Below are 144179 nucleotides of genomic sequence, written 5' to 3'. Positions count from 1 at the left end.
GCCTTCCCTGACTAAGCCCTCCTTTCCTCTTCTCCCTCTCCCTTCTGTGTCACTCTGACTTGCTCCCTTTATTCATCCCCCCCAACCCAGGCCCATAGCACTTATGTACATACTGTGATCTAATTTATTTATAATAATAATAATGGTATTCGTTAAGCACTTACTATGTGCCAAGCACTGTTCTAAGCGCTGGGGTAGATATAAGGTAAGGAGGTTGTCCCATGTGGGCTCACAGTCTTAATCTCCATTTTACAGATGAGGTAACTGAGGCACAGAGTAGTGAAGTGACTTGCCCAAAGTCACACAGCTGATAAGTGGTGGAGCCACGATTAGAACCTGTGACCTCTGACTCCCAAGCCCGGGCTCTTTCCACTAAGCCATGCAGCTTCTGCCTCCCTCTTTAGACTGTAAACTCATGTGGGCAGGGAATGTATCTATTATACTGTTATATCGTACTCTCTGAAGAGCTTAGTGCAGTGCTCTGCACACAGTAAGTGCTCAGTAAATATGACTGACTGACTGATTACTTCTCTGCTTTACTGACTGCAAGAGCAGGGAGGGAATGCCTAGGGGATAGCGGGATAGGTGTGAGGATACTAAATGGGGAAAATGGTTGAGCTGGGATCAGTCGCATTGAGCTCCCCAAAGGTACCTGCCACTCTGAGTAGCTCCCCAAGACCGCCCCAACCCTCTTACCTCTTTCCTGCTGTCTCACATTTCACCACTGTTTTTTGGTTTTTTTTTAGTGGGATTTGTTAAGTACTTACTATGTGCCAAGCACTGTTCTAAGAGCTGGGGAGGAGGATACAAGGTAATCAGGTTGTCCCACATGGGGTTCACAGACTGAACACATCTAGATAATAATAATACACAGACTGAACACATCTAGATAATAATGATAACTGTGATATCTGTTAAGTGCTTACTCTGTGCCACGCACTGTACTAAATGCTGGGGTGGATACAAGCAAATCGGATTGGACACAGTCCCTGTCCCACGTGGGGTTCACAGTCTCAATCCCCATTTTACAGAGGAGGTAACTGAGGCACAGAGAGGTAAAGTGACTTGCCCAAGTTCACACACAGCAGACAGAACAGTACTTTGCAGATAGTAAGTGCTTAATAAATGTCATTATTATTATTATTATTATTATGTGGCAAAGCTGGGGTTAGAACCCACGATCTACTGATTCCCAGGCCTGTGCTCTATCCACTGTGCTGCTTCTCTGACAGTATTGGATTCACCAGATCCTGCATAAATGGAGATTCTGGGCCTTTGAAGAGAGTAGTGGCGGGATATATGTCACGCTCCATATGATAATAATAATAATACTGGCATTTATTAAGCACTTACTATGTGCAAAACACTGTTCCAAGTGCTGGGGAGGTTACAAGGTGATCAGGTTGTCCCACGTGGGGCTCACAGTCTTCATCCCCATTTTACAGATGAGGTAACTGAGGCACAGAGAAGTTAAATGGCTTGCCCAAAGTCACACAGCTGACAATTGGCAGAGCAGAGATTTGAACCCATGACCTCCAACTCCAAAGCCCGGGATCTTTCTACTGAGCCACGCTGCTTCTCTTGCATACATATGGGGCATACATACAGGGACATTCATTCAATCGTATTTATTGAGCGCTTCCTGTGTGCAGAGCACTGTACTGAGCACATGGGAAGAACAAGTTGGCAACATATAGAGACGGTCCTTACCCAGCAGCGGGCTCACAGTCTAGAAGGGCCATCACTTCCAACTGGTTGCGCACTATTATTACCATTGTTATTCTTCTTCTTATTATGTATGTTGAGTGCTTACTACGTGCCAAGCACTATTCTAAGCACTGGGGATAGATACAAGGTTATCACATTGGACACATTCCCTGTCCTGAATGGGGTTCACAGTTTAGGGAGTAGGGTTTAGTCTCTATTTTACAGATGAGGAAACTGAGGCACAGAGCAGTTAAGCAACTCGTTCAAGGTCACACAGCAGACGAGTGGCCGAGCCGGCATTAGAACCCAGGTCCTTTGACTCCCAGGGCCGTGTTTTTTTCCACTAGGCCACATTGCTTATGACTACGGAGGAGTGTAGGGTATGTTGTGGCCAGGGAGAGTGAGGGAATTTATTTATAAGTAGGTGTGATCCTCCCCGCTCTGGGAAAACACACTTAAGATCTCACACAACAGTTTCGGCAAGTTTAAATTAGCCTGTTCTCCCTTTTATGCAGAGCGGAGAAGTGGGCTCAGTGTCGCTATGCTGAGAATTGAAATATGAAGCAAAATATACTCTTTTTCCTTTCCCCCAAAGGAAATTGCCCAAAAAAGGGAGCCTCACAAAGTGAAACTATTTTTAGTTATTTTGCATAGTTAACCTTGGCTGATGTTTTCAGAAAGTGGCCTCTGCAATACTAGCTGAAGTCGCAATTAATCGGAAGCATATGTTACCTATTTTCTTCAGAGATGCTGTGAGGATCAGTGAAATAGTGTTTACAAATTGCTTTCAGGTTCTTCAGAGAAAGACACCATTCAAAGCACACTCCGGCTATTATCTACCTCAGAAACCTTTTGAAATCCCCAAACTCTTGAGACAAAGTCCAGTTGCCAAGCCTGTAACAGAGGGGTTTTTACTCTTCGAGATTCTTTTCATATTCCTTGAAGTGAAATTCCTGTATCGGGTTTTTAAATTCAGGGAGCTTATGGCATTAGGCTTTTCTTGTTTAGATTTGACAGCTGGGAATTCCTATTTCTTCATGTTTACTAGAGACAAAAAGAACGTGACCAATAAGGGAAAGCAGAAGCAACTTTAGAAGTCTGAGTTAAACCAATATCTAACTCTACCAAAACATTATCATCTGAGATTCACCGTGTCCTTATGCACATGGTGCTTTACGGAGGTTGTCCCGAAGACAGTGTTGTCCAGGAACTTCATTCATTCAATAGTACTTATTGAGTGCTTACTGAGTGCAGAGCACTGTACTAAGCACTTGGGAGAGTACAATATAACAATAAACAGTCGCATTCCCTGCCCACAATGAGCTTTCAGTCTTGAAGGGGAGACTTGCATTCCATAACCAAAAACTTTAATGCTGTCATACATTTAATGACCCATCTCATCTGTAAATTGAGGCTGTGAGCCCTATGTGGGACAGGGATTGTGTCTAACCCAATTTGCTTGTATTCACCCCGGCGCTTAGTACAGTGCTTGGCAAATAGTGAGCGCTTTACAAAAACCACAGTTATTATTATTATTATTTAATCAGTAATAATTCCACAGGAGCTCCAAAGCAAGTGCCATACTCAACATCACATTTTGCAGCATGTGTTTCATAAGCATGCTTGTCAGTCAGTTAATTATATTTATGGAGAACTTACTCTGTGCAGAGCACTGTACTAAGTGCTTTGGAGAGAAGCAGCATGGCAGAGAGAAACAGCGAGGCTTAGTGGAAAGAGCACGGACTTGGAAGTCAGAGGTCATGGGTTCTACTCCCAGCTCTGCCACTTGTCGGCTGTGTGACTTTGGGCAAGTCACAACTTCTCTGTGCCTCAGTTATCTCTTCTGGAAAATGGGGATTAAGGCTGTGAGCCCCACGTGGGACAACCTGATAACCTTGTATCTACCCCAGCACTTAAAATAGTGGTTCGCACATAGTAAGCACTTAACAAATACCATCATTATTATTATTATTATTTGGAGTACAAAATAACAATAAACAGACACATTCCCTGTTCATAGCAAGCTTAGAGACTAGAGGGGGAGAAAGACATTAATATAAATAATATGAATAAATGCTTGGGTTTAGAAGCAGCGTGGATTAGTGGAAAGAGCTCAGGCCTGGGAATCAGAGGACCTGGGTTCTAAACCCCACTTCACAACTTACCTGCTGTGTGACCTTGGGCAAGTCACGTAACTTTTCTGTGCCTCAGTTCCCTCATCTGCAAAATGGGGATTCAATACCTGTTCTCCCTCCTACTTAGACTGTCAGCCCAATGTGGGACCTTATTATCTTGTATAATAATAATAATAATAATAATGATGGTATTTAAGCGCTTACTATGTGCCAAGCTTACTATGTGCCAAGCACTGTTCTAAGCACTGATCTAACCCTAGTGCTCTGTACAGTGTTTGGCAAATAGTAAGAGAAGCTGAGTGGCTCAGTGGAAAGAGCATGGGCTTGGAAGCCAGAGGTCATGGGTTCTAATCCCGGCTCTTCCACTTGTCAGCTGTGTGACTTTGGGCAAGTCACTTCACTTCTCTGGGCCTCAGTTGCCTCATCTGTAGAATGGGGATTAAGACTGTAAGCCCCATGTGAGACAACCTGATCACCTTGTATCTCCCCCAGTGCTTAGAACAGTGCTTCATACATAGTAAGCGCTTAACAAATGCCATAAAAAAGTGCTTGAAAACATCATAATTATCATTCTAATTATTAGAGTTGCAAAGAGAGGGTGGTAAGGTGTTTTCATAGCTTTTTTTTGCATCTGCTTAATCAGGGAAGACTTCCTAAAAGAGAAGGACTTTCTTAAGGTCTTTGAGAAGGAAATGTAAGGTATTTGATGAACTTCAGTTCAGAGGATGTCATGCAGTAGGACAGACGATATGGATCTAGAAATAATAATAGTAATAATAATAATAATAATGATGATGATGATGATGATGGCATTCAGGGCAGTCAGACTGCCCTGAAATCTAGGACTTGTACATATCATTATAGATGTTTTATGGCTGTTTTATGACTGTCAGCTCATTGTGGACAGGGAATGTGTCTGTTTATTGTTATATTGTACTCTCCCAAGCACCTAGTAATAACAATGATAATACTTGTGGTATTTGTTACGCACTTACTCTGTGCCAGGCATTGTTCTAAGAGCAGGGGCGGATGCAAGCAAATCAGGTTGGACACAGTTCCTGTCCCACAAGGGGCTCGCAGTCTTAATCCTCATTTTACAGATGAGGGAACTGAAGCACAGAGAAGTAAAATGACTTGCTCAAGGCCACACAGCAGACAAGTAAGCCTGCTGTGGGCAGGGATTTTCTCTATTGCTGAATTGTACTTTCCAAGTATTTAGTACAGTGCCCTGCACACAATAAGAGCTCAATAAATACGACTGAATGAAAGTGGCAGAGCCGCAATTAGAACCCATGACCTTCTGATTCCCAGGCCCGTGGTCTGTCCACTACGCCAGGCTGCTTCTGTGCTGTGCACACAGTGAGCGCTCAAGAAATGTGATGAACTGACTGACAGGCCTTGTACGTTCTAACAAAGCACCTCTTAAGAGTGAAGATAGGACCAGTCTCAACGAACACAGAAACAAATGCCAATCTCAATCAGTCTCAATGTGCATCTACTGTTGAAGATGAAGTCCTCCAAAACACAGAAAACCTCGAAACCAACCCTTACCCTAACTACTTGGGTGGCAGACCAAATGACAAATCACCAGATCTGGTGGCATATCGGCTGATATCAAGTATGGAGGGGACTCACTGCTTAAACACTTGCACTTGGGTTTGCTCGCCTTTCCCTGCCCCCCCTCAGCCCCACAACATTTATGTACGTATCTGTAATTTATTTATATTAATGTCCGTTGCTCCCTCGGGACTGTAACCTCATTGTGGGCAGGGGACGTGTTTACCGACTCTGTTACGCTGTACTCACCCAAGCCCATAGTACAGTGCTCTGCACAAGGTAAGTACTCACTAAATACAGTTGATTGATAAATACGATCACCTGAGCGTCTAGGTTGTGCACAGCACTGTACTTAGTGCGTGAAAGATTACAAGAGAGTTAGGAGCACACCATTTAGTAAGAGAGGCACAGAAAATAATTACTGATAGGAGGAAGAAGAGAATGGAAAGATGGATATGTGAATGAGTAAAACGCCTGAATAGTAATGTATGTAAAGTGATATGCTCTAGCATAAGGAAAGGGCAATTAAGGAAATTTATCTTAGGGATGACATAACGTATTTAGGGATAGAAGGTGAACTATGCATCTTCCTTTATGTGCCCTACAATAAAAACCCTCAGACAAGACATCACTCAACTCCTGTTTCTCAACAGGAGGATAAATCGATAAAAAAAAAATGGTTTTTGGGTGAAGGATTACAAAGGAGGGCTTTTATAGAGGGATGAGTCAGCAGCCGGCATCACACTTAGGAAACTGGCACCGGAGCTCGATTCTCAAATGATTATTTTGGGAAAGTATGATCCGCAAATCCAAAATAGAGTCTCCGGATTTTCTGGAGCTAATCGTGGGGTGGGGGTGGGGTCGACGGGATGAGCGGAGGAGAGAAGAGGAAAGAAAGAGTTGGGGTCAGGGGAAGGAGTGACCTACCTTTGTGACACAGCAGGAGAGTGTCTGAGCTGGGACAATAACCCATCTTGCCTTACTCCCAGGTCGACGTTTTTTCCACCCACAAATTCTTATATAGGACAAAGTAATTGATTGAAGAAACAGAGGAGACATGGGTATTCTCTAAATCTGGGATGGGATCTGTTCCATTGTAAGAGGTCTATTTGAATTGTGGATTTTTCTTCCCACGCTAAAACTTTATTATTTGATTGTTATTGTTAATCATATTGAGCATTTACTGTGTGCAAAGCACTGTATTTAGTGCTTGGGAGAGTATCCTCGTCCCCCTCTCCATCCCCCCATCTTACCTCCTTCCCTTCCCCACGGCACCTGTATATATGTATATATGTTTGTACATATTTATTACTCTATTTATTCATTTATTTTACTTGTACATATCTATTCTATTTATTTTCTTTTGTTAGTATGTTTGGTTTTGTTCTCTGTCTCCCCCTTTTAGACTGTGAGCCCAATGTTGGGTAGGGACTGTCTCTATATGTTGCCAATTTGTACTTCCCAAGCGCTTAGTACAGTGCTCTGCACATAGTAAGCGCTCAATAAATACGATTGATGATGATATAGCATCAAACACACTCCCTGTCCACAACGAGCTCACATTTATATATTGATATTAATATCTTCCCCACTAGACTATAACCTCATTGTGGGCAGGGAATATGTCTGTTTATTGTTATAGTGTACTCTCCCAAGCACTTAAGTACAGTGCTGTGCACACACTAAACACTCCATAAATACAATTGAATGAATAAATGAGAAAAAAAGCTGAAAAGTCACTCTCCAATGCAAAAGCACCATCCCTCAACTCCCAAAGCAATGGACTCAAACATAGACAGACTTCACAGATATTATCCTGCCCCGCTGGAAAGGGATATAAAAGTATTCACTGTATATACAAAAGCATCCAGGCCAGAATCTGAAGTTTCTCTTAGAGGGAATGAACAGACAAATCACCAAAAGTAAGCAGGCAGTCGAGATCTTCAAACAAAATTCCTGATTCAACTGCAGGCTAGCCTTAGCCTGATATTCAATCGTATTTATTGAGTGCTTACTGTGTGCAGAGCACTGTACTAAGAGCTTCATCGTCTTTAGCTTCATCAGCGTTCCCCCCGAAGCTAGCAGCATCCGCTTACGTTTTCCTCCTTGAGGAAATCAATCAATGTCGTATTTATTGAGTGCTTACTGTGTGCAGAGCACTGTACTAAGCGCTTGGGAAGTACAAGTTGAAGCACCCCACCTAGCATCTTTGGCCCGAGATCCAAGGGGCACGTTTTCTCAGCCGGAAAAGGGAGGCCAGAGAGGTCTGTCCTTTGTGTCCAGGCCCTGCTTCAGATGGTAATCGAGGTCAATGGGCACCTGACCCTCCCAAGGGAGCGATGAAAGAGCCCAGTGGGGGAAGGGCTGCGGGGTTGTGTGCCCCAAGATGGCTGCACGGCCAGATCTTAGAAGGTGGCACTGGGTTCTAATTCTGGCTCCTCCGCTTGTCTGCTGTGGGACCTTGGGTTAAAAGAGGGCCGTGGGCATGTCACCCCCCTCCTCAAAAATCTCCAGTGGTTACCTATCAACCTCCGTATCAAGCACAAACTCCTCACTATTGGCTTCAAAGCTCTCCATCACCTCGCCCCCACCTACCTCACCTCCCTTCTCTCCTTCTCCAGCCCAGCCCGCACTCTCTGCTCCTCTGGTGTTAATCTCCCTCTGGGCCTCGTTCTTGGCTGTCCCACTGTTGACATCTGGCCCATGTCCTTCCTCTGGCCTGGAATGCCCTCCCTCCACACATCCGCCAAACTTGCGCACTTCCCCCTTTCAAAGCCCTACTGAAAGCTCACCTCTCCAGGAGACCTTCCCAGACTAACCCCCCCATCTTTTCCTTTGCTCCCCCTTCCCTCCCCATTGCCTCCACTCCCTCCCTCTGCTCTACACCCCCGCCCCATAGCACTTATGTGTATATCTGTACATATTTATAATTCTATTTATTTTATTGATGTCTAAATATATATAATTCTACTCATTTTGATGCTTTTGATGCCTGTTTACTTGTTTTGATGTCTGTCTTCCCCCTTCTACGCTGTGAGCCCGTTGTGGGCAGGGATTGTCTCTATTTGTTGCTGAACTGTGCTTTCCAAGCACTTAGTACAGTGATTCATTCATTCATTCATTCATTCAATCATATTTATTGAGCACTTACTGAGTGCAGAGCACTGTACTAAGTGCTTGGGAAGTCCAAGTTGGCAACATATAGAGATGGTCCCTTCCCAACAGCGGGCTCGCAGTCTAGAAAGGGGAGACAGACAACAAAACAAAACATATTAACAAAATAAATAGAATAAATATGTACAAATAAAATAAATAGAGTAATAAATAAGTACAAACATCTGTACATATGTACCGGTGCTGTGGGGAGGGGAAGGAGACTGTGAGCCCGCTGTTGGGCTCACAGTCGAGAAGGGGGAGACAGGGGAGTCGGGGGAGACAGTGATCTGCACACAGTAAGTGCTCAGTAAATACAGTTAAATGAATGAATGGTTGTGAGAAGCAGCATGGCCTAATGGGTAGAACACGGGTATGGGAGTCAGAAGGACCTGGGTTCAAATCCTGGCTCCGCCACTTGTCTTCTGCAGAACCTCGGGCAAGTCACTTCACTTCTCTGTGCCTCAGTTACCTCATGTGTAAATACTCTCCCACAAAATGTTGCATACGACATCATTAGGCCTAGTGGAGAGAGCACGGGCCTGAGAATCAGAAGGTCATGAGTTCTAATCCTAGCTCCACCACTTGCCTTCTGTGGGACTTTGGATAAGTCATTTCACCTCTCCGCCCCTCAGTTACCTCATCTATAGAATGGAGATTAGGAATGTGAGCTCCATGTGGGACAGGGACTGTGTCCAAGCTTATACCTACCCCAACACTTAGTGCAAAGCCTGGCGCATAGTAAACGCTTAAACAAATACCATTAAAAAAATTTACCTCAACTGTAAAATGAGGATTCAATACCTGTTTTCCCTCCTACTTAGGCTGTGAGCAGGACAGGAACTGTATCCAACCTGATTAGCTTGTCTCTACACCAGCGCTTAGTACAGTGCCTGGCATATAGTATGTGCTTAATAAATATCACATAGAAAGGTAGGAGAGGGGTTTGTGCTGAGCTGCTCCCCTTAGATCTGCTGTGCAGAGGGGCCCATGACAGGTGCTGGGAGGGCCTACAGTGTTGGAGCCTGATTATTAATAATGATAATAATTATTATTATTATGGTATTTGTTAAGCACTTATTATTTGCCAGGCACTGTTCTAAGCACTGGGGCGTTATTAAGTGCCACTGAGTCATTTGCGATTCACAGCGACTCCATGGACATACTTTCTCCAGAACATCCTGTCCTCTGCCATAATCTGCAACCTTTCTAACGGTTCTTCCGTTATCGTTGCCGTGGTCTCTATCCATCTAGCTGCCAGTCTGCCTCTTCCACGTTTTCCCTGGACTTTTCCTAGCATTAGTGTCTTCTCCAGAGAATTAGTCCTCCTGATTGTGTGTCCAAAATGTGCTCATCAAAGTCGAGTCATTTGGCCTTCCAAAGACCACTTTGGTTTAATTTGTTCCAAAATCCATTAGTGTTTTTTTTTTCAGGCAGTCCATGGTATTCGCAAAAGTCTTCTCTAACACCACATTTCAAAATAAAAAATGCACTGGGGTAGATACAAGATAATCAGGTAGGACGCAGTCCTCGTCCCACATAGAGTTCACAGTCTTAATCCCCATTTTACAGATGAGGTAACTGAGGCACAGAGAAGTAAAGTGACTTGCCCAAGGTCACACAGCAGACAAATGGTGGAGCTGGGATTAGAACTCACGACTTCTGACTCCCAGAGCTGTGCTCTATCCACTAAGCGACATCACTGCAGACAAGGGCTGCAGTGGCGTCCCTGTATTCCCGTTTTGTTCATCATCACCGTCATCATCAATGGCATTTATTATTTTTTTTGATGGCATTTATTAAGCGCTTACTATGTGCAAAGCACTGTTCTAAGTGCTGGGGAGGCTACAAGGTGATCAAGTTGTCCCACGGGGGGTTCCCAGTTTTAATCCCCATTTTTACAGATGAGGTAACTGGGGCACAGAGAAGTTGTGACTTACCCAAAGTCACACAGCTGACAAGTGGGGGAGCCGAGATTTGAACCCATGACATGTGACTCCAAAGCCTGGGCTCTTTCCACTGAGTGCTTGCTCTGTCCAGAGCACTGTATTAAGCGCTTGGGAGAGTACAATACCATAAGAGTTGGCAGACACATTTCCTGCCCCCTTTTAGACTGTGAGCCCACTGTTGGGTAGGGACTGTCTCTATATGTTGCCAACATGTACTTCCCAAGCGCTTAGTACAGTGCTCTGCACACAGTAAGCGCTCAATAAATACGATTGATTGATTGATTGATTGACGAGCTTAGAGTCCAGAGGATGGAGGGGGGCCGGGGACTGGCGGTAACTTTGGAACACCAACCCCCTGCCCCCCAATGGCTTGGGTCAATTTGGGGAGCCCCGTTGAACTCCAGATGTTTGAGAACCAGAAGAACCCTGCTCAGTAGGCCACACTCCTCTGATTCTTGCCCTTGAGGAGCTAAATCTAATGGGGAAGGCAGGCAGACATAAATGAACAATAGTTAAGAGGGCAAAAGTAGTACAGACAATAGAGACAAGTGGATAAATAATTTAATAGCACAAATAATTTAATAAGTGCATAAGAAGACCGAGGGAAGGATATGGTACACGCCCCCTCAACGCTGACTTGGAAATGAACCTGCTTCCCACGAGGACAAATACAGACACACTCTACTCACCCAGGCAGATCTACTGGAGCTGAGAAGGCCGCCTCTCCATCCCCCCATCTTACCTCCTTCCGTTCCCCACAGCACCTGTATAATAATAATAATAATAATAATGGCATTTATTAAGCGCTTACTATGTGCAAAGCACTGTTCTAAGCGCTGATATATGTATATATGTTTGTACATATTTATTACTCATTTATTTATTTATTTATTTATTTTATTTGTACATATCTATTCTATTTATTTTATTTTGTTAGTATGTTTGGTTTTGTTCTCTGTCTCCCCCTTTTAGACTGTGAGCCCACTGTCGGGTAGGGACTGTCTCTATATGTTGCCAACTTGTACTTCCCAAGCGCTTAGTACAGTGCTCTGCACACAGTAAGCGCTCAATAAATATGATTGATTGATTGATTGATTGATTGAATTATGAAGCCCATTACAGTTTTTATCCCTGGACCATCGTGGGCAGAGAAATCAGGACACCTATTCTCTAACCTGGGAGCCCTTGAATTCTCGCCATCTCAGCCAAAAACAAGGATTTTGGTGGAATCCACTGGCCTTTCAGAGGATGACAAATTGAGTGACAGATTGTCAACCAATCAATGGTATTTACTGAGTGATCACTGTGTGCCGAGCACTGTGCTATGTGTTTGGGAGACAACATAGACAATCGATAGTATTTATTCATTCATTCCATTGTATTTATTGAGCACTTATTGAATGCAGAGTACTGTACTAAGGGCTTGGGAGAGTACAATATAACAATAATGAGACACATTCCCTGCCCACACCGGGCTTACAGTCTAGAGGGGGAAGGCAGACATTAATATAAAAAATTAAATACATAAATTATAAATGTGGTGCTGGGGGGCTGGGAGGGGGCAAGAACAAAGGAAGCAAGTCAGGGCAACGCAGGACAGAGTGGAAGAAGATGAAAGCCGAGGGTTGCATGGTGGGGCTTAGTCAGGGAAGGCCTCCTGGAGGAGATCTGCCTTCAATAAGGCTTTGAAGTGGGGGAGAGTAATTATCTGTCTGATATGAGGAGGGAGGGCATTCCAGGCCAGAGGTAGGATGTGGGTGAGAGGTCGGCAGAGAAATAGATGAGATTAAGGTTCAGTGAGAAGGTTAGCACTAGAGGAACAAAGTGTGCGGGCTGGGTTGGAGTAGGAGAGTAGCAAGGTGAGGTAGGAGGGGGTAAGGCGATGGAGGGCTTTAAAGCCAATGGTGAGGAGTTTCTGTTTGATGTGGATGTGGATGGGCAACCACTGGAGTTTTTTGAGGAGTGGGGTGATATGTCCTGTCAGTCAATCATATTATCATGAATAGATAACATCCCAGGCCATGTACCCCCAACAACCAGCTTAATACTTCTGTATCAGCTTTGCATTTCTGCACAAACTCCACATTTCTGCACTCACACCCACCTATAGCACTTCTGAACACACCCTGCTGAAGCACTTCTTATTCATGTATCCAGAGTCAGAGGTCAGGGGTTCAAATCCCGGCTCTGCCAATTGTCAGCTGTGTGACTGAGAAGCAGCGTGGCTCAGTGGAAAGAGCACGGGCTTGGGAGTCAGAGATTATGGGTTCTAATCCTGGCTCCACTGCTTGTCAGCTGTGTGACTTTGGGCAAGTCACTTAACTTCTCTGTGCCTCAGTGACCTCAACTGTAAAAATGGGGATTAAGACTGTGAGCCCCATGTGGGACAACCTGATCACCTTGTATCCCTCCAGAGCTTAGAACAGTGCTCTACTCATAGTAAGCACTTAAAAAATATTATCATTATTATTATAATTAAGTCACTTAACTTCTCTGTGCCTCAGTTACCTCATCTGCAAAATGGGGATGAAGATTGTGAGCCCCTGTGGGACAACCTGATCACCCTGCAACCTCCCCAGTGCTTAGAACAGTGCTTTGCACATAGTAAGCGCTTAATAAATGCCATCATTATGAATCCCGGCTCCACCACTTCCTCATCAATCATATTTACTGACCACCTGTCAGCTGTGTGACTTTTTGGGCAAGTCACTGAACTTCTCTGGGCCTCAGTTCCCTCATCTGGAAAATGGCGGTTAAGACTGTGAGCCCCACGTGGGACAGCCTTGATTACCTTGTATCCCCCCAGCACTTAGAACAGTGTTTGGCACATAGTAAGTACTTAACAAATACCAACATTATTATTATTATTATCTTTCCATCATCCGCATCGAGGTGGTAGTTGAAGCCATGGGAGTGAATGAGTTCTCCAAGGGAGTGGGTGTAGATGGAGACTAGAAGGGGGCCCAGAACTGAACCCTGAGGGACGCCCACAGTTAGGAGGTGGGAGGCAGAGGAGGAGCTCGTGGAGGAGACTGAGAATGAACAGGCAGAGAGATAAGGGGAGAACTAGGAGAGAACAGAGTCACTTATGCCTAGGTTGGTTAATGCTTCCAGAAGAAGGGGGTGATCTATAGTTTTGAAGGCAGCTGAGAAGTTGAGGAGGATTAGGATGTAGGGATTGTCTCTATTTCTTGCCAAATTGTACTTTCCAAGCACTTAGTACAGTGCTCTGAACACAGTAAGCGCTCAATAAATACGATTGAATGAATGAATGAATGGAGTAGAGGCCATTGGATTTGGTGAGAAGGAAATCATTCATGACCACCTAGACTGTGAGCCCACTGTTGGGTAGGGACCGTCTCTATATGTTGCCAACTTGTACTTCTCAAGCGCTTAGTACAGTGCTCGGCACAAAGTAAGTGCTCAGTAAATACGATTGATTGATTGATTGATTTGAGAGGGTGGTGTCTGTGGAGTGAAGGGGATTGAAGCCAGATTGGAGGGGATCAAGGAGAGAAATGGACTAGAGGAATTTGAAACAGCGGGGGAAGATGACTCGCTCAAGGAGTTTGGAGAGGAATGGTAGGAGGGAGATGGGGCGATAGCTGGAGGGGGACATGGGGGTCAAGGGAGGGTTTATTTAGGGGAGGGGAGACATGGCCATGTTTGAAAGCAGTAGAGAAGAAGCCACTGGAGAGCGAACAGTTGAAGATGGCTGTTAGGGAGAGAAGAAGGGAGAGGGCAAAGGTTTTGATAAGGTGCGAAGGAATGGGGTCGGATGTGCGGGAGGAGGGGGTGGCAATTGAGAGGAGGCAGGAGACCTCCTCTAGAGATACCACCAGGAAGGATGGGAGAGTTGAAGGGGGAGCTGGAAGGGGGAGGAACAGAGGAGCAGCAGGGGAGATTTTAGGGAATTCCGGCCTGAGATCCCTAACATATGCTTCATTCTCGCCATCGACTCCTGGCCCACGTCCTACCTCTGGCCTGGAATGCCCTCCCTCCACACATCCACCAAACTAGCTCTCTTCCTCCCTTCAAAATCCTACTGAGAGTTCACTTCCTCCAGGAGACCTTCCCAGACTGAGCCCCCCCTTTATCCTCTCCTCTTCCTCCTCCTCCCCTCTCCATCGCTGCCCTACCTCCTTCCCCTCCCCACAGCACTTGTATATATTTGTACATATTTATTACTCTATTTTACTTGTACATATTTACTACTCTGTTTTATTAATGATGTGTTTATAGCTATAATTCTATTAATTCTGTTGGTATTGACACCTGTCTACTTGTTTTGTTTTGTTGTCTGTCTCCGCCTTCTAGACGGTGAGCCCGCTGTTGGGTAGGGACCATCTCTCTATGTTGCCGATTTATACTTCCCAAATGCTTAGTACAGTGCTCTGCACAAATTAAGTGCTCAATAAATATGATTGAATGAATGAATGAATGAAATGATGATGATGGTATTTGTGAAGTGTTTACTGTATGCCAAGCACTGTTCTAAGCCCTGGGGTAGATACAAGGTAATCAAGTTGTCCCACGTGGGGCTCACAGTCTTAATCCCCATTTTACAGATGAGGGAACTGAGGCACAGAGAAGTGAAGTGACTTGCCCAAAGTCACACAGCTGACAAGTGGCAGAGCTGGGATTTGAACCCACGATCTCTGACTCCCAAGCAAAGGCTCTTTCCACCAAGCCATGCTGCTGCTTATATGAAATGATATAACAAAGCTGGTAGACATGTTCCCTTCCCACAGTGAGGCTACAGTCCAGAGGGAGAGACGGCCATTAAGATAAATAAATAAAATAAATTGTGGATACATATGTGCTGTGGGGCTGAAGAAGGGGTGAGCGTAGACATGATTTCTGCCTTCAAGGAGGCTACAGTCCAGCAAAGGTGACAGACATTTGAAGTAAATTGCAGACAGAAGGAAGTAATAGAGAAGATAAAATATGGATTTTAGTGCTATGGGGAGAAAGGGGGTTGTGAATATTTAATGTTTAAGTGACAGGAAGGTGTTAAAATGGGAGATGGAGAATATAAAATGGGAAGAATAGGAATTAATCAGGGAAGCCCTCCTGGAGAAGAAGCAGCAGGCCTAGTGGATAGAGCATGAGCCGGGGAGTGAGAAGAAGGACCTGGGTTCTAATTCCAGCTTCACCACTTATCTGTTGTGTGAACTTGACCAAGTCACTTTACTTTTCTGGGCCTCAGTTCCCTCAATCTGTAAGACTATGAGCCCCATGTGGGGCAGGGATTGTGTCCAACATGATTAGCTGGACTCTACCCCAGCATTTAGTACCTGGTACCTGATAAGCATGTAATAAATACCACTAACAAAATAACAACAACAAACAGAAGGAATTTAAAGACAGGGAGGGTTGTAGTCTGTCAGATAGGAAGTTAGCCATGAAGAGAAGACAATGTCACCAGGGTGAAATAAACTAGAATGGAATGAAGGGTGCGAACTGGGGTGTGGCGAGACAAGTGAGTGGATAAGAAGGAGAGAGAGAGGTGGTTGAGTGTCTTATGTTTTAAAGCCAGCGGTCACAAGTTCCGGCTTGAAGCACTGAGGATTACGATCGAAGGTTTTTAAGAGCCAGCCGAATGGAAATTCCGTTCAAACAAGGTGTGAGAACCAAAGTGGAAATCAAAGAAAGATTAAGAGATTTTGCTCAGAAATTGGAGGCTGAATGAAACAATCCCTTTCCAAGGAAATGAGTCAGAAAAGAAGATTGAGACAGAAGAGGAAGGAGGCTAGAGCCACACCAGAGAGCCACAGTGCCACCTATTTAAAACAAAATAACTATTTAGTGTATAGTTATGTTCCTTAAAATACTAGAAAGAATTCCATAAAAGAATTCAAAAGCTGGCAGTGGACTAGAATTGTTTAGGTATTTGTTTTAATTACAGAAAAATAATGATAATTGTGTTATTAATTGGGCACTTAACCACGAGCCAGACACTGTATTAAGCACTGGGGCAGATACAAGCAAATCAGGTTGGACACAGTCCCTGTCCCAAACGGGGTTCACAGTCTCAATCCCTATTCTGCAGATGAGGCAACTGAGGCACAGAGAAGTGACTTGCTCAAGGTCACGCAGCAGATGAGTGATGGTGCTTAATTAGAACCCAGGTCCTTCTCACTCCCAGGCCCGTGCTCTATTCACTACACCAAAAATATTGTGGTCAAATTTAATTGTTGATGTTCACTCTTCTGAACAGGACAGAAACAGACAGGTTGAAGGAAAGAACATGATTTTAAGAGAAAGTGGAAGGGAAAGATCAATAGTAGCACTTTCTGAGAGCCTACTTTGTGCAAAGTTCTGTGCTAGCCTCTTGGGAGACTACAACTGAGCTAGAAAACCCCAGCCCAGCCCTTAAGCAGCTGCTTAGAGCTAGTGGCAGAGACAGACACAGAGTCATTTAAATAATGATGGCATTTATTAAGCGCTTACTATGTGCAAAGCACTGTTCTAAGTGCTGGGGAGATTACAAGGTGATCAGGTTGTCCCACGGGGGCTCACAGTCTTAATCCCCATTTTATAGATGAGGCAACTGATGCACAGAGAAGTGATGTGACTTGCCCAAAGTCACACAGTTGACAACTGGGGGAGTCGGGATTTGAACCCATGACCTCTGACTCCAAAGCCTGGGCTCTTTCCACTGAGCCACACTGCTTCTCTAAAGATAAAGGTAGAAGGGAAAAGAAAAACGGGTATGTAAATGCTTGAATAGTAGGGTCTCTAAGTAAATAGTCACAGAACTGCTACGAGAAGCTGCAAGTGCATAATTTTCAACTGGGTATTTGTCCCAGAGCTTACTGCACACAGTAAACCCTTACCTCATATTATTGCTATTGCTATTATTAATCAATCATACTTATAGAGTGCTTGCTATGTGCAGGGCACTGCGCTAAGCGCTTGAGAAAGCACATTATAACAGAGCTGGTAGAGCCTATTGTTGTAGGTGTGCCGAGGTGATAGTTGAGCGGAATATGGCCTGAGGTGATGAAAAAATAACTGAGAAAGTCCTCTCGGGGGAGATGGAATTTCAGAAGGGCTTTGAAGATGGAATCAGCTGTGGACTGGTGAATTGAAAGGTGGAGTGAGTTCCAGGAAGGAGAAAGAGTGTGAAGCATGGAGTCTCCCAGATAGCACGCCGGCCTGGGAGTCAGAAGGACCCGGTTTCTAATTCCTGCTCCACCATTTATCTGCTGTGTGACCTTGGACAACTCACTTAACTTCTCTGTGTCTCAGTTACCTCACCTGTAAAATGGGGCTCAAGACTGTGACCCCCATGTGGGACGGAGACCGTGTCCAACTTGATTAGCTTTTTATCTACCCCAGCACTTAGTACAGTGCCTGGCACATAGTAAGGGCTTAACAGATACCATAAAAGAAGAGAAAAAAGAGGGAAGATGAGGAGTTTAACTCTGGAAAAATTGAGTGTGAGGGACCAAGGGGACAGCCAGGTAGAGATGTCCTGAAAGGTGGAAATGTTGGAGCCCGTTGTTGGGTAGGGATTGTTTCTATCTGTTGCCGAATTGTACTTTCCAAGCGCTTAGTACAGTGCTCTGCACCCAGTAAGCGCTCAAAAAATACGATAATGAATGAAGTGAGAGGTTGGGGTTAGTGAGGAAGGTTTGGGGAATCCCTATTGAAGTTGAGGCAAGCTCCCAGAGTGGGGTGAGTGTAATACAATAGAAGAAGGGAGCCCCCAACCAGGCCTTGGGGAAGTCTGGCATCTAGGGAGTGAGAGAAGGTGGAAAAGCCAATGCAGTCTAAGAGGAGAAAGTCGAAATACAGAGAGACAGTGCGGTCAGGGGAAATGAAAGCAGCCCCGCAAATCCACAGCCTCATACCTAATTGCCGCGTTAGATACATGGACTGTAGCATGACAGCTTGCTTCGGTACAAATTCAAATTTTACCCCAAGAAATAAGCCACTTCCGTGAGCTTCCTCAGCGATGCTCTTCTTCCTCTAGACTGTAATCTCGTTGTGAGCAGGGAATGTGTCTGTTTATTGTTCTATTGTACTCTCCAAGTGCTTAGTACAGTGCTCTGCACACAGTAAGCACTCAATAGATACTATTGATTGATTGACTGAGGGCCTGACAATCGGACGGACGGTCCATCCGTCCCAGCCCAGTTGAGTTTTTACGCCCTTCAGTTTTTCATCATGCCAAATTACAACGTACAAACTCATCCAGACCTGAAGATCCTTCTTCTGGCCAGCAGAGCATAAGATTGACAGTTGGGAAATCAGGATTTTTTTTTAAAGAACATACATTTTAATTCAATATTTGTACATTGTGAAATTCAATAGTTGCGGTTAGAGAATTTCCACTAAATAGGATTGTGAAAGATCTTTATCATAACTTTTGAGAAACAAACAACCTTTTTGGAGTGCCACAATTTTATTAATGCTTTTTATTTCTTCCTATGCTTTTTTGTTCCAAGAAGCCGTATGTCCACGACTTTTGCTTTATAGATCTTTTTCATTTAAGAAGCCTTTTCCCCTCATTACCCAAACCACTGCTTTGCTAGGAGCAGATGGCTCTTATTGAAGAAGTCCTGTTGAGTGAACAGACACTGCCCACTCTAACATGTGGTGGGTGTGCTTGGAATCGGATCTGTGTAGCGCTAGATGATTAGTATAAAACCCTTCAATTGAGAGCTCTGGTGCATATACTTACCAAGACCCAACCCATAATCTGGATCTTTGCCAAATCTTTCATCTTCAGACCCATTGAAACATGCTATGAGAAGAAACGGGATGGCACTAATGACTCCGAACCCGCATCTTGCCTTTGCTTTGTAGAACTGATCTGAGTGCAGAAACTATTCATGATTCCCTGTTTCATTTTTGTACTCATTTCAGCTCCAAAGGCACTTTTAGTAACTCATTGTATATCATCCCAGTATTTGGGTGCTCTGTATAAGCAAAAATACCAAGAGGTCTGTAGTGAATTCCCACATTCTGAGAGAACCTTAGGGACCTTAAATCTGTTTACTCCCTTAACTCTAGGTATTGGGAAGCAGGAAAAATATCGCAAGAATTCCCAAGATGCTCCCATTCTGTATAAAACTTCAGGTACATGGGTGGGAATGCCTGTCTTTTGGGAAGAAATGCATCGACTAACATGAACCAGAAGCAGCAGGGCTCAATGGAAAGAGCACGGACTTGGGAGTCAGAGGTTATGGGTTCTAATTCCGGCTCTGCCACTAGTCAGATCTATTCTATTTATTTTATTTTGTTAGTATGTTTGGTTTTGCTCTCTGTCTCCCCCTTTTAGACTGTGAGCCCACTGTTGGGTAGGGACCATCTCTATATGTTGCCAACTTGTACTTCCCAAGCGCTTAGTACAGTGCTGTGCACACAGTAAGCGCTCAATAAATATGATTGATTGATTGATTGATAGTCAGCTGTGTGACTTTGGGCAAGTCAACTTCTCTGTGCCTCTGTTCCCTCATCTGTAAAATGGGGATTAAGACTGTGAGCCCCACGTGGGACAACCTGATAACCTTATATCCCCCCAGCGCTTAGAACAGTGTTTTGCACATAGTAAGTGCTTAATAAATACCATTATTATTATTATTATTATCCTCAGTCACCTAGGCGCTTAGCCGTGTATTCCTTAAGCTCTTGGTTAATCACCCTAACCCCACAGCACTTATGTACATGTCATCATCATTGATGGTATTTATTGAGCACTTATTATGTGTGGAGCACTTAACGCTTGGGAGAGTACAGTGCAACAGATTGGCAGGCACATTCCCAGCCCACCATGACTTATATATCCTAAAACACTACTATTTCCTCTATCTGTAATTTATTTCATATCCATCTTCCCCGGTTAGGCTGTAAGCTTCTTGTGGGTACTGTACTTTCCTATGCGCTTAGTACAGTGTTCTGTACTGATTGATTGAGCAACGAGGAGAATGACATTCTACTGCTCTTGCATTTGCCGTCACCCTCTTCTTTGATATTATTTCAAATTTCCTTATGTGTCTGCCGCCGACCCCCTAATCCTTTAGACTATGTGTCTATGTCAGTTTATGCATCTCTTTCCCATTGCTTGGGGCTGGGTCTTACCCACAGTAGATGTTTAATAAATACTACCAGAGCACGGGCCGGGAGTCACAGGGCCTGGGTTCAAATTCCAGCTCGGCCCCTGGTCCGCTGTGTGACCTTGGGCAAGTTGTTTATGTTATTTGTTAAGCGCTTACTATGTGCCGGGCACTAAAAGGAGCGCTGGGGTAGTTACAGGTTAATCAGGTTGGACACAGTCCATGCCCCACTTGGGGTTCACATTTTACCAATGAGGGGACAGAGGCACAGAGAAATTAAGTAACTTGCCCAAGGTCACACAGCGGACAAGTGCTGAACGGGGATTTGAACCCAGGTCCTATGACTCCCAAGCCTGTGCGCTAGTGGTATTTATTAAGCATCTACTGGGGGCAAGACCCTGCACTCAGCATTGGTCAAGAGGTGCATAATTGAGATAGAGACAAAGTCTAAAGGATTAGAGGGATAGAGGATTTCGTCTATTCTTTCACTGACCGATTGCCAGTGTCCTCCCGCTTGTCTGGAACCCACACAGCAAGTGCTCAGTAAATACCATTAATTGACTGAGGGATCTATCAACACTGCGTGACCTTGGGCAAGTCACTTCACTTCTCTGGGCCTCAGTTATCTCATCTGTAAAACGGGGATTGAGATCGTGAGCCCCACATGGGACAAGGACTGTTTCCAAACTGATTTGCTTGTATCCACCCAGCACTTAGTACATAGTAAACACTTAACAAATACCAGAATTGTTATTATTATTACTCTCATAACTCCTAAATTTCCATCCAGTAGCCTATTTATACAATGCTAATCTGCGAATTTCTCTAAACTGCTCTTGAGACTATTGGTATCTTTTGTCTGTGCAATTTACTAATTTAACAAATTCCACAATTCTAGAACTTTAATTCTTAGTCCCCTCAGGGTCGCACCTGGGGAGTTTCCAGTCCTCTACCAGTCTCGACTATGGGAGGAAGAGTCAAGTAGAGGCCTATCCATTCCATTCTTAGTTTGGGCAGTGGCTAGCGAGTGGAAAACAATCTGCTACAAGTCAAAACTCCCCTGTGCTGGGCAGCAGCGGCATGGGAGAGAATGGAGGGCGGAGATTCAGGTTTACTGCACGGAAGGAGGCAGTTCATTCATTTATTCATTCGATGGAATTTATTGAGCGCTTACTGTGTGCAGAACACTGTACTAAGTGCTTGGAAAGTACAGTTCGGCAACAGATAGAGATAATCCCTACCCAACAACGGGCTCACAGCCTAGAAGGGGGGAGACAGACAACAAAACAAACAAGTAGACAGGCATCAGTAGCATCAAAATAATCCCTACTCTCACAACCCCAACCACCTGCAGCCTGTGGAACCCCCATTCCATTGTGGGCAAACTTTCCTTCATCCTTGACCTGCTCTTAATTCAATCACTCCTCTTCCCCACCATCACTAAAACCTGGCTCTGCCCAGATCAATCAATCAATCGTATTTATTGAGCACTTACTGTGTGCAGAGCACTGTACTAAGCCCTTGGGAAGTACAAGTTGGCAACATATAGAGACAGTCCCTACCCAACAGTGGGCTCACAGTCTAGAAGGGGGAGACAGAGAATGAAACCAAACATATTAACAAAATAAAATTAATAGAATAGATATGTAAAAGTAAAATAAATAAATAAATAGAGTAATAAATATGATGCCTCTGATTCCAATCCCATTTACCTGCTGAAAAAAATTGCTCCCACCCTTCTCCTCTCTCTAACCACCATCTTTAATCGCTCACTCTTTGATGGTTCCTTTCCCTCTGGCTTCAAACGTACTCATCTCCCCCAGTATTAAAAAAAGGCTTCTTTTAATCCCACTATGCCCTCCAACCATCACCCTATTTCTCCCCATCACCTTGATTCTCCTCTTACTTCTCTGTGTCCTCTTCCTCAATCTCCTTTGCTGGCTTCTCTTCCACCTACCACCCCATAACTGTGGGTGGCCCTCTCCATTTTGAGTCCCCCCCACCTTCTTCTCATTTTAGATGCCCTCTAATGCCAATCTCCTCACTGTACTTTGATCTCATTTATCTCGCTGCCTATCCGATGTCCACGTCCTCCTTCTGACCTGGAATTCCCTCCCTCTTCATATCCAACAGACCACCATTATCCCCAACTTAAAAAGTCTTTTTATACTCACATGCCATCTAGGAGGCCTTCCCCAATTGAGTCCTTCATTTCCCCTAGGCCCTCTCCCTTCCGCTTTGCTCTTGCACTTGGATTTGTGCCCTTAAAGCTCTTGATATTCACCCCACCTTCAGGCCCACTGCACTTACAGTACATATCAAATGGCTCCAATGGCTACCCATTAACCTCCCTGTTAAACAGAAATTCCTTACCACTGGCTGTAAGGCACTCACATCCCACCTCATTTCACTAATCCACTACAGCTCAGCCCACACACTCTGCTCCTCTAGCAGCGGCTTATTCAGCGGGGCCCCGATCCCATCTATCAAGCTTCCGACCCCTTTCTCCCAATCACTAAATCCTGTCCATTCCACCTACCCAACATCGCTAAACCCACCCTTTCCTCTCCATCCAAATTGCTACCACGATATCACTCATCCTATCCCGCCTGAATTACTGCATCAGCCTCCTTGCTGACCTCCCAGCCTCCTGCCTCTTCCCACTCCATACTTCATTCTGCCGCCTGGATCATTTTTCTACCAAACTGTTTAGGACGTGTCACCCCGCTCCTCAAAACACTGCAGTGGTTGCCCATCCACCTCCACATCAGACAAAAACCTCCTCGCCATTGGCTTTAAAACTTTCCACAACCTTGCTCCCTCTACCTCACTTAGCTTCTCTCCTAGAACCCAGCCTGCACACTTCACTGTTCTGGTGCTATCCTTCTCACTGGGCCTCCAACTCATCTATCTTGCCACCGACTCCTCTCCCATGTCTTACCTTGGGCCTGGAACGCCCTCCCTCCTCAAATCCAACAATTACTCTCTTCCCCTTCAAAGCCTTACTGAAGGTACATCTTCTCCAAGAGGACTTCCCAGACTAAGCCCCTTCTTTCCTCTTCTCCCACTTCCTTCTGCATTGTCCCCTGAACTGCTCCTTTTGTTCTTCCCCACTCCCAGTCTCACGGCACTTATTTAGATCTCTGTCATTTATTTATTTGTATCGATGTCTGTCTCTCCCCCCACACCCCTCCAGATTGTAAGCTCGTTGTGGGAAGGGAATATTTCTATGTATTGTTGTATTATACTCTCCCAAGAGCTTCATACAGTGCTCTGCACACAGTACGTGCTCAATAAATACAACTGAATGATTGAATGAATGAATCCCCTCCCTACCCTGGTACTCCCTCCCCCTCCATATGTGCCAGACCACCACTATCTCCACCTTCAAAGTACTTCCCAAGTACTTAGTACAGTGCTCTGTGCACAGTAAGCGCTCAATAAATACAATTGATTGATTGATTGATTATTAAGTTTGCATCTCCTCCAAGAGGCCTTCCCAGATTAAGCCTTCTCTTCCCCGGCTCAATCTCCCCCTTGCATCGTCTGTGCACTTTGGACATCTGCTATTTGCCCGACCCTCAACCCCTCAGCACTTGTGTACATATCTTTAAATTACATATTATTGATTCACGTTACTGTCTGTCTCCCACTCTAGACCGAAAGCTAGTTATGGGCAGGGAATTCTGTGGTATGTCTGCTAATTCTGTTGTATTGCACTTTTCCAAGTGCTCAGTCCAGTGCTCTGCGCAAAATAAGTGCTCAATAAATACCATTGATTGATTGATGGATATCCATAATTTATTTTAATGTCTGTCTCCCTCTTTAGACTGTAGCTCCTTGTGGCGGGGAACAAGTCTCCCCTAAATAAGGCTTTGAAGTGGGGAAGACTGATTGTCGGATGCCAGAGGCAGGTCATGGGCGAGAGGTCGGTGGCAAGACTGATGAGATTGAGATACCGGGAGAAGGTTAGCGTTAGAGGAGCCAAGGATGCAGGCTGGGTTGTAGTAGGAGAGTAGCGAAGTGAGGTAGGAGGGTGCGAGGTGATTGAGTTCTGTAAAGCTGATTGTAGGGAGTTTCTGTTTGGTGTGGAGGTGGATGGGCAACCACTGGAGGTTCTTGAAGAGTGGGGATACATGGTCTGAATGTTTCTGTGGAAAAATGATCCGGGCACCAGAGTGAAGACTGGACTGGAATGGGGAGAGACAGGAGGCTGGGAGGTCAGCAAGGATTATACAGGAATCAATCAATCAATCAATCGTATTTATTGAGCACTTACTGTGTGCAGGGCACTGTACCAAGCGCTTGGGAAGTACAAGTTGGCAACATATAGAGACGGTCCCTACCCAACAGTGGGCTCACAGTCTAGAAGGGGGAGAAAAAGAACAAAACGAAACATATTAACAAAGTAAAATAAATAGAATAGATGTGTACAAGTAAAATAAATAAAAAACTAGAGTAATAAATATGTACAAACATATATACAGGTGCTGTGGGAAAGGGAAGGAGGTAAGGCGGGGGGATGGAGAGGGGAAAGAGGGGGAGAGGAAAGAGGGGGCTTAGTCTGGGAAGGCCTCCTGGAGGAGGTGAGCTCTCAGTAGGGCCTTGAAGGGAGGAAGAGAGCTAGCTTGGAGGATGTGGGGAGGGAGGGCATTCCAGGCCAGGGGGATGATGTGGGCCGGGGGTTGATGGCGGGACAGGCGAGAACGAGGCATGGGGAGGAGATTAGAGGCAGAGGAGCAGAGGGTGTGGGCTGGGCTGTAGAAGGAGAGAAGGGAGGTGAGGTAGGAGGGGGCGAGGTGATGGAGAGCCTTGAAGCCGAGGATGAGGAGTTTCTGCCTGATGCGTAGGTTGATTGGTAGCCACTGGAGATTTTTGAGGAGCGGAGTAACATTCCCAGAGCGTTTCTGGACAAAGACAATCCGGGCAGTGGTGTGAAGAATGGATTGAAGTGGGGAGAGACAGCAGGATGGGAGATCAGAGAGGAGGCTGATACAATAGTCCAGGACAGGATAGGATGAGAGCTTGAACGAGCAGCGTAGTGGTTTGGATGGAGAGGAAAGGGCGGATCTTGGCAATGTTGCGGAGTTGAGACCGGCAGGTTTTGGTGACGGCTTGGATGTGAGGGGTGAATGAGAGAGAGGAGTTGAGGATGACACCAAGTTTGCGGGCCTGTGAGACGGGAAGGATGGTAGTGCCGTCAACAGTGATGGGAAAGTCAGGGAAAGGGCAGGGTTTGGGAGGGAAGACAAGGAGTTCAGTCTTGGACATGTTGAGTTTTAGATGGCGGGCAGACAGCCAGATGGAGATGTCCTGAAGGCAGGAGGACATGCGAGCCTGGAGGGAGGGAGAGAGAGCAGGGGAAGAAATGTAGATTTGGGTGTCATCAGTAGAGATGATAGTTGAAGCCGTGGGAACGAATGAGGTCACCAAGGGCGTGAGTGTAGATCGAGAACAGAAGGGGACCAAGAACTGAGCCTTGAGGAACCCCCACAGTAAGGGGTTGGGAGGGGGAGGAGGAGCCTGCAAAAGAGACTGAGAATGAACGACCGGAGAGATAAGAGGAGAACCAGGAGAGGACAGAGTCTGTGAAGCCAAGGTTGGATAGCGTGTTGAGGAGAAGGGGGTGGTCCACAGGCAGCTGAGAGGTCGAGGAGGCCTTCCCAGACTGATCCCCTTCCTTCCTCTCCCCCTCGTCCCCCTCTCCATCCCCCCCATCTTACCTCCTTCCCTTCCCCACAGCACCTGTATATATGTATATATGTTTGTACATATTTATTACTCTATTTATTTATTTATTTATTTTACTTGTACATATCTATTCTATTTATTTTATTTTGTTAGTATGCTTGGTTTTGTTCTCTGTCTCCCCCTTTTAGACTGTGAGCCCACTGTTGGGTAGGGACTGTCTCTATACGTTGCCAACTTGTACTTCCCAAGCGCTTAGTACAGTGCTCTGCACACAGTAAGCGCCCAATAAATACGATTGATGATGATGATGATTAGGATAGAGTATGAGCCATTGGATTTGGCAAGCAGGAGGTCATTGGTGACCTTTGAGTGGGCAGTTTCCATGGAATGTAGGGGACGGAAGCCAGACTGGAGGGGGTCGAGGAGACGGTTGGTGTTGATGAATTCGAGGCAGCGTGTGTAGACGACTCGTTCAAGCAGTTTGGAAAGGAATGGTAGGAGGGAGATGGGGCGATAACTAGATGGTGAGGTGGGGTCAAGAGAGGTTTTTTTTAGGATGGGAGAGACATGGGCATGTTTGAAGGCAGAGGAGAAGGAACCAGTGGAGAGTGAGCGGTTGAAGATGGAAGTTAAGGAGGGGAGAAGGGACGGAGCGAGAGATTTCATGAGATGAGAGGGAATGGGGTCAGAAGCACAGGTGGCCGGAGTAGCACTTGAGAGGAGGGAGGAGAGCTCCTCTGAGGATACCGCTGGGAAGGATGGGAGAGTAGCAGAGAGTGTTGAGAGCCGAGGGGTTGGAGAAGGGGGGGAAGTGACTTTGGGGAGGTCGGACATGATGGATTTAATTTTGTTAATGAAGTAGGAGGCCAGATCGTTGCGGGTGAGGGAAGGAGGAGGGGGAGGAACTGGGGGCCTGAGAAGGGAGTTGAATGTACGAAAGAGCTGACAGGGGTGATGGGCATGGGTGTCAATAAGGGAGGAGAAATAGTTTTGTCTGGCAGAGGAGAGGGCTGAGTTAAGGCAGGAAAGGATAAATGTGAAGTGAACGAGGTTGGCATGGTGTTTAGACTTTCGCCAGCAGCATTCGGCAGCTCGAGCATAAGAGCGAAGGAGGCGGACAGTGGCAGTGATCCAGGGCTGTGGGTTAGTGGTACGAGAGCGGCGAAGGGAAAGGGGAAACCTATCCCCAACCTATCCCCTTCTCCAGTCCATCCATCATTCTGCTCCCCAAATTATTTTTCTAAAAAAAATCACTCTGGGCACATCTCCTCACTCATTCATTTATTCAGTTGTATTTATCGAGCCCTTACTGTGTGCAGAGCACTATACAAAGGACTTGGGAAAGTACAGCATAACAGTCAACAGACAAAACCAGCTTACAGTGTAGAGGGGGAGACAGACATTGATATAAATATATGCTACAATCAGTTCTCGCCCTTTTAACTCTCAATCAATCAATCGTATTTATTGAGCACTTGCTGTGTGCAAAGCACTGTACTAAGCGCTTGGGAAGGACAAGTTGGCAACATATAGAGACTGTCCCTACCCAACAGTGGGCTCACAGTCTAGAATCAGTGGGTAGTGGGTTAGTGGCGTGCTGTCCACCCAGAAACGGCTCAATAAATACCACTGGCGATGATGTAGCCTTAACAGAGAAGCCTTACAGAGAAGCAGCGTGGCTCAATGGAAAAGGCCCGGGCTTGGGAGCCCGAGGTCATGGGTTCTAATCCCGTCTCCGCCACTCGTCAGCTGTGGACAAGTCACTTAACTTCTCTGGGCCTCAGTTCCCTCATCTGTAAAATGGGGAGGAAGACTGTGAGCCCCAGGTGGGATAACCTGATTACCTTGTATCTACCCCAGTGCTTAGAACACCATCATCACCATCAATCGTATTTATTGAGCGCTTACTGTGTGCAGAGCACTGTACTAAGCGCTTGGGAAGTACAAGTCGGCAACATATAGAGACAGTCCCTATGCAACAGTGGGCTCACAGTCTAAAAGGGGGAGACAGAGAACAAAACCAAACATACTAACAAAATAAAATAAATAGGATAGGTATGTACAAGCAAAATAAATAAATAAATAAATAGAGCAATAAATATGTACAAACATATATACATATGTATATATATGTATATATATACATATATATGTATATATATACATATATATGTACATATATATATATATATACACACATATATATGTATATATATACATATATATGTACAAACATATATACATATGTATATATGTATGTATATATATGTGTGTGTGTGTGTGTATATACATATATATATACATATATGTACAAACATATATACATATGTATATATGTATGTATATATATGTGTGTGTGTATATATATATATACATATATATATATATATATATATATACATTACCTTGTATCTACCCCAGTGCTTAGAACATCTAAATAAATAGAGTAATAAATATGTACAAACAGTGCTTGGCACATAGTAAGTGCTTAACAAATACCAACGTTATTATTATTATCATTATTATTATTAACCCGGTGACATCTAAACTCAAACATGTACACGGGGTTAAGGCTGAAGGCCAGGTTGGGGCCTGTCATAGGACAGAATTTTAATTGGCCCGGAAGGATAAGAAGCTTATTAGACTGCAAGCTCGCTGCGGCCAGGGATTGTGTCTTTTTATATTGTACTCTCCCAAGCGCTTAGCACACCGCGAACGCTCAGCAAATACGATTGACTGACTGATTCCGCTCCTGATGACCCCCCAGTGCCAAGGCCTGGCCACCGAGGAACTGTGCGGCACCTGCCCTGGGCGGTTGACATTCGGCCTGGAAGGAGGGGACTGGACTAGATGACCTTCTCAGGGTCAGGCTATGCCGTGCCCTTCCCCTAGTAAATCCCCGGTGATGGGAGCGTGAGAGACTCCCTGAGGAGGCCCTGATTCCCTTCCCTCGGAGAAAAAGCAGGCCTGCTACCCAACAAACCCCAAGCTTTAAGAGCCCGTCGTTGGGTAGGGATTGTCTAATAAAATAAATTCTAATGATTACAGCTATAATTTTATTTATTATAGCTATAATTCTATTTGTGCTGATGGTTTTGACACCGGTCCACGTGTTTTGTTTCGTTGTCTATCTCCCGTGTCTAGACTGGGAGCCTGTTGGTGGGTAGGGACCGTCTCTATCTGTTGGGGACTTGTACTTCCCGAGCGCTTAGTACAGTGCTCTGCGCGCAGGAAGCGCTCAATAAATACGAATGAATGAACACCGACTTGTACTTCCCAAGTGCTTAGTACAGTGCTCTGCACACAGGAAGTGCTCAGTAAATACGAATGAATTTCGTATTCCCCCTCATCCCCCTCTCCATCCCCCCCATCTTACCTCCTTCCCTTCCCCACAGCACCTGTATATATGTTTGTACATATTTATTACTCTATTTATTTATTTATCTTACTTGTACATATCTATTCTATTAATTTTATTTTGTTAGTATGTTTGCTTTTGTTCTCTGCCTCCCCCTTCTAGGCTGTGAGCCCGCTGTTGGGTAGGGACCGTCTCTATGTGTTGCCGACTTGTACTTCCCAAGCGCTCAGTGCAGTGCTCTGCACACAGTAAGCGCTCAATAAATAGGATTGATGATGATGGTGGGTAGGGACTGTCTCTATGTGTTGCCGACTTGTACTTCCCAAGCGCTCAGTACAGTGCTCTGCACACAGTAAGCGCTCAATAAATAGGATTGATGATGATGGTGATGTTGGGTAGGGACCGTCTCTATGTGTTGCCGACTTGTACTTCCCAAGCGCTCAGTACAGTGCTCTGCACACAGTAAGCGCTCAATAAATAGGATTGATGATGATGGTGATGTTGGGTAGGGACTGTCTCTATGTGTTGCCGACTTGTACTTCCCAAGCGCTCAGTACAGTGCTCTGCACACAGTAAGCGCTCAATAAATAGGATTGATTGATGATGATGATGTTGGGTAGGGACCGTCTCTATGTGTTGCCGACTTGTACTTCCCAAGCGCTCAGTACAGTGCTCTGCACACAGTAAGCGCTCAATAAATAGGATTGATGATGATGTTGGGTAGGGACTGTCTCTATGTGTTGCCGACTTGTACTTCCCAAGCGCTCAGTACAGTGCTCTGCACACAGTAAGCGCTCAATAAATAGGATTGATTGATTGATTGAATGAATGAATAATGAATGAACGAACACCGACTTGTACTTCCCAAGCGCTTAGTACAGTGCTCTGTACAAAGGAAGCGCTCAATAAATACGAAGAAGGGGCAAGGGTGGGTTCCCAGGGGAGAGGGCTGGGTGAGGGGCGCCTTCGGGTGGTTCCCCTCCGGGCCGTCTGAGGGGCGTCTGCCCCACTCCCCCGTTGTCGTGAGGGGATGACTTGACACCTGTCCACATGTTTTGTTTTGTTGTCCGTCTCCCCCTTCTAGACTGCGAGCCCGTTGTTGTGTCCCCATCTCCCCCCCGTCTTACCTCCTTCCCCTCCCCACAAATAGAATAAATATGTACAAATAAAATAAATAGAGTAATAAATACGTACAAACAGATTTATTACTCTATTTACTTATTTATTTATTTTATTTGTACGTATTTATTCTATTTATTATATGTACAAATAAAATAAATAAATAAGTAAATAGCGTAATAAATATGTACACATTTATTACGCTATTTACTTATTTATTTTATTGGTACATTTATTTATTTACTTTATTTATTTATTTATTTACTTATTTATTTTATTGGTACATATTTATTCTATTTATTTTATCTTGTTAATATATTTTGGTTTCGTTGTCCGTCTCCCCCTTCTAGGCTGTGAGCCCGTTGTTGGGTAGGGACCGTCTCTCTATGTTGCCGGCTTGTGCTTCCCAAGCGCTTAGTACAGTGCTCTGCACACCGTAAGTGCTCAATAAATACGATTGAATGAATGAACGATGAATGAATGAACACCGACTTGTACTTCCCAAGCGCTCACTACGGTGCTCGGCACACAGGAAGCGCTCAATAAATACGAATGAATGAATGAATGATGAATGAATGAAACCGACTTGGACTTCCCAAGCACTTAGCACAGTGCTCTGCACACAGGAAGCGCTCAATAAATATGAATGAACGATGAATGAATGAACACCAATTTGTACTTCCGAAGCACTTATACAGTGCTCTGCACACAGTAAGCGCTCAATAAATATGAATGAATGATGAATGAATGAACACCGACTTGCACTTCCCGAGCGCTTAGTACAGTGCTCGGCACACAGGAAGCGCTCAGTAAATACAAATGAATGCATGAATGATGAATGAATGAACACCAACTTGGACTTCCCAAGCGCTTAGCACAGTGCTCTGCACACAGGAAGTGCTCAATAAATACGAATGAATGATGAATGAATGAACACCGATTTGTACTTCCGAAGTGCTTATACAGTGTTCTGCACACAGTAAGCGCTCAATAAATACGAATGAATGATGAATGAATGAACACCGACTTGTATTTCCCAAGCGCTTAGTACAGTGCTCTGCACACAGGAAGTGCTCAATAAATACGAATGAATGATGAACACCGATTTGTACTTCCGAAGCGCTTATACAGTGTTCTGCACACAGTAAGCGCTCAATAAATACGAATGATGAATGAATACTGACTTGTACTTCCCAAGCGCTTAGCACAGTGCTCTGCACACAGTAAGTGCTCAATAAATACGAATGAATGATGAATGAATGAACACCAACTTGTACTTCCCAAGTGCTTAGTACAGTGCTCTGCACACAGGAAGCGCTCAATAAATATGAATGAATGAATGATGAATGAATGAACACCGACTTGTACTTCCCAAGCGCTTAATACAGTGCTTGACACACAGGAAGTGCTCAATAAATATGAATGAATGAATGATGAATGAATGAACACCGACTTGTACTTCCCAAATGCTTAGTACAGTGCTCTGCACACAGGAAGTGCTCAATAAATACGAATGAAGGAATGATGAAGCAGCATGGCTCAGTGGAAAGGGCGTGGGCTTGGGAGTCACAGATCATGGGTTCGAATTCCGCCTCCCCCACATGTCTGCTGTGTGACCTTGGGCAAGTCACTTCACTTCTCTGTGCCTCAGTTCCCTCATCTGTAAAATGGGGATTGAGACTGTGAGCCCCACATGGGACAACCTCATCTCCTTGTATTCCCCCCAGCACTTAGAACAGTGCTTTGCACATAGTAAGCGCTTAACAAATACCAACATTATTATTATTATGAATGAGTGAACACCGACTTGTACTTCCCAAGCGCTTAGTACAGTGCTCTGCACACAGTAAGCGCTCAATAAATACGAATGAATGAATGATGAATGAATGAACACCGACTTGTGCTTCCCAAGCGCTTAGTACAGTGCTCTACACACAGTAAGCGCTCAATAAATACCAATGAATGAATGAATGAACACCAACTTGTACTTCCCAAGCGCTTAGCACAGTGCTCTGCACACAGTAAGCGCTCAATAAATACGAATGAATGAATGAATGATGAATGAATGACAACCGACTTGTACTTCCCAAGCGCTTAGCACAGTGCTCCGCACACAGTAAGCGCTCAATACCAATGAATGAATGAATGAACACTGACTTGTACTTCCCAAGCGCTTAGCACAGTGCTCTGCACACAGGAAGCGCTCAATACGGATGAACGATGAATGAATGAACACTGCCTTGTACTTCCCAAGCGCATAGCACAGGCTCTGCACACAGGAAGCGCTCAATAAACACGAATGAATGAATGATGAATGAATGAACACCCTGCCTTGTACTTCCCAAGCGCTTAGTACAGTGCTCTGCACACAGTAAGCGCTCAATAAATACGAATGAATGAATGATGAATGAACACCGACTTGTACCTCCCAAGTGCTTAGTACAGTGCTCTGCACACAGGAAGTGCTCAATAAATACGAATGAATGAATGAATGATGAATGAATGACAACCGACTTGTACTTCCCAAGCGCTTAGCACAGTGCTCCGCACGCAGTAAGCGCTCAATACCAATGAATGAATGAACACTGACTTGTACTTCCCAAGCGCTTAGCACAGCGGTCTGCACACAGTAAGCGCTCAATACGGATGAACGATGAATGAATGAACACTGCCTTGTACTTCCCAAGCGCATAGCACAGTGCTCGACACACAGGAAGTGCTCAATAAATACGAATGAATGAATGATGAATGAATGAACACCGACTAGTACTTCCCAAGCGCTTAGCACAGTGCTCCGCACGCAGGAAGCGCTCAATAAGTACGATTGAATGAATGAATGAACACCTGACACCCTTCCCATAATCCTGCGCGCGCTCCCCTCCCCCCCCCGTGCGCGTGCGCATGCGCCGACCGCCGACGTCCGTCCATCAGGAGGGCCGCGCCCCCGCCGGCGGGAAAGGGCGGGCCGGAAGGAGGCAGTCGGACTGGCGCGCGCGCGCGCAAGGGCTCCCGGGAGTTGTAGTCTGAGGAGGGGGGAACGTAGAGGCGGGGAGGGCGCACGCGCGCGCCGCCGCGTGACGCGCGGGCGGTCACGTGACGGGGGGCGCGCGCGCGCCGGCGCTTCCCTCAGCCCGGCCCGGGAGGAGGAGGAGGAGGAGGAGGAGGAAGGGGAGGGAGCGTCGCGTGTCGTGGGCCAATGAGGGAGCCGCGAGGGGGCGGGGCGAAGCCTATTTTGTGGCGTCGCCCCTCAGCGGCGGCCGTCACACAGCGACGGACGGTCGCCAGGGCGGCCACTACAGAGGCCCCGGACCGTTGTAGCCTCCTCCTCCTCCGGGAGGGCCGCCGCCGCCCAAGGTGAGCCCGGGGCCCGGACCGTGGGGGGGAGGCCCGCAGCGCCTCGCGCACAGTAAGCGCCTCCACACCTCCGCCGTCATCATCATCATCCTCCTCCTCCTCACCCCCCTCCTCAGGGGGCTGACGGGGGTTGGGAAGCGCTTACCAGGTGCCCAGCACTGTTCTAGGCGCTGGTGTAAGGATGCTGGTATTCGGGAAGCGCCTACTAGGCTCCAGGCACCGTTCTGAGCGCTGGTAGTAGTTGGTAAGCGCTTACTAGGCTCCAAGCACCGTTCTAAGCGCTGGTGAGGGTGGTGGTATTTGGGAAGCGCTTACTAGGAGCCAAGCCCCGTTCTAAACGCTGGTGGTAGTTGGTAAGCGCTTACTAGGCTCCAAGCACCGTTCTAAGCGCTGGTAAGGGTGGTGGTATTTGGTAAGCGCTTACTAGGAGCCAAGCACCGTCCTAAGCGCTGGTAGTAGTTGGTAAGCGCTTACTAGGCTCCAAGTACTGTTCTAAACGCTGGTAAGGGTGGTGGTATTTGGTAAGCGCTTACTAGGAGCCAAGCCCCGTTCTAAGCGCTGGGAGTAGTTGGTAAGCGCTTACTAGGCTCCAAGCACCGTTCTAAGCGCTGATAAGGGTGGTGGTAATTGGTAAGCGCTTACTAGGCTCCAAGCACCGTTCTAAGCGCTGATAAGGGTGGTGGTATTTGGTAAGCGCTTACTAGGCTCCAAGCACCGTTCTAAGCGCTGGTAAGGGGGGTGGTATTTGGTAAGCGCTTACTAGGAGCCAAGCCCCGTTTGGTAGTAGTTGGTAAGCGCTTACTAGGCTCCAAGCACTGTTCTAAGCGGTGATAAGGGTGGTGGTATTTGGTAAGCGCTTACTAGGCTCCAAGCACCGTTTTAAGTGCTGGTAAGGGTGGCGGTATTTGGTAAGCGCATACTAGGAGCCAAGCACCGTCCTAAGCGCTGGGAGTAGTTGGTAAGCTCTTACTGGGCTCCAAGCCCCGTTCTAAGCGCCGGTAAGGGTGGTGGTATTTGGTAAGCGCTTACTAGGAGCCAAGCACCGTCCTAAGCGCTGGTAGTAGTTGGTAAGCGCTTACTAGGCTCCAAGCACCGTTCTAAGCGCCGGTAAGGGTGGTGGTATTTGGTAAGCGCTTACTAGGAGCCAAGCCCCGTTCTAAGCGCTGGTAGTAGTTGGTAAGCGCTTACTAGGCTCCGAGCACCGTTCTAAGTGCTGGTAAGGGGGGTGGTATTTGGTAAGTGCTTACTAGGAGCCAAGCACTGTTCTAAGCGCTGGTAAGGGTGGTGGTATTTGGGAAGCGCTTACTAGGAGCCAAGCACCTTCCTAAGCGCTGGTAGTAGTTGGTAAGCGCTTACTAGGCTCCAAGTACTGTTCTAAACGCTGGTAAGGGTGGTGGTATTTGGTAAGCGCTTACTAGGAGCCAAGCCCCGTTTGGGAGTAGTTGGTAAGCGCTTACTAGGCTCCAAGCAGCGTTCTAAGCGCTGGTAAGGGGGGTGGTATTTGGTAAGTGCTTACTAGGAGCCAAGCACTGTTTTAAGCGCTGGTAAGGGTGGTGGTATTTGGGAAGCGCTTACTAGGAGCCAAGCACCGTTCTAAGCGCTGGTAGTAGTTGGTAAGCGCTTACTAGGCTCCAAGCACCGTTCTAAGCGCCGGTAAGGGTGGTGGTATTTGGTAAGCGCTTACTAGGAGCCAAGCACCGTTCTAAGCGCTGGTAGTATTTGGTAAGCGTTTACTAGGCTCAAAGCGCTGGTAAGGGTGGTGGTATTTGGTAAGCGCTTACTAGGCTCCAAGCACCGTTCTAAGCGCCGGTAAGGGTGGTGGTATTTGGTAAGCGCTTACTAGGCTCCAAGCACCGTTCTAAGTGCCGGTAAGGGTGGTGGTATTTGGTAAGCGCTTACTAGGCTCCAAGCACCGTTCTAAGCGCTGGTAAGGGTGGTGGTATTTGGTAAGCGCTTACTAGGCTCCAAGCACCATTCATTCATTCATTCAATCGTATTTATTGAGCGCTTGCTGGGTGCAGAGCACTGTACTAAGCGCTTGGGAAGTACAAGTTGGCAACACAGAGACGGTCCCTACCCAACAGTGGGCTCACCGTTTTAAGCGCTGGTAAGGGTGGTGGTATTTGGTAAGCGCTTACTAGGCTCCAAGCACCGTTCTAAGCGCTGGTAAGGATGGTGGTATTTGGTAAGTACTACCAGGTGCCAAGCACTGTTCTAAGCACTGATATATAATAATAATAATAATAACGATGGCATTTATTAAGCGCTTACTATGTGCAAAGCACTGTCCTAAGGGCTGGGGAAGTAACAAAGGAATCAGGTTGCCCCACGGGGGGCTCACAGTCTTCCGACTTGTACTTCCCAAACGCTTAGTACAGTGCTCTGCACACAGGAAGCGCTCAGTAAATACGGTGGAATGAATGAATGAATAAGGCTGATGGTATTTGGTCAGCGCTTACTAGGTGCCAAACACTGTTCTAAGCGCCGGTAAGTCTGATGGTATTTGGTAAAAGCCTACTAGGTGCCAAGCGCTGTTCTAAGCACTGGAAAGGATGATGGTATTTAGTAAGCGCTTACTAGGTGCCCAGCACTGTTCTAAGCGCTGATAGGGCTGATGGTATTTTGGTAAGCACTTACTAGGTGCCAAGTACTTCCCAAGCGCTTAGTACAGTGTTCTGCACATAGGAAGTGCTCAATAAATACCATTGAATGAATGAAGCACTGTTCGAAGCACTGTTCTAAGCGCTAAGAATGATGGTATTTGTTAAGCGCTTATTAGGTGTTAAGCCCTGGGGGAGATACAAGGTAAGTAGGCTGTCCCACGGGGGGCTCACAGTCTTAATCCCCATTTTACTGATGGGGTAACTGAGGGCACAGAGAAGTTAAGGGACTTGCCCAAAGTCACACAGCAGGCAAGTGGTGGTGTCGGCATTAGAACCCACGACCTCTGACTCCCAAGCCCTCGACTGTGAGCCCGTTGTTGGGTAGGGACCGTCTCTGTTGCCGATTTGTCCTCTCCCAAGCGCTTAGTACAGTGCTCTGCATACAGGAAGCGCCCAGTAAATACAGCTGAACGTATGAATGCTTGGCACATAGTAAGCGCTTAACCAATACCATCATTATTATTACTATCTTGGACGCCCCTCTCATCTGCAGCGCTCACTACAGCGCCGGATATATAGGAAGCGCTTAACTCATACCATTATTATTAAATATGTTATTATTATCATGTTGGTGATGATCTCGGAGAGTCCCAAAGCTTCTCCCTGGCCTTTCAGGGGCCCGAGCGTTGTAGACGACTCGAGGCTCGCCCTGGGTGGGGGACGCCCCCGACAACTCTGGTAGTTTGCTCTCCCAGCGCTTAGTGCAGTGCTCTGCGCGCAGTCAGTGCAATCCACTCGTATTTATTGAGCGCTTACTGCGCGCAGAGCACTGAACGAAGCGCTTGGCATTCAGTACAATCGTTTATTTGGAGCTTAATGTGTGCAAAGCACTGAACTAAGCGCTTGGGAGTGTACCATGCAGCAATAAAGAGAGGTAATCCCGGCCCACAACCAGCAGTCCGCGCTCAAAAAAAAAAAAAAATACGATCGCTCGAATAATACCATCCCAAGAAAACGTTTTGTGTTTTTTGCCTTGGGTGGTTTTGTTTTTGTTTTGTTTTTTTTTTGACAGCAGCCGAAGCATTGGCGTGTGCTTTTTCTATCTCTTTTTTGCCGGGTTCAGAAATGCTCGTTTCCGTTTTTTAACCCCAAGTGTAGGTGGGTTTGTGTGGCCTATGCAAGTCTATAGAAGTGATCAGAGATCGTTTTTAGACCAAAAGAGGGTAAAGCATACAATACAAATGAAATTTGTTACACCCCATGGCCTCCGTTTCTATTATAAAGCACTTTATGAACAATTAACCACCCATCGAAAATGGAACTTCATTGGCAAAGTTTATCTTAAGTTACCATCCCACTTGGGAGGACGTAGAATTTAGCCACTTAAAACTCCAAAGGCTGAACTGAGAACTTAGTTTTATTTATTTTTATTTTGCTTGGATCCAAAAGAATGACGCGCCGTTCTCCTCAGCCTGTTTCCAAATAGATAGTTTTATGTCAGTAACGGGACTTCAGGCTACCGGTAGAGTAGGAATGGAACTGTTCTGAGTGAGTCAGAGGAGATCAAAGATACTGATTTTTTTTTTTTTTTTTAACATGCACACTAAGTTGCAGGCCTCTCGATGAGTCGAAGCAGCTGCTTGAATCTATTTTTCCGGTTCACTGTGCCTACATTAAAATTAGCTCCTGAGTGGTGTTATTGCAGTCCTTGTTGTTACATTTCCTTAATTTTATAGAGTCTGCAGCTTTGAGCAGAGTTGTTGAGCCATTTTTTTCTACCTGAAATATGCCCACAATAGGATGCAAAATTATTTGAAGTTTAACGCCATCGCACAGAAAACGTCAACAGTGAATAGATGATCTAGAACTGTGAGAACAAAAACAAAAAACTCCGGTAGTCCATTTTGGACATTTTCAAAAAGTTAATGTCATCGGAAATCGTTCCTTTCTGTGGATAGTAAAAGGCCGGTCAATTGGTAGCGGCCACGTTTTTGCATTAGCATATGTAAAGTTTGCATTTGGAAAGATTTAGGAGGATTTCCCCCTCTTTGATATATTCACCTGTACTTCTGATAAATTGTTAATCCATATTATACCCACAAGTGCCTTAGCGAAAGCTGTTACATTAAGGTTAAATGTAAATTTAGGTCATTACAATGTACAAGTTTTATCTCAAGTAAATTTGACAGTATTGGGTTGGACGAATTGTGTTTTGTGATGGCTCTGAATGACCACATTCATAGTACTATGTTGCAGGGTTACAACAGCTAATGCAGTATACCAGATCACACATTTATGAGTGCTGCCCGCTTACTCTTAATAAATCCGTTCATTAAAAAGTGACTCCTCTGGGAATCATCTTTAGAGATTCATCGTATCTTACCGTGAATTAAGAACATTCAGATTTTTCACTAAAGTTTTGATTCGTGGGCATTTTGTCCTTCAAACAGATTGGAAAAAAAGTAAAATAAAACTTAACTTGTAGGGAACAGCTAATTATCTTAACGGTTGAAACCTGAAGTCTAATAATCTGAGGAATGATAGGCAGTTCTTATTGTAGGTGCAGATCAGTAAACATAATATTCAGGGTAGTTAGTTATTTTTTCTGTAGGAATTCCCCTGCAGTAGTCTGGCAGCCTTTTGTTTTTCTCCAAGCACATTCCTTTGTGTTAACAGAAATGACTATGGCAGTTTTAGTCACCTCCCATGGTTTGATAGATTATTCCCTTTAGAAACACGTGTACCTAGAAAACTTTCTTAATCTGATCTTTGTTTCTGCAATAAATTTTATGATACCTCAGAAAAGTGATTGGTTTTCTTCACTCCCCCTCCCCCTCTAAGAAAAGAAGTTTGTTTTGATTTTTATGGCTGTCCTTTGGAAACTTTTTGATTATCGTAGTCCTTACTACTAATCGATTATGCAGATTTGTATTTATGCACATAAGTATTTGTGTGTATGTGTCATACACACACACACACATACCCTGTGCATACATAGTTACTTAATAAGTCTCAGCCTTCTCAGAAGCAAGTTATGTCTTGTATATGAAGAGGCTGGGAGACCTAGGTTCTAAAACTTTTTTGGGCGGAGGGGGTTAATTTCAAACTGTTTGTTAAACCGATCAACATTTCTAACTTCCTCTGAAAAATGACATAATTTTCATAGCTCATTTTTCCTATCTGCATTTCATTTTTCAAACACATAAACCAATTTATCTGTTTCCAGAGACAATAAAAATATTCTTTGAATAGAGTCTTGTATAGACTATCTTTGATATTTGATTATTTTACATGTCGTATGTTGGCTGTCCCACTTCTCAAAATGCCCTTTTTTCCTGTTTCATGTAGAGATAACATCGGAAATCTCATGAGCATTGGAAGTTGAACATCAGAGGGTAAATATCCTCCACCTTTTCCTTACCAAGAATCATGCTGATATTAAAATGCACTAGGATTATTCTGCTTTCTTGTGATTGCAAGTGCTTCATTCATATTCATTTTAGTATTGTTGCCCTTTTGAGTGACAGTATGGGGAAGGCTGGACTTCACACAGGGTGTCCCAAGGGAATAGGTGGTATTTTGTTGTCTGTCTCCCCCTTCTAGACTGTGAGCCCGTTGTTGGGTAGGGACTGTCTCTCAATGTTACCGAATTATACTTCTCCAGCACTTAGTACAGTGCATTGCACACAGTAAGCGCTCAATAAATACAATTGAATGAATGAAGGGTGTGCTTTTTTTTTAATGAAGGTAATTTCCATAGAAATACGTTCTATTGCATGAATGTCAAGGATTCGTAGCTGTACTTTTAAGAAACAAGGGAAAGGTTCCAGTGCTCCTGTAGAAATGCTTAAGGACTGTGTTGACATCACTTTTGACCAAGTTCAGAGAAGGGGATTTTTGAAGAGAGTTAACAGAAAACAAGCGTTTTTTGCCTGTTGCCATTTAGAAGCTTTTGAAATGGGGTATAGCAAAACATTTTTAAAAGAAAATCATTATTTTAGTATGCTCTGATCATACGTTTTTACAAGCCACTGTTTTTATTGATGGGTTACAAAACTTGGTAGAGTTGTCACCAATCTGAGAAGTTGTAACATGCCCATTTTTTTTTCTCTTGGGGATGTGTGGCCTAACATCTTCATGGTCATTGTTGATTAAATATTATTTTAATCAAGTTTCGTTTTCCAAAAAAGCAAATTAATCCAATCTGGAAATATTTATTGTCCTGCTGACCCTAGAGGAAGAAAGCATTTTCATTGGCTCATTTCTTCCTTGCCTTAAAATTTCTTAATTCTGGCTTTTGGATGGTACTTTAGTGACTGACATGTAGCCTTTCACTGTTTTTTAAAAAGGGCTTTCATTTTGGAATATATAAAGGTTAGTAAACTATTTTTAACCTTTTTAGAGTGTGAGTATATGTTATCAACACTTTTCAGCTGACAGCATTAATATTCTAAAGCTATCTTGCAAGGTACCTATAGAGGCATGTTAGGGATTTAAGCTTATTATCAAGATGTCTGTAAACGATAGCTCCCCAAAATGGTTTAGACCTCAGAAGTAAAAATTGTGAATATGAGTTTATGCACTGAAAGGCCCATATCTAAGGGTGAATTTCTGAGGCTTTTGAATTACTTGTGTTAGGATAGTAGGGAGACAGATTTTTACCACTAACTCCAATTTTCCCTTGGATATTAATCCTGTTTTCCCCCAGTGTGACACAAATAATATTGAACAATCAAGATAAACTTGATTAACTTTTATGGAGGTTCCGCACAAAGGAATTAAAGGATCATTTTGGCAGAAGTTCTTTTCTTAAAAGTGCCATGGCCTCTTAAAATCTGCAGAGCAGTCCTTGCTTCTGTTAACTAGTTTCCATTCAAACAATATGTGTATCTTTCTAAAAGTGAAATCTTAAAGTTTTTCCCCACTTATGAGGGCAGTTTTGTAGGTAGGATGTTAGACTTTAATTTCCCTCCTAAAAAGGCATTGGCTTGTTCTGTAATGTCTACTTTACCCATATGAGGAACCCTGGTACCCTAAGAATTAAAAAGTGACTAGGAAAATTGAGTTGCACGATCACATAACAAAGAAGTATTGACTTTTGGTGAATATAAATATGCCAGAATTATACAGATAAGTCCTCCGTCATAAACAGATCCAGTTCTATAAAATGAGGCTTATGTTTCTGTCGAACCCGAACCTAAGAAAACCTCATGCTGCAGTGCACATGTTTTGATCAGTTCCATGTGTGTGCATTTATTCCGTCACGGCATCGCAGCCTCTAGATAGGCCAGTGCAGTTGGCAAAAAGTTCCCTAGTTCACTAACAGGGTTCTATTCAAAATGTGTTGTAAAAACACCTTTTATTGAAGATCTGAGTTTACATGCATTCCTCTTTACGTGGGCTATCATCCATCATGTGAAAAAGGGGATAATTGAGTCTAATTACTCCCTGCCCCATAACTGTTTTGCAGTCTACTTGTGTGAGATTCCGAAGATGATGTCTGTAAAGTGCTCTGACCTCCTCAGAGGAAGACAGTCATTCAAGAAAATATTGATTTTGACCCTTTTTTTTGTTTTGCTGCTGTTGAATTATGCATAGGACAGTTTGAAGATTAATGATAACCAGTCGCTTTAAGAGATCAAATGGTTTCAGGAATATTTAGAGTAGGTTTTTAAAGAAGCCAGCTACTTTTGGTGAGATTGAGTGCTAAACTTTCCACTTTACAGTAACGTCGTCATTACTCTCTAAAGCGTATAACATTGCCAGGTAGCAGTTTTTAAATGCGGGCCCGGATTTATTAGTGCTTTCCAGAGAACTTTCCACTAGGGGCTTCATATGACAATCATGTTTCTGTGTTCATTATGGACGTCATGTAACCCCTATACTTTTATATTCAGACCAGTGTATAGGCAGTGGTTGGGAAACTCATCTCCACCCTGCCGACACCCTCAGAATAAGGAACACTGGCCTGGCATTTTAGTTCCTAACTTGAAGTCGAGAGGTGATGCCCGAAGAAGTAGCCATGAGGTAATCTGAGATCTGGTTTCTATGAGGGGCAGGGCAGGTAGGTAGGCAGAAGGACATGTAGATAGCAACGTTGAATTAATTAAGGACGGGACCATTCTCCCGTCCTTGGATCCCGTGGTCTGGTTAGGTTTGGCGCTAGAGTAGGCGGAGGCTTCAAATCCACACTTAGAAATGTCTGAAAAGTTTCGAATGACTTTTCAGACGACAGATGACTCTCGAACATCGTGTCATCTGTGGATGTCTTCTTGCACTATCTGTGCCTAGTCGGATTCAACCACGATAGTAGCAGCTAAAGTATTTACTAAGCACTTGTTATCACGATCAATGGGATTTATTGAGTGCTTACTGTTTGCAGAGCACTGTACCCAGCACTTGGGAGAGTACAGTGCAACAGAGTGGGTAGACGTTCCCTGCACACCATGGGCAATGTGCGGAGCAGTAAAAGAATACATGGTTCCTCGCCCTCAAGGGGTTTTCAGTCCAAGAATATGAGAGGGAAGAGGGGACTGGAGACAGATACCTAAGGATCAATCAATCAATGGTATTTATTGAGCACTTACCTGGTGCAGAGCACTGTACTAATCATTTAGGAGAGTAAATAGGATAGAGTTGATAGCCTACAAGGGCTCATAAAACACTAAGGCAAGGGCAAATGTACGATCGATGATATTGAGTGCTTACTGTATGCAAGGCACTGTACTAAGTGCTTGGAAAAGTACAAAAGAGTCGGTAGACATTCTTGGCCTTTAGGAGCTTACAATCTAATGGATGGTAATAATGGTATTGTTAAGGGCTTATTGTGTGACAAGCACTGTACTAAGCATTGGGGTAGATAAAAGATGATCAGGTCCCACGTGGGACTCACAGTCTAAGCAAGAGGGAGCACAGGTATCAAATCCCCATTTTGCAGACGAAGGAACCAGGGCACAGAGAAGTGAATCGACTTGCCCAAGGCCACACAGCAAGGAGTTGGCGGAGCTGGGATTAGAACCCGGGTCCTTTGACTCGCAGGCCTGGGCTATTTCCACTATGCCACGCTGCTTCTCTCTATATGAGAGGGAACAAAAATCAGGGTGCTGTGGCTAGAAGAGAAGAATTTCAGGCTCCCTGTGGCTCAGAGTCCAAGCAGCAGCAACTGCTACCAGCAGATACTGCAGATTTGCCAAAGTTTTGTGGAGGCCTCATGCTGTGGGTACTTGACCCTTTCCGGTCAGGGTAATCAGTCAGCCTATTGTATGCCGAGCACTGTAGTAAGCGCTTGGGAGAGTACAATATAGCAGACACAGGATGGGCTGGAGGCTCCCTGCTGACTGGGAGGCAGCATGGCTGCAGGAGGAGGGGGACACCAAGGGTGCTCAGTGGCAACTTGTTTATCCCCATGGCCCGGTACACCCAGAGCATGTTGTGTGGGATCAGGGGTCCTGGGTATTATGGAGGGGAGGCAGCAGTTACCGATGACCATGCTCGACCGCAGTGGAGTTAAAGTTCTCCCTTCCTCTTTTTATTTGGAAATGGCTACTGCCTCTCCTACCACTTGCAGAATTGGAATCTACAAACGCCAGTCGGAGGTGGGCATGCTTTCTGCAGGGTATGCTTTGGGTGCAAAGAAGGAATCTGTGGCAAATCACACACTTCCAAATGTGCTGTTAAATGTCCTCCTTCCCTTCTTGCCCCGTAGGTCCCAGAAGTTCCTGTTAAGGGGCCACTGGCTGTCTAATTGTGGTCCGGCTGACCTCTGGGTGGCCTTGGTTGGGACTCTGTGTAGTACCATCCGTCCCATACTTGGTAGTACCCCTGAGACCAGGGAGTACAAACTGGCCCCAATCCGCTTCCGTGAGTCTGTTAGGAGTTAGTCAAGCAAGTCAGCCAATCGAGGCCTTCCTGGGTCCACAGCGTGGCCCAGTGGAAAGAGCATGGGCTTTGGAGTCAGAGGTCATGGGTTCAAATCCTGGCTCCACCACTTGTCAGCTGTGTGACTTTTGGCAAGTCACTTAACTTCTCGGGCCTCAGTTCCCTCATCTGTAAAATGAGGATTGACTGTGAGCCCCATGTGGGACAACCTGATCACCTTGTATCCCCACAATGCTTTGCACATAGTAAGTGCTTAACAAATACCATCATTATTGTTATTATTATTATTTTATTATTATTATTATTAATAAACCCTAAGGAAGGTCCTAGGCCCCAGAAGCTGCTTCGGTATTCAGGGATTCCCCGTAGCTCAGGAGCATCATGTGCCATTGCGGAGTGTGAATAATCCTGCCTATCCTGCTGCTGTCTCAGACAGTGAAATCCGTTGACGTGGATTAAATGTACTTTCCTCTCTGCACCCCCACCCGCTACATCCCCCACCCCAACCTCTCTTCCTTGATGTGCTTCTGACACCCTTCCTACTTGCTGCTCTCTGGAATCAACCGACTGAGGAAGCCGCAACGCATCTATCGCCAGCAAGCTCAAAGAGCCTGAATTAGTCTCGAATCCCCGTTAGCGGCTTTTAAAAGTGAGTTATGGCACCGTTTCTTACTTACAGTAAAAGCAATATGGCTGAAAAAGCAGTGACCGTGAACTTTCCGTAGACATAAAGGGTTAGGACAAATTCCCAAGTGCCTCAGAATGAGTTATGGCAGGGTCTAAATTGGCCTTTTGAGGAGCTATCTGGCAGCTTATCAGGAGCCATTTATAGAGTTCCTATTGTGCGTGTGTGTGTGTGTGTGTGTGTATAGCCCTATAGAAAAATAACAGGTGTACCCCACAGTACAGATGCGCTAATGTGTTCCTCAAAAACATAGCTGTTTCATGAACATCTGGATTATGGACTACCAAGAACACCCTTGCAGGTCTGTATTTAAGAATTCTTCATCTCCTGGCAAGGAGGGGATTAACTGACCCAACCTCCCGTCTCGTGATATGTGCTTGGTTACTGTTGAAAACTGGCAGGAGCTGTGAGGGAGGTGAAAGCTTGCTTATCAGTACGTCTTGAGTAAGGCACCTTGTGACTACTTTATGTACATATATTAAAAAAAAATAGGTGGGGTGGGCGGGGAGAGGGTGGGCAAGGGAGGGACTGAGTTAGGAGTCTAGAGGGGAGGAAAACTGCTCCTCAGTTTAAGGATAGACCATAGTGAGGAGGGGTGGGTGGGGAGGAAATACTATTTTCTGGCTGCAATTGGTCATGCTGCTGGGTGGAGCTTAGATTTAGATCAGCAATTAGCACATAATCGAACCCTGGATTTTATGTATTGCGGTTGTTTGGAAGCAGAGGCATGCCTCAATGTCCTAATACGTTCTGAATAAGTAGTGCTTCTGTGGTTGCCTCCCAGTCTCCTGTGAATTACTTGCCAAGTGTTGTGTGGATGCTGACTGTGCCTTCAGTAAGAGGAACATATTGATGTTGTGGAAAAATTGACATACCAGATAAATCCTATTAAAATTCTTTATTTCCCAGAAACTTTGCAATTTTCGAAGCCTAGCAAAATTGCAACTGAGAAGCAGCGTGGCCGAGCGGATAGAGCGAGGGCCAAGGAGGCAGAAGGGACTGGGTTTTAATTCCGACTGCCACTTGCCTGCTGTGTGATCTTGGGCAAGTCACTTAACTTCTCTGTGCCTTAATTACCCTATATGTGAAATAGGAGCTAAGACTGTGAGCCCCATGCTGGACAGGGACTGCGTCCAATCTGATTAGCTTGTATCTGCCCCCAGCGTATAGTACAGTGCATGGCACATAGTCAACGCTTAACAAATACCGGAAAACGAGACAAAAAAAACTAGTGCATTGAACATTTTAATACTCGTTACTGCTTAATAATTTTTTGCTGCGTTGTCTCGATAGGCCAATTTCATGTTTTTGAAATCTTGACCGAATTCTATTTAGTTGAGGGGTTGGGTTGATACTGGGACTCATGTACTCTTTAGTTTTAACGCAGTTTTACCCACATCAATTCCTTAGCCTTTCTGCCAGACTTCTTTTTTTAGCACCTGACCAGTATTTCTTATTGGTTTGTGCAGGACTTACTCTTTATCTTCTTCAGCTTAGTCCCCAGTATCCACTGGGATAGTATGGCTGTGTTTGCCTTGCTACTATCATTAATATCATTATTGCTGTAACTTCTGTGGGTGGCAGGCTACTTATTCAGTTTGGTAAATCTTGCAGGGCCAACTGTAAGCTCGTTGTGGGCAGGGAATGTGTCTGCTTAATGCTGTATTGAACTCTCCTAAGTGCTAAATATAGTCCTGTGCACACAGTAGGCACTCAATAATTACTATTGAATGAATAAAGTACAGGAAAGGAAGTAGGGGGCTTAGTAGACCAAATGCCTATTCATGGGGGCCCTTTGCTAGCCCTGAGCTTGCCAACTGAGGCTCAGTTGGTGGTATTTATTGAGCACTTACTACTACTACTAATGATGATGGTATTTGTTAAGCACTTACTGTGTGCCAGGCACTGTTCTAAGTCCTGAGGCATATACAAGCAAATAGAGTTGGACACAGTCCCTGTCCCATGTGAGGCTCACAGTCTCAGCCCCCATTTTACAGATAACAGGTCCAGAGAAGTTGAAGTGACTTGCCCAAAGCTGCCCAGTAGACAAGTGGCAGAGTCAGGATTAGAACCCATGACCTTCTGACGTCCAGGCCCGTGCTCTATCCACCAGGCCTTGCTCCTCTATTAAGGGTTCGGGAGAGTACAACACAACCAGAATTAGCCGGCACGTGCCCTGTCCATGATGAGCTGACAGACTGGAGCATTCTTGGGAGAGTGGGGCTCCCCAAATCCCCAACAGCGAGATGTGGGGATCCCCCAGCCCATCGGATCCGGTTAAGACCTGCCAGCTGGTTCTGGCTCCAGGCCTTCCATGGATCCCCGTGGCATTCCCTGTCCCACTTCAATCCCTGGAGCGGGAATCACGGAGTCTTGAGGTCGCTGCCTCTTTGATGGCCAATTTGGAGCTGGGTTCATGGGCTGCTACACGTGGAGATGCAGCTGCTTCTGCTGCCTTTCACAGGGCCGGAGTGAGATCCTTTGCAGGCTGTCTCTGATGCAGAAGTATTTTTTAAGCACTCATTGAGACCATCGCACACTACTAAGTGGATAAAAAACCAAAGCAGAAGCACAGGAGCTTGCTTAGATAGGAAAATATTTACAGGAACTTGCAAACTTTTCTAGTAAGCTGTCCACTCTAATGCTGACCTTCAGATGAGATCAGCTGATTTGAGCTCAAACAAGTGTGGGGTTTTTTTTTTTATTGTTTTAGAAGCATGCAATCCTGTGCTTCCCAAACATTGTAAGACCAGCATCCTATGCCAATGAAATTAGGAGTGAAGTTTAGCAGACAGTAAACTTTATGGCTGTTTTCATACAGTTGTTGGAGAGGGAAAGCAGTTGCTTGGTAGAAAAACTCCATTATTTCAAGTACACATCTTGCTTATACTCCAACCCACCAACTGGTGCTAAGTAACCGTGAGTGCCATCTGTGAAACTTTAGAAAGATTAATTTAAGTGGGGCAATTTACTCTTATAATTTTTGTTCAACTTTTTGTAAAATGAGTGACTGCCATTTCTATGAAGCATAGGCTATCTATTTTTTTTTTTAGCCTAGTATGCGTGTGTTGGGCTGATACTGTTTCTCTAATTCCCTGGGCTCCTCCTAGTTCAACCCGTCTCAACCTAACCAATCTAGTAATAATAATAATAATAATAATGATGATGGCATTTATTAAGCGCTTAGTATGTGCAAAGCACTGTTCTAAGCACTGAGGAAGTTACAAGGTGATCAGGTGTCCCACGGGGGGCTCAGTCTTAATCCCCATTTTACAGATGAGTTAACTGAGGCACAGAGAATTTGTGACTTGCCCAAAGTCACACAGCTGATAATTGGCAGAGCCGGGATTTGAACCCATGACCTCTGACTCCAAAGCCCGTGCTCTTTCCAATGAGCCACACTGCTTCTCTGTACCACGTTTCATGATTCTCTCTTCACCTTCAAGTGATGTGAGAGCTCATTATTTGAATCTCTTGGGGGGAGAGAGAAAGGCTGCATTATTATTTAATTTGAACAGTGTATATTTCTATACTGTCTTAAAGTTATAGTAGTAGAGAAAAAGAAGATTGATTAAAGGGATTTATTCATCCATAACCTGAGACTGGAGAAAGAAGTTTCCACAGTAATAGGAGTGAATCCAGCTTGAGTGTGGGGGCTAAAAGGGGCAGGAAAAAAATAATAAAGATAATGGTATTTCAGTTTGTACTGGGTTCCAAGCCCTGTACTGAAGACTGGGGTAAAGATTAGATCAGACACAGTCCTTGTCCCACATGGGGCTCTCAGTCAATGGAGCGGGGAGAACAGATATCGAATCTCCATTTTACACATGATGAAACTGAGGCCCAGAGAAGTTGTGACTTACCCAGCAGGCAAATGACAGAGCTGGGATTGGAACCCAGTCAGTCAACTAGTGGTATTTATTAAGTGCTTACTATGTGTAGATCACTGTACTACTCAATCAGTGGTTTTTATTGAGTGTGGACTGTGCGCAAGACTCCTTCCCTGCTTACAAGCTTATAGTCCAGAGGGGGAGGCAAACATTAATAGAAATAATTTTGAATAGGTACTTAAATCCCATAGGGCCGAGGGAGGGGTGAATAAAGGGTGCAAATGCAAGGGCAGGGGTGAGGCAGAACGGATTGAGGAAATGAGGGCTTAGTCAGGGAAGGCCTCTAGAAGATGTGCTTTTAATAAGGTTTTAAAGGTGGGGAGAATGATCGCTTGTCGGATGTGCCGTCCTGCCTTCGACCCCTGGCCCACATCCTACCTCTGGCCTGGAATGCCCTCTCTCCTCACATCCGCCAAACTAGCTCTCTTCCCCCCCCCCCCCCCTTCAAAGCCCTACTGAAAGTTCACCTCTTCCAGGAGGCCTTCCCAGACTGAGCCCCCCTTTTCCTCTATATGTTGCCAACTTGTACTTCCCAAGCGCTTAGTACAGTGCTCTGCACACAGTAAGCGCTCAATAAATACGATTGATTGATTGATTCCCCTCCCCATTGCCTCTGCTCTACCCCCTTCCCTGCCCCACTGCACTTGTGTATTTTTGTACATATTTGTAATTCTATTTATTTGATTAATGATATGTATAGATCTATAATTCTATTTAGCTATTTTGATGCTATTGATGCCCGTCTACTTTTTTGGTTTTGTTGTCTGTCTCCCTTTTCTAGACTGTGAGCCTGTTGTTGGGTAGGGATTGCCTCTATCTGTTGCTGAATTGTACTTTCCAAGCGCTTAGTACAGTGCTTTGCACACAGTAAGCTCTAGATAAATGATTGAATGAATGAATGTGAAGCGGGAGGGCGTTCCAGGCTTCTGCTGGGAGGTTGGGAAAGCCCGATATGGGCAGGGATTGTCCCTCTTTGTTGCTGAATTGTATTTTCCAAGCACTTTGTACAGTGCTCTGCAACACAGTAAGCGCTCAATTAATACAATCGAATGAATGAACTGACAGGAGATGGGTTTCAACGGGCAAATGGGCCATCATTTTGGGTCTCTTCAGTCCTCATCAGGAATAAAGATCTTGTCAGGCACCTGGGATAGAGAGGTGGTTGGGAATCCGGCTCCAGAAGCCTTCATAAAGCCCACATTTCCTCATGGAATTCATACCTATGGTGGTTGGTGAGCTTTTCACATAGTGCTTTGTTTTCCTGCTCATCGTTTCGTATTAGTTAAGTACATCAAATTGCAATGGATTTTAAAAGGGAGCATTTTCACATTTTTCTTAATGATGCAAGAGCCTTTGGAGGAATCCCTCAAACTAATTTCTGAGCCAGAACTGTTTACTGTACCTATTCTCTTCAGTAAATGCATTAGATTATTTTAGAACATTTCTTGCTTGCTGTAGTTCTCCTAAGGTTCGTCCCATTAACATAATTGTAATAAACCTTGTCCTCAAAATAATTTTATAGAGAAGACATGATTGTTCATTGCCTGAAGCAAATAGCAGCATGGTTCGGTGAGAACATCTTATTCGATTAAAGAGCTATATGCTTTGCTTAAGACCACGGTGTGTGAACAAAAATAATCAAATATTTAAATAGCCAATAACTGCAGTAATACATAAAAATGCTATTTTTCGTGAAATTCCCCGAAGAAAAAGGAATGTCTCCTTGCTACTCATTATTGTTAGGGTAATTTTAAAAGGTAGTGTATGCCAGTGCCAGCCTAACTCATTAAGACATATCCGAACAGGGCCAGCGTTGAACTTTCTCCTAAGCCCATAGCGAATTTGGCCACAGTGCAAGCAAGGCCCTCACTCAGCCTGGATTCTCTCTGCTGTCAAATTCTGGCCAGCACCTAATAAAGTAAGGATAACTTTGTGCCGTGAAAGCTGAAGTTAATGTAATCAGCCTGAACACTTTCCACTTGTGGGTTGTTTTTTTTCCCCTCTGTCTCAGGGCACACAGTATACACATCTGGGACCAAAGTTCTACCAAAATCGATGTGGAAAATTTCACAGTACAGTCAGTTGTACTCTAAAATCCTCGAGGGCAAGGATGGGTGTCTCCCCACTCCCTTGTAATTTCCCAGGTGCTTGGTACCTCCCAGCCCCACAGGACTTATGTACATAGCTGTAATTTTATTTATTTATATTAATGTCTCGCTCCCCCTCTAGACTAGAAGCTTACGGTGGGCAGGGAATGTGTCTGTCGTTATATGGTACTCTCCCAAGCGCTTAGTACAGCGTTCTGCAGACAGTAAGCTCTCAGTAAATACCATTGAGTGCCCAGCATGGCTGGTCACACAGCAAGCACTCAATAGTTACCATCGACTAATTGACTGGTAATGCCTGCTTGCATTACCTGCACTCAAAGCATCTAGCAAGATATGAGTCACAAATCAGAGCAAGTAGATGTGAGGCTGGAATCTTTCTTTTCTTTTGGACAACACTTTGTTTTATTCTAGATACAGCTATAACAAAAGTAAAAATCATCTGGCTAAATAGAATGAGTGACAAGAGGGACAAAGCAAGTACACGGAACCAGACCAAGGAGAGATGGAACTAGATAAAAGCCCAGATTCATCTATGGAAATCAGAGCGAAAGGATCGGACAAAAAGGGGAAAAATCGGCCAGATAAAAATAATAGTAGGACGAAAGGAATGGAAACACCTGGCTTATGCAACCCTCATGATGTAAAGGAGAATGACAATGAAAGACACCAGAACACTTTATCAATACTCCTATTTTGAAGCTGTGACCAGTGGTGAATTTTTGAGGAGTGCTCTCATAGCACATGAGTATCTTGGGACAGAAAAATCACAAACTCTTTGGGAAAGACACTTTTTTTGCCAGTTTTTTTTAAATGTCATTTATCAAGCGCTTACTATGTGCAAAGCACTGTTCTAAGCGCAGTTAAGCTTCCCTGAAATTTTGAAACCCCCTTTTAACCTATAGAGAGTCTGTAGTTGTTTTCCAACCTTAAACCAGAGTAGCTTTTGATGTATGTATAAAAATAAATATTAAATGGCACTTCAAAGCACAATTCATTAAGCTTTTCCCTCAGTATTGATTTTCTTTTCACCTCATTGATGTTATTGATTTCAGACTAGACGACTATAACACACAACCCTCTTTACTACCATTACTATATTTGTAAGTCAGGGATTTGAAGAATTAAATAAAAAAAGTCAAGCGCATGGTTTGCTAAGTGATCTGCACACAGTGATTAGTAAGTACCATTGATTTGCAAATTATTCAAGCTGTGGTTTACAACTTTTATAGATGCACAGTTTCAACTGGTATTTAAAATGTACTTTCATTATGTATTCAGAAATGGGTAAAATTTAAAGTTGACCAAGGACTTTATGAACACCTCATATTCATTGGAGGTGGTATTGGATCATTAGCAATTTGGTGACATTCAGAGTGAATGAGCTACATAGTGGGATTGTTGTGCAAAAAGTCATTGGCGACTATAGCTCAAGGGAAATGGAGGCTTTCACTTAAACTTTTATTCTTCCCCTCTCCTCAACATCTTCAACCTTTCGTGGTAAACTTTTTTTTTATGGTGGAATGCAACCTGAAAGTTTATTAGAGAAAAATCACAGTTCCTCTCCTTGCTTTTTTTTTGTTTTTATTTTTCAAAGAAGGATTTGAAAGAGAAGTGCACTGAATTGGTAGCTCAAAGGTCAGTGTCTTCAGCGTTTATGGGGCTGTGCAGAAGAAAGTGTAAAGCCTAAAGTGGGAAAAGGCAACAAACACAATTTGGAAGACAGAATAAAGGGAGCTGGGCAAGAAAAATATATAAGTAAATATCAAGTTTACTTATATAAGTTAATATCAATATCCTGGTACTCAAATCCCAGACAAGCTTAATGGGCTTGTCATTCCAATTTTTTTCAGCTGCCCCTTATGAAGTTGTGTTCATTTCTGTACGGCTGCAGTTATTAGTATATTTTGCTGTTTATGCCTATTTTTACTTGCACTTCCTAGAAACCTCTAAAAGACTAAGTGCCAAAGCAGAGTGATCATCACTTTTCTTTCCTTTGAAACTTCCCGCTGTTCCCTGCACACACTGAATACTGAATTACTGTGAACTGACAAAACAGTCATTTTATTTCCTGGCTGCTTCTGCTGTCCTCCTCTTATTTTGAATCTTTTTCAGTTTCTACAGCCTGTCTCTGGCTGGAAATCCCCAAACTGGACCTTGGTGTTTTAGGTATGAAGACTGGATTTGCATGTCTGAATAAGGCTGCTGCCCTCATGTACAGTGTTTTCCCTAAGAGTTGCTTAGCTGTAGTCCCTGCTGTTCATGGTATCATGCAAATGCACACACATGAGTAACTTTTATTTTTTTTTCCACCACACATGAGTAATAATTCAGTTACAGTGAGGTGGCCCTTCTAACTTGAACTTAGCAAGATGGCACTAAAATGAGGGCTCTTCCCAGGCGAAGATAAAACAATTCAATTATTTATATTAATGTCTGTCTCCCCCTCTATCACTGTGGGCAGGGAATGTGTCGGTTATATTGTTGTATTGTATTCTCTCACATGCTTAGCACAGTGCTCTGCACACAGTAAGTGTTCAGTAAATACAATTGACTCGATGACGATTTTCATTAAGTCCTCCGTTCCATTTACCTTTGCCTTTTTGGCATTGAATCGGTCTTCCCCCTCTAGACTGTAAGCTCATTGTGGTCAGGGAACGTGTCTACCAATTCTGTTATATTGGGATACCGTATTCTCCCAAGCACTTAGTACAGCTCTCTGCATGCAGTAAGCACTCAGTAAATAAGATAGATCTTATGGTGGTTGTAACCTCTCATTATCCATTACTTAGAACAGTGCTTTGCACACAGTAAGCGCTTAATAAATGCCATTATTATTATTATCTATTATTAATAATAAGCAGCAGCACGGCTTAGTGGAAACAGCATGGGCCTGGGAATCAGAGGTCATGGATTCTAATCCCGGCGCTGCCACTTGTCTGCTGTGTGACCTTGGGCAAGTCACTTAACTTCTCTGTACCTGTTACCTCATCTGTAAAATGGGGATCAAGACCGTGAGCCCCACGTGGGGCAACCTGATTACCTTGTATCTACCCCAGCGCTTAGAACAGTGCTAGGCACAAAGTAAGCGCTTAACAAATGCCATTATTATTATTATTATTATTCTTAAATCAGAGAAGATGCAATTTCTCTACCGTTTCTACCCCAGGAAAGTTAATAAAATAATTTACGTGCATCTGGGTGTTGTAATAATAATGATGGTATTTTTAAGCGCTTACTATGTGTCAGGCACTTTTCTAAGTGCTGAGGTAGATAATAATAATGGCATTTATTAAGTGCTTATTATGCGCAAAGCACTGTTCTAAGTGCTGGATACAAGCTAATCAGGTTGGACACAGTCCCCGTCCCACATGGAGCTCCTGGTCTTAATCCCCATTTTATAGGTGAGGGAAATGAGGCCCAGTGAAGTGATTTGCCCAGGTCACACAGCAGATAAATGGCAGAGCTGGGATTAGAACCCAGGTCCTTCTGACCCCCAGGTCTGTGCTCTGTCCACTAGGTCATGCTGCTTTCCAGTTACCTAGAACAGATGACAGCAAGGTTGTTTTTTTTTTTTTTTTTCCTCCCCCCTTGCTGTGCTTTTTCTGGGGACAGGCACATGGGTAGGGGACAGCATGTAGGCCAGCTTCCCAAGAGTAGTTTGGGACAGCCTCTCTGAAGTTACTGCTTCTCCTTTCACTTTGAGATCCCATAACATTCCTTCTGCCACCTGTGCTGGTCTCCTGTTTCCAGGGCTGTGACTGCGAGGGCTTACTACAGTGCCCTGCCATCAGAGTAAATGCATGGGTATCAAGCAGTCAATCAGTGGTATTTATTGAGTGCTTACCATGTGCAGAGGCGCTGTACTAAGCACTTGGGAGAAGGAGCTATAACAGAGTTGGTAGGTATGTTCCTTGCCCATACTGAGCTTACAGTCTAGAAGAGGGGAGGGAAGAGCCTTGAGTGTGCCTTTTGAGCCCCGGCTCTTCTTTTGGATTTTTAATATATTAACTATTGGTAATCTTAAAGCACCACATCATTTCTATGTTTTTGAAAAATTAGTGCTTTTTTCTTCTCGATCTCTGGAAGGATTCTAGTCTCGCTGGCCACTTAAATCGCTTCATGTTAAACCCTCTTTAAAGACTTTCAAATGTCAGCTATCCACACCTTTAAACTTTTATACTATTGCTTTAATAAAAACTTACTCAAGTTGGTGATGGAACAGTGTTAATTGTGAAGGGCCTGGAAAACTTGAGAGATTTTATTTTCTTGGTTGAATCAGTTATTAATGTCTGTCTCCCCTTCTACACTGTAAGATCCTTGTGGGCAGGGAATGTGTCTGTTTATTGTTATATTGTACTCTCCCAAGTGCTCAGTAGATTACTGTGCACACAGTAAGTGCTCAGTAAATTCACTTTGAATATTGGTGACTTACATTATAACTCTGCAGTAGCCTTGTGCAGTAAATATAAAGTCTGGTTTACATTTGTTAGTGGAGCTTTCTCAGTCTGAGGTGTTGCTGGCTACCTGAGAATTAATCAATCAATCAATCAATCAATCGTATTTATTGAGCGCTTACTATGTGCAGAGCACTGTACTAAGTGCTTGGGAAGTACAAATTGGCATCACATAGAGACAGTCCCTACCCAACAGTGGGCTCACAGTCTAAAAGGGGGAGACAGAGAACTGAACCAAACATACCAACAAAATAAAATAAGTAGGATAGAAATGTACAAGTAAAATAAATAAATAAATAAATAAATAGAGTAATAAATATGTACAACCATATATACATATATACAGGTGCTGTGGGGAAGGGAAGGAGGTAAGACGGGGGGATGGAGAGGGGGACGAGGGGGAGAGGAAAGAAGGGGCTCAGTCTGGGAAGGCCTCCTGGAGGAGGTGAGCTCTCAGCAGGGCCTTGAAGGGAGGAAGAGAGCTAGCTTGGCGGATGGGCAGAGGGAGGGCATTCCAGGCCCGGGGGATGACGTGGGCCGGGGGTCGATGGCGGGACAGGCGAGAGCGAGGTACAGTGAGGAGATTAGTGGTGGAGGAGCGGAGGGTGCGGGCTGGGCAGTAGAAGGAGAGAAGGGAGGTGAGGTAGGAGGGGGCGAGGTGATGGACAGCCTTGAAGCCCAGGGTGAGGAGTTTCTGCTTGATGCGCAGATTGATCGGTAGCCATTGGAGGTTTTTGAGGAGGGGAGTAATATGTCCAGAGCGTTTCTGGACAAAGATAATCCGGGCAGCAGCATGAAGTATGGATTGAAGTGGAGAGAGACACGAGGATGGGAGATCAGAGAGAAGGCTAGTGCAGTAGTCCAGACGGGATAGGATGAGAGCTTGAATTAGCAGGGTAGCGGTTTGGATGGAGAGGAAAGGGCGGATCTTGGCAATGTTGCGGAGCTGAGACCGGCAGGTTTTGGTGACGGCTTGGATGTGAGGGGTGAATGAGAGAGCGGAGTCGAGGATGACACCAAGGTTGCGGGCTTGTGAGACGGGAAGGATGGTAGTGCCGTCAACAGAGATGGGAAAGTCAGGGAGAGGACAAGGACAAGGACAATTAAGACTAAGAAAATTGAACATGGCCCAGTGGTCTAAAAAAAAAATAGTTTTGAGTTTATAACCAGCAATAAACTATGTATTTGGTTCACTTAAAGTGCCCAATTGATTGCTAATTTCACTTAGGTAGTCACCAGCATTCTGGAGTTTGGCACTTAATTATATAGTTCTCTTCATTTTTTAATGGGATAATAAACTAACAGACAATTCAGCCTTTATAGCCACACTACCTGAAGATACATTATATGTAATATGAAATTGTACCTTCCTGGGGCTGAAGCGTCACAGCTGGCTACAGACTATAGGACATTTCGACAGAACCTACGTACAAAGTTTTTGTGTTGTCTTTACTTGCATAGTTTGCCCCACCCTTTTTTGAGGAGGAAGTGAGGATATTTTGTACTCTATAATTTTAAACAGTGATAGCTCCATACTTGGAGGAGAAGAAATAAAAGAGAAAGAACAAGACAACACAGCAGGAGGTGAGGTGGGAGAGGGTTAAGCGCTTTGGAAAGTACATTGGAAGTAGGAGACGCACATTCAAAAAGGCCCTCATACTTTCCTCTTCCGTCTCTCCTTTCATTTTCCTTTTTTCCTCCTGCTCCTCTTATTGGTTAATTTAATTCTTACACGACTCACGAGTTGCCCCACTCCTGTTTTAATGTTGCAAAAATCGGGCCATTGTTCTGTTTAATAGGGTATTTTACACAAGAATAATCTGATAATTACATTAAAACAGTTTTTTCGTATTTTAAGCCATCTGAATGATTTCCGTACCATTATCCTTTTGATCTGCCCCTAGATAGTTTCCCATTCTTGCTTTTCTCGTAAAACATCTGGAAGGTGTTTTAAATTATAATTTATTTGTCTTTGTTTTAAAAGCATCATAAATGTTTACACATTAGAATGTCCATCCTTGGGGCACCCCACTCCTTGGTCCATAATGCTGGAAAGTCTTTAGCCACTGGATAGGTCTGATACCATATGCCTGTATTTCTACTTCCACAAAATAGTGTACATAGAGACTGCCTCTTGGTATCAGTCAGTGGTATACATTGAGCACTTACTATGTTCAGAGCACTGTACTAAGCGGTAGGGAGAGTACAATTGGATAGAATTAGCAGATCCATTCCCCACACATAGCAAGATTACGATCTAGAGGCATGAAGCTAGAACTTGTTTGTAGAATTTCTTAGTGTTTCTTGCTCTTTCCATTCCATCTGAGTCATTGCTCAAAAGGAGCCAACCTATCTCTCTCCCCTCTCCCCTACCCCCCATTAGAGTGTAAGGTCGCTGTGGTCAGCGGATGGGTCTTGGGCTTCTAGTGTAACTTTCCCAAGTATCTAGTACAACCATGCCATGCTATACTGTCACATGCGGGAGGAACTTCTTAGGGCTTGACTCTCTTGCTTTCTCCACCTTAAACACAATTTATAGAAATGTAAATAAGCACATGGAAAAGTACAATGCAGTGGAGTTGTTTCTCTGCCCACAGTGAGCTATAATAATGGGGTTTGTTAAGCACTTAGTATGTGCAAAACACTGCTCTAAGTGTTAGGGTAGATAGAAGATAATCAGGCTAGACACAGTCCCTGCCTCCATGGCACTCACACTCTTAAACCTCATTTTCCAGATGAGGTAAACTGAGGCACAGAGAAGTGAAGTGGCTTGTCCAAAGTCACAGAGCAGACAAGTGGCAGAGCCAGGATTAGAACCCATGTCTTTCTCCCAGGCCTGTGCTCTGTCTACTGGGACATGCTGCCGTTTTGTTTTGTCGTCTGTCTCCCCCTTCTAGACTGTGAGCCCGTTGTTGGGTCGGGACCGTCTCTATATGTTGCCGACTTGTCCTTCCCAAGCGCTTAGCACAGTGCTCTGCACACAGTAAGTGCTCAATAAATATGATTGAATGAATGAATGATGATTATGGCATTTGTTAAGCACTTACTATGTGCAAAGCACTGTTCTAAGCTCTGCGGAGGATGCAAAGCGAGAAATGTTTGTCTTTTAAAAAAAAGAGTTTGCTTAAAAGAAAGTATAAAAGTGAAAAGTGACAATGACCATATTGACGTGATTTCGATATTGCCACTTCAGCTATTGCTAGATGTGGAAGTCCAATATTATTGTTTTTCTGATCTTTATGAGTAATTTGCTTAAAATATAGTATAAAGTGAAAAGTGACAATGATCATATTGATGTGATTTTGATATTGCCACTTCAGCTATTGCTGGGTATGAAAGTCCAATATTATTGCTTTTTTGATCTTTATGAGAGGGTTGTAACATTTTATTTGCCCTCATTATAAAGGTCAAAAAACAACTGTAGTAATTTCTAGACATTACAAAAATAAAGTATTCCCAGACACATCAGAATGGGAAGTACCTGTCCATGTACTCATTATATTGGAATGCTTTGAATTTTATTAAGTATCTCAGTGGACATTGACACTCTCTCAGGAAGCGTCAAGAAATCCTTGTGACAGAAATAGCTTTAGGGTTTTAAAGTTCAGACTCCACACAGCAGATCATTCCATTTATCTAGTACATAACGATGGATTATTGCCAAACCTTTAAGGCTTGTAATTCATAGTTATGAAGAATCTAGGGGCATACTCCAAAATTTGTGTTTCGGTTTAATGTCTAATCCTTACCTGACACATCAGATAAGGTGATAAATACAAGGGCTTGGCTGTAAGAAGGAAACTGAATCTTAAAAGGCAATTCTTTGGGGGGGGAAAATCAAATATTTAAAATAAAAAGTTTTCTAAGGGTGAATAGAACTTTAGTTTGGGTTGGGTGAATATGAATGGAAGAGAATCCAGGGACCGTTACACAGGTTCATTTTGACTAAACGCTGGGAGTGATGTTTTCCTCAGTCATTGTAACAAAAGTATACCCCATGTTGGCAGCCTACATACATGCAGATAAACCGTTATAAATGCTGCAGTTGCCCATTAAAATGTGTTGCTCTCCCCTCAACCCCTTCACTTTACCAGTGTTTGACTGATACCACTGAGGATAATATAGATCTGCAAAGTCATCTATGCACTTCTGCATTCCTCTTAACCCCTGCCAAAGCATCCTCAAACCTACTGAGTTCCCTACAGAGACAAGGCTATATATGGCCTAATCTGTTTCTGTTTTCCTTGCATACACCCCAGACATCACCTTTCATGTACCAGCATTTTTCGAATCAGGAAGCTTAAGCAATGGACTTTTTTTACACATGCCAGATGCACTGGAGACTTTACCCTCATCCTCATTAACTTTGTCATCTGACCAACAGTGGATTCTTGTAAAGAAATCCAGTTTTAGAGGCTGAACGATCACAAACGGCAATTTTCTGAAAACACATTTATGAGAAAATTGGCAGTTTTTCACTTCACCCTGTGTTCTGTGATAAGCCACGAGTTAAAATATGTGAGAATAGCAATTGAAGCTATATGGGCTTACTTCCCTTTTTAAATTTCGTTCACAAGGTCTAACTTTTCACTTACCAGTGGAGTGTGCTTAGAATCTAGGTTTGTATTTCTCTTCAGGGGCTTTGGGAAATGTGCAGAACTTCTTTTACTCAGTTGCCCAAATCATATATGTATGTATATGTATTGCATATATATATGCAATATTTTCTTGTTCAGTCAAGTATTAAACTTGCTTTGAGGAAATGATTTTATTTACTGATTATAGCTGTCTGATCTGTCATGTCAACCATTTAAAGGCATAACTAATATGAAAGCAAAATGACATTTCTGAAATTGTAGTTCAAAATGACAATGGTTAACTTCACTGCTCTTGGTGGGAGTACAAGGATTTTAATATATTATGCTTTATAAGTGAGCTTTCTGCTGTTTTGCTTCTGGAGGGCAGTCGTCATCATCATCATCAATCGTATTTATTGAGCGCTTACTGTGTGCAGAGCACTGTACTAAGCGCTTGGGAAGTACAAGTTGGCAACATATAGAGACAGTCCCTACCCAACAGTGGGTTCACAGTCTAGAAGGGGGAGACAGAGAACAAAGCCAAACATACTAACAAAATAAAATAAATAGAATAGATATGTACAAGTAAAATAAATAACTAAATAGAGTAATAAATATGTACAAACATATATACAGTCAGTGGTGCTCATCTATTCCTGAACTGGTATATATTTTGCTCTTCATTGTATATATTTTGCTCTTTATTGAGCTCTTACTGTGTGCAGAGCACTGAACTAAGCAGTTGGGAAGTACAATATGTTAGGCATTTTGCATCTTTAGTTAACACGCTGTAAATTTAATAGCTATGGTTGGAGAGTTCTGTCTTTCGAGTGTTGCACAAACATCTTAAGAAGAGCAAGATGTTCCGAACTGTTTACATGATTGCCGTGTTTTCCAGTGCGGTCTCTTCCTTGCCTGTTGAAGCTGGGAAGAGGAGAATGTGAATAGAGCCAGAAGAGGGAACAGATACTTTGCATAGGCAGTATTAAGCAATAGTCTTCTTGCTTGAGTACTTACTGTGTGCAGAGCATTGTACTGAGCACTTGGGAGAGTTGGTAGGCACACCGAGTAAACCCAGTTTTCTCTTGCCAAGTGGGGTTCGGCTCCAGATCCCTGAATCGTGGCTGTCAGTCTTCCCCAAGTCACAGGCGAACCCAGGTGCATTTTGCTGGCGCCTTGCCTCCGGAACAATCCAAGGTTCTGAACAGATGAGCACATGAGTGGATTTAAGATAATCGCCTACATGCTTGCCTTTTAGGCCATACATTTGTGGAAAAGGGAATTGGATGGAGTCTGTGTTCTTCGGGCATGGCTAGATTGTGATGATAATGCTAACAAGTGTGTCTAACCGTATTCGGGAAGGTAGCTTGAGTGTACCTCATACTGAGAAAATATTAGCATTTGCTACCTTTCGCTAAAGTTTATTGGAAGCCGTCAGATTTACTTTGTAGACATTAAAAAAAAATACCCTTTAGTTAGTGAAGCATGTAGTTGAGCTAGTATATGTTTGACATTCTTCCCTGGAGTAATATATGAGCGTTTCATTAGTAATTCAATAAATTAACTATAACCACAGCTTTTTCGCTTAGTTAACATTAAGATTATGCTTTTTATCATATTAGAATCTGAACTTTACAGAAATGAGATGTCTGTTTTCACCATCAGTGGTATTGAGCGCTTACTGTGTGCAGAGGACTGTACTAAACACTAGGAAGAGTACAGTACAGCAGAATTAGGAGATATGTTCCCTGCCCATAATGAGCTTACAGCCTATAGGGTTTAAAAAAAAAAAAAAACAACTTTTCCCAGTTTCTTGTGATGTTTCAAATCATTATAGTTTAAAAAAAAACCTTTTGTATTGACTATGGATTATCAGATTCAATAATCACAATTCAGAGATGAGTTGATTGGCAGATTATCTAAAAAAATTGAAGTATCAGGCTTGTTGGTCATCCTTTTTTTCTCCATAAGGATGACTCCTCCCCCCTGCCCCAGAAGTCCGATAGCTCAACAGTTCATAGCTGCCATATTAATTTCTTTGATGAAGATTGATGACAGAATCCCAGTTTATAGCATCTGAATTTTAATCTGTGGTTATCAGTTTCCTTCGATTGGGCATTGCTTTCTCACTTTCTCCAGCTTACCCAGTATTATTTATTGATCACCTACTGTGTACAGATCTCCTGGAGAGAGTATATTAAAGTATTCCAAAAGCAGTTTGGTTGCTTTAAACCTGTCAAAAGATGTATTTGATGGGTCAAGGGAGTATTTCTGCAGTGATAAGGAATACCAGTTCCTTATTGTTTTCCTAACTTGGCAAAGTGATTATGGAATTGTGACATTACCTCTGTGCTAGTAGTTTTGACATTCATTGACTTGTAATGGGAATTTCTCCATCTCCCCCTCTTTGTTGAAAATAGTGGTGTGTGTCAACTACTGTGCTTCTCTCTGGACATATGGTGAATACTGAATTTGGGTTAGCTTCCTTGGTTGGGGATATAAAGCAACTACTCAGCCCAACCTCCCCTGCAAAATGTGGAGCCCATATTTATCCTGTGCTAATTGGGGCTACCCAAATTTTGAAGCACATACTGTTCTCTCTGTCCTCCAGGCCTTTAAATCTTCTCCCACTACTTGCACTGATCTTCCTCTCCACTTTATTTCAGTATAGAGCCTTCCTAAATTATTCTCCCACTCCTGCCACTTGCTCTTATTGGAAGTAACCCAAAAGCAGAAACAATCCCAGTAAGTTCCTTTGAGTTTGTCCTGGTTTTATCTTTTTTTATCATTGGTTTGACATTTCAAAACTAGAATTTAATATCCTGTAACAATAAATACTGGGATGGGTAATAAAGATAGCCTTTTTGTTAGTCGGGGTGTGCAATTTATAGAGTTGTTAGTTTTCAGAGAGTTGTTTAGGATAGAAGATTCTTAGACTGCAAAGATGGTTTGTATAATTAGGCCCCTGAAATTCAAGGACTTTTAGGATGTTTGCTTGTCAGTGGAAAGTTATTAGAGTGAACAGGGATAGAGAGAAGAGGGAAGGGTTGTGTATGAATTCTTAAAAATTTGAATAGCTTCTTGGAATATTGGATTAATTATTTGGAAACTAGGTAAAACTGCAGATAATGGAGTTGAGTAAAACGTTCAAATTCATTACAACTAACACTACACCCTGCAGTTATAATTGGACATTAATCGTAAAACCCATCTGAAACTGTTAAACTACTTAAGGACATGATCCTGTGTAAAGTTATATTTTGCCATCAGTTTATTTCAAAAGCCTTGGAGAGTAATTATCAAGAAATACAATATCACTTCAGCATATTCAAGTCATATTTAATAAGGGGGTGGGGGCAAGGACTACAAATTGAAGAACCCTATGTTGCTATTCAATTATTCCTCCATATTTTTCTGAAGGGCATTTCTAAGTCTGAATATTTTTAGTGTTACTGAGTCTCTGTCAATCATTTACTGAACGCTTACTGTGTGTAGAGCACTGGATGTACAGTATAACAGAATTGGTGGTAGGCTTGTCTCCTTCCCACAGTGAGCTTTCAGAAGAGGGAACAGACATTAAATAAATTGAATTATGGATATGTACATAAGTGCTGTTGGAGTGAATAAAGGGTACATATCCTAGTGCAAGGGTGATGCAGAAAGAATTGGGAGAAGAGGAAAACGATGAAGGACTTAATCGGGGAAGGCGTCTTGGAGGAGATGTGTTTTTAATAAGACTTGACGGTGGAGAGAGTTAATGTCTGCTGGCTATGAAGAGGGAGGGCGTTCCAGGGCAGGGCAGGATGTGGGCAAGGGGTCGGCAGCAAGATAGATGAGATAGAGGTAGAGGAGCAAAGTGTGTGGGCTGGGCTGTAATAGGAAATCATGGGAGGGGGCAAGATGATGGAGTGCTTTGAAGCCTATGGTAAGGAGTTTCTGTTTGATGGGGAGGTGATGAGAAACCACTGAATGTTCTTGAGGTATTAGGGAAATATGGACTAAACTGTTTTTGTGGAAAAATTATCCGGGCAGCAGAGTGAAATATGGACTGATGAGGGGAGAAGCAGGTGGCAGGGAAGTCAGCAAGGAGGCTGATGCAAAAATCAAGGTGGGATAGGATAAGTGCTTGGATTAATGTGATAGCAGTTTGGTAGAGAGAAAAAGACAGATTTTAGCAGTGTTATGAAGGCGGAACTGACAGGATTTGGTGATTTTTGAATACGTGGTCTGAGAGACGAATCGAGGATAACAGCAAGGTTATGGGCTTGTGAGACAGGGACGGTGGTACTGTCTATAGTGATGGGAAAGTCGGGGAGGACAGGATTTGGGTGAGAATATGAGGAATTCTGTTTGGGGCATGTTAAGTTTGAGGTGTTGGCGGGGCATTCAATTAGAGATGTACTGAAGGCAGGAGGAATTATGAGACTGCAGAGGAGGAGAGAGATTAGGGCTAGAGATTTAGATTTGGGAATCATCCATATGGAGATGGTAGTTGAAGCCAAGGGAGTGGGTCTAGGTGGAAAATAGAAATGACCCAAAACTGAGCCTTGTGGGACTCTCACACTTAGGGGGTGGGAGGCGGAGGAGGAGCCTGCCAAAGAGACTGAGAACGAGCTGCTGGAGAGACAGGAGGAGAACCAGGAAAGGACAGTGGCAGTGAAGCTGAGGTTGGGTACTGTTTGTAGGAAAAGGAGGTGGTTGACATTTTCAGAAGCAGCTGAGAGGTTGAGAAGGATTAGGTTGGAGTAGAGGCTATTGGATTTGTCAAGAACAAGATCATTGGTGGCCTTTGGGCGAGCAGTGTTGGAGGTTTGAATGGGGGAGGAAGCCAAGTTGGAGGGGAGTCGAGAGAATTGGAGGGGAAAAAGTGGTTAAGCAGGTGTAGACAAGAGTTTGGGGAGGAATGGTAGGAGGGAGGTAGGGTGATAACTTGGGAGCAGTGGGGTTAAGGAAGTTTTTTTTTTGGTTTGTTTTAGGATAGCTTGAATGTGCCTGGCACACAGTAAGCGCTTAACAAATACTGTAGCAAACAAACGAAAAAGGCTAGGGGAGACATGAGCACATTTGAAAGCAGTGGGGAAGAAACCGTTGGAGAGTCAAGAGTTGAAGGTGGCAGTCAGGGAGGGTAGACTATTGGCACAGTTGCATCTAACTCATTATTTGTTGTTTTGTTCCTCTGGTGAGTAACCAGTCTGGGATAAGCAATAGAATTGGGAAGTGTTTGACAAATCTGGGCTCCCTGTATCTGGGGTTCTCACCGTCCTTCTCGTCTCTCCATCTAGATTCCTTAGCTGATTCTGGATCCTGTCTCCTATCATTTGACAGGAATCTTTACTATGTGGCAGTGATTTCTCTCATCTCTTGATCACAGTGGCTCATTTTTCTTTCGGCTCATTGAGGGTGTCTCCATTTTGAGCTGAGAATGGAAACATTCTAAACATGCTTCCTTTATTTTTCCAGGGCTCTTGGCTTTTGTTTGAGCTGTCTTTCGGTAAAGGGTAAAGACTTTGCCTTTGGTCATCCTTTTGGTCACCTCCAAAATCCTGGGCCCCAAGATAAGCCCAGAAATGTAGGGCAACCCCTCTTAATAATACTAATTATAATGATAATGCGCTATTAAGCATTTACTATGTGCCAGGCAATGTACTAAATGCTGGGATGGATAGAAGCAAATCAGGGACCGTGTCTAACCTGTCCCACATGGGGCTCACAGTCTTAATCCCTATTTTACTGGTGAGTTAACTGAGCCCCAGTGAAGTGACTTGCACAGGGTCACACAGCAGACAAGTAACAGAGCTGAAATTAGAATCCAGGTCCTTTCTGATTCCCAGGCCCGTACTCTGTCCACTAGAGCCATTTCCCATTACCAAGTACCATTACCCTTTTCTGTGAGAAATACGAAGGCCAGGGCTGGGCATGGAGTAACCCTCCCTGTGGGCAGGGGACAGGAGCCTACCAACTCTGTTATATTGTACTCTCCCAAGCCCAAACGCAGTAATGATGGCATTTGTTAAGCGCTTACTATGGGCAAACCACTGTTCTAAGCGCTGGGGAGGCTGTAAGGTGATCAGGTTGTCCCACGGGGGCTCACAGTCAGTCCCCATTTTACAGATGAGGTAACTGAGGCACAGAGAAGTTAAGTGACTTGCCCAGAGTCGCACAGCTGACAAGCACTCAATAATTATGATTGATTGGTAAGGCATTCAGGTGGAATCGTAGGTTGACCATCCCAACGAGGACTCAGGGGTCTTCATTCTGTGTACTCAAATGTTGATTTACAGCTGCCAAATTGCCAGGAGGTCTAAAGAGACTCCACAGTGAAACAGTGTTTTCTGGGCTCTCCAAACCACAAGCACTGAATTGAGTTCAGTGGATGGATGGATCGGGTCTGGGCCTATGCTGCAGTTCTAGTCTAAGATTGGTGTTTCTTGACGATTTCCAAAAGGTCACCATGATAAATTGAATTAAATAAACGGGAATGAACAGAATGAGGTAGCATGTAGTAGAAGCAGCGCTGGCTAGTGGATAGATTACGGGCCTGGGTATCAGAAGGACCTGGGTTCTCATTCCAGCTCCACCACTTGTCTGCTGCATGACCTTGGGCAAGTCACTTCACTTCTCTTGGCCTCGGTTACGTCATCTGTAAAATGGGGATTAAAAGCCCCACGTGGGAAATGGACTATGCCCAACCTGATTAGATTGTATCTACCCCAGCGCTTAGCATGTGCCTGGTGCATGGTAAGCACTTAACAAATACCATAAAAAAATAAAGGAGGGACATGGAGTAGAACCCCAATTCTCCAGGAGCCCTCCGCCCCTCCAAACCCCCTTTTCTTGGGCTAAACCAGGAAGTCACAGGAAGAATAAACATGGTGGGGAGGGTTATAATGTTTGCTTTTCTCCTGCTCCCTAATCGTGGCTTTGGTCTGAGTCTTTCTAGTTTAGGTGGAGGACCACCATATTTTATTGCTGCTGATGGGTGTGTGTGTGTGTGTGTGTGTGTGTGTGTGTGTGTGTGTGTGTGTGTGTGTGTGTGTGTGTGTGTGTGTGTGTGTGTGTGTGTGTGTGTGTATCTGTCCCCTTTGACCCTGACTAAGCTATCCTGAGTGTCATATTCAGCAATGGTTTACTTAATGAGTGAGAGCCAACAATGTCTGCTGCCGTTGCCGTCTCAGAGATAGTCCGTTTGGTGACCAGACTGCACTTGCTCTCCTTGCAGCTGCTTCGTAATGTGTGTCGGTCATTTTTTTTTATGAGCACTTAACCATATGCAGCACACTGTACTAAGCACTGGGGAGAGCCCAGTATAACAACAAACATTCCTGCCCACAATAAGCTCACAGTCTTGAGGTGTGCCAGGCAATTGAATGTGGGGTGGCTCATGGTAAATCATCATCATCACTAATAATAATAATAATAATAATGGCATTAATTAAGCACTTAGTATATGCCAAACACTCTACTAAGCGCCAGGGTGGATACAAGCAAATTGGGTTGGACACAGACCGTGTCTCACATGGGGGTCACAGTCTCTATCCCCGTTTTACAGATGAGGCCCAGAGAAGTGAAGTGACTTGCCCAAGGTCACACTGCAAGGCAGGTGGCAGAGCCGGGATTAGAACTCATGACCCTCTGACTCCCAGGCCAGGGCTTTATTCACTGCTCCGTGCTGCGACTCCAGGTTCCTGTCCTGGCAGCAGTAGGCCGTCGTTTTACCCCTCAACCATTGGTCTTTGAGAAATGCTCACCTGAATGGCAAAGGGCTGGGAAAGATGCAATACCATAGCGTCACTGACAGTGTGTCAGAGAATCTGTCAAGGGCACTCTTGGATGCAGACTCACTTTGACAGTGTCATCTTTGGATCGAAGGGCAAACTCACTCCTGTTCAAGGAAGGGGGAGGAAAACCTTGCCCAAATGTTGGGGTGGGTAAAACTAGGGATGTGCAGGATGACAGAAAAAGATCTATGGGTCCAAGTGAGCCACAGACTGAGTATGCTCTGTCTTGTGTGTGTTTTAGATATGCTTATTCATTCATTGACATATTTATTGAGCACTTACTGTGTGCAGAGCACGGTACTAAGCGCTTGGACAGTATATTTCGGCAACATAGTTCCTTCATAAGCAGGCCAACTTTTCATTTTTGAGGGTGGGACCAAACTCCCAGTAGAGTTGTTGTGCGGAAAGTGCAGGGGAAGGAGGGTGAGAGCATAATAAACACACACAATGCCAGGGAATTGGGCAAGTGGGCCGTGCACACCCGCACACATCCAGGGTCAAGGAGGTGGACAAGTACACCCCTGCCCCAGGGAATTGGACATATGTGCATACCCATGACCAGGGAGGAGCAGCATGTAGTCTGGGTCAGGTATACTGCGCCCACACCGATGTGCTGCTTTTCAGGGTAATGAGCAGCTGTTTTCTAAGCTCCACTGATGAACTCTAAGTAAACTAGAATGAGGAGTTTATATTGGGCAAGAAATAAGTTCTGGACATGTAAGAATATTGAATGAGCTTGAGGAATAGTATACAATTCCCTTCCCTGGAGAAATTTAACATAGGGTAAGTACATATGTGCTTGGATGATTTAGATACATTTCCTGGAAGCAGTGGGGGAATGACTGCTAGTGTCGTGACTTTGATTAGAAGGCACTTTGTGCCTTGTGGTTGAATATCGAATGATTAAAATTGATGTAATCAAAAAGCGGAATTATCAGAGAGCCAAGTTCAACTCGAGCCGCACCACGATTCCTAGATCTTTTCTGTTTTGTATTTGCACGTCACCCCTCGTTTGGAGCCATAATTTTCTAGTTTGAAGATGGCATTTAAAAACAGAAGGGACCTAGTTTTAGCTACATCGCCAATCTCCTTAAGAGATTGTATCTTAGCGTCCTGAATAATAGCAGATCAGTGGCTTTGTAGTCTGACTGCCGTTACTGGCATCTTGTGAGAAACAAATCAATGGATCTCACGCAGTGAATTTAATTTCTTCATGTAGAAAATTGGGGTAATGATAACTTATTGTTAGAGAGTGACAGATACTTGAAATGTTTCTAAAAAGTACCTTTTGCCCACTGTTCTGCATATCCGCTGACACTTTTTTGGAAAATGTGGCACCTACCACGTCGAAATGTGTATAGTGACATTTGACAATTTCTTTTTCCAGAAAACAAGACATGAACCACTGAAGGTCTCTTGGAAGTCAACTGTTCATCTGTAAAATGGAGTCATGAGCCTTAACATTTAGCAAAGACCCCACGATGGCCAAGGAATTTTGAAGTGGGATACAGAGGAGCTCCAATGCTTGTCAGTTTGAGCAGTGTTAAAGGGACAACTACCATGGTAACACTAATAACGGAAAAGCTGCAGAACCAGAGGTTGGATGATCTCACCTGTAAAACGTACAGTATCAATCTGGTAAGGAGAATCCAGTGAATGTCTCTCTTTATTTAGAAAATATTTGCATTCAGTGCTCCAGACTGTAAGCTCGTTGTGGGCAGGGACCGCTGTCTACCAACTCTGCTTGTACTGTATCCTCCCGAGTGCTTAGTGCAGTGCACCGCATACAGTAAGCGCCCAATAAATCCGATTGATTACTGGAAGGGGTTGTGATATAAACTTCATATACCGTTATATCGTACTCTCCCAACACAGTGCTGTGCACACAGTAAGCATTCAAATACGATTGACTAACGGGAAGATAAGAACAAATGAGAGCTCTGTTTTCTCTGCATTTGGGGTAACACCATCCAGAGCCAAGTCGGTTGGGAAATTTGCATTGGGGTGTGTAGAACTGCTGTCTTCGTGGAAGTGGATTTGCATTTGGAAATAGTCTTGCCCCTATTTGGCTGGGTTGAAATACATGTGATTGCTCCATTTTAGGGATCTAGATAGTTTTCTAGCCAACGAAAGCATTTGCAAATGAAATACCTAGATGTGAGGTGTGGACACAGCCAAATAATATGTCCCTTTCTGAAATACCTGAAGAATTTTTTGCACTGTCGATGGACACAATATGAGTATTAGGGTGAGTTTCAGAATACACGGGGAGAGTGTGAAACTTTAGTTTGATTTTGGGATATTCAAAAATTGCAAATGTTGAGATGGCAATATGAATTTTTCAATTTTTCCTCATTGATCATAGTCACTTCCGTAGTAACTTCCAGTAGGAGACAGTTTTTTAGATGAAAGCTGTTTATTTAGAATCTGTTAGTGGTAGAGAAGAGGGAGAGATGATAGGATCAAATGTGGAGGAAAAAAAAACTCTCTCCTAAAGAAGATAAACTGTTAATTAGATTTCAAAGGATTTTTTTGAATGTTGCCCATTTCTAATAATAATGGTATGTAAGTGCTTACTTTGTGCCAAGCATTTTACCAAGTGCTGGGATAGATCAGCGCTTAGAACTGTGCTTGGCGCGTAGTAAGCGCTTAACAAATGCCATCATTATTATACAAGATAATCAGATGAGGCACAGTCTTCATTTTACAGATGAGGAGAGTAAGGCATAGAGAAGTTAAGGGACATACCCGAGGTCACCTAGCAGTCATATGGCGGTATTGGTATTGGTGCTTTCCATTAGGCCATCCTGCTTCTTTAGATGTTGGGCCAGGGGTGGAGATTATGGTCTTTATATAATAACAAGGAGCCCAGAGCTGCAGCTTTCAAGAGTGTTGTCTTTGGGACTCTGCTGCATGACAGCTGTTGTTGTTTGTGGTATTTAAGTGCTTACTGTATGCCAGGCACTGTCCTAAGCACTGGGGGAAGATATAAGCTAATCAGGTTGGCTACAGTCCCTGTCCCGCAGGGGCCTCTCAGTCTTCATCCCCGTTTTACAGGTGAGGTAACTGAGGCCCAGTGAAGTGACTTGCCCAAGGACACACAGCAGACAAGTGGTGGAGCTGGGATTAGAACCCAGATCCTTCTGACTCCCATGGCCCAATCCACTGGGCCACATTGGTAGTTGTGTGCAGGGATTCTCTCTTTATTGCTGAATTGTACTTTCCAAGCACTTAATACAGTGCGCTGCACACAGTAAGCACTCAATAAATACGATTGAATGAATGAGTGGTTCGCTAAACTGTAGAACTTCAGCTCTGTGGGAGGGCATTGTCGATCGGCAGGGCTGTATTGGACACGTGCCAAGAGCGTGCCCTTTTAGGCTCCTGTTGGGGTCATCTGTCAGTTTTGCCAGATGCAGCCGCTACACCGAAATATGCCATCATTTGGAGACAGTAAATTTTGAAGCAGTTGATTCGTTTAATTTGTGTAATCAAGCTATAACAAAGAAGCCTCCTTTCAGGAATGATGAGGCATAGGGCTGGACCTCGAGACTTTAGGGCGTAGAACCAGCACACTGAAATTGGTTCGAAGGTGGGTGGCTTTGCACGGTGGCACTCGCCCTCTCTCATCCTGGGTTCTTTGCAGTAGGTTTCATAACGTGAACCTGTGGCTAAAAAAAATCAGGACTATCGAATGACTCGTTTATTTTTAACTTGATAATCCCACGTAGCTCTGTTGACTCAATTGAACTCCCATGAGAGCCCGGTTGGATGTAGTTCAGTCTGTAATATGGATCAAGTCACTTCTCCCGAGAAGTTCTGCAGGAGTGTGTGCTGTGGCCTGCCTTAAAGAGGCTTCAGTCACTTCAAGACAGCCTGTCTTCAGTCATGATTCTAGGCTGTATCCACATGGCTGATTGAGTTCAAGAGTCCTAGGCAAGTTCCAGCTTAATGCTTTAAACTTGGAGCTTATAATGAAGCAGCATAGCCTAGTGGATAGAGCATGGGCCTGGGTTCCAGTGCTGGTCTGCCACTTGCCTGCTGTGTGACCTTGGACAAGTCACTTCACTTCTCTGTGCCTGTTACCTCATCTGTAAAATGAGGACTGTGAGATATCTAGACTTCTAGACTGAACCCACTGTTGGGTAGGGACCGTCTCTATATGTTGCCAACTTGTACTTCCCAAGCGCTTAGTACAGTGCTCTGCACACAGTAAGCGCTCAATAAATACGATTGATTCAGGGCCTCAGTGACCTTATCTGGAAAATGGGGATTGAGACTGTGAGCCCCATGTGGGACAGGGACTGTGTCCAACCCGATTTGCCTGTATCCCCTCTCCCCCGCCCCCAGCACGTACAGTATGCAGTACAGTGCCTGGCATGTAGTAAGCACTTTAACAAATACCATAACTATTATTATTATTGTCCTATCATAAAATATCCTGCTTTTGAGCCCCTGGATGTCCTCCCACTGTCACCATGCTTTCCTTCTCCCAACCCTGTCCAAACTCTTTGAATAGGTTGTGTACACCTGGTATCTCCACTTCCTCTCCCCCTTCCAACTTCCTCCCTCTTCAGACCTGACGGACCACACCATGCTCACCCCATCTTCAGAAATTGCGTCGACAAGAGGCCTTCCCCAGTTAATTTCTAATTTCTAATCTTCCTTCCCTTCTGCCCCTTCAGTTCTTTGCTGCCATTTAAGTATCCATTCCTCCTGCCTTGAGTACTTGGGTACTGTTTATTATATCCTATTACTTTCTCCTCCGCAATTCATTGTAGTATTTGTCTCTCTTTCTCTCCCTAGGTTGTAAATTCCATGAGGGGAGCGATCATGTATACAGATTTCTGTTGTGCTTTTAGTACAGTGCACTGCACTCAGTAAGTGCTCAATAAATGATAAACGGGGTAGAGGGGGTTTAGCCGAAGTCAACCCAACACTTATTTGCAGACAAGCAATGGCAGCCTGGACTATACTCTGGGCTATTGTGACTTTTATCAATCACTGAAGGAGTTTAAGGAAATGTAAATTATTGTATTCTCATGTGCACGCTATAAAAACAGGATGTCATAAAGTCAAAGGCGAAGATTGTCCTTAGAAGCAGCGTGGCTCAGTGGAAAGAGCACAGGCTTGGGAGTCAGAGGTCATGGGTTCGAAACCCAGCTCTGCCACTTGTTAGCTGTGTGACCTTGGGCAAGCTACTTACCTTCTCTGTGCCTCAGATACCTCATCTGTAAAACAGGAATGAAGACTGTGAGCCCCACATGGGAAAACCTGATCACCTTGTATCCCCCCAGCACTTAGAACAGTGCTTTGCTCATAGTAAGCGCTTAACAAATACCATTATTATTATTATTATTAAAAATGAGAAATGAGATTTGGGGTAGAAGCATGTTATTGAGGAGAGAAAGGACCGAGGGAGGGAAGGAGATAACTTCAGCTAGAATGCTTTGTCTGCAAAGACTGTAAATACTTTCTTTAGCCACTTTCAAACAGGAATGTCCCTGTTCCTGTCAAATTTGGTCATCTCGTTCTGCAGAAAGGTGAAGCAGGGAATCTTGAAACAAACATAACAGAACCCAAATCTGCCAGGTAAAATGTTTGTCAATCCAAAGTACATATGCTGCTTATCCTAAAGTTTACTATGGCCCTTCTGTTCTGAATTACCTGTGTGAATCCAGTCTGGGTCATTGTTACCTATGTCAACCAGCTTTCAGATGGTAAAGTCATTCCTAGCAGGGTCCTTGTCAGTAGGCCAATTTGAATGGGCATGAGGATTTTTGCATAGAGTTTCTCAATTTGCATTAGGCTTTAAATTGAAACAGCTCCTGGATTTTCCAGAACTCCTAGTGGCTTAGTTTTATAATTTTATCACTGGGGTGAGATACGGGGAGACAGGTATTATTGTGCTCCTTTTTCAAATAGGAAAATAAGGGCAAGCGACAGGTGGCTGAGCAAGGACTAAAATCCAAGTCTCAGGGTTATCAGTTTTCCAGTTTTATACGCAGGCAGTCTGGTTTTCCGCTGTTACCGGTCTGGATAAGCTGTTATGACAATGCTTTCCACACAGTAAGCACCCAATAAATACGATTGATTGAATGTGGCACTGGATGTCTTTATGTTTAGTAGTCCAGCTGTAGGCTGTAAGCTCATTGTAAGCAGGGGTGCGTATCTACCAAATGGGTGGTACTTTCCTGAGTGCTGAGTACAGTGCTCAGCACACAGTTAAGTGCTCAGTAAATAGCATGGCTTGATTTTTTTTTTCCAGCTCCCATACTTGGTCTCACTAGGCTCTGTACAAGAATCCAAAGTAGCTTCATTTCTTGTTGACTGGGGTAATGATCTAATCTGCAGGAAGGAGCAGTCAGTTTCGTTGGTAGTTTTCCAGCCCCGAAGTTTCTAACTTTCAGTTTTTAGTGGACTTATTTCATATAACACCTTGAATGTTGTTAATTAGTAGGGTCTTTTAATGAACTGTTCCTTACCATTCCTGAAATGACTAGGTTACTGACATAAAAATATGAGCAGCAAGGCTCTAGCATCCCCATATTTCTGACCCTTGCACTTAATCCAACTCCCCACCTTTTCATTAAACAATGGAGAAGGTAAGAAGATAGAAGAATACTTGGCCTTTTCTCTAGATCTTGTCCCAGCTTCTCTTTATTTTATTAACAGTTTAAAAAAAAAGAGTTGAATAACTGGTACAAGAGAATTAAAACTTCTGGAAGTAGTTTTAAGCAACTGTCAGAAATGGAAAACTTTAGATTGACCACTGTTTTGTGCTTGATACAGCACAGGCCTGGGAGCCAGAAGGTTGTAGTTTCTAATCCTGATTCCGCCACTTGTCTGTTGTGTGACCTTGGGCAAGTCACTTCACTTCTCTGTGCCTTTGTAAAATGGGGATTAAGACCCAAGTGGGACAGGGACTGAGTCCAACCCAATTTGCTTGTATCCACTCCAGTGCTTAGTACAGTGCCTGGCACACAGTAAGCACTTAACAAGTACCACAGTTATTATTATTATTATTATTATTTTGGAGGCGATGCACCTTCAATAAGACTTTGAAGGGGGGAATCTTCTAACACTTTGCTCCATCCCCCATCTCCTCACTCATTCACACAAAACACATTCCTTACCTCACCATACCAGTGAACTAGGTATTTCAGATACACGTGGAGCTTTCTAGGATATCATGAGTGACAGGCTTCTGGGGACAGTCAGTTTTGGGGTCCCTCCTTGGAAAAGGGTATACAGTCGGTTGTCCTATAATTCAGGGTTGTCTCCTCGCAGAACCCTGTATTAAAGGAGAATTCATATTGTGCTCATCCCATATCCAATTTCAGTCATGCACAACCGTTTATTTCAACCCAGAGCTATGCTGCTTCCAGATGTGTTACTTGAAGAATTTTCCTATAGTTTGCTGTTGCATTCTATCCAGAATGCTTAGTGAAAACAAGCATTCACGAAAAACTGACTGAACTTACAAATATATGGTGGGTATTTTGCAGAAAGCTCATTTCAACTGTAATAGAAAATGGATATGATGTTCCTTTAAGTAAGAAGTCAGTGGATTCTCCTGTATATTTTATGGCACATGTGTGCTTCTCATGTGACTTTTTTTGGAATACTGGATATTAGGTGTCTGTTTATAAAATCCAGTATTGTGTAACTTCATCTATGTCTGAGATGACAAAGTTACTGGCAGGAAATTTTGTTTTCTCAGAACGGAGGGTTTTTGGAGAGTTCCCCCTTCATCCACAGTTGCCGTTTTCTGTCTACTTTCTGTCTTTTTTCATCAGTGGTATTCACTGAGCTCTTACGATGTGCCCTTGGGAGCATATAAACAGAGTGAACGTACACATTCCCTGCCTACAACAAGCTTACATTCTACTCTTTTGTCCCCATATTTAACTTCACAGTTTGGAACTGCTTCATTCGTTTTGCTTTTTTTAGTACCCAAGCTAGAGTAGCTTCTTGCCACATGAATTTTAAGGTCCGTTTCAAATTAAGAACCAATAGGACTTAGGGATATTTGAGTGGATAGACCACAGGCCTGGGAGTCAGAAGGACCAGGGTTCTAATCCTGACTCCTCCCTTGCCTACTGTGTGATCCTGGGCAAATCATTTCACTTCTCTGAGCCTCAGTTACCTCATCTGTAAAATGGGGATTAAGACTGTGAGCCCCAGGCGTGACAGGGACTGGGTCCAACCTATCTTGTATCCATCCCAGTACTCAGTACAGTACCTGGCACACAGAAAACGCTTAACAGATAACCACAATTATCATTACCCTAGCACATAGAGCAGTGCCTGGCACATAACGAGGGCTTAACTAATACAAAATAAAAATGGAAATCCGATCACCCGACGGCTTACCATTTCTATCAGTTACAAATTTTGAGAACAAATGTTGATTTTTAAACACTAGTTGCTAGTGTACAAATTTTTGGAAAGGTTATCAAAACTCTCGGGGTGAAATCCTTGCAGTGGTTTCTATGACAAAAACATTAACAAATCTTTATTATCTCAACTTCCCTTTTCCCTGCTGAAAAATAATGTTGCAGTTTGACCACAGCTTCCCATGCTGGGGTTGTAAATATAAAATCGGATAATCCAGTAAATCAATAGTAAATAGTAGTCATGGAGTGGAAAATGTTGAAATGTGCCAAAAAGAACATACTAGCTGTATTGGATGATCCAGACGTATAAAAGTAATGGGGCATTTTTCTGTGGAATTCAATTGATTTTTGAAATCTGGTTTATGGGAGATTCTTTTTAAGTTATGAAGATGTTTGGGAAACTTTTGAGTGTGAATATGGAAAGGGTTTAATTTTCAAAAATATTTCAAGAATTGAATTGTATTTTCCAAGTGCTTAGTACAGTGCTCTGCACACACTAAGCGCTCAATAAAAATGATTGAATGAATGAAAGAACTTTCTCATTTTCTTGTGCAGGCTGGCAATTTGGAACTTTTGTGGTACTGTTCCATAAATAAAGATTGGATAATGGTGATGATGATGCCATTTGTTAAGTGCTTACTATGTGCGAAGCACTGTTCTAAGCGCTGGGGGGGATTCAAGGTGATCAGGTTGTCCCACATGGGGCTCACAGTCTTCATCCCCATTTTTACAGATGAGGTAACTGAGGCACAGAGAGGTTAATTGACTTGCCCAAAGTCACACAGCTGACAAGAGGCGGAGCTGGGATGAGAACCCAGATCCTTCTGACTCAGGCCCATGCTTTATCCACCTGCTTAGTGGAAAACATCTTGTACTTGGAGTAAACTTCTTCATCAGATTCAGATTGGTAGCATTTCATATTAAGGATTTAATTTTTCAGTGGAATCTATCAATATAAATTGCTGAGCTTGTTCCTGGGACTATTACTTAAAATAAAAAAGCAGATGTATCAAAAGACTAAACCGTAGGAAGTGTCTACCTACACCCAGGGATTCCTGAAGTGGTTGAAATACTCATAGTTGATTGAGTCGTCCAATGAAACTCATGTTAGGTTAATTAAAATGGCTTCAATTATGCCATTATGCTTCCCGCATTAGCTAATTAATACCCAAGGTTGCTTTTTTACTTTGATATTTGAGATGAAGAAAATGAAACAGTTGCCCTTGGAAGATCTATGGTATTCCAGATTTCTTGCCAATATCAGGTGTGTTCTCTGACAAGTCAGGTAATGCTACCCCCAGATAGCACAATTTGAAAAATGCTCTGATAGTCATCTTATATTTATATAATAGAACACCTCTTATAATCACCTTCCCTCCTTAAATTGCAATTAAGATTGGAAGTCTAAATTAGTGTCTTGAAATCCCTAAATCCATTGGCTTTTGGTAGTTAAGGCTTTGCTTTTGTTCTTTACCATGCTAAGAAGCAAAATGTGCTCTAACAATCATTAATTAAAAAAAATAATCTAAATCATACAGTACTTGGGGGGGGGGGAAACTATTCTAAAGTGAAATTTATTGTAAAACTTTCATGTACTAATAGACATGCAATCTGGATTTCCCAAAGTATTTCTTTGAGTTCTCAGCGCTTTAGCTGTAACCTCAAAGTTCAAGGTTTTGTATCACTGAACAAAAATGCTCCATTGCCGAAGGATGTTTACTTAAAACTGTACTTGTATCTTGAAAGGAAGTCTCTAAACAATACTATCTTTTTTGGCTTAATACAGAAAACAAGATCCAAAAACAGCCTGTAATGGAGGCATGCTAAAATAATCAGGTCCTTTTCTCCCCTATTGGATCCCCCTGAAAAAAAACAAACAAACCCGCAGCAACAAATTTTGCTTAGAATATAAATTTGCCTACATTTTTAAGACAGAAGAGACTCCTATCGCAAAACAAATTAGATGGGAGACTATATAAACACTAAAGGGTTTTCTGAGCTGTTTGTAATTTACTGGGGTCTGACAAAACATTTGTTTTCTCAATGCATTTTGCCTAGAATGGTTTGGAAGAAGCAGCAAATGTTCTTCGAGTTTGAGCCTGCCAGGTTCTAGTGTGATGTGTGTATGGGTGTAGCGTTGATCACAGCGAGTTCCGCGATACACGTTTTGCTTAGTACAGGGGCCCTTGAGAGTGCATTATTGGAGAAACTAGGTTTTTGGGGGTCTTGGGGTTTTTTAAGTCGGTTAGTGCAGTTTGGAGTGAAGGGGATTGTAGAGTCAAAGAGGGAGCTGAAGGAGAGCAGGTGCATGGTGTAGTGGATAGAGCACAGACCTGCGCGGCAGAAGGTCATGGGTTCTAATCCCAGCCCTGCCACTCGTCTGCTGTGTGACCTTGAGCAAGTCACTTAACTTCTGCTCCTCAGTTACCACATCTGTAAAATGGGTATTGAGACTGTGAGCCCCACCTGGGATGAAGGACTGTGCCTAACCTGATTTGCTTGTATCCAGCCCAGTGCTTACTGCAGTACCCAGCATATAGTAAGCGCTTAACAAATACCATAATAATACTGATAGTGTGACACGAATGGTAGGAGGGAGATGGGGCAATATCTGGATGGTGTTACCGATGGAGACAAGGGGCTTTTTAGAGTGTCTGTCACCAAGTTCTGTCAACTCTACCTTCCTCTCCATCCAAACAGCCTCTCCAAGTACCTCTCATCAATCGATCAGTGGTATTTATTGAGTGCTTACTGTGTGCTGAGCACTGTACCAAGTGCTTAGAAGAGCATTCACCTATTCATTCAATCGTATTGAGCGCTTACTGTGTGCAGAGCGCTGTACTAAGCGCTTGGGAAGTACAAGTTGGTAACCTATAGAGACGGTCCCTACCCAGCAATGGGCTCACAGTCTAGAAGGGGGATACAGGCAACAAATCAAATACTACAGAGTTGGCAGACATGTTCCCTCCCTACAACGAGCTTAGAGTCTAACTGACCTTCTATCCCACCTTGATTTCTGCATCATTCACTGACTTAACTACCTCCTGGCTTTCCCCTCTCCAGTCCTTAATTAAGAGGGAGCACGGTGTAGTGGATAGAGCACAGACTTGGGAGTCGAAAGGTCATGAGTCCTAGTCCCTGCTCTGCCACTGGTCTGCCATGTGACCTTGGGAAAGCCTCTTCTCTGTGCCTCAGTCACCTCGTCTGTAAAATAGAGATTGAGACTGTGAGCCCCACATTGGGCAGGGACTGTGTCCAACCCGGTTAGCTTGTATCCATCCCAGCTCTTAGTGCAGTGCCTGGCACATAGTAAGCACCTAACAAATACCATAATTATTATTGTTATTCTGCTGCCCAGATCATATTTCCTAAAAAAAATGTAGTCACTATCCCACCACTCCTCAAAGGTCTCCAGTAACTGCCTATCCAGAAGCAGCGAGGCTCAGTGGAAAGAGCATGGGCTTTGGAGTCAGAGGTCATGGGTTCAAATCCCGGCTCTGCCAGTTGTCAGCCGTGTGACTTTGGGCGAGTCACTTCACTTCTCTGGGCCTCAGTTCCCTCATCTGCAAAGTGGGGATGAAGACTGTGAGCCCCCGTGGGACAACCTGACCACCTTGTAACCTCCCCAGCGCTTAGAACAGTGCGTTGCTCATAGTAAGTGCTTAATAAATGCCATCATTATGGTTATTATTATCCATCTCCATCTCAGACTCCTTTCCTTCAGCATTATGGTGCTCAGTCGGCTCTGCCCATCCTACCATACTTCAATGATCTCGCGCAACCCAGCCCGCACGCTTGGCTCCTCCAACGCCAGTCTCCTACCTCGCTCTATCTCCATCTTGTCTGTCTCACTTCCAACCCCTTGCCCACATCCTCCCTCTGTCCTGGAACACCCCCCACCCCGTCGTATCCTACAAACCAGCAATTTTCCTCCCTTGGAAGCCATCCCGGCCCTCGGGGAGCTCCCAGTCTCAGAGCGGAAGGTCAGGGAAAGGGATTGGCAGCACACTCACAAGGAGAGATGAGCCGAAACACTAAACCAGCATGAGAGACAAAGACAGATGGACCAAATGAAAATGCAAAGCAGTAGGATACTGTGGTCAGAGGAGCAGAATTTCAGACTCCTTGAGGATCAGAGTCCGAGTGACACCCACGGTAGTTGCCGCGCTTTCCACCGCAGCCATCCCAAGGCTTGTAAAGGTGCAGCTGCACCTGCCCCCCCTCCGGGTGCGGGGCAAGACAGGATGGGAAGGAGGTTCCTGGATGATGCTTAGGGGAAACAGCATGGTTGTCCCAGGGGAGGTGGGGCAGGAAGCTGATTTTCACTTCCTCTGTGCTCTGTGCAATATCTACTATTAATAAGAAGCAGCACGGCTTAGTGGAAGTGGCACGGGCTTGGGAGTCAGAGGTCGTGGGTTCTAATCCTGGCTCTGCCACTTGTCAGCTGTGTGACGTTGGGCAAGTCACTTAACTTCTCTGTGCCTCAGTTACCTCATCTGTAAAATGGGGATTAAGACCGTGAAGTCCCACGTGGGACAACCTGATTACCTTGTCACTACCCCAGCACTTAGAACAGTGCTTGGCCCAAAGTAAGCACACTTAACAAATGCCATTATTGTTGTTATTACAATTCTATTTATTTGTATTGATGACTGTTTACTTGTTTTGATGTCTGTCTATCCCCACCCCCCCCCCAAGACTGTAGGTTGGAAGAGTTGAGAAACATAGGGTCACTTTCACTAAGGTATTTGAATCCCTGGCTCCCTGGGGGAGATCGAGTACATTGTTGCCTATGAATTATGGCAGCAGAGCAAAAAGATGGCCCTGTTGGAGCAAAGCGTGTTTTGTTTTGTTGTCTGTCTCCCCCTTCTAGACTGTGAGCCCGTTGTTGGGTAGGGACTGTCTCTATATGTTACCGACTTGTACTTCCCAAGCGTTTAATACAGTGCTCTGCACACAGCAAGCGCTCAATAAATACGTTTGAATGAATAACCTTTTCCCCAGCTTAACTAAATCTCAACCAAACTTTCACAATTGTGTAGTTGGGGCTGACCCAAGAGTGTGCCAGTAGCAGTAGCAGCATTTGAGTGCCCAGTTGGTGTGATGCTCTGTACTAGAGAAGCAGTGTGGCCCAGTGGCAAGAGCCCGGGCTTGGGAGTCAGAGGTCGTGGGTTCTAATCCCGACTCCGCCACTCGTGAGCCGTGTGACTTTGGGCAAGTCACTTCATTTCTCTGGGCCTCAGGTACCTCATCTGTAAAATGGAGATGAAGACTGTGAGCCCCACGTGGGACAAGCTGATCACCTTGTATCTCCCCCAGTGCTTAGAACAGTGCTTGGCACATAGTAAGGGCTTAACAAATACCATTATTATTATTGTTATTATTACTAGGCATGCAGGGAAACCGAGTGACACATGAACTGACCATGCACCCGAGCTACAGTGCTTCATATCGGAAAGGAAGTCATTTTGCTCCACCACCTCCCTGTCCCCATAAGGAGGGCCAGCAAGCGTGCTGCCCTGTGGGTTGCAACACCCTGCTGTCTCTTCTCGGAGGAAGAATCGAACTTGTTATGCATTTAATTATAGAAGCAGCATGGCCTTGTGGAGAGCACAGGCCTGGGAGTCCTAAGGACCCGGCTCCTCCTCCTGTCTGCGGTGTGACCTTGGGCAAGTCACTTAATTTCCCCGTGTAAAACGGAGATTAAGACTGTGTGAGCCCCATGTGGGACAAGGACTGTGTCCACCCTGCTTAGTTTATGTCTACCCTATCGCCTAGACCAGTTCTTGACACATAGTAATTACTTAAATGCCATCATCATCATCACTATTTGCATAGCATTTGTTTGCTATGTGATGATTTTTTGAAGTTTTCCTCAAAGGATCATATCAGGTAAGTTAGGAACAGCTTGCTTTTAACAGATGTAGAAACTGAGGCAAAAAATCGTATTTGACTCCGCCGAATGACTCCGTAACCACAAGTGACAGACAGAATTGGAACAGTTAACCTAAACAGTGCTCCTGAAAACATAGTGTGTTCTCCTTTCAGGCACTGAAATTTTCAATTATAAAGCTACAAGCTTCCCAAACCCAGGCTCCCAAACCAACCACAAGAGGGATGGTACGCTTGCTTTTTTTTAAACTTTTGGAAGAATAGTTTGTGGAGAAAACAGAACTGAATTTGCTTTTAACGCCTAAAGACCTTTTAATGTTTCCTGGCAAGGTTTGCGCTCATTGTCTTTCACACCATGTGTAATTGTATGGTGTTGAAACTTCTTTCTCTGATTAATTTCAGTACTCATCTGAGAAGCTGAACAAAAGTGGCAGTTTGTTCCCTTTCGAAATCAATGGTAAGTTCTAAAGCAGTAGCTGTGTCTTACCGAGGTAATTGGTATAGTAATCAGCCTTTCTGGTGCAAATCAGGTAAAGGAGAAGAATGGGCTGTGCTGTTGTAGAGATTACTGGTTCAAACTGGTCACTGAACAATACTGGGAATCCTTAGTGGTGGTAGCTTTGTATTTGTAATCTGCTTTGCATAGCAAAAGCCCTTGTAGAGTACTTTTTTTTTTTCCACCACTAATTTGGGTAGATAAGTACTCAAAACCAGGGCATTTTTCCAAGTCTATTTTCTGTGGTCTTTGAAGATAGCAGAAAATTGACAAGCATGTGTCTCACCTCTTTGGGCACCATAGAGCCACACGCTGCATAATGTGTTTTGCACATAAGGTGAACTATTTGAACTTTGTTGTTAAAATTAGGTAAAGATCAAGGGTTCACTTTGAGAACTGCAGGGTTTATTTTAACAAATATACAACAAGGTGTGTGTATACTGGTGTTTGCAACTCGTTTGAAATGTTGAAGCTTTGTGTCTCAAAGAAACTTATGGCAGATGTGTAACTTGTAATTATGAAATAAAAAGGCCTTAACCTGTTTTTGACTTCTATTTCGTACAATTTCGTTCTGAAACGTGTGGATTTCTGAATATCCCAACTTAATTTTATCTTGACCTGTTGGAAGGGAGAATTTCTCATCTGTAGTATAAATCTGCCTCATTTTCCAAATAAGCCTAAAGAGCTATTAGTGGCGCATCAGGACAAGGATCTCATATGATTGAATGAATTGTCAATTTGACTGGCTTATGTCTTTGTTTAAAACAATTTTTTACAAATCCTTATATAATGTGGACGAACAGTTGTAAAATAAAGCTGAATGTAGTCCAAGAAAGCAGATTCTCAAAAGAGTATAAGGGTTGACTGGTAAGCATCATAGGCTTTTCATTTTTCATTCCCCCTTCCTCCAGTACCTGTAGCCAGGTGCTACTCTCCTTTTGTTCAAAGTTCTGGAAGATGCTAGTGCTCAAAGTAATATCTTATTTAGAATCAGTCTATCTTGGATTTTTGAATATTCTTTAGGAGGTAGATATGAGAGTGGGGCGAAGGGAGAAATGTTTCTTTTTAGGGGAAGTAAAGAACACAATATGAATGCCATAATGACCCATGCTTAGAATTCCAAAAAATACTTTTCTGTTTTGTGAAATATTTAAAAAATCTTATTCTCCAGATTTTGCTTTATCCACACTAACAAGAGTTTCAGGTTATGAAGTGAAATCTTAGTAAAAAATAACCTCAGAAAAAGGTTTGGATTTTAAAAAGCTTTAATTACACCTAATACACCTCTTTTAACACTTATGTGATGAGTAAGTAAACATTTTTACTAGCCTATCCCACACTTAATCAGTATGCTCTGGTATTGATGCATTTGGCCACATCAATCTTAGAAATTGGGTTTTCTTTTTAAATCTGTCAATTTCTGTTCACATTTTAGCCTTGGGTGGCATCCTGCCCTCCCACACACCCCCTTTTTTTTTTTCACCTTGTCTAATTTCTTACAAAAGAGAGTCCATTCCATGGTAATGTTCACCGCAGATTTAATACAGACTATAAGGAATGAGTTTAAATTTTTCCCAATGTAATGTTGTAAAAATCATCCAGCAACATTGATCATTGTATGCCCCCAGGGGAAGCTCCTGAGGCTCCTTACTTTGTCTTTGGAATAAATTTGCTCCCATTGATTCCCAAGTATCCAAACTGTTGCTCACTTAGTGGAAAGTGATTCCTCTCTTTAAGTAGACAAAAATCAAAATACTTAACCTATACTCCATGATAGTTTTCCTTCTTCAAGGTGGAAAAAAAAAGAGATTTGTATTATTTCCCAAAGGAATCAAAAGGGGAGAAATAGGCTTTTAAAAAGTTTGCTTTGTGGTTACTTCTGCGTCAAGTTTGTTTCCCTTTAAAGTGAAACTCTCGAGGAGCCTAAATTAGCCTTCCAGATAAAAATTCATGTGCAGAATGGTGTACCCGCTCAAAATTTGCATTGGTACACCCACAGCTACCAATTCTCCCCCTCCTCTCTCGCTCCCATTATCACTACATCCAAACCACACAAGCGTCTGCCTGCCACAAATTCAACGTTCCTTCCTCCCACCAAACCCAAAATGCAACAGAATAGGCGTGGCACCCAATTTCCTTGGCTTGGGCTAATTTACGTGAGTTTACCATTCAGTTCAATTTGCAGTTGCTTGGTTGAACTCATTTCTCGTCTGTTAACATTTTTTTTTTTTCTCCCTCTCCTTTCCTTTTGTCTTCCCTTTCTTCCCAACTCGGTGGTGCCACCTTTTCTTCAGTAGAAGAGAGCCCTTGGAAAGTTTTAAATGGGGGCTGTCCGATCAGAAGCGAGGTGACCAAGAGTTCGGCTTTCCCTTTCCCGTCGTGCCCGTTTAGCGCCGCTAACAGCATGGGGCTGCAGTGGCAGGAGGACGCCCCCAGCCCGTCTATGGTGTCGGGGTGGATCAGCGAACTAAACCTTAACGAAAACTCAGGGCAGCCGCTGGCACCACCCACCAAACGCCACTGTAGATCACTGTCGGAGCCGGATGAACTCGCTCGCTGTCGGTCACCGTGGAAACCCGGCAACTCCAAGGTCTGGACCCCCGTCTCCAAGAGGCGTTGCAACAGCGGCGGCAGTGCCACTTTGCAGCGCTGCAACAGCCACGGCAGCACCACCCTCCAGAGAAGCACCAGCATCAGCCTGCCGCAGAACGTCCTGGCGCTCAATAACATTTTCACCATCACCAGCTTCCAGACGTCCCCAGTACCCAGACCCTCCTCTGCCAGCAGTGGCTTTGTGGACAGTAGCGAGGGCAGCACGAGTTCGAGCGTCCGTTGGCATTCCGGAGGGCCGGGCGATTTTAACCCGAGGCGTCGCCTCTCTCTCTCGCAGGAGCACATTACTGAGACAGGGAACCTCTTGCCTTCGGCTAACAGCACTCCCACCTCGACACCAGAGCTCAGTCGGCGCCAGGGCTTGTTGAGATGCCGCTCGCAACCTTGCGTACTGAACGACAAGAAAAGCCGGCTAAAGCGCAGACGAGACGAAGACGTGCGGTGGAATCGCCCATCTTTAGACTTTTTTAAAATGACACGGGTGAGATTTTTACTTTCTTCAGTGGTAGGGCCGGAAAACAGTCCTTATACCCCGGCTGTTCCTAGCCGAGCTGAGTTTGTGGTGAGGAACCAAGTAGATCTCCTTCTGGCTTCCCTGTTTCTGCCTGGGGCAAAACTTTGGTGCAACCTGGGGTTAGGGGGTGGGTAGGGGAGGTGGCCTCAGAAGTTTACTTGTGCAATCCCTTTTGCATCTAACTGCAGTGTAGCGTCATCGAGTGCTAAACTGTACAGATTCGAACGGTGCTACTGGGGTGTTGAGAGGAAGCTTGTTTAAAGTGGGATAGGACTGTGAATAATTATTGAAACACCCTGACAAAACTGAATTTTACTGACTACTCCTCCTCTACTCCATCACCCTTTCTTACTCTGGAGATTCTCATAGGTGAGAAACTAAAGTTTCCTTGAAAGTGTGATTTTTTTTTTTTTTTTTTTCTTTTGGCCTGGGTTAGTATTCTTGGAGATACTGGGCTAAATTACTCCCTCTTATTAGGTCTTGATAGTAAGTCAAGAGATTAGAGAGAAACATGAACCCCTCCAGGCCACTTGCATGGTGCCCTGACCCATCTGGGTACCCACAGGTAACACTCTAAAGCTATCACTCTTAATGGTGGCAGAGTAGCCTTTTGGAATTAATGGATCTCTGTAATAACCAAACAAAAGGAAAGGCAGATCTTTGACATAGTAATTTTATTATTTTTGCATAGGCAAAACATCCTACTGAGGTGTCATTGTTATGCAGCCAGTATTAGTTGTGCAGGTCTGTGGTGTTACTCTTTGGCAAATTGTGCATAGTGGAAAATGTGAAAATTTAGAATGAGCTGATGCTTCAGAAAGTTCTAATAACAGCAGATGCACATTTGTCCTTCAGAAGAGCTAAACCCTAATTGTTTACAAGGAAAGAACACTGTGCCAACTTCCAAGCTAGTGCTACTGATCCTCAGGACACTGTTTCCTAAGACACATTCAGTTGTATCCAGAAGATATTGTTACATTTTTCAAATTAATTTGGTGACTAATAACCAACGGCTATTTGCGGGGGCTTTTCCGAAGGCACAGTGTATTTGGCACAGCCAGGTGAGCCGGAATTTAGTAACTTCTTGTTGATTGGTTGGTTTGCTATGCGATACCTCCCAAAGAATTGTCTGCTGCCTAGTGAAAAGGACACTTTCGGTCCTTTTCGACCTTATCACGCGGGGGTAATGGGACCGTGTAAATCCTTAGGGAACTTGAGCGGGTGCAGGGGGCAGAATCTGTCTTTCTCTGGAGCCATTCTCCTAAAGGGATTTCAGATAATGGGAATCTGGTCCAAACTCCCCACTGGACCCCTGAGTTACTAGGGCCTTAGTAGCTCAAGGTGGGCTTCTATACTCTTGACCATCACGGCCCCAGGGTGACCGCATTTCTAGGGCATGCGGCAATGTTAAAAATGCACTTGCCTCAATCACAAGACCCCAGCAGGATGAAGAGAGGTTGAGCTACTTCAGAGGAGGTTGTGGTAAGGCATTGCCTAGGGGAGGAACAGGGTCTGTTTTTAATTTCTCAAGGATCCACTGGATATTTGTGAAGTCTTGGTGGATTTTAGCTCCAGCAGGGGAAAAGTGTCAGTGCAGAATTGTGTAGAGTCGTGAGAAGGACGGTGACGATACTGGTGACATGAAGTTTATGGGTTGCACAGTTATTTCAGGCTAAAAAATAGGACATTTCTACTTCGCACTGAGTGCCTTGTGATGGCTGATACTTGTAGGGTGTGTCTGACTATCTTCACCTTTGGCCCCAGATAAGTGAGTGTGGAGAACCATTTTTTTCTTTTTATATTTGGTTGTTTTAGGTTCTTGTGTGACTGACTAGTCCTTCTTGTATACGTCCAGGTCTCCTGTCAAAAAATATAGATGCTTGCGGGTGTTGGGTTGATATTGTAAAGGCTTTAACCCTAGCATTTCTTGGTGACGTTCCCAATTTTTTTTACCTTAATAGTATACTAAGATAAGGTAACATACATGAAATCAAATCATATTTTCCCTGATCAGGCTAGAGGTCACAGTGTACATTTGTCTAGTGGTTTAGCCATGTCTTACCCATTGGTACACACTAAAAATTCTATGACCACTGTAACGGAATAACAGTCTAATACCGAACATCATTTCTATAGGCAGTGTCATCACTGCTTTCTGGATGCACTCCCAATTTATGTGTTTCATCTGCTTATCAAATAGAGTTTATGAACCCATTTTGTTCAATGTGCTGTTCACACACACACACACACACACACACACACACACCCACCCACCCACCCACCCCCCTTCGCCCCCCTTCCTGTCTGATTTTTGTGACGACGCTATCTACAAGATGCAAGCTAGCTATTGAAATTCAGCCAATTTTCTTTCTTTGGACAACAGAGCAAGTTTTTCTTTCTGACTGCAGAGGGTAGCAGTCAAAGTGATTTCTAAGTGTGCAGGTCATTATGAATCAAGCAGAAACAATTTCTCAGTGAATGAAATGAGAAATGGATTCATTTGGGCACAAAAAACAGGCAGCTAAGCAAAGAATAAGCACATTTGTGTATTTCTAAATCAATGGTATTGGGTGCATGCTATGTGTAGGGCACTGTACTAAGCACTTGGGAGAGTACAATACAATAGAATTCACAGAAACCTACTCGTAACAAGCTTACAGTTTTAAGGGGAAGGCAAATATTTAATATAATTAAATAAGTAAAGTGCTTGGGAGTGTACAATTCATCAGAGTTGGTAGATACGTTCCCTGCTCACAAAAAGCTTAACAAGGTCCTGGTAGCCCAGAGCCCAAGGCACATCCATAGTCAGAGTGACCATGACAGCAGCCACTAGTGTTCCTGTGGATTTGGGGAGGCCTCAGACTGTGGACGCTTTTCCCTTTCCCACCTAGGCGGTTCATTGCGGTTGTGTAACGCATAAGTGGATTCCTCCCAAGTGGGATGTACTCGTGGGTGAGAGGCTCAGTGGAAAGAGCCTGGGCTTGGGAGTCTGAGGTCATGGGATCTCATCCCAGCACCATCACTTATCAGCTGTGTGACTTTGGGCAAGTCACTTAACTTCTCTGTGCCTGTTACCTCATCTGTAAAATGGGGATTAAGACTGTGAGCCCCACATGGGGCAACCTGATTATCTTGTAGCTCCCCCAGTGCTTAGGGTGCTTGGCAAATAGTAAGTGCTTAACAAATACCATCATTGTTGTTGTTGTTGTTTTTATTAGTAGTAGTGGAATGAAGTCTCGTTGATGGCGCAGAGAAGAGCAGTAGCTAGAGGGGAGGCGCTTATTTACTGGTGGTGTTTTGCTCGTCTATGATGAAGAGGGTTAGCTCTTTGAGGGGAGGGACCCGACGTTTCTGATCGGAGATTGGAGCTCTGCAGGTGTAGTTAGCAATATGGAGGGTAAAGGAAATAAAGGAACAGAAAAAATGGCTCAGTAAGCAATCTGAGAGTAGTTCAGGGGTAAGAACAAGCTGGCCAGTTGGGATATTGATTTTAAAGGGACGAAGAGAGGTGTTTTACTAATCCTCCTTTAACTGAGGTGCGTAGTATAGTGCTCTGCACACAGTAAGCACTTAAATACCACTGACTGACTAGTGTTTGAGAGTTCGTACTGTGATGTGTGTGTGTGTGTGTTTTTCCCCATCAGGAAGGTAAGCTTTGAGTCTTGGAATGCTTAAAGGCTCAAACTGTGGTGTGATGCTCACAGTTGCAAAACCTGCTCACACCTACAAGCTCCCATTGGGCTTTTGGGAGCATTGCAGCAGTTGGCAGGGAAGATGTAGGCAAGCTCTGAGCTCCTTGGCAGAATCTGTGGACTAGAAATCCATGTGGAGAAAGCTAATTAGAAAAGAGAGGAGACACCACTTAACAACGTGTTTTTGCATGTGTATGTTGGTGTTTATGAAGTAGAAATAAATGAACAAATAGAAAGAGGGATAGACAGAATTCTGAGGCGATTGTAATGTAGTTGACTGGTATGAAGATAAAGGAAGAAGGCAGTTATATTCATGTATCGTGTAGTTTTAGCTATGTTTTCAGTCATGAAATCTAACACTAGAAGGCACTTTCTGGACAGAACATAGCTGATATTTATGTTTTCTAACTGACCCTGTTTGTCCTCCAAATTCAGTCTGAAAAAAGTTCTACCTCTAGATTTCTAGTTGTCAATGTCTAGAGGAATGCAGATTGAGAACGTTCTCTCTGGTAATATATCCATCCCTGGTCATTTGACTTTTTATCTGGCAGGCATTCTTAGCTCCAGTAAAAAGATTTCTTCTCCCCTGCCTCCTCATCAAATACCACACAGATCCATCTTCAGGATGAGCAATAACTTCTGAACCAAGGCAGTTTGCAGTTTATTTCCTCTAGAATCAACCAAGATGTATCTATGTGTCAGAGGCCTCACATCACTACATGGTACAGGTTATTTCTGTTTAAGTGGGCGAGGAGAGTGACATTTAGTAAGCACTTCCAAAACTTGGCAAACAAAATAAAACATAGTACCATTTATGAGCCATAATGTATTAAAACCACCCAGCTTTCAAGCCCAGTGTGGCAGTATAGTTTTAGCATCCTTTTAGCATCAAATTTTCATTTGTGGTGAGAACAAAATACATATGTGGCTAATAAGTTTTTTTCAAAGCAGCCATTCAACTCACCAACTTCTCCATTTGTGTCACCTAACCTTCAGGTTCTGAAATAATGCATTTCACTTGTATTGTTTGGAAAATGTCTTTCCTCCAATAAGCATAATAGAGGGCAGAGAGAAAACCTCTTTCCAAATGTCCATCGTAGTAGTCACCAGTAGATCAGTCACCCACCCGTAGGGTAGGGCCAAGCAGAGCAATATCTGGGGTTCCCTATCCAGAAGCCCAAGACCTTGTGTGCCGGAGAGGGGGTGGAAGTTGGGGGGTCCTTCTCTCCTCCCTTCCTCCTCCTTTCCCCCACAAACACACTCAGCCTTGCAAACGGGACTCTTGGGAGCAATTATTATATCAAGGCTGTAGGGCCCAGGCCAACTGCCCTCTATCCAGTTTTTCTCTACTTAGGCCAGGCTGGTGTCCGTCTTCGGGAAGGGAATCATGAGAGGGAGATATTTACCCATGGAATTTCTCTACTTTAACTTCCCTTCTCCCCCTAAGTGGCCCTGAACTCCTTGATCTCTCTCTTACCATCAAGTTTGTCCTAAATTGAGATTTTTTTTCAATGAGCCCTTGGAAAAACCAACATTCCACATACCCCAGTTTTTCTTATCCGAACCAACCAGTGGCATTTATTGAGGTTTACTGTGTACAGAGCACTGTAGTAAGGCTTGGGAAAGTTCAGTTCAACAGAGTTGATAGGCATGTTCTGTGCTTACAAGGAGTTTATAGCCTAGAAAGGGAGACAGATATTAAATTAGGGATTGATGCATAAGTGCTTAGTACAGTGCTTTACACACAGTAAGCACTCAGTCAATTTTTTTTATGAAAGTTAATGTAATTTCAGTTACATAGGTGATGCCAACATGATGGTCTCAAATAACTGCCCTTAAGCCAAACAAAAAATAATCAAACTCAGACGCTAAGATAAATACTGACTTGGGAAGGAAATCACATCTTTTTGTGTGCTAACTCATATAAAGTCATCTCTCTGAAAAGATTCTTATTGAGGTATGTGCAGTTAGTATGCACTTCTTTTGTGTCCAAAATCTCACCACCAAATTATTTAAATTATACTAATCTGAGCAATATATTTGCAGTCATGCCTTTTGTAAGCCATGTTTGCAAAAGACATTTAGGTAGTTTCTGCTAACTTTTAACCCACCCGTGTCACCTTATTTTATATCTTTGTTTCCCCATTAAGGTTTGAACTTCTGTTTTACAATCCTGATCCTATTCTCTGTTGGTCTATTACTTTTTTAACCTTGAGTAATAATGTCATTTACTGGATAAAGCTCTTGGGGTGTACTGTTTACTTACAAGAAACTTATACTCTAATGGACAAATCCAGGGGATTGTACTGTATACGTAGTGTCCTGCAGATTATTTCTGTTAAAATGACCTCAAATTAATCATTCTTATGCACAATGTGGGCTTTTGTTAATTTTTAATCAAAAATCAATATTTTTTTGGTAGTCAGTTTTGATAAAGGTAGTACAGAGAGCCAGAGTCATAGTCGAGAATTTTGATGGTTAAAAGCCAGATAAAGTAATCCAACTGGTTTGCAGTTTTAGTAGCTAGAAAAGCATGGCTGTCATCATTAACATTAACAGTGGTATTCATTAAAGTGTTTACTTTGTGCAGAGCCTGGAGAGCACACTACAGCAGAGTTGGTAGACATTCCCTGACCATAATGAGCAGTGAGTAGAATAAAAAAAAATGTTTGCGCTCTTCAATCAGTGGTATTGAGCTCTTAATGTGTGCAGAGCACTGTTCTGGGAGCTTGGGAAAGAAGAGAGCAGCAGACCCATTTCCTGACCACAGTGAGCTTACTTGAAAATCATTTAGGAAATACCCTATAATTTGCTGTGTGGTCAGTTAGAGCTTGAGGTTTAAGCTGTCTAATTTTGTCCAACATAGACGTAATTTCTGGAGTCTCTAGTACTCACTCATAATAAATCATCTAATGCCACCAACTGATATTGAACCATAACCTTCTTTACTTGTTAAATTTACAATTTGATGTCATTCTTTGTTGTAGGCACAATTTTAAAATTGCGAGACATTAATTCACAAAAAGTGTTTTCTTTACATGAGCAGAGGAGGCATGCTTTACATCAAAGTAGTAGGCCTGTTGGGTTTATCTTCAGGTAGGATATTATAGGGTTAGCTAGGCGATTATAGGAAAATGATAAATGTAAAAATATAACATAGATGGGGCTGTTATTGGTCTCTCTCTGAAGATGAGCATATCTGTTAGAAGGAAGAAACATTTTCCTGCCCTCTCCTTTCTAGGTCATAGTGAGCAATAGTGAAGGGCAGTATATTAGAGTAACTGAACTAGATAGTGGACCGGGGAAAGGAGGAAAAACCCTGCCTCTGGCTTTATCCTGAATGAGGAATTTTCTTCTCCCTGTCTCAAACTCACATGATTGCCCCAACATCGCGAGTTGATCAGGAATGTTTATTAAATGACATAAAGCTTTTTGAGGGCAGGGATCATGCCGCCTTTTGTTTTTCACTCCCGAGGTCTTACTTAGTATAGTTTGCTGTGTACAGTAGGTGTGCAATAAATACTATTGATGAATTTGAACTATTTTCAGTTCTTGAAAGGAAGCTATTCTCTGTGCAGCTCATTATCTGTTTATTACTTTAGTGGTGCCTATAAAGTTGAGTTGAGCATCTTACCCTATAATAGCAGTGTAAGCTTATTGATTTATAAGTGCTCTGTGCAAAGTTGTATAGTAATGTAATATGGGGGGGCATGGAAATTCTACAATTCTCAAAGGTTTATTGAGAAGCAGCATGGCGTAGTAGAGGAAAGAGGACCTGGGAGTACGGAGCCTGGGTCTGCCACTTGTCTGATATGTGACCTTGGGTAAGTCACTTAACTTCTCTGTGCTTTAATTTCCTCAGCTGCAAAACGGGGATTCAATATCTGTTCTCCCTCCTACCTATACTATGAGCCTCATGTGGGCTAGAGACTACATCTGACCTCATTACCTTGTGTCAGCCCCAGTGCTTAGAACAGTGCTTGACACGTAGTAGGCGCATAAGAAATACCACAATTATTCCACTTTGAGGGGAGAGAATGTGTGCACATATCCTTACTAGTAGACGATTCTTGTAAACTTAAATTCTTTCCAAAAATATGTTGACCTTAAACGTGTAAAGCATCAAGGAATAATTTTATCCATCCTTCTCATTCAGAAGTGTAAGTTTAATAGGCAATTATGTGACTTTTTTTTCAGCTCTGCATCTTTATTGTAGTTTTATCCATTGTTCAGTTGCTTGTAAGAATCATTTTATGTTGATTAGCCTGTATTTATTATACTCTAGCTCCTTTGCCAGCCTTGAATGTTTTGGTGACCTTTCCTTGGCATAATTTTAGGTTAAATTTTTAATTTGAGAAGGGGAAAATTCTAGTTAGAGTTTGTGTGTCTCCACTGATTTGAATGCATTTGAGTTATTTATATATTTCATTATTCTATTTCTTAATACTATGTTATTTACAACATTGATTTAAATACTTCACAACTTTCGTTTATGTTCTTCTGCCTTCTGTTCATTATAGTGTTTTTAAATAAAAATTGAAATACAGTAAATATCATTTCTGCCGTCTCATCCGAGGCTAGCATCTACTTTATCTTCTCCTTTCACGCATCTCGCTGTGTAGTAATTCTTTTAAAGGAGCTTCATTTCACCCAAATTTTGAAGGTTGTACAAGCTTACGCGCATAGGACCTGTGCAGCCAAAGTACAACTAGAACGCTGTGATATCTGTTCATAATTTATCAGCCTTGAGAATCAAGGAAAACAGTCTCCAAAGCACGGGACAAGCTTCTGTCTTTCAATATCTTATTTTATTGTTCCAGTAACAGTTCTCACCAGGCAGTCGGTAAAGTCATCAGGTGGCCTCCAGCTTCCTAACCATCGTTACCAGCACCAAGTACTAATGAAAAATAGGATTAAAATGCCCTTTTCATTGTGCCTTCTTCTCCCCCCTCCCTCCCCCTCCCCACAGCTCTCTCCACCTTCAAAGCCATTCCGACATCACATTTCTTCCAGGAGGCTTTCTCCGATTAATCTGAAATCTCCACTTTTATATGCTTCAATTGTCACCTCAGCCCGTCTACTCCATTAGAGCACTTAGGAACTCACACATTTTCTCTTCACCCTATCACATGCACATTATCTTTATACTCTAGCACGCATGCCTCCTCATTTAATTACAAGTCTGCCCCCCTGCAGCTCCATTAGATTACTAACTCCTTGAGTAATAATAATAATTGTGGTATTTGTTAAGCACTTACTATATATCAGACAGTGTTTTAAGCACTGGGGAAGGTACAAGATAATTAGGTCAGGCACTGTCCCTGTCCCACACAATCTACGAGAGAGACCGGATGTTGAATCCCCATTTTACTGTTGAGGAAACTGAGGCACAGAGAAATTAAGCGATTTACCCCAGCTCACACACAGAAGCCACGTGACAGAGTCAGGATTAGAATCCAGCTCCTCTCACTCCCAGACCCATGCTCTTTACACTGTACCGCTCCATGAGTGCAGAGGTGATGTATACTAATTCTATTGTCCTTCATTCATTCAATCGTATTTATTGAGCACTTACTGTGTGCAGAACACTGTACTAAGCGCTTGGAAAGTACAAGTCAGCAACAGATAGAGATGGTCCCTACCCAACAAGGGGCTCACAGTCTAGGAGGGGGAGACAGACAACAAAACAAAACATGTAGACAGGTGTCAAAATCATCAGAACAAATACAATTATAGCTATATGCACATCATCAACAAAATAAATAGAATAGTAAATATTCAATTGTATTGAGCACTTACTGTGTGCAGAGCACTGTACTAAGCGCTTGGGAAGTACAAGTTGACAATATATAGAGACGGTCCCTACCCAACAACGGGCTCACAGAGTACAAGTAAAATAAATAGAATAATCTGTACAGATATATACAAGTGCTGTGGGGAGGGGAAGGAGGTAGGGCGGGGGGATGGGGAGGAAGAGAGGAAAAAGGGGGCTCAGTCTGGGAAGGCCTCCTGGAGGAGGTGAGCTCTCAGTAGGGCTTTGAAGGGAGGAAGAGAGCTAGCTTAGCGGATGTGAGGAGGGAGGGCATATACAACAGAGTTCGCAGATACGCTCCCTGCCCACATGAGCTTACAGTCTAGAGGGGGAGACAAATTTTAATATAAATAAATTACAGATATGCTCTGGGGTTAAGGGAGGGGTGAATATAGTGTGCAGATCCAACTGCAAGGATGACAGAGAAAGGAGTGGGAGAAGAAAAAAATGAGGGCTTTGGGGTCCCTGAGTGGATTGCTGCAATAACTGTTGCTGTTCAGAGTAATAATAATAATATTTGTTAAGCACTTACTATGTGCCAAACACTGTTCTAAGTGCTAGGGCTGATACAAGGTAATTGGATTGACCCCACGTGGGATTCACAGTCTTAATCCCCATTTTACAGATGAGATAGCTGAAGCACAGAGAAGTTAAGTGACTTGCCCACGGTCACACAGCAGACAAGTGGCAGAAGCGGGATGATAATAATAATAATAATGATAGCATTTATTAAGCACTTAGTATGTGCAAAGCACTGTTCTAAGTGCTGGGGAGGCTACAAGGTGATCAGGTTGTCCCACGGGGGGCCCACAGTCTTCATCCCCATTTGTTCTGTCCCAAGCTTAAGTACAATGCTGTGTGTACAATACATGCTCAGTAAATGCTATCGTTAGTTGATTGCATTAGACACGGAGCCCAGCAAACTCAGTCCAAGGAAATATTCTAATGAAATATGTTGAGCACTATAGAAGTGTAGCACTGTAAGGGAAAGATTGCTTTCAGAAAAAGACAGATTGAAACTAGAGGAGAGAAGGCATCTCAAGCGCTTAGTACAGTGCTCTGCACACAGCAAGCGCTCAATAAATACAATTGATTGACCTCAATTTTCAGAGGGAGGTCTAGGGAGAGCTTTACAGTGACTGTGAATTGTGTGGTGTCCAAACAACTCACCATCAGGTAATCATGGCCACTAAAAGAAAAACAACCTCAATAGGCGCCTGGGCCTTATTTAGTCTAACTGCAACCCTGACTTCCCCTCCTCCCACCCACCAAATCCTTCTCAAAAATAGTCGACAGGAAACAGAATCAAAGTAATCTTTTGCACTTAATTTGCTCTTTCCCCATTCGTAACTTTATTATTGAAGACCAGCATTAAGAATAATTAAGAATAATACTTATAGGCAGACATTAGGGATCTCACAAATGTTACTTGAGTTAAAAAAAAAAACCGCGTGCTTCAAAACCAAAATGTAATTAGGGTGCACTGATCCCTTTAATGCATTGTTATTTTTAAGTTGAGACATTAATTCAAAATGTATTTTTAGACTCTCTCTAGGGGTTAGCTGCGCTTGCTTTGAGCTTTTTTGCTTTATTAGCACCTGCTCATGTGTCTCCAAGTTCTCAAAAATATTTGGTGGGATCTGGCCGTATCCATCTTTGATAAGGAGAATTTCCAGTTCTCGATAAATGTTAGATCTAACATCTATTTCAGATGTTAGAAATCTGAAGTCACTATTGCTTCCACTTGTCATTGGTAGGTCTGACGGGCAGCCTCAGAACATTGTGTATGATACATAGTGCTTTCTAGGCCGGTGACTTAATTTGGTGACACAAGTTAACATCAGAGATCGTGGGTCACATTTTTACAATCCATTTTATGATACCGTGGACAATTTTGTAGATGTTTACGACTGTGTACTAGTGGTATGGATATGCACAATATTTTGCAGCTTCGAGTTTCTTGCTTTTGCTTCGCAATGCCTTGTTACAGGTTTCTAAATGGAATTCTTTAGGCTAAGAAACTAGTCATAGAGATTTTCAGTGAACTATTACAATGGTTTCATGCCCTAGTTATTTTCAAAAGACTATTTTCTTTACCTTTTATCAGGTTACTAAGGATTCAGATCTGTGTATGGTAATATTGAAATATATTTGTGTTTCTGCAAGAGGGCTTTTGAGTAGCCCCTGTTTATTTTTCTTTTTCATTCACATTTAGATTTTTAAGGAAGAAAAATCATTGAGTTGCTTTTTTTGTCAGAGTAATTCTGCTCCTGCACATAGAGACACTAATTAAGGTGATTGGTGCTCCATTAAAAAAAATAATAATTCTTTACTACAATTTGTGGTTTAAATATTAAAGCATACATGTGTTCCGGGTAGAATTTTGGGCAACTATGGGGATTTAAAAATACTAACCTGAGTGACACAGCACCTAAGCTTTCTTATTGTTCCCCAAATATGTAATTAATCTCCATCGAATTATTTTAGATGTATGCCTGTAGGAAATTACTTGTTGACTTTACTCCAGTTCTCTTCCAGGATAGATCTATAAAATGCTGTTGCTGGGAAACAGCTTTAACGTCATCCTTAGTAATAAGCCTATAATACAATTGTTGGTTTTAGGAAAGTGGATTAAAAAGGTTGTGGCTGAAGGAATTGAATCTAAAAATGTCCTTATTTAGATTGGCAAAGGTGACAACCAAAGTTTAAACCGGCAACGTTCCTTTTTGATCTTGCTAGGAGTTCAAGTTGAAGCTAAATCTTGGCTAATCCGCTCGTATCCAAACATTATGGCTTTAGTTTTTCCTTTTTTGAGAGAGAACCTGAATGAAAGATGATGCATTTTCATACCAAAGTGATCATGGGCAAGTCATTTCTCTGTACCTCGGTTCCCTCATCTGCAAAATGGGGATTCAGTGTCTGTGCTCCTTCCTACTTAGACTGTGAGCCCCATGTGGGACCTGATTATCTTGTATCTTCAGCGCTTAGCATTGTGTTTGGCACGTAGTAAATGCTTAACAAAAACCCAATGGTTAATACTTATTATTAGTATTTATTATTTGATGCATGAGATATAGGATGCCAGTGGACAGGAGAGAGGTGGGCTGGACAATGCTTCAGGAAGATGATCTGGGCAGCAGCAACAGTATAGGCTGGAGGGAGAAGAAGCAGAGGTCAGGGAGATGGATGAGGAGCCTGATGGAGTGGTCTAACCGCTGTCGGGAGAAAGCTTGTACCAGGGCAGGTTGCAATTTGGAAGAAGTGCAAAGATGTCAGTAAGAACTGGCAAGATTTGACAGTAAACACTGTGGAAATTGACCGATAGCGAAGGGTACAGGACGATGTCAAGTTTGGCCCATTTGTCACCTCCCCAGTTTGGGACAGTGAAAGTTATCCTCTAAACTGTAAATTCATCCTCTAGGCTCATGGGCAGGGAGCATGTGTCCCAACTCCATTATGTTGTATAATAGTAAGCGCTCAGTAAATACAATGGATTGCTTAGGTGTCTGTGGGGACACATGACATTGAAAACATAGAAAAACACACATTTTAAGAGCATTTCAGTCCACTCAGTAAAATGTGATCCAAAACTTAACAGTTGCTAACAAGCCTCTTACCAGCGTTTTATAACCGGTAACAAAATCAGTGGCTGGAATTTTACTTTATCTTCTGTTGAAAGTGCTGACGAGCAGGGAAGTTACCAAAAAGACAGGAAGAGAACCAGGAGGGGAGGATGATCATGCATAATTCAGAGATAATTTGCCCACACAGGACTGATAATTGTTCATAGAGCCAATGGGGATGTTGGCATGAGTGTTTGTAGTCTTTTATTTGGGTCAAAAAAAAATGGCTTATAGCAGATGTCTGTAGTCTTCCTCCAAATATACCATTAACATTGTCTAGAAAGAATCCTTGACTTATGCCCTCCCATTAGTCCACTTTGCCCTAAGAAATGGTTTGGCGTTTTTATAAAATCTCCCTCATGTAACACTACTGAATGAATTGTTAAAAACAAAATGACTAGAGGATATTAAACTGGAAAACAGTAGGATGCAGTCATAATTTTTAAAAGGCAGTTGTATTTATTGAGCAATTACTGTGTGCACGTAGTAAGCTTAGTACGGTGCTCAGGAATACTTGAGAGTACAGTATCACAATATAACAGACACCTTCCCTGCCCACAGTGAGCTTACAGCCTATGGAAGGAGTCAGATATTAATATAAATAAATTAAAGATATGTAAATAAGTGCAGAATTTGAGGTAAAAGAATTCACAAATTTTGGGTGTGTGTCAAAACCAAAAAAGCCTCAATGAATCCTTAAGTCTTAAACATGATTGTGGCTTCTTTTCTTCACTTGTTCCCAAAGAGGGAACTCATCATTGGTATTTTTTAAACATTTCTCCAGGAAAGAGAAATTAGTAAAACTTCTCCTTTTTTTAGAAGAATAAGGATTTTATTCTGCATTTATTACACCTCACTCGATTCCTTTAGTTTTCTTCCTTCCTCTCTGACTGTTCTTTTGCTGATGCCTTTCTAACTGGGTTTCTTTCAAGACTGTCTCTGGGTCTCTTATTCTTTTCCCTTCCCGGTCACTGGGGAAACCTATCTGCACCCCAAGGCTTCAGCTATTATCTCTGTGAGGATGACTCCCAGATCTGCCTCCCTAGACTAGATCTTTCTTCCCCCCTCTATAATTTCACACCTCCTCTTGCTTAGAGGACATTTCCACATGGATGTCCCACTGCCAACTTCAGATCAATCTTCTGAAAGGTGAATTTCTTCCTTCTTTTGCCAAATGATCTCCTCCATGTAAATTTCCAAACTCAGCTGACACCACCATCATCTTCCCCGTTCCCAAAGTTTGTATTCTTAGCACTGGATTGTGGAAGAGGGAATGTTTCAATTGAAAGAGAACGAGAAATCCAGGGTAATGCTCTCTCCCCTCCACAACATTTCACTAATCCGTCCCTTCCTCTTCATCCCAGTGGCTACTCTCCAGGTGTGGACACATCTTCCAGCTAGACTATTGTAAACAAGTCTCCTATCCTCCTGCCTCTTTGCTCTCCCCACACTGCTGTCCAGATAATCTTTCTCAACATTTTATTCTACATACACCTCAAACTCCTCAAAAACCCCAAATAGCCCCTCATTTATCTCTCTCTACCAAACAGAAACTCCTGACCATTGGCTTTTAGGTACTTTGATATACTTTAAAGTGCATTTTACTTACTGCATCCTAATCCACACTCTCCATTCCTTCCATCCCCTGTAACGTGCTCGTTTTCAGTCTTCTATTTCCAGCATGCCTTTCATTTCTTCGGCCAAAAACTCTCCACCTTCAAACATGTCAGACCTCAGTTCTCTTCCCCTTCAAAGCCCTTCTGAAAGTCCACTTCCTCCACGAAGTTTTCCCTGATGAATTTTTCTCCTCTCCAGGGCGTAACCTCCCAACTACCATCTCTGCACTTCTGCACCCATAAGGCTCCGTGTTGTCAAACTTTGTACATGTCAATTTAAATACATTAAGGAGCTCTCCCTATCTGTTAATAATTTTCTGTCTCCCCTGCAATATTTAAGATCAGAAAGGGAAGGAATCATGCCTCTTACCTCTAGTGTACCGTCCCAAATGCTAACTAGAGTACTCTGCATGTAGAAAATGCTCAGTGAATATTACAGATTGATCAGTGGTTGGACTTAAAGAGAATATGTTGGAACCACTCTTGTTTGGATTAGAATTGTTTGACAATTTTTGCTCTTCTTGAACCTTCCACATTGAAATTTAATACCTCAAACCCATTCCAAACATTCTGCTCCTCCATCACCAACCTACCTCGATTTTTGTATATACCACCATCTACCCCTTGCACATGTCCTGCCTCTGGCCTGGAACTCCCCCCTTCCTAAAGGACTTCCCACCACTCTCCCCACCTTCAAAGCCCTCCTAAAATCATTTCTCCAAGCGGCCTTCCCTGATTTAAACTCTGACTTCCCGTCTCTGCCCTCCCCTCTGCATTGCCTGTGCACTTGGCTGAGTACCCTCTTAAAGCACTTTATAGCCACTGTCCCACAGCACTTTTTTTTTTAATGGTATTTTTTGAGCACTTACTATGGGCGAGACACTGCACTAAGTGCAGGAGTTGATACAAGATATTCAGATTGGACACAGTCCACGTCCCACATGGGGCTCACAGTCTTAATCCTCATTTTACAGATGAGGTAACTGAGGCACAGAGAAGTGAAGTGACTTGCCCCAGATCACGCAGCAGTCAAGTGGCAGAGCTGGGATTAGAACCCAGGCCCGCTGACTCCCGGGCCCGTGCTTTTTCCATTAGGTCAGGCTGCTTCTTATGATCTACTAATTGCCCTGCTTGTAATTAATTTTAATGTCTGACTCCCCTGAATGCTGTAAGATCCTTTGGGCAGGCATTGTTCCTGTCATATGTAGTATCCACAAGTGCTTAATACAGTGTTCTGAACTCAGTAAATATCAACAATTGATTGATTTAAACTCTAAGCCCCGTTTGAGTGGCTCTTATCCAGAAATATTGTGTTTACAATAAATAGAAGCCCAATCAATTCAGATTGAATGTTTTCCAGGATTAAAAATATTGAAGTTTCAGTAGGCATTTATAGAAGTGTTTATAATATTGAATCGTAGAATAAAGACTATTATTTGCTTTGCGCTTTATTCCATTTACATTGATTTTTAATGTTTATCTGGAGTAAAGTGTCCAAAATCAGTCTAGCTACCCAAATATCCCAGGTAATTGTATTTGCATAGTCGGTCAAAATGAGCTTCATTGTGATCATGTTAATGCCTGACCTTCACTGATCATCAGGCAGTGACCTGGAATTGCTCCAAGGCATGGAATACTGACCTTGCATGAGCTTAAGTAATAATAATTTTGGTATTTGCTAAGTGCTTATTTTGTGCCAAGCACTGTACTAAGAACTAGGGTATGTATGAGATAATCGGGCCCCAACGTGAGGACCACAGTCTAAATAGGAGGGAGAACAGATATTGAATCCCTATTTTACAGATGAGGGAATTGAGGCCCAGAAAAGTGAATTGCCCAAGGTCACACAGCAGACAGGTGATGGAGCTCGGTTTCGAACCCAGGTCCTCTGGCTCTCAGGCCAATGCTCTTTCTATTAGGCCACACTGCTTCTTATGGAACCCTGATAGGAGATTGGTTCAGCTGAATTTTTTGGGATGTGAACAGACTTTGTGTATAATAAATATTTTTGATAAAGAATCTCACAGATCCCTAGGTCATTGGTGGGGGCCAGCGGGTCGGGGAGAGGGGTGGAGTCCCTTGAAGATCCCTCAAGATTTGGATCAGTGACTTCTAATGATCTTGGTCAGTAAAGACAATTTAGTAGAGTTGTGTTTATCTAGAAGAACACCAGCTTTTAAAAAACAAATAATTAGTCTGTATCAAATCTGGATAGCCGAGTTGTGTGGCTAGGTGAAGTCTAAATACTGGCATTTATATTGTAAAGTTTCTCTAAACATCCCTGTTTCTGAGAATGTTACCTACTTTATGGTTTGAACTAGTAATATTTATCAATCAATAGTTTTGAGTGCTTATTATGTGCAGAACCTTGTACTAAGTGCTTGGGAGAATAAAACAAAAGCGTTGGAAGATACATTGCCTGCACTCAAGGGGTTTCCAATCTAGGGCTTATTTGCAGTGCAGTATATGCTTCAGTAATTTCAGTTTTAGAAACCGTGAGGTAACTTATAGAGTTGTGGGGCAACAACAATAGTCTGCTGTATTGTGGTGACTTTATCTTTAAGGTGTAGGTCGGGTTGGTTTTCAAGGTTGACTGAATTATTTGTGTAAGAAGTATTTACTGCTGGATTATAAATAATGGGATCCTTCTGAGTTTTGGTAGTTGGCTGTACCTTAATTTAATTATTGTTCATTTTGAAATCGTAAAGTATCTTTAATAGTATAATTAAAGCAGCACAAGTTACTGCATTCTGCCTGACATGTACTTTGGATTAAAGATGAATGAAAAATTTCCTCATTTACTCTTAAAGATAGGATGCCATGATCATTTTTGTGAAAGCAGAAGTTTTGACTTAAAAGAGCAGTTATGGAATGATTTGAATTTTTTTGCAGGTGTCTTATTCATTAGAGGTCTTTGCACACCCATATTATGACTCTGATAGGCTTGGGGATAGATTTATCAAACAAGATCAAAGATTGATCCCTTTCTACCCAAAGTTGGGGGGCTTTGGGTGTAAAGTGCCCGTCCCACGAGTACCTCAGCCTTTAATTAAAACCTTAAAGATAGATTTTAAATACTCCACCTGGAATGAGTTGTGGTTTTGGGGAGCTGAGTTTGAGTTGCAGGGAAATTTTTTTCATGGTTTATTTTCCAAGAGCACATTACCACTTTAGCTTTGTGTGAATTTCTCTGTGATGATGCATACCTTTCTTTTCCTCTTCTACGCTACCTTAAAATTGGAAATTTGTAGGCGGTAGAGGGGCAAACTGTACTCTGGATTGACTGCTAAGCAGAAGAACACAGGTAAGAACTTCAGTTCTGGGGCAGAGCACTTAACTGAGACTGTTTAATTTTCTAGACATTTTGCTATTATGTACAGAATATTTTAACATCTCTCTTTCATGCTTTTATGCCCTTAGGCTTGAGGTTTTTGTTGGCCTGCTGCAAAAATAATCATGGATTTGCATCTTCTTAAATGCCCCTTAAGTTTAGATAAATTTGGTGCATTTTTTTTTTTTTAAACCAGTGTGGCATTCAGCCGGTTCTCAGGTTTTGGACACAATTGGTTCCTGAAAACTGTCTTTAGACAACTCTGTAACTTATTTTCACTTAGGGAAAATATTATATCTGTTCTTCTCCGTACTATAGTGTCTGTCTCCCCTTCCAGAATCTAACTTCCTAGGGGACAGGGATCCTGCCTATTAATTCTGTTGTGCTTTCCCAAGCACCTAGATCAGTGCTTTTGCACACCAGAGGTGCTCAGTACTATTAGTTGATTATAAATGGGAGAATACCCTATTCATATTCAGGGTTTCCAAAATGGTTCCTCCAACCTTAAAGAAAATTAGTGACATTAATGTATTTACTTCAAGTCAGAGAGGTTCCGTAATGGGGTAGAACTGAGACCGTCTGAACTATCTCCCAATTTTTTGGCTTTAAAGATTGCTTCCCTATTTCCCTAGAGCTCCACTGTGCACGTCGCCACCATTTTCATTGTCATATTTATTGAGCACTTACTGTCTACAGAGCACTGTACTAAGCGATTTTCAGAACTAGTGCTGTAAAGGAGGCTTTATGAAGTTGTGGAGTTGAAACGGTGTAAATGAGAAACGTTGGGAGTGTGAGCTATTGTAATTCAAAAGTCTTGAATTGAAGACTGATGAAATATTCAGCATTATTTAAACAGAATCATTCCAGTTACCGTTGACTTGTAAAAATCTTCAGTGACAGTTTCTTGGGCTTTGAGATGTATAGAGACTACATTGAAGGTACTTTTTTCTGCTTCTGAATTTTTCTTCCTCAAAATATCGGTAAGAACCCCGCCATTGGTGATCTAAAGATTTGCCTTACCCATGCCATCTTTTGCCAAATAATTTGCACTTCGTATCATGATGATCATTTTAAGGGAAGTAGAAGAACAGTCACCATCTTCCTCCCTGCATATTACAAAAACATTTTCCTGTAAAGAGGTTATTTACTTTCTTTTTAAAATACTTTTTGATTTTCAAGATATTTTGGTCCAATTGAGACACAGCTGTATATCTTTATACCTTTTGGGGCACAACTAATAATAATATTATTATTATTATGTTCTAAGTGCTGGAGGGATACAAGGTGATCATGTTGTCCCACGTGGGGCTCACAGTCTTAATCCCCATTTTACAGATGAGGTAACTGAGGCTGAGAAGTTAGGTGACTTGCCCAAGTTCACACAGCAGACATGTGGTGGAGCAGGATTCAAACCCATGACCTCTGACTCCAAAGCCCATGCTTTTTCCACTGAGACATGCTGCTTTTCTAGCCAGTACCCCTAATCTAAAATAGTCTGAGTTAGAGGATTTGATTTCTTATTTAAATAGAAGGAACACTAATAAACCCAGGACCTCAAAGACACCACCATAATTATTATCTTCAAGAAGAAAGGGGGGAGAATTAAAATTTTTAAATTATCAGGGTATCCATGGAGTGTCTCTCTCCAGCATGATTCTAGTCTGCATCTTCTTCAGCTCCTGAAGATAATTATTAACTGCACCCTGAAACACAGTAGAGTAGTTAGTAACTTTGCAACACAACTGAAACAGTTCAGGGAACAACCCAAGGGCACTAAAATATTTGAAAGTCTTTTCAAAGCATTCTCCAGTGCATGGCACATAGTAAGTGCATAGCAAATACCATCATCATCATTATTATTGTTGTTCTCGGATGTCAAGGGTATTAATTGAGCACTTACTGTGTGCAGAACACTGTATTTTGGGCGAGTATAATATAGAACAGACATTTTCCCTGCCCACAACAAGCATAGTTTAATAATACAACTCTACAACAATAGAACCATGGTGTACCTTACTTTCCCAAGTGCTTAGTACAGAGTCGTTTCTACACTGTAGGCTGATAATATTTCTGAAGAAAATGAGGGTTGTGTTTCTGCCGGGACCAAAAAGCCCAACTCACCACCAAAGATTTTTGTTGGCTGACTGCGCTTTCCAGATTCTGCTACCCAAACAGTGTAATAATAATAATAATAATAATGATGATGGCATTTGTTAAGCGCTTACTATGTGCCAAGCACTGTTCTACTTTCTAATTATACACAGGTAGACAAAGAAGGAAACGTAGGCTTCCAGTCTGTTCTCTGGGACAATCAATCAATCAATTGTATTTATTGGGCGCTTACTGTGTGCAGAGCACTGTACTAAGTGCTTGGGAAGCACTTGGTAATAATGGGGGTAAGCTTTTAGGACAAAACATTTCATTCAGCTGCGGAAGTGCCCTACCTTTTTTATGACTGAGATCTAGAGAAGGAGCGTGGCTCAGTGGAAAGAGCACGGGCTTTGGAGTCAGAGGTCATGGGTTCAAATCCCGACTCTGCCAACTGTCAGCTGTGTGACTTTGGGCAAGTCACTTAACTTCTCTGTGCCTGTTACCTCATCTGTAAAATGGGGATTAAAACTGTGAGCCCCCCGTGGGACAACCTGATAACCTTGTAACCTCCCCAGCGCTTAGAACAGTGCTTTGCACTTAGTAAGTGCTTAATAAATGCCGTCATTATTATTAGACCTACCATTCATTCAAACTGATCACCTTCTATCGTCCCCAGTGCTTAGAACAGTGCTTTGCACATAGTAAGCGCTTAATAAATGCCATCATTATTATTATTATTAGTATTATCATTTACAGTCAGTCTTATTTATTGAGGTTTTTACTGTATGCAAAGCACCCTACTACCACAGAATAATAATCCAGATTCTTGAGATGCTTCTTGAGCACAACCTATAAGCAGAAAAGCAGCATGGAGTAATAGATAGACAACAGGCCTGGGAGTCAGAAGGTCGTGATTTCAAATCCCCGCTCCACCTCTTGTCTGCTGTGTGACCTTGGGCAAGTCACTTCACTTCTCTGGGCCTCAGTTCCCTCATATGTAAAATGGGGTTGGAGACTGTGAGCCCCATGTGGGACAGAGACTATGTCCAACCCGATTTTTTTGTATCCACCCCAGCGCTTAATACTGTGACTGGCAAAATGTAAGCGCTTAACAAATACCACAATAATAATAATTATTATTATAACAAGAGTGAAATCCTGATATGACAGTCACTATCATGGAGGGTGTGCTCACGCACACTGAATCATGTGAGGAGAATGAGTGGTAGCAGGATACTGAAAGAGCTACTTACTGTCTGGCAAACACAAATCAGGCTCCACAAGGAACTTGCAGTCTAATTTGACCATAGCTGGGAATGGATTTTTGGTCCCTCACACGCATGGAATCTCACCAGGAATAGTGTCACATTCAGATAGGCTAGAACACTTATTAAAATGGTATGTAGAGAACTGAATGATGCATCATAAAATCGACTGTGAGGAAATGAGCTTTAATCAAATCTCTCATCAGGCTGCCCCAAACAATTTGTATAGCCGAGGCCCTGAATCAATTTTACAGATATTCCTGAAGAAGAGTTTAAGAGGATTCTTTGTCAAACGCAATAAACAATTAAGAGAATTGAATATAGTTCAAATTTAAATCAAAATTTTCTAGATATTTTAGGCCCAGTAGGTTCTATTTATAAAAAGATTTCTATTGTGTAATGAGGCCCTGTTGATAGACCAGTCCACATTAAAACTTGTAAATTGCATTATCTATATATCATACTTTTTAAAAATTCAAAGGCTAAAAATATAGGCAGGAGGTGTAAATTCACATTAACCTTAATGTCATTGTCTTCTTGCATTATTTTTTGTTGTATGACAAGTGGTTAAAAATAGTTTTTAAAAAGATGGGTTTACGTCTTTAGCATTGAAGACTTGCCTTTCTGTTTTTATATTTAGAAACCCCGTAGTTCTTTAGAGAATATTGTATGTATGGAGCTTCACTGTTCTTCCCCCAGACCCACCCAAAGTTCCTACCAGGGTGTTTTTATTCAGAACCACAAGCATTTCCGTCCATGAAAGTCACTGACTCACATAATGTGGTAGCAAGATAATACCAAGATAACTTAAACTGCTATGGTTTCCTATTCTTTTCGCATTCCTCACGGTCACTGTTTGATGTCTCTCTCTCTTTTGCCCTCTTTTAAAAAGTTGGTGGGGAACCTGATGAATGAGTGGGATCAGTCTTTAGATTATAATTCCTTGTCACTGTCATCACACTATTCTGTAGCTCTTATTCGTTGGGGGGGAAACTTAAACTCTGAAAAGTAATGTGTGCTGTAAGATTCACTTCATTTATTCATTCAATCGTATTTATTGAGTGCTTACTGTGTGCAGAGCACTGTACTAAGCGCTTGGGAAGTAAAAGTTGGCAACATATAAAGACAGTCCCTACCCAACAGTGGGCTCACAGTCTAGAGGTTGAGGCTGGGGTTGAGGCTGTGGTCATTGTCGTGTCTGTTGCTGCTGCCAAGCCCCCCTTTGTAACTTGTTCACTTGCGTTATGGTTGTTTGCATCATTTTAGCTATAGTGGCTAGCTTATCTTCACTTGCAGTCTGGATGAAACAGCCCAAAGAAGAATTTTGCTGTGCAAGTTTGCCAGCGACAGACTAGTTTATCTAAACTTGAAATACTTCAGCTATTTTCAAATGCAGAAGTGAAAAGTAATGGCATTTTTTTGGTGAGTGTGTGTGTGTGTGTGTGTGTATACGTATGTGTGCATGTGTATTTATGCTCTGTATACATTTCATGCCTCTAATTAGGAATGTGAAATATCCTTTTACACAATAATCTGGAACGAAGCCAAAGTAAGCCATTCCATTGTACTGTGTAAATATGGCTTTTATAAACTAAGAGCCTATTTTAGGAATTTTGGGGGCAGTGTCTCTAGTTAACTGAAATAGAAGAGAGGAATGTGCTTAGAGTTTTTAGTTCTCAAAGCATTGCTCTGACTAGTCTACATTTTGTCACCTCCTAGTGATTACCAGGGAGCAACAAAAAATTCACTAGTCTTTTTCACCCCAACTTCATTTGTCATCATCATTCCGCACTTCAGCTTTCTGTCCTGCCCACTCAGTTTTCATGGCCCTAGCCTTAACCTTTCCCTCTGTCTAATAATCTCCAGAGACACAGATGTTCTCCTTTACTGGCTCTTTAAATTTTCTCCTCATCCCCACATGGCACCAAACAGATGCCTATCCAAACCCCCGCCCCCACTGAGCCACACTGACATAGTTTAGAAGCTCAGGAGGATATGATTAGATGCAATTGGATAACAATGGCAGTTATTCTACCAGTTGTGGCAATGGCTAGCCCTCTTTTTTTTTTTTTTTTTTTTACCTGTTTTCCTCAAACAGAAATTTGCCAGGGCTAATTTTTCCACTCACCCTTGACAAGTGAGGGAGTGCTAATTTGCCTGTCCATTCTAATGCCTGAGTTAGCAGAGAGGTACTGCCCTCTTTAAGTCTTACAAGAGGATAAATTCGGTTTCCATTTGGAAGGCAGTGTAACTATTTTCGGGCCACCGGTGGCTTAAATAATACAGTTGCATATGATCTACCAGAACTCTGAACATTTAAATGTGAAAATGTCCCTTTCCCATTTTACCTCATTTTTTTTGTCGTATTTGGATTTTTTTTTTAATGGGGAAACGGGCAGCTCTAGAGTGTCCTGGGCTAATTTTTTAAGAATTAATAATAATAATAATAATAATGGCATTTGTTGAGCGCTTACTATGTGCGAAGCACTATTCTAAGCGCTGGGGGGATACAAGGTGATCAGGTTGTCCCATGTGGGGCTCACAGTCTTAATCCCTATTTTATAGATGAGGTAACAGAGGCTCAGAGAACTTTAGTGACTTGCCCAAGGTCAAACAGCAGGCATGTGGCCGACCCGGGATTGGAACCCATGACCTCTAACTCCCAAGCCTGTGCTCTTTCCACTGAGCCACGCGTGAGAGTATATTAAAAGATACAATTGATGTTTGTTCCCTTTTCATTAATTAAACATTTATTAATCTGATTTCTCATATGTACAGAGTTTGGGTGTAATTTATGACAAAAGGTGACCAAAGCATTCCCGAGTTAACATGGTGTCCACTCTGACCTTTCTCCTCCAGAACCTCATTTAGCAGACCTTTGTTGGAGTTCTGCCAGGGCTTCTTTTGCATTGTACTCTCCCTTATAAGCACTCAATAAATACCATTGATTGAGTCACCCTGAATAGGCCTCAGAAACCTGAAGCTTTGGTCTTGGGTCAGGCTGTTATCAAACTGGACAAAGTTGGCCATGGGCCAGGCTGGGTAGTTTTTCCCAACCACATTTACTTCATTTTAAACTTTCACAAAAAGCCAGTTTTATTCTGAGTAATTTTGGCTAAGAAGATCTGGATCTGTGCGATGTAATGTGTGTACTTTCAGTTTCTAAATCTAAATTTGCTCCTGGATTTGATTGGCGGTTTGCTCATAGGTCATCATACATCGCCCAGATTTTAGCAAGAGAATATAGGTTGCAACTTGAACTGGTGTAAAAACAGTCCCACAATTTTGCAACCAGGGGTTAATATCATTTGTAAAAGTCAGTTATTCCTCTCCCAACTTTTTAATATGTTAGCTGCCCATTTTCAGTCAGCCTGGGGGTGATGCATGCAGGGTTTTGTCATTCATACTGTTGTTGAGTGTGGTTTTACCTGTACGTCTACATTGGGCAATTTTTATCATCACAATTTAATATGTTAAAACTGAGACCACATGAATGTCTTTTCTTGCTTTGGTTTTATGGCCTGTGTTGAATTAAGTTGTTAATATGTACTCCACACAAGTCTGTTTTCTTTAATTGCAGTGCGGTTAATCCCTCTCAACTGTAGGAAGACCAAGTATTTGTAGATTTCAGTTGCCCTGAAATCAGTAACTTGGTCATTACTGCCTTGAAACTTGTTCATCAGTGAGAGTTGCCCTTTTACTGTCTGCCTGGACCTGCACTCATCCATTTTAAACTTAATTTGTTCATCATCACTATATTTCTTTGCATCTCTTAGTGCCTTATTAAGCTATTTTAGCTTTCATAATAAGCTTTCATATTGTCCTTGTAGAACAAATAGTAAATGGTAATGATTTCATCCTTTTATGTTAAAGCAATACTCAGCATTATTTAATTTTTGCTTAAGGGATTCAATAGCAAATAGACCCATAGTAGACTAAGTGGGTTTCTCGTCTTTATAAATTTAACCCTCTAAATGTCCCCATTTGAAAGACAGTGTGTAATTCAAAAGCTAGCAGTTTACAAAACCTTCAAAATCTCCAAAACTAAACATTCCAGTTTAGTCAGTGATACTCAAATTCATGTTTTCTAAGATTTTCTGATAAAATCTCAATACATCTAGTATTCAGTTTCTCTAATTTCCTATGCATTTTTGATTGTGTACATAGCTTACATATAAAGGCAAGCATTAACTGAGTGTTTTAACCTGTTCCATTTCCTTCATTAGATTGAAATCTCCTTGAAGACAGCGATCAGTTGGTCAGTGGTATTTATTGAGTGCTTACTATATGCAGGATCCCTGCTTGCAAAAAGCTTACAGACTCAAGTGGGAGATATTATTAATCATGAATAATCTGTGCTCAGGAAATTATTTTGGTCTTAACACCTTTCATCCTACAGGTCCTCAGTTATCCTAGCTGAAGAAAATATGCCTTAACAAACCTTCTAAGCAGTTTTGCAAAATTTTAGAGTCTGGTAACCTGTCATTTGAATAATCTGTATCTTTGGCCATCGTAATTACTGGTTGTGTAACAGAGGCATTGTTTAAAAAATCAGGCATTGGTTGAGTGGTGGTGAATTGAAGGTTTAATCAATAAGCACCTTTTACAGTTAAAACCATATAATGCTTAAGCAGAACAGTATTTAGTTCACATAGTTGTTCTTAAACATGGCACATCAAGCCATGGAAGTTCTGCCCTTTTTCTCGTTGGCACTAGTGTATTACCTGTTTGTTTTTGGAAGTTAGTACACAGTAATCACTCAGATACCACCGATTGATTGAACTACGTAATCTGATGACAGGTCCACTTGGCTCACTTCAAATTTTGATGTATTCATTCAATCTTATTTACACATTCACATTATAAAGAATGTGAGCCTGTGATTTAAATGCTATTGCCATCAACAAGACATAGAACGAACTTTTTCTCAGTACACATTTGCTATATGCAAGGTGGGGCACGATTCATGTTCATTTCTCCCTCATCCTTTCAAATCGTAGTACTAGCAGAAGTTTTAAGCACTAGAGTGCAATGCACTGAACTAAACACTTTGGAAGGAACAGGAGAATGAAGAGAAACATTCTTTGACTACTGGGAGCTTACATTGTGAAGGAGGAGATGGACATAAACATTTACACAAAAAGTAATCTTCAAAATGCTCAATTAAACACAAACACAAGGGTTGAGGATGGGAAAAACACTAGAGATGGCTCTTGAGATGATTGATTTGGAGTACTGGGATAGGTTCCTTGGAGAAGGTGTGATTTAAGAGCATTTTGAAATGGGGAGAGTGTCTGATTTGGGTGGAGGAATTTGGGAAGCTATTGGTGATTTTTAGGGAGCAGAAAGAAGCAGCACTTGAAGATGAGCATGATAGGTGTAAGAATAAGAGCTACATGGAGACTTCAAAGATCTTGCTCTTCTGAGCAGAAATAGTTTAAACTTTCAGTTGTCACCTGCCTGCCAGTACAAATTGGAAATATCCAAAAATATTTGCATAAACCAACAGATGAAATGAAGCCTATCTTAATCATTCAACAGAGACCTTGGAAATTAATTTGGTTGCTATAACAGAGCATTTAAGTACCAAAACACAGTTTCTGAAAGACAGCCCATTTTGAAGTTAATGCATCTCTGAATTGAACAGTTTCTCATATCCTGTTAACCAGTTCAGTGCCGAGGGTTTCTTTCCCTTCCACTGGAATTTTATTTCCTCAATTTACTGAGAAAATTTACTGCTTTTCATTAGGAAAAAGAGAAATAGCTTCTTTCTCCAATTTTTGTACATCTATGATTGTGTTATGCCTTTTTTAAGAAAATTACTTTATCTTTCAATATTGTGGACAATAAATTCCTCAATATGAAGATGCATAAATCTCTGCAAGTCTCTGAGAGAAGAATTTTAGCCAATTACATGAAATACTTGGAGAGAAATTGTTTTTAAATCAAAAAGCCAGTTTGTTTTCTGCTATTGTAGGTTTTAGTTAAAACAAGTACAGTATGACACTCGAAGAGTCAACAGACCTTCCACAGTTATCTGGGTAATCTTAGACCCTAAATGTATTTTAGTTGAAATTATTACTATATTTGGAGGCTTGGGAATAAGTTTCTGTAGCTTGTTTTAAATTATCTGGTCAGTACAAATCAAAGAGTAACATCAGGTGTTCTGTTTTTTCCCTTCAAATAATTTTTGTAACTTTTGTAGGCAAGTAAAGCCTGAGTGTCATTACTTCAATAGGAAGAGGACCATAAATTCTATGTGTGGAGTTAAAGCAATTATTTTTGCAAGATTGGTTCCAGATTATGCATCATACATATAGCATTTGTTAAAATGTTTCCCCTCCATTTTTGTAGAAAACATGTGTTGAACTCTTGGGGGAGAGATTTATTTGATCAGTGACATTTAAAGTAAAAGCTGCAATTTCAAAATAAGAGAGTCCCCCCTAGACACAAAAAGCAGTGCCCGAGGTTTGTTCTGACTGCAGAACTTGGTGTGTTGTATCGTCCTTTAATAATAAAGGCATTTATTAGACACTTAAGTTGAGCATGTAGGATACGGTGTAATTGGTCAAACACAGTCTGAGCCTCACACAGTGCTCAACATCTGAGAAGGAGGAAGAGCAAGGTTTCTAAAGTCCATTTTACAGATGAGGGAGTTTAGGGAACCTATTTCCTGCCTTGATCATGTCAGTCCTGCTGCTGACCCCTAGCCCGTGTTGTCCTTCTGGTCTGCAACTCACCCCCTTTATATCTGACAGATCACCGTTCTCTCCGTCTTCAAATCCCTAACAACACCTCTTACTAAAAGCCTTCCGTGACTAAGCCCTCCTTTCCCTTTGCAACCATCCCCTCACATCCCCATGCTCTCTATCTGCACCCCTTTTGTACATATCCTTACACTCTTCCATTTTTCCCTATTTGTAGTAACAGTAGTAGTAATAATAATAATAATAACGGCATTTGTTAAGTTCTTACTATGTGCAATGCACTATTCTAAGCACTGGGAAGGATACACGGTGATCAGGTTGTCCCACATGGGGCTCACAGTCTTCATCCCCATTTTACAGATGAGGTAACTGAGGCACAGAGAAGTGAAGTGACTTGCCCAAAGTCACACAGCTAAGTCCCATCCCCCCACCTTACCTCCTTCCCCTCCCCACAGCACCTGTATATATGTATATATCTATATGTGTTTGTACATATTTATTACTCTATTTTTCTTGTACATATTCTATTTATTTTGATAATATGTTTTGTTTTGTTGTCTGTCTCCCCCTTGTAGACTGTGAACCCGCTGTCGGGTAGGGACCGTCGCTATATGTTGCCAACTAGTACTTCCCAAGCGCTTAGTACAGTGCTCTGCACACAGTAAGCACTAAATAAATACGATTGAATGAATGAAAGTGGCAGAGCCGGAATTAGAACCCATGACCTCTGACTCCCGAGCCCATGCTCTTTCCACTGAGCCGTGCTGCTTCTCGACTTGTAACTTGTAACTTAATGTCTCTCTCTCCCTCTAGACTGTAAACTCCGTGTGGACAGGGATGGCGGCTACTCTATTGCATTGTCCTTTCCCAAACACTCAGTGCAGTGCTCTGCACACAGTAAGTGCTCAATAAATGTCGATGTGATTGAGGTTCACAGAGATTGACTTGCCCATAGCTTTGCTTGGACTAGAACCCATGCCCTTTCTGCTAGGCCATGCTGTCTCTCACAGACCTGTGTGAATTTTCTAGAGACACAAGGTGGATTTAAATCCAGGAATTACTCATGCAGGCACACTTTTATTTCTATGATATGTTTCCCAGAGTACATAGGAGAGGTCTGCAAACACAGTACTTAGTAGAGGTCTCTGTTGCTGAGGACTTCTATACATGTTCCATCTTTCCATAGCCAGGCACCCACCTAATTTGATTTATACAAGCTGGCTATTTCAGTAAAGCAGTAATATGTATTGAGCACTTAACTCTATACTGAACACTTGCTAATTGCATGGGGGAGTGCAGTATAATCAAGCTATAGTGTTTATTGAGTGTTTTCTCTGTGTAGAGCACTCTAGTAAAAGCTTGAGAGAGTACAATAAAATATGACCCCTGCCCACAAGGAGTTTACATTTTAGCAGGGAGACAGATACTCACATTACATAGAGGGAGAAACAAGACCCTGTAAAGATGTGGTGGGGCCTTACCCAACTTAGTCTTAGGTGAGGGGGAGGTATTGAGGAAGCAATTGAGAGGGACATAGGGCAGAGAAAAGATAGATTTAAACAAGGAAGACCTCGTGGAGGAGATGTGATTCCAGAAGGGAATGGTGGAGAGCAGAGGTCAGCAGAATGTGAAGGAAGAGGGAAGCCAAGGCAGAAGGGAGGATGTGAGCAAAAGGTTGTATTGGTTGAGCACTCTGTGTATGCAGAGTTTACCGTACTAAGTGGTTGGGAGAGTACAATAAAATAGAATTCGTCTACATGATCCCTGCCCACAAGAGGGAAAAGAAAAAAAAGATGAGATTGGGATACTGAGTAAATTGGCTAGAAAGTAGTTAGTGGCTGTGGGAGAAGAGTGAGGATAAAGTAGAGGGGAGAGAGCTCATTGAGTGCACTAAAACCAATGGTGAGGAATGTCTGTTGCAGAGAGGACTGGGCAACCATTGGAGATTTTTAGGGAATAGGGAGGCAAGTGCCACGCACTGTTTTTGGAAAGCAGTTCATGCCGCAGAAGTGTAGATTGGAGGCAGGGAAGTCTCTCGGGAAGCTGATGCAGTTTTAGGATTTCTAGTACTTGTCTGCATCTGGAATTGGAAGGGGAAGCATCATTTTTACTTGAACAGATATCCCAAAGATTAGCTTTATGGGCTAGAACCTGATAAATTGAAGGTGGTGAATGATGAGCCAGAGGTTAGAAATTAATGTGTGCAATTGAGAGAACAGTAGTGGATTTTGAAAGCCATTTTCTCCCGTAAATGTGTTGAACTGGTCACAGGAACACATGAAGTAAATGAGGCTATTTTTCAAACCGTTTGCATGCTCGTTCTGACACCCTCCCATGATGATTCTAGTGCTTCAACCATGGCTATTTTAAAGTGGTATTTTTATTATCAATTTAAAATGTGGTTGATTTTTTTTTTTTAAAGATTTGAGCCAAATTCCTTAAAGATTATCGAGGCTTGTGGGTTTGCTTTTGTTGGTATTGGAGATGAAATATTTTCTACATTAGGTGTGTTTACAGTATTAGCCGAATGATGATTATTCACCGTTCAGTTAATTTGGTTGAATCATTTTGTGACCAAATTTGCATTTTCCTTAAGTAGGTGGGCATTTCATTAGCACTGACAACTTTTTGGTGACTTTGTGTGGAAAAGTACAGGTGAGACATTGTTTCCTAATTCACAAAACAAATCATTAAATGGAAGATTTTATCATGTTTTTTATTTGTGAGGGAAATCCAGTAATTTTGATTGTACAGACGGTGATCTTTTCTCAAGGCTGCTCAACTTGTTTTATAGTCTAATACTAATGATGGTATTGGTCAAGCACTTACTATGTGCTGGGCACTGTTCTAAATTAAGGAATTTAACATGCAAATCTATCTTCATAGTGGCTAATGTGATGGGGCAAGTAGAGGAAAACATAATAGGTAAATTAATTTGTAGTGGGTTTACAGAAAGTTATAAGTACTCCTTTAATTTATAGTCTTTTTTTGTGAACACTTCTAACCATTTAGAGACCCAATTATAGAATGAGACTGGATTCTTGGTTTGCTTGCCATCTTTAAAAATTTGCTTTGCTTTTCATCTGTTCTCAATGTCTGTCTGTGATTTCAAGACTTGTCCATTTTTTTAAAACTGATTCTTTTTAGTTGCATTCATGTCATACTTTCTTTCCATTTTTAATGCATATTATGAAAAAGAACAGATCTCTGTGGGAGCTCCAGGGGTCACAGCATGAAAGCAGTGATGTAGCAGCAAAAATGTATTCTCCCTTCACTCTTTAGTTCCTAATAGTGATTGGATGGATTGTGATGTATTTAACGGACATTAGCTTTGCCAGATCAAAATTTTTGACTCCCAATATTTTTCCATCTTAAAAATCTATCACGGATGCTTAGATTTGATGAATTGTTAGAAGGTTCTGTGCATCTCATGCTTGAGACATAGTTGTATTGAAGCGAGAGTAGTACGTTGTTTGTTTTAAGCAATTAAAATCTATACTTGACTGTCCATTACATTAAAAGTCTTACATTAAGTCTTTTTGCAAAATTGCCATCTGTTCCATAAAAATTTGAAGGTATCACAGGTGTCTTGTGGTTTAACAGTTCATGTATTGTTGTGTAGGTCTGCAGAGCCAGTCTCTTGTGCTTGTTTTTATGGTGTTGATTAAAGATTGGCTTCACTTTTTAAATTTGTAACTGCATGCTATACCAGTTTTAGGCACACATTAATATTTTCCTTAAATAGAAGCCATTTTAAAACGTCGAGTGGCAAGTCCAAAAGAATTGTAGAAGACACCTTAATGTATGTTTTGAATCATTTTAAGGGTACTCATAAATTATTAGCTTCCCACCATCTAGTACCAGTTGCTATATTAATGAATACTGGCACACGACTTGGAACAAATCAAAATATATGAAACTCACTCTAAACTTCAAACAGAGCGAAGACTGGATTTAATTGAATTCTGCTCAGAGTAGTGATTGCAAATTCATGCAAACAGTTAATGAGGACATTCAAACATGTGTTTCAAACATGGGTTCTAATCCCGGCTCCTTCACTTGTCTGCTGTATGTCCTTGGGCAAGCCACTTAACTTCTCTGTGCCTCATTTTCTCATCCGTCAAATGGGAATTAAATCCCGTTCCCTACTAAACTGTGCGCTCTGTGCAGAATGGGGCCTGTGTCCAACCTGATTATCTCACAGCTGCCCCAGTGCTTAGTAGATTGCTTGGCACATGTTAGGCTCTTAGCAAACACCACATGTCTTATGGACTTGTCTCAGGATTTCCTCTTTGTCCCTTCCTCCAAAACAAATCCACTTAGCAGTTAGGCCCTGGAAATCAACCCCCATCATCTTCTCAAAGGGTTTTACTGAGTGCTTTAGGAGTATCCTGAAGGAGCGTAGTCTAATGGGAGAGTCAGGCAAGGATTATTTACTCTCAGTGGTAGTAGGGAGCCGTAATGGTTATGTTGGGATGAACCAGCTGAATAATCAAAGTTTTATACAGCTGACTATAGCTGTATTGAAGATGGGAATGGAATATGTAGTTTTTTCAGAAACCTTCAAAAAGTTTCTGTTTCTGTTTCCGAGTTGATTGAAAACATCAGTGCGTGTCTTTAATATATTTGAAAATATATCATGTTGAATAGTTGCCTCCTCCCTGTAAACTCCAAACACTCTGATTGTTGAAGAAACTTTTCCAACCTACCAGGAGCCACCATGGCTCTCTACACTAGTCCTGCAAGATATGAGCAATAGAATCGTAATAATTACGGTATTTGTTAAGTGCTTACTAAGTGCTAGGCACTGTACTAAGCGCTAGGATAGAAACAAGCAAATCCAGTTGGGCACAGTCCCTGTCCCCCATGGGGCTCACAGTCTTATAATCCCCATTTTACATACGAGGGAACTGAGGCAAGAAATGTACTTACCAAGTGTTCCCCAGGTATAATATATTGTTTTAAGCACCTGAGAAAGTAGAACAGAGTTGACACATTCCCTGCCCACTAGGAGCTTAGACTCTAACAGGGAAGATTTATATAAAGCCAAGATTTGGGCCTTGTGAGAATGTTGACTTGCCTGTATTACTGCCTCTCATTTTTGAGGGCTCCTGTTGTGTTTGCTTGCACTTAACAAAAAATAGACCCCATCTTTGCTGTTGTATGTGGATTTAAAATTTGACACGTGATACGTAAATGTAAGCACTAACATGGGAATACTCACTTGTGCTAGTATGTCTGTTTTCACTCTGCCTAACCTGCTATTTGGAGCTTATTTGAATTCATTGTGGCAGGTAGTGTTAAGAAATGGTAGTGTGCATAATAATTGCATTATTGAGAAGCAGCATGGCTTAGTGGAAAGAACATGGGCCTGGGAGTTGAAGAACCTGGTTCTAATGTGACTCGGCCAATTGCCTGCTGTGTGATCCTGGGCAAGTCATTTAACTGCTCTGGTCCTCAGTTTCCTCATCTGTAAAATGGGGATTTGTTACCTGTCCTTCCTTCTACTTTGAATTGTGAACCCCAAGGGGGCCAGGGACCATGTCCAACATGATCCGTTGTATATACCCCAGGGCTTAGTGCTTGGCACAGAGTAAGTACCTGACAAATAATAATGATGATGATAACATTTGTTAAGTGCCCACTATGTGTCAAGAACTGTGCCAAGCTTTGAGGTTGATAGAGGATCATCAAATGTGCACGTAATGGGTATCAGATGCAAGTGAACTCTATTACTCAAGCTTTGCTGAGTTGGAGTCCCTGCCCTCAAAGAGAACCAGGTTCGACAAGGAAAGAATTGGTGTCAGCATGCTGCTTAAAGTAATGAATAGATTGTCTTCAGCATCTTTCAGAAATCTTCAATGCAGACTGTTTGACCTGATGCAGGTTGATCAGTGATCATCATAGGTCCTATTTAGATTGAAGTTTATTTTTTGTGTCGGCATATGAAAAATTCTGTTCAAACGTATATAATCCAGGGTGGTCTAGTGGAAAGAGCCCAGAACTGAAAGGAGACACTGGTTCTAATACTGGCTCTGATACTGTCCTGTGGTGTGATCTTGGACATGTCACTTAACTTTTATATATCATAGTTTGCTCATCCTTAAAATGGAGGTACATTACCTGTTATTCCTCCCTCTTAGGCTGAGTGCCTTTGTATGGGTCCAGGGCTCTGACTTGCCTGATTTATTTATTTATTTATTTACCATAGGGCTTACTTTGGTTTCTAGTAAGCATTTAATAAATGATTATTGCTATTCAGGAAAGTCATTTTTATGATCATCTTGATTTGTATTTGCTTACTTTTTTGCACTCCATCCCCAAAATAAAATGCCATCCTTTTTTTTTTAGAAAAAAAAGACTTAAGACTTAGAGTTTGGTATAAATTTTTTCTGCATCTGGCCTATGTGACAGAGAATATAGATTTTGAATACTAGTTATGGGTGTCTTGCATCCAAAAGTCTTTTTCAAGCTTTTTGGGTGAAAATTATTTTCTTATTTAATTTCTTTTTCTATTGGGATAGTATAGTGACTGTTTAGGTAAACACTGATTTTGATTTCAAAATGCCCCAACCACCCCATCTTCTACTGAAGAGTTTCTATTTTGAGAAACTCTATCTTTAGATATGATTTGCCAAAAGTGATTGAATGTTTAAAAATATCAGGCCATTATAAACCTTCAAAGAGGTAGAATTAATTGAAAGAGCAATATATTTGTAGTTAATCAACATGTTTTCTTACCAGCGCATACTAATATAGATATCAATCCATCTTCGGTGCTTTCAGATTCCAAGAATTACACAGACATGGAACTCTTAGGTTCTTTGTACCAAGCTTGCAGTACAGCACGGCTGGAGCAGTGTGGCTCAGTGGAAAGAGCCTGGGCTTTGGAGTCAGAGGTCATGGGTTCAAATCTCAGCTCTGCTGCTTAGCTGTGTGACTTTGGGCAAGTCACTTCACCTCACTTCTCTGGGCCTCAGTTCCCTCATCTGTAAAATGGGGATGAAGACTGTGAACCCCCCGTGGGACAACCTGATGACCTTGTAACCTCCCTAATGCTTAAAACAGTGCTTTGCACATAATAAGTGCTTAATAAATGCCATTATTATTATTATTTTTATTTTGTTAGAACTTTGAGCAGTTTTTAAAAGAGAAGAAAGTGGTAAATATTGGGGCTGTTACTTTGGTTAGCGAAGCCACTCGAGCATGCCCACAGGGAGCAGATGAACGTGTCTGTGCCATCCAGCGTTTCTGAGAACTTAATCAGTATGCAAATATCCAAAGCAGTTACTTTAATCGGAATTCAAGAAACCGGCAAACCCTTCAGTCGTACCCCTCTTGTCAGGCCGAGGAGGGCCACCAATACCGTGTCCCACGCTAAGAGCGGAATATCAATGTGAGTTGGAAGAGTTAATTTGGTGGGGGTTTTTGGGGTGTCCTTGCTTGGTTGGCAGCTGCTGCCTGAACCATCTCATCTCTGCTGGGGCAAGGTGCATGCAGCAGCTGCCTCCACTTTTCATTTCCCTCTCTATAACGGTGGTGTGCTGTGGCCTGACAGAATGGACTTGTTACAAAATATCTATGGGTTTAATGAGGTTGAAACTTGGCAACTGGCTCCCAGAAAAACATTGCCAGGAGTGAGCCTTTTTCAGATGGCTTAGCGCAGTTAATGAGCATTTGTTACTTTTCACAGAGTAGCAGTCTTTGTAAGAAATGCATTCCCCTTTGTGAAAAGGTTATTAAATTCTGTTCAAGTTTGCAACTCAAGACTCCGCATATTTGCAATCTCTTAGGATTGTTTTCCCTGGGCCTGTAAAGTGCTTTATTTCTTTTTCCCCATTAGCAGGGATTTCCAAAAGATGACGAAAGGTATTTTCAAAAGACTGAATGGAATATTCTGTTTTTGCAAAACTACACCTTAGTTTTTGTTTTTGTCCTGAACGTGAAATTTCAGAGACAGTGCGTTTATTTTATTCAGTTCTTAGAACAAGCAACTTGGGAAAACAGACGAGAAGAAAATGGTTGAGCCGAGGCCTACCAATCGCATTTATGCCGTTCCTTCCGTATAAATAATGCAATTATAACCCCAGCCAGCAATCAATAAGTATTCAATTCACTTCAGACCGCTGTGCATTACAGAGCCTTTTTGGCCGCTTTCCAAGTTCGGTGTTGCCCTTCATTCACAGGATCAACATTTAATTTCTTAACGGGGAAACCTGAGGAATTCATCCTTTTTGAATGGAAACATAGACACAGCGAGTCTGAATGAGGAGCTACAGGCTAAAGCGTCACATTGGAATGGAATGGGAGCGGGGCTGATGAGATCCCGCTTAGGTCGCAGCCAGGATGAATCTTGGGCCTTTTCTTTTCAGCAACGCATGAACAATCAAAGGCCTCCTTTTTATCTATTGTTACCAGGAAGGACATCCATTTAAAGTTCAAATTCCAGCAAGCTTGGGAAGAAGGAAAGGCGATAGCGGTAGGCTGGGCGAGGAGATGATAATCAAGCATCAAAAGTGAGCTGAAGACAAGCCAGCACTTTGTCCTCAGACAGGGGAGAACAGGCCCGGGGTACTTAGTTCTGAATGGGGGCTTGAAGTTTTTTGGAAGAGTGAATGAAACACTACTGAGGTGGCGGGCATAGAGAGCATCTGGCGCTCTGCTTTCTTTGCATTGGCGGAGGGGGAAGCACAATGCGAAATTAGGCCCAAAATGGCATTTAATGAAGTGAGCCTCTGTGTTGGAGGGCTCCCCTTACTCCGATGGCAAAGGACAGCTGAGCGTCTAAGCCCCAGGGAGAGTCTAGGAAAGGAAATCCACCTCACCCGATAACACCTCAACCCGTGACATTTTACAGATCAACTTGGTTTCCTCGCACGTTGGGAGAGAACATAGTGGAAGCGGTAGGGGAACGTTTTCTCAACGGCACAAATCCGCCCGGAGACTAGCTTGGCGCGTAGGTCGGAGGAAGTAGATTTGGGCTAGGTAGAGATGGTCGCGTCCCAGCTGCATGGTTCTGTTATGAACGACATTTGGTTAGGGTAACTGAATTACCTTCTGTAAGGTTTTATGAAAACACAAAGAAACACAGTATGCGGCGAGGCTGAACGGGTAGACTGAATAATAATATATGAATTTGTATCAGAAATGTTTAGCAATCGCAATATATATGACCCATAAAACACATAAAGCACATTCTATTCAATCTGTGGTTACTCTAACATGAGATTTTTTTTCTCCCCCACACCACAAGTTTCTTCAAGAACGCAACGAACACATTATAGTTTGGACTCACCTTGGCAGTATTGCTCTAGCCCTATCCTTCCAAACACTGATTAAAAATATTTATATATTTATTTATATATTATATAGGCATATATATATATATAATAGCTCAATTCTGATAAATACTAATGAGAGACTATTAAGTTTAGTATCAACTGCAGATTCGTTTTACCTCTGGCAAGTTGTTCTTAAGTGCAAGTAGAATTCACCATTGCCTTAGCTAATGAATACCAGACCAGTTTCTTTGACATTTTGTGAAAGAGGTCATCCAATAACCTCCAAATAAAGCTTCAGCCAGATGGGTTTTTGCTGTTTGCTTTTTAAAAATTATTAGATCCAGCTTGTGATAAGACTGGATTATGCCCAACCTGATGGTGATACCATAACAAGGTAAATGACCTTAAGTAGTCTTCTATCAGTGGTAAAATAATGTTTTTCCGTTTGCTTTCACACGTTGGTGTAACTTTAAGCCTTTTGATTATTTAGATTGAATCGAAAATCTTGATGGTATTAGACCGTCTCAAACGTCTTAAAGCAATTTAGTCTCCGTTTCTTGTTTTTGATGCTCTCATTTCATAGAGTTCATTTAGTTTTGTGCTCATTTGCCAGCTAAAAAAAAGCATGTGGCTAAGAGTCGTGGGTGATATAAAAACATCATTTTGTAGAAAAATAGCACATCTGAATCAGTTTAACTGTCATCTGTGTCTGTCTTTCTGCTAGACTTGCACTGCACAGACCAGTTTCTGTTTAACACAGATATTGGTATATAGGTGTGATAAAAGCAAAACAGATGTCTGACGTTCAGGGAAATGGAACAAGTTAGTTGGCTATGCCAACCTCATTTATTATGGACTTTGACTTTTCCAGGTTTGGAAAATATTAGCCAGCCATGTTTATTACCATTTTTCTCACATAGGAACTTAAATTTATAGGATATTTTAAAAACAAGATACCTATATAAAGAAAATTATTATAGGCTGTTCCAATAACAACATTTCTCTCTTTACACTGACCACTTAGCTCAGACATTCTGTATGGTAACTGGCTTGCAATTTTGAGATTCTTGGTTATTTATCAGTCAAGTTTGTATACTTTGATGTTTATGGGAGAGAGAAATAAATCAATCTCCTGTTGCCTCATCATATTTCAAGAAGCGATGAATAGGTTTACCTACGGTAAGGGGTAATAAGATGTGAGGGTGAAAAAAATGAAATGCAAATTAACTTGACCCTGAATTTTTTCCAAGTGGTTTTAATATAGCTTTGGCATGACCGAGCAGTTTACAGTTTTCTTCTTTCTGGGGCTAGCCTCATAACCGTGTCACTAAAGCAATTTACCAGCATCGATTTGATTTTTAAAAAATTTCATAAATGCACATGCTGGTTTATATGCAATAGGTTCATATCTAGGTATTTAGAAAGATCTTATATTGGTTTAAAGCCTTAAGAATCCCAATGAACACATTGTGTAATTATGTACTTTAAGTGGTTTAGGTTGACTCCTTATTGTCTTATTCTTTTATATGAAATACTTCTCTGATGTATTGGTTTTGCAACAATCTTAATACCTAAAACCTTCTTTTTTGTCTGCCAGTTGAGTAACTTCTCTTGAGTACAAATTGCAGTTACATTTTCAAAAAGAAAAACATTACGGATAGATCCGGTGGCCACAAGTTCTTCACCTTAACAAAGGGAGCTTTGGTGAATTTTCCTTTGAAAATAACCAGTGTTTCTCTGTACTCCGTATTAACAAACCGTCACCCCATCTGCATGGTTTTATATCAGTCAGTTCAGTTTTCAGGGGGCTTATCCAGTACTAAAATGGATTTGGGGGCTTTTATGTCCAAATGAAACATTTTCAACCCGGATCTTCCATCCCCCATGGTGGTTTCCGCTGCCGTGTTCCCCAACTGTACCTCAGGCCCAGAGTTCATTCGGAACTTGGAGGGGACTGCAACCACACTGGACAAAGTGGGGGTGTCCAGGGATCCCCTCCAGGGAAGTGCTGTAGGGTCATGGAAAATATGAGTACTTTTTTCAAAATGGCCCCATGACATTGTTACACTGCACGCTTGTCCGGACTTGTGCAGTGTCAGTCAATCGTATTTATTGAACGTTTACCCTGCGCAGAGCACTGTACTAAGTGCTTGGGAGGATACAATACGTCACACACACCTTTCTGCCTGGTTAGTTGTGAAGGCCTTCAATGGCCACCTTTTCTTTGGAGCTCCTTTTAGTAAGCTTTTGATTATAAAATAAATAAATAAATAAAATGCCCAGTGTTACAATTTTACCATAGTGTTACACATGGGCCCTCTGAGTACAGTCCTTTTTTCCAACCTCTAGCAAATTTTATGATCTAATTTACATAAGGCTTAAAATGCTGGTTGGAGTCGACTTGCTAAATAATGATGATGGTATTTAAGTGCTTACTAGGTGCGAAGCACTGTTCTAAGAGCTTGGGGGGGGGGATACAAGGTGATCAGGTTGTCCCATGTGGGGCTCAAAGTCTTAATCCCCATTTGACAGTTGAGGTAACTGAGGCACAGAGAAGTTGTGACCTTCCCAAAGTCACACAGCTGATAAGTGGCGGAGTCAGGATTAGAACCCGCAACCTCTGACTCCCAAGCCCAGGCTATTTCCACTGAGCCACGCTGCTTCTCTAAATCAACTCAGTATTGTAGGTGAAATTGACACCTGTCATTTGCTGATGAATATAATTTCATATTGGTTTTACTTTTTAAAATGAGACAAGCAGTCAATGGCAACTTAATATCACACCATTCATTTTACAGTTCTTGATATGAACTTAAATCCTCAATTAATAAACACTAATAGGAGTATTTTGGAGATAAAAATTTGTACATATTTAAACCGATAATATTGGTAATATTCATTTTTGGATTGCTTTTAGCCATATATCTAACTCTTTCATCATAATCAATCAGTCAATCGTATTTATTGAGCACTTACTGTGTGCAGAGCACTGTACCAAGCGCTTGGGAAGTACAAGTTGGCAACATATAGAGACAGTCCCTACCCAACAGTGGGCTCACAGTCTAGAAGGGGGAGACAGAGAACAAAACAAAACATATTAACAAAATAAAATAAGTAGAATAGGTATGTACAAGTAAAATAGAGTAATAAACACGTACAAACATATGCATATATACAGGTGCTGTGGGGAAGGGAAAGAGGTAAGGTGGAGGGGTGGAGAGGGGAAGGAGGGGGAAAGGAAGGAGGGGGCTCAGTCTGAGAAGGCCTCCTGGAGGAGGTGAGCTCTCTGTAGGGCCTTGAAGGGAGGAAGAGAGCTAGCTTGGCGGATGTGGGGAGGGAGGGCATTCCAGGCCCGGGGGATGACGACGGCGGGACGGGCGAGAACGAGGCCTACGGTGAGGAGATTAGCGGCAGAGGAGCGGAGGGTGCGGGCTGGGCTGTAGAAGGAGAGAAGGGAGGTGAGGTAGGAGGGGGCGAGGTGATGGACAGCCTTGAAGCCCAGGGTGAGGAGTTTCTGCCTGATGCGCAGGTTGATTGGTAGCCACTGGAGATTTTTGAGGAGGGGGGTAACATGCCCAGAGCGTTTCTGGACAAAGACAGTCCGGGCAGCGGCGTGAAGTATGGATTGAAGTGGGGAGAGACAAGAGGATGGGAGATCGGAGAGGAGGATGATACAGTATATATTTACGTATATCTATATCTATATATATATATGTACATATATATATATATTTATTTACAATAGCACAGCAGATACGGAGTGTCCAATCTAATCGGGGTGGACACGGACAGTGTGAACAACAGGGGTGAGCGGGAAACCGGAAATATGATTGGTCACCGCCCAAGTAAACAAAAAATGATTTAAGTGCAGGGACTCTAAGGCAGGCCTGAGTGAGGATAGCTCATCATTATTATTTATTTTTAGTGGTTTTTGTTAAGTGTTTTGTTTCATGGTATTTGTTAACCGCTTACTATGTGCCAGGCACTGTTCTAAGCCCTGGGGTAGATAGATACAGGGTAATCAGGTCGGGCTCGGTCCCTGTCCCGTATGGGACTCAATATTATCAGGCAAAAACTCCTCACCCTGGGCTTCAAGGCTCTCCATCACCTCGCCAGCTCCTACCTCACCTCCTTTCTCTCCTTCTACAGCCCAGCCCGCACCCTCCGCTCCTCTGCCGCTAATCTCCTCACCGTTAGGCCTCGTTCTGGCCCGTCCCGCCGTCAGCCCACGTCATCCCCCAGGCTCGGAATGCCCTCCCTCCGCACATCCGCCGAGCTAGCTCTCTTCCTCCCTTCAAAACCCTACTGAGAGCTCACCTCCTCCAGGAGGCCTTCCCAGACTGAGCCCCCTCCTTCCTCTCCCCCTCTTCCCCATCCCCCCCACCTTACCTCCTTCCCCTCCCCACAGCACCTGTATATATGTTTGTACATATTTATTACTTTATTTTATTTGTACATATTTAGTCTCTGTATTTTATTTTGTTAATGTGTTGTTCTCTGTCTCCCCCTTCTAGACTGTGAGCCCACTGTTGGGTAGAGACCGTCTCTATATGTGGCCAGCTTGTACTGCCAAAGCGCTTAGTACAGTGCTCTGCACACAGTAAGCACTCAATAAATACGATTGAATTGAATGAATGACTGTCAGGATGACAAACGCTAGAGAAATATTGGAATCACTTTCAATTTTGGGGATCATTTCAGTGTTAGGATTAAATCTGCATCAAAGTTCATTTTTGTAAGTATTATTTTTCTAGTTTTAGGACAAGACTAATTTACAAGGGTCCAATTAGGCAAAGCATACGAAATGAATAATTTAGTAAATAGTAACGTCTATATTCCTAGGGTTAACTTTTCTTTTAATTCATTTCACAGACTGTAAAGTTGGAATGAGGGCATTAAGGTGACTTGGTCCAATACCTTGTAGGAGAGCATGAGCTTGAAAACCATCTTTGCAAAAGATAAAACTTGGCAAAGCCCTAAGGTTCTAAGCAAGTGAGTGCTAGATAATATGTGATTTTCTGGAAAACCAAATCAGCACTTATTATGTACATGGTTTCCAGTCGGTTGTGGGTAGAGAGAAATCTGGAATGATTTTCAAATGAATTAGGTATCACTTTAGAAAGAAAAAGTGATCTTTAAAAATTGAAGATTTAACAGTGCAACTTGAGACTGCCTTAGTTTTTCTTTAACACAAAATTGGGTAATAACCAACCGTATTTGGTTAAAGAAATATTAACCGTAACGTATTCCCTTAAAGATCTGTGGCAGGGCCCCTTAATGTCTGAAGAAAACAGTGTAGCCTTTATAAACTTGTAAAAGAATGATGTGATAGTCATTTATAGACATTTCTGAGCAACATCCAATAAAAACGAATGAACTTGTAGTTTTAATGAAACTTGATTAAAACAGCTAAGTAAACTGTATCACTTGACCCATTTAATATTCCGTTTTAGAAATTATCAGTTAAAAATATTTTAAATGAAGTCCCAGAACAAGGAAAACAGCAATGTTACATCCTTGTAGGGGATTAGGATTATGGACTACGTTTTAATCACTAAAACACTTCATTTGAACATCTGGTCCTTAGACGGAGGCTTTAGGTTGATAGATCCCACTGTGGCAGATCTTAATATATGCAAAAATTTGGGTCTGAAATCGGCTATTACATTATTTCTGGACCGTGCCACTTCACTGTTAAGAGTGTCATGTGGTTCAGCGTGCCAGCATAATGAGTGATCTATTTTCTATATTCATGCAAGCATGAGGTTCCAAACCAAGCCGGAATCATAAACTTCAAGGTTTCGTTTTTGAAAGGGCCTTCTGCTCTGCCTCCTACTACTCGCATTCTTCTTGAAAGATGCTAATTGTATGAGAAAATGTTATTACCTGCCACCTATCATGGCTCAGAAGCCAGATGTGTCCTCAGGATGGGCAGGTGGCCTTTTAGGGTTTAAAAAAGAATTTTACTTGGAAAATATTGAAGTACTTTCTGCGGTGTAAAGAGAAGCATCTACAGTTTTGTTCTTTACGGATGCTTTTGAATCTTTTGAAGGGGCAGAAATACTAGGATAAAATTTGAACAGAGGATGACATTGTATGTTTTTATCTAATAGCCTGGCCAAATCATCTTGATTTGAGTTTCTTTTAGTGATTTTATGTCTTGATGCTAAATGCTAAAAAAACTCTGAGTTGATTTTTTTTTTTTTTTGCTTTTGTTAGCTCTGTTTTCTGTTTCTGCATGATCATTCATATTTGATCCCTGTATTTTCTTTCAAGGCGATAACTGGAATTTGCCAAACTTAGTGGAAGCACTTTTCTGACTTTAGCTCTTATGGAGCATTTCCTTTGGTTACTGTTAAATCCTGACCTAACCTATGGTAATAAAATGAAAGTTACTCATCTTCCAGCATGAGAGAAATTGGATTAACCATCCGCAGTTTTGAAACATTTCTAAGCAACATTCATATCTGAATTCAGAAAAGGCAGGAAGTCAGTATGCTATGTGTATATTTTTTAAATGATTACTGTAATGGTTTAGTCTGAACGTTGAGACTTATTGGTAGAAAAAAAGGGAAGGATTTTAAATACTTTAATTTAGGAAGCTGTAATTTTGATTGTTAGGAATCAATCAGTGGTATTATATGTAGAGCCCTGTACTAAATGATTGGGAGAGTTCAGTACAAGAGAGTAGGTAGTGAGGTTCCCTGCCCAAAATGTGCTTACAGTCTAGAGTGGGAGATGGACATTAATATAAATAATTTATAATATATTATTTGAAGAATGTGACAGACTTTTTAGTCAAGATTGGTATAATTCTCCAAAGCCAATTTAGGGCTGCCTGTCAGAAAACAGAAGACACTCAGCTGACTGCCCCAACTTCACTTACCCTGGTGCTTCCCTTTTTTTATTCAGCTGCCAAGCAGTCAGCCTATGCCTATTTGTTCATTTTCCTAGTCCTTTTTTTTACCACAATCCCGTAGGAAGTACAACCTAAAGTGCATAACATTTGGTTCAAATTATATCTTTATGTATCAGTACTTTGGGGGCTGAAATGTCTATTTTATCAATTTTCCCCAAACCCTCAAGGTAAAATATTATGGTGATAGTATACGCACACTTGGAGTTGAGTATTCCTTACAGTTGGCCAGGAGTCAGCGGAAAACCCAAGTGTGGTTCAATCAACGTATAATTCAAGAATTGTAGGGGAGAGAGGGGAGGGAGTTTGGAATGAAATAGCTGGCATCACTTCTGACTGATTGGAAATTTGAGCAGGATTGCCAAGGGCAAACTGGCTCCTTCTACCAAACAGGCTATTTTTTCAACGTTGTGCCAGCTTAGTTTTAGGGACAGACGATTGCGGAGTTTGTGACAGATCATTCAGTAAGAGTGTGTGTTGGGAGTGATTTGAGAATTGTTGCTGGAGAAATTAGAGGATGCACAATTATCATTCTCCCCTCAGCCATCCATTAGAAACATTTCATCAGAAGATATTCTCTAATGACCGGCCAATTAAAACAAAAATTGATTCTACTGTGAACATTCATTTTAGAACCCGCAAGTAAAAGTCCTTTAATACAACTTTCTGCTATTATTTTTACCTAAAGTGCTTTCACATTTTGTCCCTGTGAGGTAAGAAAAAGGCGTATATTAAATTTCCCAACTGCAGGTTTTTGAGGAAAAGTGTACTATAAGGGTAACAAAGTTTTTTGTTTTTTAATTTGAACAAATTAAGTTGGGGTGGTAAATGCAATTGCATGCCATCACCCCCAAATGTATGGAAACCTAGGGGTAAAAGTATATATGAAAGAATGTCAGAATGAGGTTGCTGCTGACCCAGATATGATTGTGAAGAGATAGAAACATGGGAACATCTCATATTGGACTGCCAGGTTCTACCCCGGCACATAATAAGGTTCCTTATACATAGTAAGCGCTTAACAAATACCAATAAATTTTTTTAAAAAATTGCCAGACTTGTGGATGGTTTGGGCCAAGGACTGTGTAAGGTGACCTAAAGATTGGAATTTAAATCAAGTAAGTTCTCTGATGACATGGGAGACACATTGTTGCTGAAACCTGCTTTAATAATAATAATGGCATTTATTAAGCACTTACTATGTGCAAAGCACTGTTCTAAGCACTGGGGAGGTAAGTAAAAGTGTACGTTAAGATGCTTATACTTGGGTCGACTTTTGCATGCATGTACAAAACTCTTTCTCTTCACACTGCACTGCCTCTCTTTAGCTAAGCACCATGTCTATCTCGGGTTTCTGAAAGGTCTTCAGGGGGCTTTTGAGGTTTTTCAAGTCTTTGTCGGTAAGTGCTTCCCAATATATGTATACATGTTTAAGCTGCTTGTTTCACTTAAACACTTCTGGAAAAAGAGTTTGCCTTGCCTTAATTTTAGAAGATTATATGAGCTTTATAGATTATGAATTAACTACCCTCTTGCGGCATGTCAGTATTCACTAATTTATAGTCCCAATAATCATAAAACTTTTGAAATAATCCACTAGGTTGCTAACCTGCATTCAGTTTGTGAAATACTCTAATCCCTAGGTCTTTATAGACATACCCGGTCTTTCTCCTTGTACATATGTCTCAGTATCAGCGGTATTTATCGAGGGCCTCCCAGGCACGGAGGCCTATGTCAATCAATCATATTTATTGAGCACTTTGTGCAGAGGACTGTACTAAGCGGTTGGGAGAGTACAATATAACAGAGCTGGTAGGCACGTTCCCCGCCCACAATGAGCTTACTGCTATTTCAGAATCTAAAATACCATCTTTACCCTCGGAGTAAACCCTGTGGCCATCAATTGGCAAGTTTGCCATAATTATGATTGAGAAGCAGAATAAACGGTGTAAAAGAATAAAGAAATGAATAAATAAGTACACAGGTACTGAGGTGATTGGTGTGGCATAAGTGGGAAGGTAAGGGTGCTTGTTTTAGTGCTTTGAACAGTGATTGGCACATAGGGACTTAACAAATACCATTATTATTGTTGTTCTTGTTGTTCAGCACTTAGAACAGTGTTCCAGTGCTTAGAACAGTGCTTTGCACATAGTAAGTGCTTAACAAATACCATTATTATTATTATTATCATTATTATTATTATTATTATTAAATAAAGTGATCCAACCTCTGAATCCTGGAGGGCCACTACAGATCCAGGATCTGGTGTCAGGCCAACACTTTTGCGAGAGGCAACCCCAGAAATGTTTTAACCATATTGACTGCTATTCGGTCCCAAAGCCTTCACCATGTCCTTAGGGGGTTTTTGCGCTGCATCAGCTAGAAAGTTCAACTCTTTGAAGTTGCTAGTCTTCAAAATCAGCTGCCTATTGCTTCCCTTATGGCTTAAGAGGTGACCTGCCCTATTTGCACAGCCCATATACGAGCTAATAGAAGACATATACATGTTCCCACTGCAATTTTGGAATAGATTTGGGTGCTTCGTGAGGAAAGGGGATTTAGTTTAAAAGAGTGGGTTGGAAGCTGCTATAGAACATGTCTTTTTAGGCCAGTGTATCTGCTGGCAAAATGAATGGCTTTCCCCATCTGTGGCAAATGGGCTATACTGGGGAGTCAACTCCATTTAAGTGTAGGTTGATAAATCCAAAACTATTCTAGGAGAGCATTACAATGTCTTTAAAATAAAGGATTGTACTTTTTGAATTGGGAAATTAGTAGCAATTGTACACTTCTATCCCTGTGGTTCAGAATTAGATTTTTTAGATTGAACTGGTAAAGGTAGGTGTAAACTTCTAGACTGTGAGCCCGCTGATGGGTAGGGACTGTCTCTATGTGTTGCCGTCTTGTACTTCCCAAGCGCTTAGTACAGTGCTCTGCACACAGTAAGCGCTCAATAAATACGATTGATTGATTAAACTCGGACCGAGGAGTCTAATAAGTGTGCGAGTCAAGGGCTCGCACAAAAGCCAAACCTGTGGCGCAGTGAAGGTGAGGGCCAGTGCACGCCGGCTCAGGTGGGATCCCAGCGGGCTTGTTGGGTAGGGGTGAGGGCCATACAACCCGCCCCTCCGCGTGAGAAACACCCGGGCCTTCCCAGATTGAGCCCATTTTTCTTCTCATTCATTCATTCATTCATTCATTCATTCAATGAGCGCTTACTGTGTGCAGAGCACTGTACTAAGCGCTTGGGAAGTACAAATTGGCAACATATAGAGATGGTCCCTTCCAAGCAATGGGCTCACAGTCTAGAAGGGGGAGACAGACAACAAAACAAAACATGTAGACAGGTGTCAAAACCATCAGAATGAATAGAGTTACAGCTATGTGCACATCATCATTAATAAAAGAGTAGTAAATATGTACAAGTCAAATAAATAGAGTAATAAATCTGTACAAATATATATACAAGTGCTGTGGGGAGGGGAAGGAGATAGGGCTGGGGGGGATGGAGAGGAGGACAGGAAAAAGGGGGCTCAGTCTGGGAAGGCCTCCTGGGGGAGGTGAGCTCTCAGTAGGGCTTTGAAGGGAGGAAGAGAGCTAGCTTTGCAGATGTTCAGAGGGAGGGCATTCCAGGCCAGGGGGAGGACGTGGGCCGGGGGTCAACGGTGGGACAGGCGAGAACTCCTCCTCCCCTCCCCATCGCTCCCCCCTCCCTCTGCCCTACCCCCTTTCCCTCCCCAATGCACTTGTGTACATTTGTACATATTTATTACTCTATTAATGGTGTGTATGTAGCTATAATTGTATTTATTCAGATGGCATGACACCTGTTTACTTCTTTTGTTGTCTGTCTCCCCCTTCTATACTGTGAGCCCGTTGTTGGGTAGGGACCGTCCCTATATGTTGCCGATTTGTACTTCCCAAGTGCTTAGTACAGTGCTCTGCACAAAGTAAGAGCTCAATAAGTATGATGGAATGAGTGACTGAAATTTCAGAAGCTTTCTTTTATAAACCCAGAATCAAATCTGAACAGGTATTTCTTGTGCTATTTAATCATTGACAACTCCAGAGACTTTGCTTTGTTTTCCATTTTAACTTAACATAGATTGCCCCATAAGTACTTTGTTTTCCAGGTTGACACTCCCGATGATGAAATTCAGTCCAAGCATGCCATTGTGCACAACCGTCACTATTCCACATTGCGAACCAAGTGATCAGGCATAGTGTTTCAACCGACAGTATCATTTGAGTGAAGCAGCTTAGGGCAAAGTCTTGAAGACATTGGAGTGTATTTGAAATTTCTCTATAGTTTTCTTCACAGAAATTATTTCTTAGTTGAGTTAGGAATTGTGTGTCAAAAGCTAGAAATATTAATAACCTAGTATATCCTTTGAGTGTAGGATGAACTACTTTAGCAAATAGACTTTTGAAATTTCTAGCTCGTTATGGAAAGGGAATGTGTATTGTACTCTCCCAAGTGTTTAGTACAGTGTTCTGCACACAATAAGCGCTCAGTAAATACCACTGATTCTTGTGCCTTCCTCATGTATACAGTGATTTCACTGGGGATCCCTGAACCAGAAAATTTGTAAGGCATACATACATACAACATTAGCTTACTTTCAAGTTAATGGGAGCCTGGCCAGTTTGATTTGCAAGCAAGGGTCTGGGGATATTTTCTTTTTCCTCACCATCATTGTTTTCTCTACATGGTCTAACATCAGCCATTTTATTATCCCACTCCTTTTAAAATATATTGAACCTCTTTTTTTTATTTTTTTTTTTAATTCAAAGGCATACTTTTAGCTGATTGAGTTCATCCACTGCCAGGTCCGGATTCTTTTGTTTTGCCATTTCAGCATCTTGTGTGAAGTGAATACCATTGAACTCATACTCATTGCTTCCCTGCTGAGCGATTGTGCTTGAAAGGTGTGGTACTGTACTTGTGCACCATGTAAAGCCTCTCTTGGAAAGCGTGATTGTAATTTTCAGTGTGGATCTTTTGCTTTCTAAAAAAAATGGTGGAATTGTGCTGTTAAAGATAATCAACCCACCTATTTTTTCATTTTCTATGGTTTGGACAAGTGGATTAACAGCTAATTGAACGCAGTAAATGTTGCATTGAATAAAGTACCTAAAGTTCTCTTTCAAGTGATTTCAATGTAGCTACTTGCAGTTTTACAAGCTATTTACTGATATTGTCCAGAGGGGCAGCTGTGCATAATTTTAAGGGCTAACTTGAGTAAAGTTGACTACGAAATCATATAGGGATTCAAAATCCCCCCTTTTAAGTGTTAACTCATCTACACAGATGAGTGGGCAGTAACCATAATATATCATGGCCTAAAAGGAAACCGTCTTCCTTTACCTAAAGCCAGATATCAGGGGAATGTGGCAATTGGAAGTAGGCTTCAAAATTTATTTTAAAATGTAGGTTTGAGAAGTTATTGATACTGGGTCAGCCATTCGTCAGACCCCACGACGCAGAAGGTGGGTCTTTCCTGGAATGTTGTAAGCACAGCCAATTTTCTTATCAGGAACAGTGTTTTACATGGAAGATTTGCTTCTGAACTCACGTTGGGTACGTGGAGCAGCGTGGCTTAGTGGAACGAGCACGGGCTTCAGAGTCAGAGGTTGTGGGCTCTAGTCCTGGCTCCCCCACTTGTCAGCTGTGTGACTTTGGGCAAGTCACTTAACTTCTCTGTGCCTGTTACCTCATCTGTAAAATGGAGATTGACTGTGAGCCCCACGTGGGACAACCTGATAACCTTGTATCTACCCCAGCGCCTAGATCAGTGCGTGACACATAGTAAGTGCTTAACAAATACCGTTATCATCATCATCATCATCATTACTATTATTATTACCCTGTTTTCACCCCAATTACCCAGAGCTGTAAACTGAGTCAATTAGAGATGAGTAATCTAGCCACATTAATGTGTGTGTACTAGGACAGAAAGATTTCATGATTGCAGGGGGTGGAGGTGGCTGTCCTGATAATCAGGTAATGCGAACCCACGATCTCCTGTGCACCATGGACTTCCCTTCCTCCACCACTATCTTTCTGCCCTCCCCATTTCTTTAAACCTCCTCTGCCCACACTTCTAAAGCTATTGTCCTAAAGGAAGCTGGTATTGAGTCCAAACGGATGGGTTTTAAGCTGAAATAGGGTGTAAATTTAGCCCTTTCTTTACTCCAAACATCTTAAATCCAGGGACTGCCTTTAAAGCAAACTGCCAACTTTATTTAAGCGGATCTTTCAGGTTCCCAGGTGTGATGTTTGTGGTGTCTCTGTGTTACACAATTATACTTAGTGTTAGATTTTTAATTTTCAAGTTTCATTCTCAGCCATTCATGTGGTATTGAGAACATTTTATATAGATTATGTAAACTAGAATTCATTAGGAAACGTGCTGTTTTAATAGTCAGCCACAATCTGTGAATTTGGTACACGTTACAGTAACATAAGAGATCTCAGCAGTTATCACTGAACCATCTGTCAGAGATTCATACATTGAATGATGGTACAGAGTGGGGCCTAGAATATTTCATCTCTGCAGAAAGATGCCAAAAACCATAAAATTGTTTATGATTATAGGCAGAGCTCTCAAATAATATGAACTGGAAGGTGGAAGTAACTGTTCTCATTCACTCCCATGGTTTCAACTACCATCTTAGAACAGTGCTTTGCACATAGTAACCGCTTAACAAATACCATCATCATTATTATTATCTCTATGCACATGAATTCCAAATTTTCCTCTTCAGTCCTGCTCTCTCTCCTCTGCAGTCTCACATTTCCTCCTGCGTTTAAGAACACCTACTTGGATGTCCTGCTGAAACCTCAAACTTAACATATCCAAAACAGAACTTGTCATCTTCTCACCTCAACCCTATCCTCCCCTTGATTTTCCCATCACCGTAGATGGCACCACCATCCTCCGTGCCTCTCAAGCCGGTCATCTTGGCATTTTCTTCGACTCATCTCTCTCATTCAACCCATGTTTTCAATCTGTCACCAAATCCTGTAGATTCTGCCTTCACAGCATAACTAAAATCTGCTCTTTCTTCTCCACCTAAACTGCTACTCTGCCGATCCAGGCCCTTATATCCCACCTGGACTACTGCATCAACCTCTTCTCTGACCTCCCTACCCCCTGTGTCTCCCCAGTCCAGTCCTTACTTCTCTCTGCTCTCCAGATCAATTTTCTAAAATAAAAAAAAATCAGTCCACCTCTCCCCACTCAGAAACCTCCAATGGTTGCCCGTCCACCTTTGCATCAAACACAAACTCCTTTCCACTGGCTTTAAAACACTCAAGTATCTTGTCCCCTTCTATCTTTGCTGATTTCTTACTATAACCCAGCCTGCATTCTTCACTCTTCTAACACCAACCTACTCACTGTACTTCGATCTCATCTGTCTCCCTACCTACCCCATGCCCACGTCCTGCTTCTGGCCTGAAATGCCCTCCCTCTTCATATATGATAGACCATCGCTCTCCTCACATTCAAAGTCATATTAAAATCTCGTCTCTGTCAAGAGGTCTTCCCCATTTTCCCTACTCCCTCTCCCATCATTCAGTCATATTTATTGAGCGCTTACTGTGTGCAGAGCACTGTACTAAGCACTCTTAGATCCGTACCCTTTAAGCACTTGACATTCACCACACCCTCAGCTGCACAGCACTTATGTACATATCCGCAATTTCAGCATCTCTCTCCCCGTCTAAACTGTAAGGTCCTGGTGGTAAGGGAACTTGTCTGCCAGTGCCGCTGTATCGTACTTTTCCGAGTGCGTAACTTAGTTTGGCCGGTCAGTCATATTTATTGAATATGTACTATGTGCAGAACACTGTACTAAGCACCTGAGAGAGTACAATATAACAGATACATTCCCTGCCCATACGAGCTTACATTGTACAGATGTAGTACAGTGCTCTGCATACTGCAAGTGCTCAATAGATACTACTGATTGGCATTTAGTAAGTCACTGAACATAAGCTTCAAAGTGCTTAGATATAAAAATATTTTTATGTTCATTCATAATTAGGCTAGATAGGTATTTGGGAAATTTAATGCTGTTGGAGCATCATGGAAAGTCATTTTGAAATAACATTTTTAAGTGAAAAGATTTAGATAAAGGGAGAAAATAAATCTATGCTCGGGTGTGTGGGCACACAAAGTCTCCTGGAAGCAAAAGTGCAGCCCATTCATTGTCCTTTTGATTTCTGTTTTCTTTGTTTTATTCAGAAATAATAAGCCAATCCTTGATGTTAGAAATGCATTCCTTTTTAGGGAGTCAGGTCGCTTGCTTAGAAATAGTAATTGTATTTCAGAGATTCTCACTTCAAAAAAAGGAGTATATTTTATTCCTGTTCATCCCAGAACTGTGTGCAATAAATAGCTCATGTTCTTTTATAGCCGCAGATTTTCCTTGGTATGAGCTCTCAGGTACTGTAGGCAACACAATTTTGGGTTGATAAGCTGGGGCTGTGTTGGAGGGAGGAAGGAATCATGCATTTCATTTGTGGAGTTTGTGGCTGCGTAAATTCTGACGATTTTTGTTCTTCCAAAGGCATCCAAAGCATTCAGTGCCCTGCTAGAGTCCCAAAAGAACCGTGTCTTTTTAAAAAAAAAAAACAAACCCCAAAACATCTGCCATTTCTTGTTTGTTGCATTTACTGTTATGGTTTTTAATGAAATAGTTTATCTAAATAAAACGGGAACAGGAATAAAACAGTTCTCTGACAATGCACGGGTTGGGTTTTTGAAGAGTTCTACGTTAAGGCAAACTTGGGTTGTAGTGTTTCTGCCCAGGCCGAATCATGCACATTTCATTCGACCCCCACACTCCAGCCCCTCCACATCGTTGGAGGAACATTTCCCATCTTCCTGACGACATTCTGTTGAACATGGGTAGTGAAAGCGCAAGTTACACGGGTTCTCGTGATGTCTTTGCAAAGCGTGGGTGGCTCATGCGAAAATTGTTTTTTTGTTTCCAATGGCAGACTTTAAAAAATTCGAAAAGCCTCTGCTCCCTGGATTATGAAGAAGACGATGAAGATGATACGCAAATGAAGACGATCGTGTCCTCCCCGTGTGACTCAAATGACCTAATGAATATCATCACCCCTGGTTCCAGTCCAGTGAAAGAGCAGCTGGATGAAGTAAGGCATCCCGGGCCGTGCCAAATGGGCTTCAACACAAGGGATTGTAAGAAAGCAGCTGCGGCGTGTGAAAGTGATGAGGACACAAGTGACTGTGAGAGTGTCGAAGAGGGCATCTTTCCTCTAGACTGTGGGGACCTGGATCTAGAGCAGATTGAAAACAACTGAGTCGCAAAACTAACGTATCAGAACCAACGGGCTGTCCTATATTGAAGATGATAGCGGATTACTATGGCCGTGCGTAATCCGTACCCCTGAGTTTTCATACTGGCTATTTTTTTGGCCTGGGTTAACAGAAAAACATTTCAGGTTGGAGGGGAAAGTGAAACAACGTCATTTGCTTACATCTGTTGATCGGTATATTGACAGAAAAAAAAAAATAGGAGGTTAAATGTTATTTTGAACATTAAGGAGTAATTTTGATTAAAATTTTCCTAACACAATATTTTGCATTTTTATGCCTTTTACAGTTGTGAAGAAAGCTCTCTATTTTGAAATGAATTTTCAGAAGGGCATTCTATTAAAACTAAATCTGCCTACAGTGATTCTGGTGCGGGTATATGTTCCTTTTGTTGAAAAGCATAATGTGAAAAGTGAGTTGCGTTATTTAATTGGGAGTTAGCATTGAGTCTCTGGTGGTCTGAACTCTTCCGAGGTTCTGGTTGACACCCGATCCAAAATATTGTAAGTGACTCCGTATTGAGTGAGTGGTTATGAAACTTCATGACATGTACAAATGATTTTTTTTTCATACATGCAGACTTTTTGATCAAAATGTAGTAGTGACCTTAAGGGTTAATATTTTCCATGATTTTACTACTTGAATTGTTTTCTAGCCTGAAGCAATGCTAATTTAGGTGGGGTAAAACTGCAAGTAGCTTCCAAACTTCTGGTCATTATTATTTCATTTTCTGTGGTTCAGAAGAATGTACAACATGAGCACTTCAACTTTTAGACAGGGACTTTGTAATGATCAATTCCCCAGGAGGTGAGCCCCTCAGCAATACTAGACGGAAACTAGTCCTTGAATTAAATAAAAGACATTTTGCTTTGCATGTATGGTTTTCTGATTTCTAATTTGGTTGGAATTATTCCGACATTTTATGTCCCTGACAGTTCCTCCTCTGGGCTTTGTTCAACACAAGAACGTAGTGTGGGGTATTATTTTCCATTCACGTTCTTTACATTTATCACTTACACACAGTACTATGTGCGGAAAAATGTATAAATATTCACTTTGGACAATCTTAGGTGAATAAATGGGATTAATGGCAACAGAAAGAATGAAGACATTTGTCTTTGAAAAGGAATATTGTTTAATTTCTCAGGATTAAAGAAGTGAAATTCTGTATGCAAAGTACATTAAATGATACCTGCAGTTTAGTTCCCTGTTAAACATGGGGAAGCAAGTTGTCTGGTTTTAAGGGGGGCTGTGAATTTCATATAATAAAAACAATTATGGCATTTGTTAAGCACTTACTATGTGCCAGGCACTGTACTAAGCACCGGTGTGTATACACACAAACAGGGTTGGACACAGTCCCTGTTCAGTCTGGGGGGCTCACAGTCTTAATCCCCATTTTACAGGCGAGGTGACTTGAGGCACAAAGAAGTAAAGTGACTTGCCCAAGGTGTCACACAGCAGACAAGTGGTGGAGCCGGGATTTATGTATAGAAACGTGTGTGTGTGTATGTCTTCGAATTCAAACAAGACCCTTTAATGGTGAAATTCACCTGTGACAGTGTGTACAGCTGAAAAGTCCCATGCAGGATTGATAGTCCCAGCTCATATACATGTAAAAAGTGTTGTCATATGTGAAGCAGCCTGGCTTAGTAGAAGGAGCCTGGGCTTGGGAATCAGAGGTAGTGGGTTCATTCAATCGTATTTATGGAGTGTTTCCTGTGTGCAGAGCACTGTACTAAGTGCTTGGGAAGTACAAATTGGCAACATATAGAGACGGTTCCTACCCAACAATGGGCTCACAGTCTAGAAGGGGGAGACAGACAACAAAACAAGTAGACAGCTGTCGATGCCATCAGAATAAATAGAATTATAGCTATATACACACCATTAATAAAATAGTAATAAATATGTACAAATATCCACAAGTGCTGTGGGGAGGGGAAGGGGGGCGATGGGGGGAAGAAGAGAGGAAAAAGGGGGGGCTCAATCTGGGAAGGCTTCCTGGAGAAGGTGAGCTCTCAGTAGGGTTTTGAAGGGAGGAAAGAGAGCTAGTTTGGTGGATGTGTGGAGGGAGGGCATTCCAGGCCAGGGGAAGGACATGGGCTGGGGGTCGACAGCGGGACAGGTGAGAACGAGGCCCAGTGAGGAGGTTAGCAGCAGAAGAGCGGAGGGTGTGGGCTGGGCTGGAGAAGGAGAGAAGGGAGGTGAGGTAGGAGGGGGCGAGGTGATGGACAGCCTTGAAGCCGAGAGTGAGGAGTTTTTGCTTGATGCGTAGGCTGACAGGTAGCCACTGGAGATTTTTGAGGAGGGGAGTGACATGCCCAGAGTGTTTCTGTAGAAAGATAATCTGGACAGCAGAGTGAAGTATAGACTGAAGCAGGGAGAGACAGGAGCGTGGGAGATCAGAGAGGAGGCTGATGCAGTAATCCAGACGGGATAGGATGAGAGATTGAACCAGCAAGGTAGCGGTTTGGATGGAGAGGAAAGGGCGGATCTTGGCGATGTTGTGGAGGTGAGACTGGCAGGTTTTGTCAGGGGTGAATGAGAGAGTGGAGTCAAGGATGACACCAAGGTTGCGGGCTTGTGAGACGGGAAGGATGGTAGTGCTGTCTACAGTGACGGGAAAGTCAGAGTTCTAATCCCAGCCCCACCACTTGTCTGCTGTGTGACTTTGGGTGAGTCACTTCACTTCTCTGGGTTCAGTTAACTCATCTGTAAAATGGAGACTAAGACTGTGAGCCCCAAGTGGGACAACCTGATTACCTGTACAGAGTACAGAGTACAGTGCTCTGCACATAGTAAGCGCTCAATAAATACGATTGAGGATTACCTTGCATCTACCCCTGCGCTTAAAACAGTGTTTGGCACATAGTAAGTGCTTAACAAATACCATTATTATTATATAATGTTTTCGGTGCCTGGCACTCTTTTTCTCTCTGGCCTCCTTGTCTCTCGTTCCATATGAAACCTGAAAAGAGCCACTCCTTTCTTAATAGCAGTATGCCATGCTGCTAGTCTGGCCTCTGCAGTTAACCCCCAGTTTTCAGCTGGGGTACGACATTGCCTGAGACATTGCTTTACTGTGCCCTTAAACCATTTCCCCTGCCCTCCTTGTTTTCAGTTTCAGGTTCCACACAGCAGCTGTTCTGGTATCCTGCTGTTGCTCATTCTCTATAATGGCCCACCTGGTGAACCTGTCGTTAATGTGAGCTTAGTTTCGGTTCTAGGAGGCTGGAGTTTTTTTTTATGGCATGTAGGCACTTACTAAAGTACTTATGGTATCCCTCCCTTGCCTTCAGTCTCTCTTCACTCCAGTCCATACTTCACTTTGCTTGCCTGGATCATTTTTCTGTGGAAGTGTTGAGTCCCTGTTTCCCCACTCCCCAAAAACCTCCGATGTTTGCCCATCCACCTCCACATCAAACAGAAACTCCTTCCCATCGGCTTTAGAGCTCTGTCACCTTGCCCCCGCGTACCTGACCTCGCTGCTCTCTTACTACAACGCAGCATACACACTTTGCTCCTCTAATGCCAACCTAATCACCGTACCTCGATACCGTCTGTCTCGCCACCGACCTCTCGCCCACGTCCTGCCTCTGATCTGGAACCACCCTCCCTCCTCAAATCTGACGATGTCTCCTCCCCCCTTCAAAGCCTTATTTAAAGGCCTATCTCCTCCAAGAGGCCTTCCCTGATTGTCCTCATTTCCTCTTCTCCCATTTCCTTCTGCATCACCCCGATTTGCTCCCTTTAGTCACCCTACCGTCAGCCCCGCAGCTGTTATGTACACCCATAATTTATTTGTATTAATGGCTCCCACCTAGACCGTAAACCCGTTATGGCAGGAACTGTGCCTACCTTCTTTGCTATATTGTTGTACTCTCCCAAGAATTCAATGCAGTGCTTTGCCCACAATTAGCGCTCAGTAAATATGATTGATCGCCAGGCACTGTACTAAATGCTGGGGTAGCTATGAACTAAGCAGGTTGGAAGCAGTCCATGTCCCACGTGGAGCTCACGGTCTTAATCCCCAGTTTGCCGATGAGGAAGTGAAGCACAGAGAAGTGACTCGCTCAAGGTCACACAGTGGAGACGTGGCAGAGCCAGGATTAGCACCCAGGTCTTCTGACTCCAAGGCCCCCGCCATGCTGCTTCATTCCAGAACTTGACTGTTCATGGTCCCTCCTTCCATTAGGTATCGATTCTTGCCCTTCAATGAACAGGATGGAACTGTCCAAGGAATTGGAAAATGCGTGTGTCAGCTCTCCCAGCCGGAGAGAAGCTTGGACAAACCTCACAGTCCTGTAGACCTTTAGGTTGGCCTGGATCCTGATAGCATGCTGTAGCCTCTCTCCATTTTTCAGCCTCCTAAGGGAGGTACAGGCCTTCTTGATTTGCTTTTCTACTTCCTTATTGTTACATAGTATGTGTAGTGCGTAGAGAAGCAGCATGGTTTAGTCGATAGAGCACAAGCCTGGGAGCAAGAAAGTCCTGGGTTCTAATCCCAGCTTCACC

At 42.6% G+C, this 144179-nt stretch overlaps 1 protein-coding gene and 1 non-coding gene across 5 annotated transcripts; both read left to right on the top strand.

The window, feature by feature from the left end:
* The first annotated feature begins 21480 nt into the window (after nucleotides 1-21480).
* LOC119933876 lies at nucleotides 21481-21618 on the top strand. Its single transcript, XR_005452744.1, has one exon. It is a non-coding gene; the product is annotated as a small nucleolar RNA SNORA7 (small nucleolar RNA).
* Nucleotides 21619-34031: 12413 nt separating this feature from the next.
* FAM53A (family with sequence similarity 53 member A) lies at nucleotides 34032-140533 on the top strand. Of its 4 annotated transcripts, none has more exons than XM_038752907.1 (6): nucleotides 34032-34090; nucleotides 40042-40088; nucleotides 69451-69701; nucleotides 82757-82811; nucleotides 85148-85944; nucleotides 139322-140533. In XM_038752907.1, exons 3-6 carry the CDS (start codon nucleotides 69585-69587, stop codon nucleotides 139646-139648), a joined length of 1296 nt encoding a protein of 431 aa, XP_038608835.1. In that variant the 5' UTR covers nucleotides 34032-34090; nucleotides 40042-40088; nucleotides 69451-69584; the 3' UTR covers nucleotides 139649-140533. The 4 variants fall into 4 exon arrangements, with proteins under 4 accessions (XP_038608835.1, XP_038608831.1, XP_038608833.1 ...); XM_038752903.1 differs by having other exon boundaries at nucleotides 85145-85944; XM_038752905.1 differs by having other exon boundaries at nucleotides 34055-34142; nucleotides 85145-85944.
* The last annotated feature ends 3646 nt before the right edge of the window (nucleotides 140534-144179 follow it).

This window comes from Tachyglossus aculeatus, chromosome 10, assembly GCF_015852505.1.
Source record: "Tachyglossus aculeatus isolate mTacAcu1 chromosome 10, mTacAcu1.pri, whole genome shotgun sequence".
Classification (NCBI taxonomy): Eukaryota; Metazoa; Chordata; class Mammalia; order Monotremata; family Tachyglossidae; genus Tachyglossus; species Tachyglossus aculeatus.
This window is presented reverse-complemented; position numbering and strand designations above follow the sequence as displayed.

What these genes read in the sequence shown, in the direction of transcription:
- FAM53A (XM_038752903.1), top strand. Translation starts at nt 69,585, where the DNA reads ATGCTTGTCAGTTTGAGCAGTGTTAAAGGGACAACTACCATGGTAACA. An exon ending in GTTCCCTTTCGAAATCAATG is followed by an intron (nt 82,812 to 85,144) that starts GTAAGTTCTAAA and finishes CCTTTTCTTCAG; the next exon opens with TAGAAGAGAGCCCTTGGAAA. An exon ending in ACTTTTTTAAAATGACACGG is followed by an intron (nt 85,945 to 139,321) that starts GTGAGATTTTTA and finishes TTCCAATGGCAG; the next exon opens with ACTTTAAAAAATTCGAAAAG.